The sequence below is a fragment of the Ranitomeya variabilis genome, chromosome 2 (assembly GCF_051348905.1).
Source record: "Ranitomeya variabilis isolate aRanVar5 chromosome 2, aRanVar5.hap1, whole genome shotgun sequence".
In the NCBI taxonomy this organism is placed as follows: domain Eukaryota; kingdom Metazoa; phylum Chordata; class Amphibia; order Anura; family Dendrobatidae; genus Ranitomeya; species Ranitomeya variabilis.
This window is the reverse complement of record NC_135233.1, coordinates 1,075,528,640-1,075,672,818: the sequence shown is the minus strand read 5'-3', so window position 1 is coordinate 1,075,672,818 and position 144,179 is coordinate 1,075,528,640. Positions and strand designations below refer to the sequence as shown.

The following is a 144,179-nucleotide window of genomic DNA, read 5'->3' as shown; positions in this document are numbered from 1 at the left end:
GTGACAGGCATTCCCGTAGTTGTTATCTATAAAAGTTTGAAGATTACACCTTCCGTTCTGCCTGTCACAAAACAGTTACATTTGTCCGCGTTCAGTTTGGCCTGCAGCATCAGGCTTTATCCAGGGGCACCACGAGGAGGAACGGACTCACCCCCATACACTGCTTAGTCTTCTTCTGCTTATAATTTACATAATATTTTTTGCTCTGATATTTTGTGTTATGCTTAATGTCCTTCTGCTCTTTGTTCTGCAGCCTCTTGTTCTTCTGCTTCTCGGTCTTCCAGGTCGTCGTCGTCTCCAGGGTCGTCGTCTCCGGGGTCGTCGTCATCGGGGTGGTCTCCGGGGTCGTCGTCATCGGGGTGGTCTTCAGGGTCATCGTCTCCAGGGTCGTCGTCATCACGGTGGTTGTCGTCTCTGGTGTCGTCGTCATCTTAGGGGTGGTCTTCCGGGTCATCGTGTTTAGTCTCTTGAACTTGGAAATGTAGCAGAAGGTACAAGAAGGCTGAGAAAATGCCGAGAACCAGCTGATGGAACTGGAACTCGGATGGCTACCCGAAGGTCCAAGAGCCAATGGAACGACCGAGGACCAGCTGACGTTACTGGAACCCGGTTACTAAGCAGGAGGTACCTGTGCTGAAAGCACTACCAAGGACCACCTGACGTTGGTGGAACTCAGATACCCAGAGGGAGGCACCTAAGCCAAAGGCTCTGCCCGGAACCAGCTGACGGTACTGGAACCAGGATGGGGAGCAGAAGGTACAAGAGCAAAAGACACTGCCGAGAACCAGCTGACGGTGCTGGAACCCGGATGGGTAGCCGAAGGTCCAAGAGCCAATGGAACTACCGAGGACCAGCTGACGTTACTGGAACCCGGTTACTAAGCAGGAGGTACCCGTGCCTGAAAGCACTACCAAGGACCACCTGACGTTGGTGGAACTCGGATACCAAAGGGAGGCACCTAAGCCAAAGGCTCTGCCCGGAACCAGCTGACGGTACTGGAACCAGGATGGGGAGCAGAAGGTCCAAGAGCAAGTGTCTGCGTGGCTTTTGCAGGACACGTTGCCGGCTGCACAGCAGGGGAACAGCTGGCGGTGCTGGACCCCACTGACACATTGGCGAGGTGTTTGGCTCTGTGCAGCCAGCACTTCCGGACAGCAACTAGCGGTGTTGGAGCCCGGGCTCTGCAGGGGGAGCAGAGTGTAGGCCGAAGCCTACTTGAACCAATTTCAAAGGTAACCTTTAACCCCCCCTCAGGGGTTAGAAAGTAGAAGAGCCACAGCTTATGCAGCAGTAGTGCTGCACAAGTCAAAGGTTGCTCTTTTAATTTCGCTCCTTGCACACGCTGAATGAAACACGTATAACATTTAGCCCTTTATACAGTCAAACTGTGTTGGAGGTGCGAGTTCCCTTTGTAATGAGACGCAGCACAGATGTCAAGAATCCCACCTTGGTGCTGGGTGCAGCCTCCTGAGCGTTGTTATTTGCTGTACATGAGTCTGCGCTGTCGTGTTATCCCCTGGCCTAGCGCTGTTAGCGCTGCCCATCTTCTGACATCATTTAATGTCGGCCGGTGCGTTTCGCGATGACCATGAATCCCAGCCCCGCAGTGTCTTAACATTGTCAAAACACTGCGGGGCTGGGATTCAGGGCCTGGCGCAGCACATATGTTGGCCTCTCACACTCGGGTCCTTACACCCGCTTCAGACTGTGCGGCGTCATCTGATCCCTTATCGCATGCCACGGCCATGAAGCCGCACAGTCCGAAGAAGGCGGAAGGAGAGGAGGGACAGGCGAACTGATGCACTGATCCTGCCCATCAATCACACCCTCGCAGTCCCAATAAATAAGACACCGAGGGGCGTTGTGTGGGTCAGGGCGGCCGCAGAGGCGCAGCCAGCCAAACAATGATGCCAGAAGACGGGCAGCGCTACCAAGGGGGTTGCAGCGTGTCATTACAAAGGAAAGTCACACCACCGGGACGGTTAAATGGTCACACAGAGGACACATTGCAGACGTGTTTTCAGTTCCACATGTGCGAGGAGAATACGTTTCTGAGCCACCTTGCACACATGCAGCATTACCGCTGTACAAGGTGGCTGGATAACGTAAAAACGCCTGGGGGAGGGGGGACAGGTTCCCTTCAATTTCAGTTCTTGTGTCTGCGTGGCTTTTGCAGGACACGTTGCCGGCTGCACAGCAGGGGAACAGCTGGCGGTGCTGAACCCCACTGACACATTGGCTGGTGTTTTTCTCTGTGCAGCTAGCACATCTGGGCCCCAACTGGCGGTTTGTTAGAGCCCAGGGTCAGCAGGAGGAGGAGGAGCAGGAGCAGGGGGAGGGGAGTGTAGGCCGAAGCCTGCACTGGCGGCAGCTTTGGGTCTGTTGTGTCTGCGTGGCGGTCGCAGGACACGATGCCGGCTGCACAGCAGGGGAACAGCTGGCGGTGCTGAACCCCACTGACACATTGGCTGGTGTTTTTCTCTGTGCAGCTAGCAGTACCGGGCCCCAACTGGCGGTGTTGGAGCCCAGGGCTCTGCAGGGGGAGCAGAGTGTAGGCCGAAGCCTAATTGAACCAATTTCAAAGGTAACCTTTAACCCCCCCTCAGGGGTTACAAAGTAGAAGAGCCACAGCTTATGCAGCAGTAGTGCTGCACAAGTCAAAGGTTGCTCTTTTAATTTCGCTCCTTGCACACGCTGAATGAAACACGTATAACATTTAGCCCTTTAAACAGTCAAACTGTGTTGGAGGCGCGAGTTCCCTTTGTAATGAGACGCAGCACAGATGTCAAGAATCCCACCTTGGTGCTGGGTGCAGCCTCCTGAGCATTGTTATTTGCTGTACAGGAGTCTGCGCTGTCGTGTTATCCCCTGGCCTAGCGCTGTTAGCGCTGCCCATCTTCTGACCTCATTTAATGTTGGCTGGTGCGGTTCGCGATGCCCATGAATCACAGCCCCGCAGTGTATTGACATAGTTAAAACACTGCGGGGCTGGGATTCATGGCCTGGCGCAGTACATATGTTCGCCTCTCGCTTGGGTTCTTACACCTGCTTCAGACTATGTGGCGTCAGCTGATCCCTTATCGCATGCCACGGCCATGAAGCCGCACAGTCCGAAGAAGGCGGAAGGAGATGAGGGACAGGCGAACTGATGCACTGCTCATGCCCATCAAACACACCCTCGCAGTCCCAAGAAATAAGACACCGAGGGGCGTTGTGTGGGTCAGGGCGGCCGCAGAGGCGCAGCCAGCCAAACAATGATGCCAGAAGACGGCAGCGCTACCAAGGGGGTTGCAGCGTGTCATTACAAAGGAAAGTCACACCACCGGGACGGTTAAATGGTCACACAGAGGACACATTGCAGACGTGTTTTCAGTTCCACATGTGCGAGGAGAATACGTTTCTGAGCCACCTTGCACACATGCAGCATTACCGCTGTACAAGGTGGCTGGATAACGTAAAAACGCCTGGGGGAGGGGGGACAGGTTCCCTTCAATTTCAGTTCTTGTGTCTGCGTGGCTTTTGCAGGACACGTTGCCGGCTGCACAGCAGGGGAACAGCTGGCGGTGCTGGACCCCACTGACACATTGGCTGGTGTTTTTCTCTGTGCAGCTAGCACATCTGGGCCCCAACTGGCGGTTTGTTAGAGCCCAGGGTCAGCAGGAGGAGGAGGAGCAGGAGCAGGGGGAGGGGAGTGTAGGCCGAAGCCTGCACTGGCGGCAGCTTTGGGTCTGTTGTGTCTGCGTGGCGGTCGCAGGACACGTTGCCGGCTACACAGCAGGGGAACAGCTGGCGGTGCTGGACCCCACTGACACATTGGCGAGGTGTTTGGCTCTGTGCAGCCAGCACTTCCGGACAGCAACTAGCGGTGTTGGAGCCCGGGCTCTGCAGGGGGAGCAGAGTGTAGGCCGAAGCCTACTTGAACCAATTTCAAAGGTAACCTTAAACCCCCCTCAGGGGTTAGAAAGTAGAAGAGCCACAGCTTATGCAGCAGTAGTGCTGCACAAGTCAAAGGTTGCTCTTTTAATTTCGCTCCTTGCACACGCTGAATGAAACACGTATAACATTTAGCCCTTTATACAGTCAAACTGTGTTGGAGGTGCGAGTTCCCTTTGTAATGAGACGCAGCACAGATGTCAAGAATCCCACCTTGGTGCTGGGTGCAGCCTCCTGAGCGTTGTTATTTGCTGTACAGGAGTCTGCGCTGTCGTGTTATCCCCTGGCCTAGCGCTGTTAGCGCTGCCCATCTTCTGACATCATTTAATGTCGACCGGTGCGTTTCGCGATGACCATGAATCCCAGCCCCGCAGTGTCTTAACATTGTCAAAACACTGCGGGGCTGGGATTCAGGGCCTGGCGCAGCACATATGTTGGCCTCTCACACTCGGGTCCTTACACCCGCTTCAGACTGTGCGGCGTCATCTGATCCCTTATCGCATGCCACGGCCATGAAGCCGCACAGTCCGAAGAAGGCGGAAGGAGAGGAGGGACAGGCGAACTGATGCACTGATCCTGCCCATCAATCACACCCTCGCAGTCCCAATAAATAAGACACCGAGGGGCGTTGTGTGGGTCAGGGCGGCCGCAGAGGCGCAGCCAGCCAAACAATGATGCCAGAAGACGGGCAGCGCTACCAAGGGGGTTGCAGCGTGTCATTACAAAGGAAAGTCACACCACCGGGACGGTTAAATGGTCACACAGAGGACACATTTTAGACGTGTTTTCCGTTCCACATGTGCGAGGAGAATACGTTTATGAGCCACCTTGCACACATGCAGCATTACCGCTGTACAAGGTGGCCTTAAAAACGTACAAACGCCTGGGGGAGGGGGGACAGGTTCCCTTCAATTTCAGTTCTTGTGTCTGCGTGGCTTTTGCAGGACACGATGCCGGCTGCACAGCAGGGGAACAGCTGGCGGTGCTGAACCCCACTGACACATTGGCTGGTGTTTTTCTCTGTGCAGCTAGCAGTACCGGGCCCCAACTGGCAGTGTTAGAGCCCAGGGTCAGCAGGAGGAGCAGGGGGAGCGGAGTGTAGGCCGAAGCCTGCACTCGAGCAAGTTGAAAGGAAACCTTTAACCCCCCCCCCCCCCAGGCGTTTGTAGCTGAAAGAGCCATTGTGTACAGCACTAATGCTGGAAAAGGTAAACTTAGCTCTTTTAATTATGGTCCTTGCACAACCTAACAGTTATGAAATGTGTCCCCTCACAGCGTTAAACCGTCCGGTAGGTGGAACTTTCCTTTGTCGTGTGACGCAGCACAGCCATCATTTTTACCCCCTTGGCGCCGTGCGCCGCCTCCTCAGCGTTGTTTGAATCTGTCCCGGAGCCTGCGCTGTTAGGTTAGCCCTTGGCCATGCACACATTTTGCGCTGCCCGTCTTCTGACATCATTTGGTGTCAGGCTGGCTGCGCCTGTGCGGGTGCGCTGGCCGAGATCCCGCCTCGCAGTGTCGTCTAATGTAATCCCACCGCGGGCCTGTGATCCGTGCCCGTGCGCAGTGCATATCCTCGCCTCTCACTCCCCTCCCTACGGCTTTTTCAGACTGTGCGGTGTCACGGCCGTGGCATGCTTTTAGGGACCAGCTGACATCGCACAGTCTGAAGAAGCCGTAGGGAGGGGAGTGAGAGGCGAGGATATGCACTGCGCACGGGCACGGATCACAGGCCCGCGGTGGGATTACATTAGACGACACTGCGAGGCGGGATCTCGGCCAGCGCACCCGCACAGGCGCAGCCAGCCTGACACCAAATGATGTCAGAAGACGGGCAGCGCAAAATGTGTGCATGGCCAAGGGCTAACCTAACAGCGCAGGCTCCGGGACAGATTCAAACAACGCTGAGGAGGCGGCGCACGGCGCCAAGGGGGTAAAAATGATGGCTGTGCTGCGTCACACGACAAAGGAAAGTTCCACCTACCGGACGGTTTAACGCTGTGATGGGACACATTTCATAACTGTTAGGTTCCGCATGTGCAAGGAGCACCACGAAAAGAGGCACTTTTTCCCTTTGCATCATTACTGCTGCACAAGGTGGCTCCTTCAGTAACAAACGCCTGGGGGGGGGGGGGACAGGTTCCCTTAAAGTAAACTTGTTGTGACTGCGTGGCGGTCGCAGTACACGTTGCCGTATACACAGCAGGGGAACAGCTGGCGGTGCTGAACCCCACTAACACATTGGCGAGGTGTTTGGCTCTGTGCGTACAGCACTTCTGGACGGCAACTGGCGGTGTTGGAGCCCAGGGACAGGTGGAGGAGGAGGAGGTTGGAGGAGGTTGGAGGAGGTAGGAGGGATTGCCACACACACAGCAGGGGAACAGCTGACGTTACTGAACCCCAATAACAGAGGAGGGACTGTTGACTGTGCGTACAGCACTTCTGGACGGCAACTGGCGGTGTTGGAGCCCAGGGACAGGTGGAGGAGGAGGAGGTTGGAGGAGGTTGGAGGAGGTAGGAGGGATTGCCACACACACAGCAGGGGAACAGCTGACGTTACTGAACCCCAATAACAGAGGAGGGACTGTTGACTGTGCGTACAGCACTTCTGGACGGCAACTGGCGGTGTTGGAGCCCAGGGACAGGTGGAGGAGGAGGAGGTTGGAGGAGGTAGGAGGGATTGCCACACACACAGCAGGGGAACAGCTGACGTTACTGAACCCCAATAACAGAGGAGGGACTGTTGACTGTGCGTACAGCACTTCTGGACGGCAACTGGCGGTGTTGGAGCCCAGGGACAGGTGGAGGAGGAGGAGGAGGTTGGAGGAGGTAGGAGGGATTGCCACACACACAGCAGGGGAACAGCTGACGTTACTGAACCCCAATAACAGAGGAGGGACTGTTGACTGTGCGTACAGCACTTCTGGACGGCAACTGGCGTTGTTGGAGCCCAGGGACAGGTGGAGGAGGAGGAGGTTGGAGGAGGTAGGAGGGATTGCCACACACACAGCAGGGGAACAGCTGACGTTACTGAACCCCAATAACAGAGGAGGGACTGTTGACTGCGTACAGCACTTCTGGACGGCAACTGGCGGTGTTGGAGCCCAGGGACAGGTGGAGGAGGAGGAGGAGGTTGGAGGAGGTAGGAGGGATTGCCACACACACAGCAGGGGAACAGCTGACGTTACTGAACCCCAATAACAGAGGAGGGACTGTTGACTGTGCGTACAGCACTTCTGGACGGCAACTGGCGGTGTTGGAGCCCAGGGACAGGTGGAGGAGGAGGAGGTTGGAGGAGGTAGGAGGGATTGCCACACACACAGCAGGGGAACAGCTGACGTTACTGAACCCCAATAACAGAGGAGGGACTGTTGACTGTGCGTACAGCACTTCTGGACGGCAACTGGCGGTGTTGGAGCCCAGGGACAGGTGGAGGAGGAGGAGGAGGTTGGAGGAGGTAGGAGGGATTGCCACACACACAGCAGGGGAACAGCTGACGTTACTGAACCCCAATAACAGAGGAGGGACTGTTGACTGTGCGTACAGCACTTCTGGACGGCAACTGGCGGTGTTGGAGCCCAGGGACAGGTGGAGGAGGAGGAGGTTGGAGGAGGTAGGAGGGATTGCCACACACACAGCAGGGGAACAGCTGACGTTACTGAACCCCAATAACAGAGGAGGGACTGTTGACTGTGCGTACAGCACTTCTGGACGGCAACTGGCGGTGTTGGAGCCCAGGGACAGGTGGAGGAGGAGGAGGAGGTTGGAGGAGGTAGGAGGGATTGCCACACACACAGCAGGGGAACAGCTGACGTTAATGAACCCCAATAACAGAGGAGGGACTGTTGACTGTGCGTACAGCACTTCTGGACGTCAACTGGCGTTGTTGGAGCCCAGGGACAGGTGGAGGAGGAGGAGGTTGGAGGAGGTAGGAGGGATTGCCACACACACAGCAGGGGAACAGCTGACGTTACTGAACCCCAATAACAGAGGAGGGACTGTTGACTGTGCGTACAGCACTTCTGGACGGCAACTGGCGTTGTTGGAGCCCAGGGACAGGTGGAGGAGGAGGAGGTTGGAGGAGGTAGGAGGGATTGCCACACACACAGCAGGGGAACAGCTGACGTTACTGAACCCCAATAACAGAGGAGGGACTGTTGACTGTGCGTACAGCACTTCTGGACGGCAACTGGCGGTGTTGGAGCCCAGGGACAGGTGGAGGAGGAGGAGGAGGTTGGAGGAGGTAGGAGGGATTGCCACACACACAGCAGGGGAACAGCTGACGTTACTGAACCCCAATAACAGAGGAGGGACTGTTGACTGTGCGTACAGCACTTCTGGACGGCAACTGGCGGTGTTGGAGCCCAGGGACAGGTGGAGGAGGAGGAGGAGGTTGGAGGAGGTAGGAGGGATTGCCACACACACAGCAGGGGAACAGCTGACGTTACTGAACCCCAATAACAGAGGAGGGACTGTTGACTGTGCGTACAGCACTTCTGGACGGCAACTGGCGGTGTTGGAGCCCAGGGACAGGTGGAGGAGGAGGAGGAGGTTGGAGGAGGTAGGAGGGATTGCCACACACACAGCAGGGGAACAGCTGACGTTACTGAACCCCAATAACAGAGGAGGGACTGTTGACTGTGCGTACAGCACTTCTGGACGGCAACTGGCGTTGTTGGAGCCCAGGGACAGGTGGAGGAGGAGGAGGTTGGAGGAGGTAGGAGGGATTGCCACACACACAGCAGGGGAACAGCTGACGTTACTGAACCCCAATAACAGAGGAGGGACTGTTGACTGTGCGTACAGCACTTCTGGACGGCAAATAGCGGTGTTGGAGCCCAGGGACAGGTGGAAAAGCAGAGGAACACAATGTAGGCCGAAGCCTGAGAAAGTCGAAAGGGAACCTTTAACCCCCCCCCCAAGGCGTTTGTAGCTGAAAGAGCCAGCTTGTGCAGCACAAAAGATGCAAAAGGAAAAGGTGGCTCTTTTCATCATGCTCCTTGCACACGCAGAACTAAACACTTATAAAATGTGTCCCCTGAAACCGTGAAACCGTCCCGGAGGTGGGACTTTCCTTCGTAATATGACGCAGCACAACCGTCATTCCTACCCCCCCGGCGCCGCGCCCCGGCTCCTCAGCGTTGTTTGATTCCGTCCCGGAGCCTGCGCTGTTATGTTATCCCGTGGCCAGGCACACTTAGCGCTGCCCATCTTCTGACATCATTTGGTGTCAGGCTGGCTGCGCCTGTGCGGCCGCGCTGGCAGAGAGCCCGCCTCGCAGTGTCTTCTGATTTAATCCCACTGGGGGCCTGGGATCCATGGACATGCGCAGTGCATATCCTCGCCTCTCACTCCCCTCCCTACGGCTTCTTAAGACTGTGCGGTGTCACGGCCGTGGCATGCTATTAGGGACCAGCTGACACCGAACAGTCTGAAGAAGCCATAGGGAAATGAGTGAGAGGTGGAGGTTCAGATATGCACTGCGCATGTCCATGGATCCCAGGCCCCCAGTGGGATTAAATCAGAAGACACTGCGAGGCGGGCTCTCTGCCAGCGCGGCCGCACAGGCGCAGCCATCCTGACACCAAATGATGCCAGAAGACGGGCAGCGCTAAGTTTGCCTGGCCACGGGATAACATAACAGCGCAGGCTCCGGGACGGAATAAAACAACGCTGAGGAGCCGGTGCGCGGCGCCGGGGGGGTAGGAATGACGGCTGTGCTGCGTCACATTACGAAGGAAAGTCCCACCTCCGGGACGGTTTTACGGTTGCAGGGGACACATTTTATAAGTGTTAAGTTCTGCGTGTGCAAGGAGCTAAACAAAAATAGCTACCTTTTCCTTGTGCAGCATTACTGCTGCACAAGGTGGCTCTTTCAGTAACAAACGCCTTGGGGGGGGGGACAGATTCCCTTACATTTCAGTTGTTGTGTCAGCGTGGCGGTCGCATGACACATTGCCGGCTACACAGCTGGGGATCAGCTGACGTTACTGAAACCCAATAACACTGGGTCGTATGTTTTGACTGTGCAGACGGCACTTCTGAGCCTCAACTGGCGGTGTTGGAGCACAGGAATTTAAGTTCAGGTGGTAGAAAGATGAACACAACAGGAGACCTGGATAACGTATACAGTGACCTAATTATTTAATCAGGAGGAGGAGTGGCAAATTCCTGCCAGATCCAGGCCTTGTTCATTTTCAGGAAAGTAAGCCGGTCAACGTTATCGGAGGATAGTCGCATGCGACGGTCAGTTAGTACACCACCTGCAGCACTAAAGACACGTTCCGATAATACACTGGCCGCAGGGCAAGACAGCACCTCCAATGCATACTGGCTTAGCTCTGGCCATGTATCCAGCTTTGAGACCCAAAACTTGAAAGGGGAAGAGCCGTCTGGGAGTACAGCAAGAGGGCAAGACATGTAGTCTGTCACCATCTGACGGAACCGTTGCCTCCTGCTGACTGGAGCCGTCTGTGATGGTGTAGACTTTTGTGGGGGGCACAGAAAACTGTGCCACAGTTGGGCCATACTGGTCTTGCCTTGGGCAGAGGCACTGCTTCTGCTCCCTCTTTGTGCAGAGCCTCCACCACTGCCTGGACGCACTGAGCTGCTTTGGAATGCACTAGCAGCACTTCTCTCAGTTGGAATGGAGAAGATGATGGAATTGACCAGTGTGTCTTGGTACTCCCGCATTTTTCGCTCACGGTTCAACAGTGTGATGAGGCTTTCTACGTTGTCCCGGTAGCGAGGATCGAGGAGGGTGAACACCCAATAATCAGACATGTTGAGAATGTGGGCGATGCGGCGGTCGTTTCTCAGGCACTGCAGCATGTAATCCACCATGTGCTGCAGACTGCCAACTGCCCAAGAAACGCTGTCCCCTGCTGGAGGCGTGATCTCTGCCCGCTCGTCATCACCCCACCCTCGCTGTACACACTGAGTACTGGACAATTCGGTAACTCCCTCCTCTGGACGGACGTCTTCCTCCTCCATTGACTCCTCCTCATCCTCCTCACAAACTGTCCCCTGCCTAAGCGTTTGTGAGGAACCACGTGGCGCTGACTGTCCAGAAGATGATGGAAATGGTGAATCCTCATCCTCCACCTCTTCCACAACATCATCCCTTAGCGCTTGCAGTGATTTTTCAAGCAGGCAGATAAGGGGGACAGTCATGCTGACTAGTGCATCATCTGCACTCGCCATCCGCGTGGAATAATCAAAGGGACGCAAAACCTGGCAGACGTCATTCATAGTGGCCCACTCTGTGGTTGTGAAGTCTGTACGGCGCTGAGTGCGACTTCTTTGCGCCTGAAGCAGCTGGTACTCCATTACAGCTTGCTGCTGCTCACACAACCGCTCCAACATATGTAACGTGGAATTCCACCTGGTAGGTAGGTCACATATGATGCGATGTTCCGGCAGGCGGTATCGGCGCTGCAGAGCCGCAATGCGCGCTTTTGCCGTGCTGGAACGCCGCAAGTGAGCACACTCTAGGCGGACCTTGTGCAGCAGTGCATCAAGATCCGGATAGTCCCTCAAAAAGCTCTGCACGACCAAATTGAGCACATGTGCCAGACATGGGATGTGAGTGAGGTTGCCGAGGCCCAGAGCTGCCACCAGATTTCGGCCATTATCACACACTACCATGCCTGGCTGGAGATTCGCTGGCACAAACCACACATCGCTCTCCTGCTTGATGGCATTCCAGAGCTCCTGCGCTGTGTGGCTACGATTCCCCCAAAAAATTAATTTCAACACGGCCTGTTGACGTTTGGCCACGGCTGTGCTCATGTCGGTCGTAACAGGTACACGTTCATCACGGGTCCATGTGGAGGTGGACTGTGACGGCTCCTGCAGCGATGATTCTGAGGAACTGGTGTAAGAGGAGGAGTCAATGCGTACAGAATGGATTCCTGCAATCCTTGGAGTGGGCAGGACACGTCCTGCGCCACTCGCACGGTCTGTACCCGGCTCAATGACATTAACCCAATGGGCAGTGAGGGAAAGGTATCGCCCCTGTCCATGTTGACTGGTCCACGCATCGGTGGTGAGGTGGACCTTGCTACTGACGGCGTTCAGTAGCGCGTGTTTTATGTGTCCCTCCACATGCTTGTGCAGGGCAGGGACGGCTTGCCTGCTGAAGTAAAAGCGGCTGGGCACATTGTACTGTGGGACTGCCAATGACATCAAGTCACGGAAGCTGTCAGTCTCCACCAGCCTGAATGACAGCATTTCCAGTGACAGAAGTTTGGCAATGCCTGCAGTCAGAGCCTGTGCTCGTGGGTGGTTTGACGAGAAAGGCCGCCTTTTCTCCCATGCCTGTACTACCGATGGCTGTAGACTGGGCTGGGAGTGTGTGGATGACTGGGAAAGTGGTGCTGTGGGTGGAATTACAGCGGGTCTCTGGACAACAGGGCCAGAGGTTCTTCCACGGCGATCCTGGGAGGAAGCCGAACCAGCTGCGTGTGAGCTAGAGGAAGAGGCAACACGAGCTGAAGAGGTGGTAGCTGCCGCTGTTGGTTGGCCTACCTCTTCAGTGTGTTTTTCTAACAACGCCGGGTGCCTGGTGCGCACATGTTTCCACATGTTGGAGGTATTGAGGCTGCTGACATTTCGACCTCTTTTGACTTTGTGATGACACACGTTGCATCTGACATAGCAAATGTCATCTGCAACTGTGTCAAAAAAGGACCAGGCACTGCAAGTCTTGGGAGCGCCCTTTTTGGCTTTTGGAAGAGACATGCTCCTAACGGGTGCCAAAGCAGAGGCTGCAGGATCCGCAGTCTTCCCCCTCCCTCTCCCTCTTTGGGCCGTACGGGGAATCTCTTCCTCAGAGCTGCTCCCACCACCTTCCTGTCCCTCACGCCAAGATGGGTCGAGGACCTCATCATCTACACTACCCTCTGCCCCCAACTGCTCCTCCTGGGTAGTCTCAGCAGCAGAGCACGCACCAGTAAGTGGCACCTGAGTGTCATCATCAGCTGATGCGGCCTGCGATGTGGTGACCGGAGCCACTGGCCCACCCGCCTCTTCAGAGGAAGACAGAAAAAGCTGTTGGGCATCACTGCACCCTGCCTCTTCTTCCATTTCTCCAATGCTGCTTGGCTGGCCCCCTGTTTCCAAGCCAAGAGATTCAGAGAACAGAAGTAGAGACGGCTCCTGTCCTGGGCTCTCTGTCTGCATGGGCAATTTGGCAGGTGGTGAAGAGACAGATGGCTGCTCTCCAGTGCTCTGTGTCTGAGAGGATGTGGCACTAATGGAAGTTGATGCATTAGCTGCCATCCATCCGACAACGGCTTCAATTTGGTCTTCACGCAGCAGCGGTGTACGGCGCTCTGACACAAAGCTGCGCATGAACGACTGTTGCCTGGTGAAAGTGGGTGCTGATGAGTCACCGGTGCCCGCAGCAGGCACAGAATCCCCACGTCCCCTCCCTGCTCCGCGCCCACGCCCACGTGCCTTACTCACTGCCTTCTTCATCTTGGTTGACTGATAAAGATAAGCAGAAAAGTACTAACGGATTTGTGTGCTTATTCCTGAGCAACTCCTCCTAACAGGTATAAGAAACACTAATTTTCTAAAGTGTGGACTAGACTTTAATATGAGCTAATGTGGCCTACACAAATGTAAAGTGGTGTAACTGGTGTGTATGGTGAACTTTATTATTTATTTCTTTTTTGGGGGCTGAACTGACAACAGATAGAGCTGCAGTCACACAGAGACCGTGCAGACAGACGTAAACGGCGCTGCAAGGCCCAAAAACCCTCCTCTACTTTATCCTATGTAGTGTTTTTCCACAAATTAGCTGGAGACGGGTGGAAAGACACTAATAGGATTTTTTAAAATTAATTAGCAGCAGACTACACTACTTGAAAAAAAATTAAAATTGATTTGGCGGTATGACGCAGTGAACAACCCTGAGCTGCAGACAACCAGGCTACGGCTGCTCACAGACTACAGGGCGAGCTGCAGTCACACGGAGACCGTGCAGACAGCCGTAAACGGCGCTGCAAGGCCCAAAAACCCTCCTCTACTTTATCCTATGTAGTGTTTTTCCACAAATTAGCTGGAGACGGGTGGAAAGACACTAATAGGATTTTTTAAAATTAATTAGCAGCAGACTACACTACTTGAAAAAAAAATAAAATTGATTTGGCGGTATGACGCAGTGAACAACCCTGAGCTGCAGACAACCAGGCTACGGCTGCTCACAGACTACAGGGCGAGCTGCAGTCACACGGAGACCGTGCAGACAGCCGTAAACGGCGCTGCAAGGCCCAAAAACCCTCCTCTACTTTATCCTATGTAGTGTTTTTCCACAAATTAGCTGGAGACGGGTGGAAAGACACTAATAGGATTTTTTAAAATTAATTAGCAGCAGACTACACTACTTGAAAAAAAATTAAAATTGATTTGGCGGTATGACGCAGTGAACAACCCTGAGCTGCAGACAACCAGGCTACGGCTGCTCACAGACTACAGGGCGAGCTGCAGTCACACGGAGACCGTGCAGACAGCCGTAAACGGCGCTGCAAGGCCCAAAAACCCTCCTCTACTTTATCCTATGTAGTGTTTTTCCACAAATTAGCTGGAGACGGGTGGAAAGACACTAATAGGATTTTTTAAAATTAATTAGCAGCAGACTACACTACTTGAAAAAAAAATAAAATTGATTTGGCGGTATGACGCAGTGAACAACCCTGAGCTGCAGACAACCAGGCTACGGCTGCTCACAGACTACAGGGCGAGCTGCAGTCACACGGAGACCGTGCAGACAGCCGTAAACGGCGCTGCAAGGCCCAAAAACCCTCCTCTACTTTATCCTATGTAGTGTTTTTCCACAAATTAGCTGGAGACGGGTGGAAAGACACTAATAGGATTTTTTTAAATTAATTAGCAGCAGACTACACTACTTGAAAAAAAATTAAAATTGATTTGGCGGTATGACGCAGTGAACAGCCCTGAGCTGCAGACAACCAGGCTACGGCTGCTCACAGACTACAGGGCGAGCTGCAGTCACACGGAGACCGTGCAGACAGCCGTAAACGGCGCTGCAAGGCCCAAAAACCCTCCTCTACTTTATCCTATGTAGTGTTTTTCCACAAATTAGCTGGAGACGGGTGGAAAGACACTAATAGGATTTTTTTGAATAAATTAGCAGCAGACTACACTACTTGAAAAAAAAAAAAAAAAAAAGAACAGTATGAGGCAATGAACCACCCTCCCTGAACTGAATACAACCAGCTATGGATGGCCTATGTGGCTGCACTCAGACTAGAGAGTGGGCTGCACTCACACACACACACACACAGACCTTGCAGATCGCTGTGAAAACAGCGCTACAAGGCAAAAGCAAGGTGAATAGTAGGTGAACACAGCGGTTGCTAAATTAGCCTTTGGAAAGCACAAAGAAGCAAATCGCTATCTCTAAACTGTCCCTCAGTCAGCAAACAGCGTCCTGTCACTAACTGAATTCACAGCAGAGTGATCGGAAAATGGCGCCAGCGACTTTTAAACTGCATCATGACATCATTTCAGCAGCCAATCACAGCCTTGCCAGTAGTTTCATGCCCTCCATGCTAAACAGGATGTGCCCACACTTGGAATCATTCTCATTGGCTGAATTTCTGAATTTTGAATCTTGGAACTTCCGATTCCGGTATCCGATACGCGGCAAGTATCGGAATACCGGTATCGGAATTCCGATACCGCAAGTATCGGCCGATACCCGATACTTGCGGTATCGGAATGCTCAACACTAATGGTCATGAAAATAACTTGAATCTTACAAAAGTATTAACCCCTTAAGCCCCGAGGGTGGTTTGCACGTTAATGACCGGGCCAATTTTTACAATTCTGACCACTGTCTCTTTATGAGGTTATAACTCTGGAATGCTTCAACGGATCTTGGCGATTCTGACATTGTTTTCTCAAGACATATTGTACTTCATGATAGTGGTAAAATTTATTCGATATAACTTGCATTTATTTGTGAAAAAAAATGGAAATTTGGCAAAAATTTTGAAAATTTCGCAATTTTCCAACTTTGAATTTTTATGCCCTTAAATCACAGAGATATGTCACGCAAAATACTTAATAAGTAACATTTTCCACATGTCTACTTTACATCAGCACAATTTTTTTTGTTAGGGAGTTATAAGGGTTAAAATTTCACCAGCAATTTCTAATTTTTACAACACCATTTTTTTTTAGGGACCACATCTCATTTGAAGTCATTTTGAGGGGTCTATATGATAGAAAATACCCAAGTGTGACACCATTCTAAAAACTGCACCCCTCAAGGTGCTCAAAACAACATTCAAAAAGTTTATTTACCCTTCAGGTGTTTCACAGGAATTTTTGGTATGTTTAAATAAAAATGAACATTTAACTTTTTTTCACACAAAATTTATTTCAGCCCCAATTTGTTTTATTTTACCAAGGGTAACAGGAGAAAATGGACCCCAAAAGTTGTTATACAATATATCCTGAGTACGCTGATACCCCATATGTGGGGGTAAACCACTGTTTGGGCGCATGGCAGAGCTCGGAAGGAAAGGAGCGCCATTTTACTTTTCAATGCAAAATTGACTGGAATTGAGATGGGACGCCATGTTGCGTTTGGAGAGCCCCTGATGTGCCTAAACATTGAAAGCCCCACAAGTGACACCATTTTGGAAAGTAGACCCCTTAAGGAAGTTATCTAGATGTGTGGTGAGCACTTTGACCCAACAAGTGCTTCACAGAAGTTTATAATGCAGAGCCGTAAAAATAAAAAATCATATTTTTTCACAAAAATGATATTTTTGCCCCCAATTTTTTATTTTCCCAAGGGTAAGAGAAGAAATTGGACCACAAAAGTTGTTGTGCAATTTGTCCTGAATACGCTGATACCCCATATGTGGGGGTAAACGACTGTTTGGGCGCATGGCAGAGCTCGGAAGGGAAGGAGCGCCGTTTGACTTTTCAATGCAAAATTGACTGGAATTGAGATGGGACATCATGTCGCGTTTGGAGAGCCCCTGATGTGCCTATACATTAAAACCCCTCACAAGTGACACCATTTTGGAAACTAGACCCCCTAAGGAACTTATCTTGATGTGATTTGAGAGCTTTGAACCCCCAAGTGTTTCACTACAATTTATAACGCAGAGCCGTGAAAATAAAAATTCTTTTTTTTCACAAAAATTATTTTAGCCCCCAGTTTTGTATTTTCACAAGGGTAACAGGATAAATTGGACCCTAATAGCTGTTGTCCTATTTGTCCTGAGTACGCTCATACCCCAAATATTTTTGGGGAACCACTGTTTGGGTGCATGACAGAGCTCGGAATGGATGGAGCGCCATTTGGAATGCAGACTTAGATGGATTGGTCTGCAGGAGTCACGTTGCATTTGCAGAGCCCCTGATGTACCCAAACAATAGAAACCGCCCACAAGTGACCCCATATTGGAAACTAGACCTCCCATGGAACTTATCTAGATGTGTTGTGAGAACTTTGAACCCCCAAGTGTTTCGCTACAGTTTACAACGCAGAGCCGTGAAAATAAAAAATCCTTTTTTTCCCACAAAAATGATTTTTAGCCCCCCAAATTTTTATTTTCCCAAGGATAACAAGAGAACTTCGACCCCAAACGTTGTTATGCAATTTGTCCCGAGTACGTTGATACCCTATATGTTGGGGTAAACCCCTGTTTGGGTGCACGGGAGAGCTCGGAAGGGAAGGAGCACTCTTTTACTTTTTCAACGCAGCATTGGCTGGAATTGAGATCAGACGCCATGTCGCGTTTGGAGAGCCCCTAATGTGCCTGAACAGTGGAAACTCCTCAATTCTACCTGAAACCCTAATCCAAACACACCCCTAACCCTAATCCCAATGGTAACCCTAACCACACCCCTAACCCTGACACATCCCTAACTCTAATCCCAACCCTAATCCCAACCGTAAATGTAATCCAAACCCTAACCCTAACTTTAGCCCCAAACCTAACCCTAACTTTAGCCCCAACCCTAACCCTAACTTTAGCCCCAACCCTAATCCTAACTTTAGCCCCAACCCTAATCCTAACTTTAGTTCCAACCCTAGCCCCAACCCCAGTCCTAACCCTAGCCCTAACCCTAACCCTAGCCCTAACCCTAGACCTAACCCTAGCCCTAACCCTAACCCTAACACTAGCCCTAACCCTAACCCTAACCCTAGCCCTAACCCTAACGCTAGCCCTTACCCTAGCCCTAAACCTAACACTAGCCCTAACCCTAGCCATAACCCTAGCCCTAACCCTAACCCTAACCCTAGCCCTAATGGGAAAATGGAAATAAATACATTTTTTTAATTTTATTATTTTTCCTTAACTAAGGGGGTGATTAGGGGGGTTTGATTTACTTTTATAGCATTTTTTTATATCGGATTTTTATGATTGGCAGCTGTCACACACTAAAAGACGCTTTTTATAGCAAAAAAGTTTTTGCGTCTCCACATTTTGAGACCTATAATTTTTCCATATTTTGGTCCACAGAGTCATGTGAGGTCTTGCTTTTTGCGGGACCAGTTGACGTTTTTATTGGTAACATTTTCGGACACGTGACAGTTTTTGATCACTTTTTATTCCGATTTTTGTGAGGCAGAATGACCAAAAACCAGCTATTCATGAATTTCTTTTGGGGGAGGCGTTTATACCGTTCCACGTTTGGTAAAATTGATAAAGCGGTTTTATTCTTCGGGTCAGTACGATTACAGCGGTATCTCATTTATATCATTTTTTTCTATTTTGGTGTTTTTATATGATAAAAGCTATTTTATAGAAAAAATAATTATTTTGGCATCGCTTTATTCTGAGGACTATAACTTTTTTATTTTTTTGCTTATGATGCTGTATGGCAGCTCGTTTTTTGCGGGACAAGATGACGTTTTCAGCTGTGTCATGGTTATTTATATACGTCTTTTTGATTGTGTGTTATTCCACTTTTTGTTCGGCGGTATGATAATAAAGCGTTTTTTGGCTCTTTTTTTTTCTTATGGTGTTCACTGAAGGGGTTAACTAGTGGGACAGTTTTATAGGTTGGGTCGTTACGGACGCGGATATACTAAATATGTGTACTTTTATTGTTTTTTGGGGGGTTTTTAGATAAAGAAATGTATTTATGGGAATAATATATATTTTTTTTCTTTATTTAGGATTTTTTTTTTTTTTTCACATGTGGAATTTTTTTTTTTTACTCTTTTACTTTGTCCCGGGGGGGCATCACAGATCGCTGATCTGACAGTTTGCACAGCACTCTGTCAGATCAGCGATCTGACATAGAGCCGAGCAGTCTTACCAGCGCCTGCTGTGGACCCGGAAGTACTCCCTGCAGGACCCGGATGCAGCCCCATGGCCATTTTGGATCCGGGGACTGCAGGGAGGAGACGCTCGGTACAAGGTGAGTACATCGCCTTGAACCGATCGTCTCAGGGAAGCAGACAGGGAGCCCCCTCCCTGCGGGATGCTTCCCTGTACCGCCGGTACACTGTGATCATGTTTGATTGCAGTGTGCCGGGGGTTAATGTGCCAGGGGTGGTCCGTGACCGCTCCTGGTACATAGTGCCGGATGTCAGCTGCGATAGTCAGCTGACACCCGGCTGCGATCGGCCGCGCTGCCCCCCGTGAGCGTGGCCAATCGTATATGACGTACTATCCCTTCACTGGGAATTAAGTCCCAGGTCACCTCGACGGGACAGTACATCATATGGGATTAAGGGGTTAATAAATAAAAGATCTGTGAAAATGAACAAATGAAAGTCAGACATTGCTTTTCAATCATGCTTCCACAGAATTAAAAAATAAAAATAGAACTCATGAAATAGACCTGGACATAAATGATGGTTCCCTTAACTTAATATTTTGTTGCACAACCTTTTGAGGCAATCATTGCAATCAAACGATTCCTGTAACTGTCAATGAGACTTCTGCACCTCTCAACAGGTATTTTGGCCCACTACTCAAGAGTAAACTGCTCCAGTTGTCTCATGTTTGAAGGCTGCCTTTTACAGATGGCATGTTTCAGATCTTTTCAAAGATGCTCAATAGGATTTAGGTCATGGCTCATAGAAGACCACTTCAGAATTGTCCAATGATTTCCTCTTAGCCATTCTTGGATGTTTTTATCTGTGTTTTGGGTCATTATCCTCTTTCAAGACCCATGACCTGCGATTGAGTCCAAGCTTTCTGACACTGGGCAGCACATTTCTCTCTGGAATCCCTTGATAGTTGTCATGCCGCCGTCGCCGTCTTCCCCCGACTCCCGCTATACTCACCTGTCCACGACGTCCCAGCGCGCTCCTGCTTGTTTTTTGGCGTCGGCTGCTCTGCTCGCGCGGCCGGCTTCTGCTCCCCGTCAGATGCGCGCTCGCACTCACTTCAGCGGCGCACGCGCACACTTCCAATCTTGATCTGGGTCACTCCTTCCAGCCTCCTCTATGATCTTGGGGGACCCTGACCCGGAAGGTAACTCCCTGCACTGTTTATCTGCCTGCCTCTTCCTCATGACAGTGCCTGACTGTCATTTGTATCTTTCAAGTGATTTGGCTACACGTTTCTCTGCTCAGATTTTGCTCTACTCCGTGATCCGTGCTTCCCTGTTTCTCTGCCCTTTTGTCCATTACCTTGTCCTTCTCTTGCTCCCTTCCAGTTCCTGCCTTCTTGTGTCTCCAGCCTGTCCGAGTTCCCATCATCCCGTCTTTCCAGCCTGTCCATGTTCCTGTTACCTCGTCATTCCAACCTGTCCGTGTTCCTGTTACCTCATCATTCCAGCCTGTCCGTGTTCCTGTTACCTCTTCATTCCAGCCTGTCCATGTTCGCGCTACCTTGTCGTTCCAGCCAGTCCATGTTCCCGTGTTCATTCTGTGTCTTTCACCCCTCCTGCCTTTCCTTGTCCTGCTCCCTTTCCGACTTCCTGTCCCTGGGCCTGTCTCTAACGCTCCCTGTACAGGGGGTGGTCCACCTGGTCTACTCGCCCTAGGGAGGTTCGCTGTCGCAGTCCACTGGGTTCACCTTTGGAGTCCCACCAGCCCTTACAATAGTACTGAGATTTCATTGTACCCTGCACAGATTCTAGACACCCTGTGCCAGATGCAACAAAGCAGCCCCAGAACATAACAGAGCCTCTTCAATGTTCCACAGTAGGGACAGTGTTTTTTCTTAATATGATTCATTTTTTCATCTCCCTTGCCCTGTCTTTGCAGCCTTTGTAATTTTTGTAAATTTTTAATGGACTTAAAATAAAGAAAGAACTATTTTACCTGTCGCTGGAACAACTACTTTTTTTTTCCATAGAGCTGATGTGCCTTAGCCAAAAATTTCCATTTTTGTCTCATCTGCCAAAGGACATTTTCCCAGAAGCTTTGAGGCTTGTCAACAAGTAGTTTGGCAAATTCCAGTCTGGCTTTTTTTTGTTTTGTTTTATTTTTTTAACAATGGTGTCCTCCTTGGCTGTCTCCCATGAAGTCCACTTTGTCTCATACAACGATGGATGGTGCGATCTTACACTGATGTTCCTTGAGCTTGAAGTCACATTTAACGTGTTTGTTACAATAAAAAAGATGCCACACTGTCAAACAAATGGTCCTGAGTGTCAACTCAATTAATGTCACCTTAATAGGCAAACATCAATACATTTGCAATGTATCCTCGTCTCCGGTCCTAACCCACTCAGTAGATGTGAGGAGATAGTGAGCTTTGCAGATTGCAGCACCACGGTGTGTTGCGGAGGGAGAGTCTAGAGTGTTTGCAGGGGGAGAAGGCCCGGAGCTACGGGTGAGGTAAAAAATGGCCGACGGGTGTCTGACAGCGTGTGATGTCACTTACAGCCTACAGAGCATCTGGGAGGCCAAAAAGCTAACCAACATGTTTCAAAGTACTACATCCTTCTTCATCAGGATTACCGCCTCCATCCTTACTCCATGAATATATAGGCGCTGCCTAGATAAAGTAAGCTCCCACTGTAGCTCCTCAGACACTGTTGGCCATTTTTTTCTCCCGCCGAGTAACCAGGGATGCCATCGGCCAGGGCACCCAAGGCTCTGGCTGCTGTTATTAAGCTGGAAAGGGGCCAATATGTCAGCCTGCAGCTGTCTGTTTTTGCTAAATTATTGCTCATATTATGTAACTTTAGATAGGATATAATTCATTGAGTTTTTCTCTCCTTCCACATGTCAGTATACTCCTAATTAACCCCTTTCTGACATCGGACGTAAAAGTACACTGATGTCGGAATTGCTCATTTTGATGTGGGCTCCGGGGGCTGAGCCCACATCTCTCCCGGAGTATGTCAGCTGTTTTGAACAGTTGACATGTGCCTCTAACAGCCGTGAGTGGAATTGCGATCCACCCGCAGCTGTTAAGTAGCTAAATGCTGCTGTCAATCTCTGACAATGGCATTTAACTTGCGCTTCTGGCAAGTGTGTCGGAAATCCCACCCATCGTTGACCCCGTCACATGATCGTGGGTAACCGATGGGTTGGCATGAAAACCAGAGGTCTCCAGTAGACCTGTATAGTTGTCATAGCCAGATTGTTATGAGCGCCGCCCGGAGGTCAGTGCTCATAGCAAGTGAGCATTTCGGATGCATACAGGCGATCTGATCATCGCCTGTATGTAGCAGAGCAGACCAAAGTACTGCAGCATCTAGTCTCCCGGGAAGACTACTGAAGCATGGCAAAAGTAAAAAACAAATGCTTTTAAAAATATAAAAACAATAAAAAAAAAAAAAGTCCAAATTACCCCCCTTTCACCATATTCAAAACAAAATCAATGAAAAAAAAATCAAACATACACATGTTTGGCATTGCTGTTTCAAAATCGCCCGATCTATCAATATAAGAAAATAATTAACCCGATCTTGTCACATTTTATCTTTAACAGATGTTTTGATTCAACTTAAATAAGCAAAGCACAAGCTCATTTCCCCCACCATCTACACTTTCAAAGGCAGGTTTCCAAAACCCCTTCAGCACAATGCTAGACAAGTTTATGCAGAATGTGTATGCTAAGTGATACTCAGATATCACTCGAGTTTCTGGGTACTCAGATGTACACGCCACTTGGCGTGCATTAGCCTGTGCTTGAATTCCAAACTCAAATCCATGCCCTGCATGATTGTCACCTGTTACACAGCCAAAAAGCATGCGGGGATTGCCTGGAAGTCACTGTAATGCTGTTGCCATCTTGGTAGTGGCATTACTGTGATTGGCTGGCCCTATATCATCATCAGAGGTCATAAAAGGACAGGCTCTACCACTCTTGGCACACTGATGCCATCTCATTTCTCAGGGACAGTTCTTACTGGAGGGAGGGAGCACTTGTCCAGGCCTGTGTCTGTGTAAGCAGGTGCTAGGATGCAGTAACCCAGGGAATTCAGAGCAAGGATTAACAACAGGGCGGTTTATATTATAACAACAATGAACTCCTCTCATGGAGGTAATGGTTAATTAACTGTAGAATTATGAAAGAACACAACAGTCTTATTAATAAACTCCACTTATCGTGACTTCTCTGCAGAGTCTTCAGGCGTAACCCACCAACATTTGATCCAGCTACTGGCGGCAACGGGTGGTCACCAGTTTTGCCCATTGAGCCCCTAGTCCATTAATCTGTAAATCCGGGGTGAGAAGTGTTACGGACATCTCTATCCAGTGGGTGCTTCGTTGCATGCCTGTCAGTGAGGAGGAACACACCCCACAATCTTGTACCTGGCCCTTGCTTCCCAATGCGGGCACCACACACTGTTTTGCTAGGTAGCGCGCAAAATGTGTAGGCCTAATGCTATGTATTATCTTGTTTTTAGAGCATTCAAATATAAGTTTTCACTTGTTTTTCTAAAAAAAAATGTTGTGGTCCTGAAATGTTTTGCCTTTTTCTCTCCATGTCTACTTACCTGAAACCGGAGCCAGAATGTGTCCATGCACCTCACCCCGAGTGGATCGTTGCCAGCATCGGTCCCTGTTTTTTCTATTACTATATCTTCTGGTAGCAGAGTCCACTATTACCAGAATTTACTGCTGCTCCCAAGCAACTTAACAATAGGTGCCACTAGATCCATTGCAATCCTTTCAAATGACAGTTCAGTAATTGCTAAGGACACAAGTGAACAACGATAATTTGGGAAAGGTGCTGTATACTGACACTAATGGCAAGATGCACAGTAATCTTTAACATTAGCAATTTGACAAAGGCAAAAACAAAATTGTTTTAAAATATTCTCCGTTTTATTTTCAGTCGCAAGATGTCTACCTATTAGATGCCATTGTGTTACATTTAACACCATTCTGCTATATTGCTTGGGAATTACTAGATGTTCCACAACGTCCTCACCTTGCTTGGTCTGCCATAAAAGAATAGGCTAGAGTGACACCTAGGTAAACCATTTCTCCATCTATTACTCTTACATTTTCTTTAGCACAAGCAAGAGTAGGGTCATTTAGGTGAGCAGTGGCAAATTTATCACATGTAACCTGCATGTCTGGTAACATATTTTATGCTCCGCCATTTTGCACATTACTTTCATTGGCAACATCTGTGTCACTTGACAATACATTGAAATGGAAAAAAAAGAGACATCTTGGGCAAATCAGATATCAGCAAGATGTGTAGTGTGTAGCACTTCTGTTCCCCTCTCATCAGTTTTCTAAAAATCACCATCTCTACATGTCTGACAGCCATGCCATTCTAGTGTCAGTTGAATTCCAACCAAAGTACACCTCATTCTACTTAATGTGCTTCTGATTAGATGATCAAGACACATGAAAGCTGGGATTAAAAATCATGGTTATTCCACCAAATATCGATTTCTGAACTCTTCCTGAGTTAGAACATGGGTATTGTTGTTTCTAAATAAATAAGAACTTGTTTTCTTTGCATTATTTGAGATCTGGAATCACTGTTTGTTTTTTTATTAATTTGATGATTTTTCATTTGCTGCAAAAAGATACATTTTTAGCTTTGAATTTCGGAGACATGTTGTCAGTAGTTTATAGAATAAAACAACAATGTGCAATGTACATTTTATGGAAAAATATACTTATAAAGAGAAAAATCAGAGAAAATGAAAATTTTAAAGTGGTCTCTTAATTTTTTCCAGAGCTGTATATACAACATAACAAACATACGCATTCTATATTTACAGACTAAAAAGGGACCGCTATGGGATACTTCCTCATCCCACAGTGATTACACATGAGGAGAATGTTATCAAATGTTTTCTGGCCATGATTTTCCAGCTAGTATGTGAGGTAAAATTGTCATTAATGGAAGTTCAAGCTGTAGGACCGCTGTCATTTTTGAGAAGAAAGAATCTCATCCTCTTTACCTTCCCCCTGCAAGATGTAATCCCAGCCAACTATTGTGTGTTTAAGTGAAAACAATTAGAAATGTTGCAGAAAATTAATAGACTTCTAGTCAGCTTCTATTACTTGTCAGAAGTAAACAGTGATGCAACAACTGGGAAAGGCTGATGACTGTTCATAGAGATTATTATAATTTCCTTGTGAGTACAATGTTTAAAGAGCAGCCTGACTCAAATTACAAAGTCAAAGTCAGCAAATGGTATAAATATTCTCTGCACTTAAAACGCACAGCTCATATAGTGAAAGAAATAAGAGAGAACGGAGAGGTAAGCAATTATGTTCTTAGACCCCATGGCAGTCTCCTAAGGGGGATGAATTTTATTTAAATACTACACCAGACTAGACTACCTATAGACATCACATGCATCTACCTTAGCTTATTGAATTGGGGTCAAGAGACAAGCAGGAACCTTTGTTCAGTTGTTATAATATTGATTTGTCCGTATGTATTTAAAGAGGACCTTACACTGATGTTTTGCAGTTTGAAACTGAAGCGGTCATTATTTTATAATTTGCACTTAAATATTTCATTTTCTTTAAATCCAAGTAGGTATTGTCAGCAAGATTTTACTGGGGTATGTACTTTTTCCTTTTTCTGATGCTGACCAATTGTTAGCAGACGTCAACACAATGAGGAAAGTAGAACATGCCCCCACAAATGCATTAGCAATTAGTCTGCTCTACTTGCTGCAGAGGGTTGACATGTGCTGAAACAGTGCAGACCTGAGTGTGAACAACGAACAGCTTTCAGTTCCCATCTCTGGCAGCCATTGTCGGGGGAGAGGCAGCACTGGTGAGTTATCTCATTACAAATACTAATAGTAGCTATCCTGTCAAAGTGCTGCCAGCTCCACCAATCACAAGCAGGCATCTACATATGACGGGAGAAAGAACAAGCCCCCAATATAGCTTAAAGCAGACTGTGTATGCCATAATAATGCTGTCTGCTCTCATCACTGCAGAAAGACTATATATAAACTTGAATTTGAGAGGCAAGTTAGTAGAAGTGTTTGGAATGAGACTCAATGAGCCCCCCGAGGAAGCGATGGTGAAACGTGCGTCGGGGCCTAAGGCATCTAAGACATGGGTAAGAGGATTTGATTTGTTTTTATGTCAGCACTGATTAACTCTCATACAAATTGCCTCATTTGGATATACGTTTCTGTGGGTGTTTTTTTTTTGGGACACGGAATTTTGGATGCTCTATATGATTTATATAAAGTCCTATGTAGACCCTAGTTTACATTCATTAGTACATCCTGTGTGGCTTTTCCTACTTTCCATGTGTCTAAGATCAGGGTATTTGACACGGTTGTCATGTCATTAGTTTATATTGTTCCTTGATTTAACCATCTCATGCCTGTGTGGTCGCACCATGATTGCATTCTTATTCTCTGGATATAAACAGTGTGTTTCTTTCACTATATGTGTGGTGTAACCTGTATGCCTGATTTTAATAACTCATCTGCTTTGATTTATTGTATTTGAATAAAGTTCTTTTTGTACTTTTGTACAAACGGGGTTGAGATTGAATTCTTTGTTATATAGCATGCACACATGTACCTGATTAATTAGGTAGGAATTTAAGCTTCCACATGTTCGTTATTGCTAATGAGACTCAATGTTTGCAGTGCAGCCCTTCCACCAACATTGACTGCTGGAGATCAGAGGTGAAAGCTGTCAGTTAATCAAACTCAGGTCTGCCACAGCAGATGATATGGCATGTCAAGTTGAGTAGAATGGTTGTCAATGCTATTGCGGTATGTACCCTTATTCCCCTAGTGACTTGGTGCCTCCTTATGATTCATCAGTGAAAAAGAAGAAGTAGACACCCCAAGTGAAATCTCTCTGGTAAGACCCCAAAGCATTGCAGAGTATCAGATCACCGATCAAGCAAGGAAAAGTTGATGTCCCATCCAGGGACAAAGTAAAAAAGTGAAAATAAAGATTTACTAAATTGTAAAAATATATTAAAAAAATCACACAAAAAATGAAAAAATATTATGCCAATATATATATATATATTAATGTAAAACCAAAAATAAACAAAGTACACATCCAGAATACGATATATGACCAGATGTATAAAATTGCCCCACTAGTTCTTCACTAGTCACAAAATAGATTTTCAAACATAACTATTAATAATAAATTTTAACTATAAAATAAAAGGGTTGGGAGTGTAGTAAAAAGATGTCTAAGATGTTGGGATGAAGATATAACCAAAATAATAGGGTTGGGGAGACGGAAATCGGGAAGGAAACAGAAAAACAAATAAAGAGGGAAAAAGGAAAAGGGAAAAGGGGAGTCAGAACTACTTTATGGTCAAACAATTGACCAGTAAATATTATAATATACAATTATACCTAAATTTTGATGTTTCTAGGATACATATAAGATTGTTAACTGCCTGAGAGGTGGTACTGCTAAGCAATTAGATCAAAGATGTCCCAAATTTTCTATACCAGAGAGACCATTTTTTTTTTGTATTTTGCAATGTTATAGCTTTTAAGAGCGTAAATATGTTCATAAATGTTATGGGCCGCAATCCTTTCAATAATATCTTCTATTGAAGGGGGATCTTTGCGCTTTAAATAGGTAGCTATCAGATGGTTGGTAGTAATAAGTATATGACAGACAATATAATTAAGGTCTTTTAAAAGATTATCTATGCCCAAAAGAGTAATGCCAATTGTGGAGTTAGCGTAAGAGGACTATCAATGATATCATGAAATAAGATTCAATTTTCCCCAAAGACGTTTGATATGTATACTGTTATGGACCTGGTGGTTAGGAGCACCCGGAATGACCTGATGGTCAAACTAACACAGGACAAGCTCTGGGAAGTGGGAGCTCTGCTGACCGCAACCCCTAATCCTATCACACACACACTAGAAATAGCCGTGGAGCGTACCTAACTCTGCCTAGACGCCTCTTCACAGCCTAAGAGCTAACTACCCCTAGAGATAGGAAATAAAGCCTACCTTGCCTCAGAGAAATTCCCCAAAGGAAAAGGCAGCCCCCCACAAATATTGACTGTGAGTTAAGATGAAGTCACAAACACAGAAATGAAACAGGTTTCAGCAAAGGAGGCCAGACTTACTAAACAGACTGAGGATAGAAAAGGTATCTTTGCGGTCAGCACAAAAAAACTACAAAAGACCACGCAGAGTGTGCAAAAAGACCCCCGCACCGACTCACGGTGCGGAGGTGCCACTCTGCATCCCAGAGCTTCCAGCTAGCCAGGCAAAATCATGATAGCAAGCTGGGCTAAAAAACAATGAACAACAAATTAACAAGCAGGGACTTAGCTTCTGCTGGAGTAGACAGGTCACCAGAGAGATCCAAGAGAGAACTGAACCAGTACTAGAACATTGCCAGCTGGCAAGGAGTAACGATCTGAGTGGGCTTAAATAGAGAAGCCAGCCAAGGAATAAACTAGGTCACCTGTGAAAGGAACTTCAGAACCAGCAGCTCCACTCACAGCCACCAGAGGGAGTCCATGGACAGAACTCGCCGAAGTACCATTCATGACCACAGGAGGGAGTTCGATAACAGAATTCACAACAGTATACAATCCCAAAAGAGATGTTTCAATTGTTCATTGGAGCCACATTCTTTCCAGTAAAGGACAGAGTAAAATAAAGAAATGTTATGCATTCTTTGAGGGGTGAGGTACCATCTGGTTAGTAATTTGTAGTATGTTTCATGGAGAGTAACTCAAAGATTCGACCTGTATGAAATTTGTATAGCTTTTTTCCACTCCTGTATTAAAAAGTTAATTTTAAAATATTTCTCCCAATTATTTATATTGTTGGATTTCAATAATTATAGGTCATTATTAAGGTGTTTATAATGATTTTTAGTACTCCAAATGAAGGAGTTGTGGAGTTCCCTAAGTAAAGTGGAGATCTTTGTTGGGATTGGTACATTCTGAACGTTTTTCTTTTTATTGATGTTAGTAATGTATCTCTTAATATTGAGGTATGAGACAAAATATGTATCATCAAGTTAGAATATTTCCCGAAGAAGATAAAATGGCAAGAAATACTTATCCTCGGCAAGGAATAAATCTGAGATATATTTTAAACCCTTCTCTTTCCATGGTTTTAGATTGAGTTGGGAGATTATTATTTCCAAAACTTCAATTTTTTTTTTAAATTGTGATGGGGATAGTTTTAATGCTTTAAATAGTATTTTCCAAGCATTTACTGAGGAAACTATAGTCTGTGATTTTTGAAGGGGAAGGGTATTGTCTAATAAATGGTCTAAAATGAGAGTTTTTAAAGTAGTCTTGTTGATAGATTTTTCCAATAGTGACCATCTAGAGGTTGAGTTTGGGGTAATCCAATGAAAGCTTTGTTTTATCAAGGATGCTAGATGATAACTTGATATATTTTTTGCTCCTAGTCTACCATTTAGTTTCTTTCTTTGGAGAGTTTTGTTTGCGACTCTGAGGGTTTTTATTTTTCCATATGAACCTAGAGAGTTTTGCTTAAAATCTAGAAATCAATACGTTACTAGGTAAAAGAGGAATTGTTCTAAATACATACAAGAGATTGGGAAGCACAAACATCTTGTATGTTACGATTCTTCCTAAACAAGAAGGTTCATATTTGGATATGTTGGGACAGGTCTTTTTGTAAAAGCGTAAGAGGATTTTCCAAGTTAACTTCTAGCAATTCATGTGCCATGCACAGTAAAATCACAGAGTGACAGGTTAGAATAGAATAGACAGCATAGATACATACACATAGAATACATAAATATATAGATGTCAGTGACACACACACATTTATATACATATATATATATATACTAGCTATTGAACCCGTTCTACGCCCGGGTGGCGAGCATTTATATTGGTATATGGTCTCCATCCTGGTATGTGCTGCTCCCAACTTGCTCTCTCATCCTGTCATGTGCTGCTCCATCCTGCGCCCCATCCTGTCATGTGCTCCCATCCTGCGCCCCCATCCTGTCATGTGCTGCTCCCATCCTGCACCCCCATCCTGTCATGTGTGCGCCCCATTCTGTCATGTGCTGCTCCCATCCTGTGTCCCCATTCTGTCATGTGCTGCTCCCATCCTGTGCCCCCATCCTGTCATGTGCTGCTCCATCCTGCATCCACATCCTGTCATGTGCTCCCATCCTGCGCCCCCATCCTGTCATATGCTCCCATCGTGAACCCCATCCTGTCATGTGTGCGCCCCCAATCTGTCATGTGCTGCTCCCATCCTGCACCCCCATTCTGTCATGTGCTGCTCCCATTGTGCGCAATCATTCTGTCATGTGCTGTTCCCATCCTGCACCCCCATTCTGTCATGTGCTGTTCCCATCCTGCACCCCCATTCTGTCATGTGCTGCTCCCATCCTGTGCCCCCATTCTGTTGTAATGTGCTGCACCCATTCTGCCTGTTCCTGTTTCCATTCTGCCATATGTTGCTCCCATCTTTCTCTCTCCGGATCTACTGCCCGAGTGTGGCTGTGCTGAGTGCGGGCGGCTGTGCTGAGTGCGGGCGGCTGTGCGTGGCTGTGCTGAGTGCGGGCGGCTGTGCGTGGCTGTACTGAGTGCCAGCGGCTGTGCTGAGTGTGGGTGGCTGTGCATGGCTGTGCTGAGTGTGGGCGGCTGTGCGTGGCTGTGCTGAGTGCGGGCGGCTGTGCGTGGCTGTGCTGAGTGCGGGCGGCTGTGCGTGGCTGTGCTGAGTGCGGGCGGCTGTGCATGGCTGTGCTGAGTGCGGGCAGCTGTGCAGAGTGCGGGCGGCTGTGCGTGGCTGTGCTGAGTGTGGGTGGCTGTGCGAGGCTGTGATGAGTGCGGTCGGCTATGCGTGGCTGTGCTGAGTGCGGTCGGCTGTGTGTGGCTGTGCTGATTGCGGGCGGCTGTGCGAGGCTGTGATGAGTGCGGTCGGCTGTGCGTGGCTGTGCTGAGTGCGGGCGGATGTGCGAGGCTGTGATGAGTGCGGTCGGATATGCGTGGCTGTGCTGAGTGCGGGCGGCTGTGCGTGGCTGTGCTGAGTGCGGGCGGCTGTGCGTGGCTGTGCTGAGTGCGGGCGGCTGTGCGTGGCTGTGGTGAGTGCGGGTGGCTGTGCGGAGTACGGGTGGCTGTGCGTGGCTGTGCTGAGTGCGGGCGGCTGTGCGAGGCTGTGCTGAGTGCGGTCGGCTGTGCGTGGCTGTGCTGAGTGCGGTTGGCTGTGCGTGGCTGTGCTGAGTGCGGGCGGCTGTGCTGAGTGCGGGTGGCTGTGTGTGGCTGTGCTGGGTGCGGGCGACTGTGCGTGGCTGTGCTGAGTGCGGTCGGCTGTGTGTGGCTGTGCTGATTGCGGGCGGCTGTGCTGAGTGCGGGCGGCTGTGCGTGGCTGTGCTGAGTGCGGGTGGCTGTGCGGATTACGGGCGGCTGTGCGAGGCTGTGCTGAGTGCGGTCAGCTGTGCTGAGTGCGGTCAGCTGTGCATGGCTGTGCTGAGTGCGGTCGGCTGTGCGTGGCTGTGCTGAGTACGGGCGGCTGTGCTGAGTGTAGGTGGCTGTGTGTGGCTGTGCTGGGTGCGGGCGACTGTGCGTGGCTGTGCTGAGTGCGGTCAGCTGTGTGTGGCTGTGCTGATTGCGGGCGGCTGTGCTGAGTGCGGGCGGCTGTGCGTGGCTGTGCTAAGTGTGGGTGGCTGTGCGGAGTACGGGCGGCTGTGCGTGGCTGTGCTGAGTGCGGGCGGCTGTGCGTGGCTGTGCTGAGTGCGGGCGGCTGTGCGTGGCTGTGCTGAGTGCGGGCGGCTGTGCGTGGCTGTGCTGAGTGCGGGCGGCTGTGCTGAGTGCGGTCAGCTGTGCGTGGCTGTGCTGAGTGCGGGCGGCTGTGCTGAGTGCCGATGGCTGTGCGTGGCTGTGCTGAGTGCGGGCGGCTGTGCGTGGCTGTGCTGAGTACGGGCAGCTGTGCTGAGTGTGGGCGGCTGTACGCGGCTGTGCTGAGTGTGGGAGGCTTGCGTGGCTGTGCTGAGTGCGGGCGGCTGTGCGTGGCTGTGCTGAATGCGGGCGGCTGTGCGTGGCTGTACTGAGTGCCAGCGGCTGTGCTGAGTGTGGGTGGCTGTGCATGGCTGTGCTGAGTGTGGGCGGCTGTGCGTGTCTGTGCTGAGTGCGGGTGGCTGTGCGTGGCTGTGCTGAGTGCGGGTGGCTGTGCTGAGTGTGGGCGGCTGTGCGCGGCTGTGCTGAGTGCGGGAGGCTGTGCGTGGCTGTGCTGAGTGCGGGCGGCTGTGCGTGGCTGTGCTGAGTGCGGGCTGCTGTGCGTGGCTATGCTGAGTGCATGCTTCTGTGCGTGGCTGTGCTGAGTGCGGGCGGCTGTGCTGAGTGCGGGCGGCTGTGCGTGGCTGTGCTGAGTGTGGGCGGCTGTGCGTGGCTGTGCTGAGTGCAGGCGGCTGTGCTGAGTGCGGGCAGATGTGCGTGGCTGTGCTGAGTGCGGGCGGCTGTGCATGACTGTGCTGAGTGCGGGCGGCTGTGCTGAGTGCGGGCGGCTGTATGTGGCTGTGCTGAGTGCGGGCGGCTGTGCGTGGCTGTGCTGAGTGTGGGCGGCTGTGCGTGGCTGTGCTGAGTGCGGGCGGCTGTGCATGGCTGTGCTGAGTGCGGGGGGCTATGTGTGGCTGTGCTGAGTGCGGGCGGCTGTGCGTGGCTGTGCTGAGTGCGGGTGGCTGTGCGGAGTGCGGGCGGCTGTGCGTGTCTGTGCTGAGTGCGGGTGGCTGTGCGAGGCTGTGCTGAGTGCGGTCGGCTGTGCTGAGTGTGGTCGGCTGTGCGTGGCTGTGCTGAGTGCGGGCAGCTGTGCTGAGTGCGGGTGGCTGTGTGTGGCTGTGCTGGGTGCGGGTGACTGCGCGTGGCTGTGCTGAGTGTGGTCGGCTGTGTGTGGCTGTGCTGATTGCGGGCGGCTGTGCTGAGTGCGGGTGGCTGTGCGTGGCTGTGCTGAGTGCGGGTGGCTGTGCGGAGTACGGGCGGCTATGCGTGGCTGTGCTGAGTGCGGGCGGCTGTGCGTGGCTGTGCTGAGTGCAGGCGGCTGTGCGAGGCTGTGCTGAGTGCGGTCGGCTGTGCGTGGCTGTGCTCAGTGCGGTCGGCTGTGTGTGGCTGTGCTGAGTGCGGGCGGCTGTGAGGGGCTGTGCTGAGTGCAGTCGGCTGTGCGTGGCTGTGCTGAGTGCGGGCGGCTGTGCGTGGCTGTGCTGAGTGCGGGCAGCTGTGCGTGGCTGTGCTGAGTGCGGGCAGCTGTGCGTGGCTGTGCTGAGTACGGGCGGCTGTGCGTTGCTGTGCTGAGTGCGGGTGGCTGTGCGGAGTGCGGGCGGCTGTGCGTGGCTGTGCTGAGTGTGGGCGGCTGTGCGTGGCTGTGCTGAGTGCGGGCGGCTGTGCATGGCTGTGCTGAGTGCGGGGGGCTATGCGTGGCTGTGCTGAGTGCGGGCGGCTGTGCATGGCTGTGCTGAGTGCGGGGGGCTGTGCGTGGCTGTGCTGAGTGCGGGCGGCTGTGCATGGCTGTGCTGAGTGCGGGCGGCTGTGCGTGGCTGTGCTGAGTGCGGGCGGCTGTGCGTGGCTGTGCTGAGTGCGGGTGGCTGTGCGGAGTGCGGGCGGCTGTGCGTGTCTGTGCTGAGTGCGGGTGGCTGTGCGAGGCTGTGCTGAGTGCGGTCGGCTGTGCTGAGTGTGGTCGGCTGTGCGTGGCTGTGCTGAGTGCGGGCAGCTGTGCTGAGTGCGGGTGGCTGTGTGTGGCTGTGCTGGGTGCGGGCGACTGCGCGTGGCTGTGCTGAGTGTGGTCGGCTGTGTGTGGCTGTGCTGATTGCGGGCGGCTGTGCTGAGTGCGGGTGGCTGTGCGTGGCTGTGCTGAGTGCGGGTGGCTGTGCGGAGTACGGGCGGCTATGCGTGGCTGTGCTGAGTGCGGGCGGCTGTGCGTGGCTGTGCTGAGTGCAGGCGGCTGTGCGAGGCTGTGCTGAGTGCGGTCGGCTGTGCGTGGCTGTGCTCAGTGCGGTCGGCTGTGTGTGGCTGTGCTGAGTGCGGGCGGCTGTGAGGGGCTGTGCTGAGTGCAGTCGGCTGTGCGTGGCTGTGCTGAGTGCGGGCGGCTGTGCGTGGCTGTGCTGAGTGCGGGCAGCTGTGCGTGGCTGTGCTGAGTGCGGGCAGCTGTGCGTGGCTGTGCTGAGTACGGGCGGCTGTGCGTTGCTGTGCTGAGTGCGGGTGGCTGTGCGGAGTATGGGTGGCTGTGCGTGGCTGTGCTGAGTGCAAGCGGCTGTGCGAGGCTATGCTGAGTGCGGTCAGCTGTGCGTGGCTGTGCTGAGTGCGGTCGGCTGTGCATGGCTGTGCTGAGTGCGGGCGGCTGTGCTGAGTGCGGGTGGCTGTGTGTGGCTGTGCTGGGTGCGGTCGACTGTGCGTGGCTGTGCTGAGTACGGGCGGCTGTGCTGAGTGCAGGTGGCTGTGTGTGGCTGTGCTGGGTGCGGGCGACTGTGCGTGGCTGTGCTGAGTGCGGTCAGCTGTGTGTGGCTGTGCTGATTGCGGGCGGCTGTGCTCAGTGCGGGCGGCTGTGCGTGGCTGTGCTAAGTGTGGGTGGCTGTGCGGAGTACGGGCGGCTGTGCTTGGCTGTGCTGAGTGCGGGCGGCTGTGCGTGGCTGTGCTGAGTGCGGGGGGCTGTGCGTGGCTATGCTGAGTGCGGGCGGCTGTGCGTGGCTGTGCTGAGTGCGGGCGGCTGTGCTGAGTGCGGTCAGCTGTGCGTGGCTGTGCTGAGTGCGGGCGGCTGTGCTGAGTGCGGATGGCTGTGCATGGCTGTGCTGAGTGCGGGTGGCTGTGCGTGGCTGTGCTGAGTACGGGCAGCTGTGCTGAGTGTGGGCGGCTGTACGCGGCTGTGCTGAGTGTGGGAAGCTTGCGTGGCTGTGCTGAGTGCGGGCAGCTGTGCGTGGCTGTGCTGAGTGCGGGCGGCTGTGCGTGGCTGTACTGAGTTCCAGCGGCTGTGCTGAGTGTGGGTGGCTGTGCATGGCTGCGCTGAGTGTGGGCTGCTGTGCGTGTCTGTGCTGAGTGCGGGTGGCTGTGCGTGGCTGTGCTGAGTGCGGGTGGCTGTGCTGAGTGTGGGCGGCTGTGCGCGGCTGTGCTGAGTGCGGGAGGCTGTGCGTGGCTGTGCTGAGTGCGGGCGGCTGTGCGTGGCTGTGCTGAGTGCGGGCGGCTGTGCGTGGCTATGCTGAGTGCAGGCTTCTGTGCGTGGCTGTGCTGAGTGCGGGCGGCTGTGCTGAGTGTGGGCGGCTGTGCGTGGCTGTGCTGAGTGTGGGCGGCTGTGCGTGGCTGTGCTGAGTGCGGGCGGCTGTGCTGAGTGCGGGCGGATGTGCGTGGCTGTGCTGAGTGCGGGCGGCTGTGCATGACTGTGCTGAGTGCGGGCGGCTGTGCTGAGTGCGGGCGGCTGTATGTGGCTGTGCTGAGTGTGGGCGGCTGTGCGTGGCTGTGCTGAGTGCGGGCGGCTGTGCGTGGCTGTGCTGAGTGCGGGCGGCTGTGCGTGGCGGTGCTGAGTGCGGGCGGCTGTGCGTGGCTGTGCTGAGTGCGGGCGGCTGTGCGTGGCTGTGCTGAGTGTGGGCGGCTGTGCGTGGCTGTGCTGAGTGCGGGCGGCTGTGCATGGCTGTGCTGAGTGCGGGGGGCTGTGCTTGGCTGTGCTGAGTGCGGGCGGCTGGGCATGGCTGTGCTGAGTGCGGGCGGCTATGCTGAGTACGGTCGGCTGTGCATGGCTGTGCTGAGTGCGGGCGGCTGTGCGTGGCTGTGCTGAGTGCGGGCAGCTGTGCGTGGCTGTGCTGAGTGCGGGCGGCTGTGTGTGGCTGTGCTGAGTGCGAGCGGCTGGGCGTGGCGGTGCTAAGTGCGGGCGGCTGTGCGTGGCTGTGCTGAGTGCGGGCGGCTGGGCGTGGCTGTGCTGAGTGCGGGCGGCTGTGCGTGACTGTGCTGAGTGCGGGCGGCTGTGCTGAGTGCGGGCGGCTGTACGTGGCTGTGCTGAGTGCGGGCGGCTGTGTGTGGCTGTGCTGAGTGCGGGCGGCTGGGCGTGGCGGTGCTGAGTGCGGGCGGCTGTGTGTGGCTGTGCTGAGTGTGGGTGGCTGTGCGTGGCTGTGCTGAGTGCGGGCGGCTGTGCGTGGCTGTGCTGAGTGCAGTCGGCTGTATTTACTGCCTGAGTGCGGCGCTGGCTATAATAGATACAGCACCTCTGCAGCCAGCACGGCGAGGGCTGACTCCGCCCACTCGCGTCACTGGTCACATGCTGGTGGTGACATCATCGAAGGTCCTGGAGCTCCGCTGGGCTCTACAGCTACCCTGACTAAAGCTGGAGAGCACGGAGCCCCTATGGCCGCTATATTATGGGGTATACGCGGGTGTGTGGAGCCCCCTTGGCCGGTATATTGGGGGGGAGGGAATAATTAAGCTTGGCTGCGGTACTCTGGTCCAGACTGCGCAGGCGCGGTGCGTCGCGCTTGCGCAGTCTATAAAGGCTTCGGACAGACTGACGCTCCCACCATTATATTATAGATATGTTTATACACACACACACACATATATATATATATATATATATATATATATATATATATATATATATGTATATATATATATATATATGTTTCACTATGCCTAATGGCATTAGTGTTTTAAAATCCGGAGTTGTATTTCCTCCAGCACAGTAAGTGTTGAGAGGGTTATGTTATTTTATGGGCTGGTTTTTAGGGGGACTTCATAGAGCGAGTGGAAGAGTGTTTCTCATATCTCCCCCTACAGATCCAGCATCACGGTGTGCTGACAGGACCTTGGTGAGGTCACAGTCATGTGATCAGTCACATGGTGGAGTCACATGGTCCAGGCTTAAATGACTGAGGTCAGGGTGTTTAAGGACTTGCTACATGCGGTGATAATAGTGTGGGACTTTAAGCTATTCTGGGACTTGTGGGGGAAGTCGGGGATACCTGGCTGGTGACAAGGACGAGACGGTGACCAATGAGGTGTAGATTCCTCAACTGGGGGTTTATGGGGGAATTTTTGGGACTTCTGAAATGTGGGATCTTACCCTAAAAGGGCTTTGGAAAATGTGACCTTGATAAATGGGGTTGCCCAAGAACTGGGGACTGACACCAGGTATCCACATTTTGCATTAAATGGAGAGCTATTGTATCGGGTCAGTGAGCTGAGAGATGAAGTAGTAGAGCAGTTGTTAGTACCGGGCCCCTATAGGTGTAGAGTATTAGACCTGGCACATTCACATATCTTGAGTGGATATCTGGGAGTAGGCAAAAAACAAGAATGGGTCCTTAGGAGGTTCTAATGTCCTGGGTGTAATCGGGAGATTATTAACTATTGCCAGCCCTGCCCTACTTGTCAGCTTACAGTCCCTGTGTCCCATTTTCAAAGTCCCCATGTGCCAATGCCCATTATAGAGGTCCATTTGACAGGATTGCCATGGACCTTGTGGGGCCCCTGGTTTAGTCCGCCAAGGGGCACCAATACATACTAGTGGTGATTGACTATGCAACATGGTACCCGGAGGCAGTACCCCTTAGAAACTCCTCTGCCAGAATCATAGCCTGAGAGTTAGTCCATATTTTTTCTTGAACAGGCCTGTTGAAAGAGATCCTGATGGACCAAGGCACACCATTTATGTCCAAAGTGATGAGGGAGTTGTGCAAGACTCTTCACATTACCCAACTTCGCATGTCTGTGTACCATCCGCAGACGGACGGTCTGGTGGAGAGATTCAACAAGACATTGAAGTCCATGCTTAAGAAGATTGTGGAGAGGGAAGGCCAAGACTAGGATTGCCTACTGCCGTACCTGCTGTTCTCTATCAGTGAAGTATCTCAGTCCTCTACGAGATTCTCACGTTTGAGCTGTCGTATTGACGACACCCCTGTCATGATCTCCATGGCCAGAGAACTAGCATAAGCCTCAATAGGAACAAGCTCTTGGAAGATGTAACTATACTGACCATGAACTAAACCTACCGCATCATCTAGAAGTAGCCAGGTAGCATGTCCTACTTTTTATCCCTATATGCCCAGCGCCGGCCGGAGAACTAAATAATGCTAGCAGAGGGAAATATAAGACCTGACTCACCTCTAGAGAAATGCCCAAAAAGGAGACAGAGGCCCCCCACATATATTGGCGGTGATATGAGATGAAACAACAAACGCAGCAGGAAAATAGTTTTAGCAAATTTGAGGTCCGCTTTCTAGATAGCAGAAGACAGAAAGCATACTTTCATGGTCAGTAGAAAACCCTAACAAAACACATCCAGAAATTACTTTAGGACTCTGGCATTAACTCATAATACCAGAGTGGCAATTCCTGATCAACAAGAGCTTTCCAGACACAGTAACGAAACTGCAGCTGTGAACTGGAACCAAAATACAAAAACAAAACATGGACGAATGTCCAACTTATCTAGTAGATGTCTGGGAGCAGGAACAAGCACAGAGAGGCTTCTGATAACATTGTTGACCGGCAAGCATCTAACAGAGAAGCCAGGTTATATAGCGACACCCAGATCTAATCAGAACAGGTGAACAGGGAAGATGATGTCACAAGTTCAATTCCACCAGTAGCCACCGGGGGAGCCCAGAATCCAAATTCACAACAGTACCCCCCCCTCAAGGAGGGGGCACCGAACCCTCACCAGAACCACCAGGGCGATCAGGATGGGCCCCATGAAAGGCACGAACCAGATCAGAGGCATGAACATCAGATGCAGTGACCCAAGAATTATCCTCCTGGCCGTATCCCTTCCACTTGACCAGATACTGGAGTCTCCGTCTGGAAACACGGGAGTCTAGGATTTTTTCCACAACGTACTCCAACTCACCCTCAACCAACACCGGAGCAGGAGGCCCAACGGAAGGCACAACCGGTGCCTCATACCTGCGCAATAACGACCGATGAAAAACGTTATGAATAGAAAAGGATGCAGGGAGGTCCAAACGGAAGGAAACAGGGTTAAGAATCTCCAATATTCTATACGGACCGATGAACCGAGGCTTAAACTTAGGAGATGAGACCCTCATAGGGACAAAACGAGAAGACAACCACACCAAATCTCCAACACAAAGCCGAGGACCAACACGACGGTGACGGTTGGCAAAAAGCTGAGTCTTCTCCTGGGACAACTTTAAATTGTCCATCACCTGCCCCCAGATATGATGCAATCTCTCCACCACCGCATCCACTCCAGGACAATCCGAGGATTCCATCTGACCGGAGGAAAATCGAGGGTGGAACCCCGAATTACAGAAAAACGGGGACACCAAAGTGGCAGAGCTGGCCCGATTATTGAGGGCGAACTCCGCCAATGGCAAAAAAGCAACCCAATCATCCTGGTCAGCAGACACAAAACACCTCAGATATGTCTCCAGGGTCTGATTAGTCCGCTCGGTCTGGCCATTAGTCTGAGGGTGAAAAGCAGACGAAAAAGACAAATCCATGCCCATCCTAGCACAGAATGCCCGCCAAAATCTAGACACAAATTGGGTTCCTCTGTCAGAAACGATATTCTCAGGAATACCATGCAAACGAACAACATTTTGAAAAAACAGGGGCACCAACTCGGAAGAAGAAGGCAATTTGGGCAGGGGAACCAAATGGACCATCTTAGAAAAACGGTCACACACCACCCAGATGACAGACATCTTCTGAGAAACAGGCAGATCTGAAATAAAATCCATCGAGATGTGTGTCCAAGGCCTCTTAGGAATAGGCAAGGGCAACAATAATCCACTAGCCCGAGAACAACAAGGCTTGGCCCGAGCACAAACGTCACAAGACTGCACAAAGCCTCGCACATCTCGTGACAGGGAAGGCCACCAGAAGGATCTTGCCACCAAATCCCTGGTACCAAAAATTCCAGGATGACCTGCCAATGCAGAAGAATGTACCTCAGAGATGACTCTACTGGTCCAATCATCAGGAACAAACAACCTATCAGGCGGACAACGATCCGGTCTATCCGCCTGAAACTCCTGCAAGGCCCGCCGCAGGTCTGGAGAAACGGCTGACAAGATAACTCCCTCCTTAAGAATACCTGTGGGGTCAGAGTTGCCGGGTGAATCAGGCTCAAAACTCCTAGAAAGGGCATCCGCCTTAACATTCTTAGAACCCGGTAGGTACGATACCACAAAATCAAACCGAGAGAAAAATAATGACCAGCGCGCCTGTCTAGGATTCAGGCGCCTGGCGGTCTCAAGATAGATCAAATTTTTGTGGTCAGTCAATACCACCACCTGATGTCTGGCCCCCTCGAGCCAATGGCGCCACTCCTCAAACGCCCACTTCATGGCCAAAAGCTCCCGATTCCCAACATCATAATTCCGCTCAGCGGGCGAAAATTTACGGGAAAAGAAGGCACAAGGCCTCATCACGGCGCAGTCAGAACTTTTCTGCGACAACACTGCCCAAGCCCCGATCTCAGAAGCGTCGACCTCAACCTGAAAAGGAAGAGTCACATCAGGCTGACGCAACACAGGGGCAGAAGAAAAACGGCGCTTAAGCTCCTGAAAGGCCTCCACAGCATCAGGGGACCAATTAGCAACATCAGCACCCTGTCTAGTCAAATCGGTCAATGGCTTAACGACATCCGAAAAACCAGAAATAAATCGACGATAAAAGTTGGCAAAGCCCAAAAATTTCTGAAGACTTTTAAGAGAAGAGGGCTGCGTCCAATCACAAACAGCTCGAACCTTGACAGGATCCATCTCAACGGAAGAGGGAGAAAAAATATATCCCAAAAAGGAAATTCTCTGAACCCCAAAAACGCACTTAGAACCCTTGACACACAGAGAATTAGACCGCAAAACCTGAAAAACCCTCTTAACTTGCCGGACATGAGAGTCCCAATCATCCGAAAAAATCAGAATATCATCCAGATACACTATCATAAATTTATCCAAAAAATCGCGGAAAATATCATGCATGAAGGACTGGAAGACTGAAGGGGCATTAGAAAGACCAAAAGGCATCACCAAATACTCAAAGTGGCCCTCGGGCGTATTAAATGCGGTTTTCCACTCATCCCCCTGCCTGATCCGCACCAAATTATACGCCCCACGGAGATCAATCTTAGAGAACCACTTGGCCCCCTTTATGCGAGCAAACAAATCAGTCAGCAACGGCAATGGGTATTGATATTTAACCGTGATTTTATTCAAAAGCCGATAATCAATACATGGTCTCAAAGAGCCGTCTTTTTTTGACACAAAGAAAAAACCGGCTCCTAAGGGAGATGACGATGGACGAATATGTCCCTTTTCCAAGGACTCCTTTATATATTCTCGCATAGCAGTATGTTCAGGCACAGACAGATTAAATAAACGACCCTTTGGGTATTTACTACCCGGAATTAAATCTATAGCACAATCGCACTCACGGTGCGGAGGTAGTGAACCCAGCTTGGGTTCTTCAAAGACGTCACGATAATCAGACAGGAACTCAGGGATTTCAGAGGGAATAGATGATGAAATGGACACCAAAGGTACGTCCCCATGAGTCCCCTTACATCCCCAGCTCAACACAGACATAGCTCTCCAGTCAAGGACTGGGTTGTGAGACTGCAGCCATGGCAATCCCAGCACCAAATCATCATGTAGATTATACAGCACCAGAAAACGAATAGTCTCCTGGTGATCCGGATTAATACACATAGTCACTTGTGTCCAGTATTGTGGTTTATTATTAGCCAATGGGGTGGAGTCAATCCCCTTCAGAGGAATAAGAGTCTCCAAAGGCTCTAAATCATACCCACAACGATTGGCAAAGGACCAATCCATAAGACTCAAAGCGGCGCCAGAGTCGATATAGGCGTCCGTAGTAATAGATGACAAAGAGCAAATCAGGGTCACAGACAAAATAAATTTAGACTGTAAAGTGCCAATGGGAACGGATTTATCAAGCTTTTTAGTACGCTTAAAGCATGCTGATATAACATGAGTAGAATCCCCACAATAGAAACACAACCCATTTTTCCGTCTAAAATTCTGCCGCTCGCTTCTGGACAGAATTCTATCACACTGCATGTTTTCTGGCGTCTTCTCAGTGGACACCGCCAGATGGTGCACTGGTTTGCGCTCCCGCAGACGCCTATCGATCTGAATGGCCATTGTCATGGACTCATTCAGACTTGCAGGCACAGGGAACCCCACCATAACATCCTTAATGGCATCAGAAAGACCCTCTCTGAAAGTAGCCGCCAAGGCACACTCATTCCACTGAGTAAGCACAGACCATTTACGGAATTTTTGGCAGTAAATTTCAGCTTCATCTTGCCCCTGCGATAGGGACATCAAAGTTTTTTCTGCCTGAAGTTCCAAATGAGGTTCCTCATACAGCAAGCCCAAGGCCAGAAAAAACGCATCCACATTGCGCAACGCAGGATCCCCTGGTGCCAATGCAAAAGCCCAATCTTGAGGGTCGCCGCGGAGCAAGGAAATCACAATCCCAACCTGCTGTGCAGGGTCTCCAGCAGAACGAGATTTCAGGGACAAAAATAACTTACAATTATTTCTAAAATTCTGAAAGCTAGATCTATTCCCTGAGAAGAATTCCGGCAAAGGAATTCTCGGCTCTGATACCGGAGCATGAACAACAAAATCTTGCAAACTTTGTACTTTCGTGGCGAGATTATTCAAACCTGCAGTTACACTCTGTAGATCCATTATAGACAGGTGAACATAGAGCCATTCAAAGATTAGAAGGAGAGAGAAAAAAAAGAAAGACTGCAGCATAGACAGACTGGCAAGTGATCCAATTAAGAGCACACTAACTACTAGAGAAAAAAAAAAAAAAAAAAAAAAAAATTTTCAGCAGACTTCTTATTTCTCTCCTTTCTCAGCCAAGGATTTTAACCCTTTAGTGGGCCGGTCAAACTGTCATGATCTCCATGGCCAGAGAACTAGCATAAGCCTCAATAGGAACAAGCTCTTGGAAGATGTAACTATACTGACCATGAACTAAACCTACCGCATCATCTAGAAGTAGCCAGGTAGCATGTCCTACTTTTTATCCCTATATGCCCAGCGCCGGCCGGAGAACTAAATAATGCTAGCAGAGGGAAATATAAGACCTGACTCACCTCTAGAGAAATGCCCAAAAAGGAGACAGAGGCCCCCCACATATATTGGCGGTGATATGAGATGAAACAACAAACGCAGCAGGAAAATAGTTTTAGCAAATTTGAGGTCCGCTTTCTAGATAGCAGAAGACAGAAAGCATACTTTCATGGTCAGTAGAAAACCCTAACAAAACACATCCAGAAATTACTTTAGGACTCTGGCATTAACTCATAATACCAGAGTGGCAATTCCTGATCAACAAGAGCTTTCCAGACACAGTAACGAAACTGCAGCTGTGAACTGGAACCAAAATACAAAAACAAAACATGGACGAATGTCCAACTTATCTAGTAGATGTCTGGGAGCAGGAACAAGCACAGAGAGGCTTCTGATAACATTGTTGACCGGCAAGCATCTAACAGAGAAGCCAGGTTATATAGCGACACCCAGATCTAATCAGAACAGGTGAACAGGGAAGATGATGTCACAAGTTCAATTCCACCAGTAGCCACCGGGGGAGCCCAGAATCCAAATTCACAACACACCCCCATGACTTCTAGATGCTGCAAAGGAGACCTGGGAGGCAGAAGTTACACCCCACCGGAGGGTTATTGAGCATGTGGCTCAAATGTTAAACCGGATCACAAGGGTGATGTTGATTGTGAAGGAGAGCCTCCTTCAAGCACTAGAAGTCCAGGCGAGGGTCTACAATTGAGCCGCAAAGCTGAGACAGTTTAATCCTGGAGACCGAATGTCGGTGTTGATTCCCACCATGGAAAGTAAATTCCTGGTGAAGTGGCAAGGGCCATACGAGGTGGTCAAGAAATTGAGTGGCATCAACTACAATGTCCACCAACCAGGGAGAAGGAAGCCTCACCAAGTGTACCACATCAACCTGCTGAAACCATGGCAAGACAGGGATCTGGTAGAAGCACAATGCCTAGAGGCCAGTCCTGAAGCCAAGGTCGAGGATGTTACAGTGCCAGAGACACTGTCACCAACCCAGAAACAACAGCGCCATGAGCTGCTTCAGTGGAACCAAGACCTGTTTACGGAGCTACCAGGTTGTGGAGTATGAAATCCTCACTGCACCACATGAGGGTGAATCAGAAGCTGTATCGGATTCTCGAAGCCCGCTGCGAGGTGATCTCCAAGGAGGTGAGGAGAATGTTGAGTCTGTGTGCTGTCCAGACTCCCCTGCTTTGCAAGTGAAGTTGCCAAAACCCCTGGCTTTGGGCAGAGGGGGGAATATGTGACAGAGTCACTGGTAATATAATAGAAGGGAGATATGTTTCACTATACCTAATGGCATCATTGTTATCAAATCCAGAGTTGTATTTCCTCCAGCACAGTTAGTGTTGCGAGGGTTAAGTTATGTTATGGGCTGGTTTTTAGGGGCACATTCATAGAGTGGGTGGGAGAGTGTCCCCAATATCTCCTCCTACAGAGCTAGAACCATGGTGAGCTGACTGGACCTTGGTGAGGTCACAGTCATGTGATCAGTCAGGTGATGGAGGAGTCACATGGTCCGGGCTTAAATAACTGAAGGAACGAACTTTCAGTGTTCAGTGTGGGCCTGGAGAAGGAACACTGCAGGAGAGTGCTCCATAGACTAGTGAACCTGAGCCGTGTGTGTTCTGTCAGCTATGAGGCTATGAGCAGGAGGGACCCTGCTCACAGAAGGACTGTTTGCTCTGCCACCATTTTGTTTTGTTTCTTGTTTGTCACAGTGGGTTGTATTTTCTTTACTACTACCCCCTTGATTTATGCTGCCTGTAATGAACCAAAGGAAGTTCTTAAAGTCGCAGTGTACCCATGTCTACCTCCATGTGCAGCCGAGAAAGCCGCTTTAAAACAACATGTATATATTTTACATAGATAAATAGAAGAGAAGCCGACAATTCTTCTGCCGTGTACTGTAAAATCACAGCAGGAGCCAACAGAATAGAAGATATGGATTACCTAGAGAAAATACAAATAGAATAGGTAGATACAGTATACAGAAGTCAGTGACAAAAGCAATTAGTGCAGTGTGTGTGTGCAGCTTTGTACATGTATTTAATTAATAAAATATTGTTTTTCTGAAAAAATGATGTGGGTTCCTGCGTAATTTTCTTAACCAGCAGAGGGAAAGCTGAAGGCTGAGGGCTGATGTTTATAGCCTTCAAAGGGCGTAATACCCATGGAGCTTCCAACGCTATTAATATGAGTTCACAACTGTATACTTAGCTTTTGCTGGCTATTAAAATGGAGGACAATAAAAAACTGACATACGGTCCCCCTATAATTAATAACCAACAAAGGCTATGCAGACAGCTGCGGGTTGATATTAATAGCTTAGGAAGGGACCATGGATACTGACCTCCCCAGGCTAAAAACATCACCTCTCAGCCGCCCCAGAAAAGGTGCATCTCTAAAAAGGCCAATTCTGGCACTTAGCCTCACTCTACGCACTTTCCCTGTAGCAGTGGCAAGTGGGGTGATTGTTGTGGGGTTGATGTCACCTTTGTATTATCAGGTGACATCAAGCCCTTAGGTTAGTAATGGAGAGGTGTCAGTAAGACGCCCCTATTACTGACACCATAGTCACATTGTATGAAAACACAGACACCCAGAGAAAGTCCTTTAACTGAAATAATGACACAGATTCCTTTAATAGATCTTAATTAAATCAAACTTATGCCCTCGCCCATTCCCCTGATGCCCTCGTCATCTGCAAAAGAGTTTAAAAAACAAAACAACAAAATTCCTCACCTTTCTGCAGAGTTGCTACTTATCCATTTCTCCCATGACGAATATAGCTCAGCTACATCTAGATGGCAGGCTGCATGGTTGCATGATGTGACCATACAGCCTACCATTGAGCAGAAATACTGAGCACAAGTGAACTTGTATTTGCAGTGTGAGGGCACCACGAGCGTAAGAAAGGGCACTTACCCTGATGTCTGTGGGCAAAACATGGTGCCCTCAGAACATTCCATCAAAATTGGCACTCAAAAATGCTTTTGGTACATAATTCTACTTACCGTATTTTGTGGACTATAAGACACTTTTTCCCAAAAAATATTGAAGGAAAATGGGGGGTGCGTCTTATAGTACGGGTGTACCTTATAGTCCAACTGTAGCTGAGGTGAGAGGCAGCAACGGAGAAGGAGAGGGTCGCAGGAGACAGCGGCTGCGACTAACACTTTCAAAGTATATTAATGTTCACTGCCCCCATAGTCTCGCCCACCTCTACTGAAGGTGGCACCTAGAGGAGAGCAGAAATATGGGAGTGGAGAGTAGTAGATATTCAGGAATACATGTAAGAAGCAGCCACCAGTTTCCTGCAGTGGCTGGGTGATCAGGTGTGTCTGCTATTCAGGAAACTTAATATTCACTGCTCTCCTAGAGTCCCTGGCGTGGGAAGCAGTGAATTTTTCTGCAGGTGCCCTCAGTGTGTGGGGGCACATGCCAGTGACATCATGCGCTGCTTACACACTGAAATCAGCTGCCGGCATCAGAACAGAACGCCACTCTGCGATGGAGCAGAGGGAATGTGAATTGTTTATTTTTTTATGTGTGCAGTGTGATTGGGGCCATGTATACCAGGATGGGGGGCATATATTCCAGAACGAGGGCATGTATACCAGGATGGGGATGTCAAAATATATACAGCAACCTTGCGGGGGTCGGTAGCGGACGGCACAACAAAGACACAATGAGATGGAAAAGGAGGGAAGAAGGCCCTATGTATAGGGGAACAAGGGAATGGTAACCTCCTGCTCAAACCTGAGCCTGACCCTGTACTCCGGTAATGCCCTAAGTGGGTCCTTTCCCCCACCGCCGTCAAGAACCTCAGCCCTCACTGTCACCTCACGCTGCCCTGGCTAGTGAACTGGCCGGCAAGGGCGCTAGCCTCACCACTGCAAATAGTTCAACACAGGGGACAGTGACAAACACGAGAAAGACAAGGTTAAAACACAACAGTTAGCTTCCAGACTCTGCTGCCAAGCTCCACACCACAGATAGCACAGAAACAGGACTCCAAAACTCCAGTAGTAGCTGACACCAGAGACCTGCAACTTCACAGCTGGTCTCCATAGAGAAACTCTATCACCAACAGTCAGCTGATGCATCTGGTGGCCATTTAAAGGGTGGTGAGAGTGGTTACCACCCACATGAGCTGACCCAGCAGTACTGCAGTTACACCAGATTGCCAGCAGGGAGGAACTGACATTAACCTCCGATGGTCCTGAAAAGAAAAAAAAATACATTTAAAACAGTGGAGCCAGAGCTGCCACAAATCCAAAAATGGATTGTGACGGGGGGCCATGTATACCTGGATGGGGGGCCATGTTTACCTGGATGGGGGTCATGTACACTGGGATGAGGGGCAATGTATACCAGGATGGAGGTCTTGGATACCTGGATGGGGGGCATGTATTCCTGGATGATGGAGTATAGCGTGGCACAACCGTGAGGTGCTCAAGTAGGTTACCAAAACCAATGTGCAGAAAATTAAAGAACTTGGCACTCAAGTTAGTATGTCATTGTAATAGGATTCTTTATTGTTGCAGTCTGTAATTGTTTTTGGTCTTATCTAGACCTTCTTCAGTCTGCGGGTAAACATAAAACAGTAAAGGACAAAATACATAAAGCAAAATACAAGTCCTCATAAAATAGAGAAGCAATATCAACATTTCATGATATAGCATAGTGACATAACAGATAAACGTACAGAACCCGTGATTATCCATAACAATAACAATAGAGATAAAGTAACAGGGAGTGGAGGAGAGAGGGAGACAGGAGGAGGAGCGAGGAGACCTACCCGACCGATTGTCACAGAAGGATTAAAGTGTAAAATTGTAAACACAGGATTGGAGTAATGGGCTCCTCCTAAACAGGAGGAATACGTATATATGGAGTTATTATAATATGAGAGACAGGTATATGTAAAAAGACAATAATGTATAACTACCTCAAGATGCTAGTAAAGTTCAATAAAGGAGTTGTTCCTGTCAGAATTCACATGTAAATAATAACTACAGTAAAAAAGAAATGCGAAAAAATGGAAAAAAATGGAAAAAAAGGCCAATACATGATTATGCCAATGCAGTCCGTAATATTTATAATATGAACATATGTGGCAGCTACCTGTAGCAATGATAGCTTACAGTAGACCTTATTCTCATTTGCACATGAGAACCAATGGAATGAAACTGAAAGGGAGAAGATACAGTTTAGATATTAGAAAAACACCATCTTGCGTTGAGCAGGGGGTTTGACACAATGACAAAAAAAAGTGGTTTGGTACCATGCTAGCCAGTTGAAAACCAATTGCTCTCAGCAGGAAAAACAAGACAATAAGAATGTAGTTATGATACGTTTTAGTGGCTAACAAAAAAAAGTGATGTTACATTGCAAGCTTTCGAGATTTCTTAGGTCTCCTCCTCAGGCATAGTACTGTATAACAAAGCATCTAAGGAAGCACAAACACACAACAAAGCAGAGGCATGGTATAATTAAATGGACATTTAAAAAAGCAAACAGACTGAGCTCAGAGAATGAATCCTTAATTGGATTATATTAGTGTTGTTAAAGTTTTATAGTCCCAATATCCATGTAAAGGCCCCGTCTCACAAAGCGAGATCGCTAGCGAGATCGCTGCTGAGTCACTAGTTTTGTGACGCAACAGCGACCTCAGTAGCGATCTCGCTATGTGTGACACGTACCAGCGATCAGGCCCCTGCTGCGAGATCGCTGGTCGTGTCGGAATGGCCTGGACCTTTTTTTGGTCGTTGAGGCCCCGCTGACATCGCTGAATCGGTGTGTGTGACACCGATCCAGCGATGTCTTCACTGGTAACCAGGGTAAACATCGGGTTACTAAGCGCAGGGCCGCGCTTAGTAACCCGATGTTTACCCTGGTTACCAGCGTAAATGTAAAAAAAAAAAAACCGTACATACTCACCATCTGATGTCCGTCAGGTCCCTTGCCGTCCGCTTCCCGCTCTGACTGACTGCCGGCCGTACAGTGAGAGCACAGCGCAGCGGTGACGTCACCGCTGCGCTCTGCTCTCACTGTACGGCGGCTCAGTCAGAGCAGGAAGCAGACGGCAAGGGACCTGATGGACACCGAAAGGCGAGTATGTAGTGTTTGTTTTTTTTGGTAACCAGGGTAAACATCGGGTTACTAAGCGCGGCCCTGCGCTTAGTAACCCGATGTTTACCCTGGTTACCCGGGTGCTGCAGGGGGACTTCGGCATCGTTGAAGACAGTTTCAATGATGCTGAAGTCGTTCCCCTGATCGTTGGTCGCTGGAAAGAGCTGTCTGTGTGACAGCTCCCCAGCGACCACACAACGACTTACCAACGATCACGGCCAGGTCGTATCGCTGGTCGTGATCGTTGGTAAATCGCTATGTGAGACGGGGCCTTAAGATCAGAGGTCTGGTGCCCTCACTGTCTCTGGAGCAGATTTCTCAGATTTTGTAGTATGTCATCCCATTTGTTTTCTTTGTTCTCAGAAGACTTGGTACCAGAGGAGATAGATACACGATTCTAACACCAAACTGTTTTGAAGGCTCCGCGAGTTGAGATGGAGACACTGTAGTGGTAGCAATATTTCACATGATGGACTAGATGTTTTATCTGCCATTGTGAGAAACCAGAAGCAGTTCAGCAAACACAGATGCACCATCTAAACAGTCAGGTTCAGTCAAATATAGACAGCTCCCAATCTCATAGACTTCTGGAACTACAAATTAGACCAGTTGCAAGATCTTGCCCAGATTGCTATGGGCAGGGGCGTAACTACCGCGTTCACCACTGCGACCGAGCCCGGCATATCAGGGGCCCAGTGGGTCAGATGCATGTCGACACCAGCAAAAGTTAAAATCAGTTGCCGTGCAGGAGATTCCTCCCATATGGCAACAGATAGACCTGCCCTCCAAGCAGTAGCGTAGCTACCGGGGGGGCAAAGTGGGTGGTGGCCCAGGGCCCTGCACTCGGAGGGGGCCCACCCGGAGCTATGCTACTGTAACTGTATCGACATGCACAGCGCTACAATACAGCTATATTCTGCTGCAGAGCAGGGAGACATGATCTCCCTGCTCTGCTGCCGGCAGTCCCTGTGCAGCCCCTTAGGAGGTGGTAGGGGGCTTGTGCCAGCTGTGGGCCCCTCGCCTGTCATCGCAGGATCAGCTTGATGAGATAGGGTGCAATACGCTCCTTCTCGTCACCGACGTCACCGACGCCGACACTGACAGGGGATAGCGATGACATAAGTAACTGGCTCCCACTGTCAGGAGATGAGTGGGTGCTCAGAGCACCGCAGGAACAAGGAGGAAGAAAGGTGAGTATTTTTTTTTTATCGAGTGCATCATACTATAGAGGCTGACTAATGGGGGTGCATTATATTGTACTGGCTGCCTAATGGGGGTGCATTATATTGTACTGGCTGCCTAATGGGGGTGCATTAAACTGTACTGGCTGCCTAATGGGGGTGTATTATACTATATAGGCTGCCTAATGGGGGTGCATTATATTGTACTGGCTGCCTAATAGGAGTGCATTATACTATACAGGCTGACTAATGGGGGTGAATTATACTATACTGGCTGCCTAATGGGGGTGTATTATACTATACAGGCTGCCTAATGGGGGTGCATTATACTGTACTGGCTGCCTAATCTGGGTGCTTTATACTATACAGGCTGCCTAATGGGGGTGCATTATATTGTACTGGCTGCCTAATAGGAGTGCATTATACTATGCAGGCTGCCTAATGGGGGTGAATTATACTATACAGGCTGCCTAATGGGGGTGCATTATACTATACAGGCTGACTAATGGGGGTGAATTATACTATACAGGCTGCCTAATGGGGGTGAATTATACTATACAGGCTGCCTAATGGGGTGAATTATACTATACAGGCTGCCTAATGGGGGTGCATTATACTATACAGGCTGACTAATGGGGGTGAATTATACTATACAGGCTGCCTAATGGGGGTGCATTATACTATACAGGCTGCCTAATGGGGGTGCCTTATATTGTACTGGCTGCCTAATGGGGTGAATGATACTGTTCTGGCTGCCTAATGGGGTGCTTTATATACTATACAGGCTGCCTAATGGGGGTGCATTATACTATACAGGCTGCCTAATGGGAGTGCATTATACTATACAGGCTGTCTAATGGGGGTGCATTATATTGTTCTGGCTGCCTAATGGGGGTGCATTATACTGTACTGGCTGCCTAATGGGAGTGCTTTATACTATACAGGCTGCCTGATGGAGCTGCTTAATGGGGGTGCATTATACTATACAGACTGCCTAATGAGGGTGCATTATACTATGCAGACTCCCTAATGGGGATGCATTATACTAAACAGGCTGCCTAATGGGGGTGCATTATACTATACAGGCTGCCTAATGGGGGTGCATTATACTATGCAGGCTGCCTAATAATGGTGCATTATACTATACAGACTGCCTAATAGTGGTGCATTATACTATACAGGCTGCCTGATGGGGGTCCTTTATACTATAAAGACTGCCTAATGGGGATGCATTATACTATACAGACTGCCTAATGGTGGTGCATTATACAGTACTGGCTGCCTAACGGTGGAACATTATACTGTACTGGCTGCCTATGGGGAGTGCATTATACTGTATAGGACTATGGGGATTGCATTATACTATCCTGTTCTATGGGGGTACATTATACTGTACTGGCCTATGGGGAGTGCAATATACTATATAGGCCTATGGGGAATGTATTATACTATACAGGCTGCCTAATGAGGATGCATTATACGATAAAGACTGCCTAATGGGGATGCATTATACTATACAGACTGACTAATGGGGGTGCATTATACAGTACTGGCTGCCTAATGGGGGAGCATTATACTGTACTGGCTGCCTATGGGGAGTACATTATCCTGTACAGACCTATGGGGATTGCATTATGCTATACAGGTCTATGGGGGTATATCATACTGTACTGGCCTATGGTGAGTGAATTATACTATACAGGCCTATGGGGAATATGTACTAGGATGGGGCCCCGGATAGTTACACCACTGAGGTCAGACTATACAACATTGCAACAAAGCTATAGTGGGCAAAATAAATAGGGAAAATGTTGCATGGACAACATTTGGCATGGGGGCCCATAACTTTGTAGGTACACAACTGGCTATGGGTGTACTGTTATGTCCAGCTTCCAGTATCACGTCAGAAATGGTATTTAGCATGATTGATGGATTTGCCACACTAAAGCAGACCAGGTTATCCACCATGAGCATGGAAAGCCTAACGTTTCAATATTATTCAGTCACGGATCAGTGCATGCTGTCTTCAACAGCATTTTGCTGCCACCTGTGTTGATGGACATTACTCAGCAGAGAATATACTCTGTCCATCATGTCACCTATACTGTAGTGTATATATAACCAGTCAAGAATGGTGCACTCTATGTAGAGAAATGGTGCCCAAAGGCTGTTCATTAAATGGATTATCACATGAATCTGTGAATCACCTATGCTGTAGTACCACTGTTAAAAGGGTTAATATCACACATCTCCTTTCTTGCCCTGTTCAAGCTCTCTAACATGTTTCTTCTGTGACAGCCACTGCACAGTCATTTGACCCTAGAACGCATACCTGGGGCCTCGCAGGCCTGCCAGGTTACTTGTTTTCTATTTTCTGTAAAAGTACTTTTGTTAGAATTTTGAAACTCTAGGTAATCCTCAGGTATATAGTTGTTAGTAATTTCCAGTTATTCATATATTTTTATGTTACAGACATTTCGGTATAACAACCTTTTTTGGGACTACCCCATATTCACGCACCTGGAGTCTTTTAGGCCTGTACTAGGTTTACATGTGATACTCAGTCTTTTTGTCTGTATTGTTGCTGGGGAAGAACTTTTATGACTCTGCTATTGCTGGGAAGAGTGTGGATTCTGTATGACAACATGGTCTGATTTACTGTGGCAAAGAAGCTGATGCTCCAGTCCAGAAAGACCTATGTTCAGACATAGTAAAAACACTTGCTCTACCAATTTTCAATTCAGGAAAAAATATTACAATGGATAATTACTTTACCAATTTTGAAATGGCCAACTTTTTGCTTCAAAAGCAACTTACACTTGTTGGTACTATGAGGCCAAACCACCGCGAAATTCCTCCAATCATGAAGCACAATGCACAGCAAACAATCTACGAGAGTGTATTCGGTTTCTGCAATCAAGCAACAATGGTGTCTTATAAAGCCAAGAAAGAAAAATCCGTGATATTACTGAGTACAATGCATCATGATGGAAGTATTGACACCAATAACAGGAAAAAATAAACTGAAATCATACTGCATTATAATAAGACAAAAGGAGGCGTCGACAAGATGGAAGAAATGATTACTGAACATTCGTGTAAAAGGCAGACTAAACGTTGGCCTGTTGCCCTTTTCTCCAATATCCTTGATGTGTCAGCCCTCAATAGCTACATTGTTTATTGTCAAACTAATCCAGAATTCCATGCCAACAGGAAAGACAACAGACGTCTATTTTTGACAGAACTTTGTTATGAACTTTTGATGCCTACTATGATGGAGAGAAGCAGCATGATATGCTTATCAAGGCAAATTACGCAGGCAATGATCCGACGTGGAATACGCTTTCTGGAACATCCAGAGCAAAGAGAAAAAAAAAGAAAGCGCTGCTATATTTGTCCAGCAAAGAAGGAAAGAAAATCGGAGCATTTCTGTTCTACTTGCGGACAAAATGTATGCAAGGAACATTCAGCCGAAAAAATAATATGCGAGAATTGTCGGGGGAATATGTAAAGTTACAAATAAATATTCCTGCACCAAGTTTGCTACAAGCAAAAAATGTTTTCATAAAAAAATTGCATATAGAATGCCTATAATTGGCGTGCCCGTTTACTTACTTTTTTGTTGTTTTATGCACATAATTATGTTTTGAAATATACGCATCTTAGGCTGTGTTCCCAGTAGCGCTGGGGTTCGCCAGAAGGGGATCCATAATGGATCTGACCTCCTGGTAACTCCAGCTAAGGCTGCCGGAATGGCGGGATTCCACCAGCCTTACCTGGGGTCACCAGGAGGTCAGATCTATTACGGATCCCCTCCTGGCGGACCCCAGCGCTAGTTGGAATGCATCCTTACCTTGCAATTGTAAATAAAATTTGGAAAAGTATTTTTATTTGAGTTATTCCTTGTTATTTGCACACAGGCCTAAATGGCCCCAGGTGCGTGAATATGGGGTAGTCCCAAAAAAAGGTTGTTATACCGAAATGCCTATGACATAAAAATATATGAACAACTGGAAATTACTAACAACTATATACCTGAGGAATACCTAGAGTTTAAAAATTCTAACTAAAGTAATTTTACAGAAAATAGAAAACAAATAACCTGGCAGTCCTGCGAGGCCCCAGGTATGCATCCGCCAGCCTTAGCTGGGGTCACCAGGAGGTCAGATCCATTACAGAATCCCGTCCTGGCGGACCCCTGCGCTGGTGGGAATGAATCCTTACTTTGCAATTAACTTTGAAAAGTATTTTTATTTCAGTTATTCCATGATAATTGTAAACAGGCCTAAAAGGCCCCAGGTGCGTGAATGTGTAGATTTCTATGGGTATGCGTTCTAGGGTTAAGCCACACATCTCTGTGCTGTCCACTGTATTTTATAGTGCTTGAGCGTACTTCAGCTGTTGGGGTCTAGACGGCCACATATCTACTTGCCTGCCCTAACTCTCTACCAAGGTACTCATGCCACAGCCACTGCACAGCCATTACAGCCACACATTTCCTGACTGCCTGTAATGTTCCATACCACTAGACAGTACTACTGATGCTGAGATACCGAGGTACTCTCTCAAGAGTACACAAACATGAAAAAGCTCCCAAAATAAGGCTAATATTTAAAAAGGCTTGGTGACAAAAAGTCATAACTTATTCACTTTGAAAACAGTAGTCCTGGTTGTCTCTAAAAAAATGATAATTTTTTGGATGGTTTGATAAAAAGGCTTTGTAATTGCCTTATCATTTTGTGATTAGCAAACCAGTTATGGACCCTAATGAAGAAATCAACTTTCAATCCCAGTTTTGAAACAACAACTTATTCACATTGAAAACAGTACACCTGTTTTATCTTCTTCATTAAAAGGAATAATTTTTGGGCAGCCTGCGAAAAAGCTATTGAGTTTTCATTTAGTGAGCTTCTACGCTCTTGATACCCTCCAAAACAGGGATACGTTTTGCACTCAACGGTGTTTAAATGCCACAACTTCTTCTGTTTGCACTGCCTATGTATAGACAACAGCAATGTATGCATCTGCCCCCCAAAATTGATTATTTTTGGACCGTTTATACAGTATAACTAGCCTACAAAATCATAAACTACTAAGTGTGGTAAAACAGGCTGCTGTTTACCCAGTACACTGAGTTGCAAGTGAGGCAACTAGGTCATGTGATAGTCCGATATCAGTAAAGCAAATATCTTCACGTAACATGATAGTTATGTCATCATAATTCACAGCGCTTTGCAAACATCATATTCAGTGTTCTCCAAATGAAGTGCCAAATCGAAATTCCTTATCAGTGTGGGAGGAAATGTACACACACTAGAGGAGAACATATAAACTCCTTGCAGATGTTGTACTTTTTATGATTAGAAGTCAGGGTTCCAGCAACAGTGCTAAGCACTGAGCCACCCTGCTGCAACCGTATAAAATAATTGTTCACAAGGGCTAAAGAGTAGCCACATCGAAGGAGTCTGTAAGCCAATACCTGAAGGAGAAGAGGCTTGATGCCTCAGACACAAGAAGAAGACTGGTGCCTGGGTGTGAGACACTGTGACGTAGTAAAAGTCTCACTAAATCTAGTAGAAGACATTGCTGCACAGTCCTTCAGACATACTGCAGGTTGATCCCTTTAATATTTATGTGATGGTATTCTCCCTTTTTTTGTTCAAAGAGAGGAGCTGTAAACAGCACTAAGAGGCTGTGATTAGGTATTTTGGTTCCCTTGGCAGACAAGGTGCAAATGGTGCCTACCTCATGTACAACAATGAGATCTGAAATCATATGAACTAAAGGCCTATTTAGACTATCTGATAATTGAAAAACAAGCATTTATAAGAGCGCTCATTTCTGATAACTGGCTGGTTTACACAATCTGTTTACACCTAACAATAATTAAAAATGAGAATTGGCAGAGTGTATTCCCGTTGAGTTTTTTTTTTTTAGCAAAAACTGAACCTAAACGCTTTCAAATCCTCCTGAAAAACTCCAAAGTCCTCATGAATGGGGAGTTTTTGTTTAGTTTCTTATAGAAAAAACTCAGCAAAAAGACACAGTGAACTCATCATACTGTAAATGCTTGTTTGTCAATAATCGGCTCATCTAATTGGTCAGTAAGAGAACAATTATTTGACATATATCTGATCGACACTTGTTAATCCAATGAAATGGACATTCAGAATAAAGTGCACAAACACTGAGGCCCCATTTTATCAAATTGATGAGTACATAAATTGCAATGAAAAGCTGCAAAAGTTTTGTGCAACATGGAGTGGACTTTTGAGGTTTCAAAATGGGCCAAGCTGAGCATGAATAGTGGCGTGCTTATTTAATTCCTGATGGGCTGGGACATTTCTTAAGCCAGAAATATCACTCCAGTCTATGACGCACTCCACTTTTCAGATGCACCTGATCCATCAAGAACCATGCACCTCTTAATGAATCAGGTGCTTCTGATACCAACACGCCCTTCATCAAGATCGGCGTGAACAACACCGGTCTTGATGAGCCAGGGCCTATGTGCAACTGTCATTTCTTTATTTAAATATTCAATCCAGTAGATTTATTTGATAATTATTCAATCAAGCTAAAAAAACCTTAAAAAACTCTATTTTAAAGAAAACAAGCAGAACATAAGGACAATTGGATATTGTAAGGACTCATAGACTCAAGCGTAATATTTGGTTGAGTGCTGTTCATCGTTTTGATGGATAGCATTGACCCCCATTTTAATCATTGAGGCAGGGCCCTCTGATTTTATCCTTGGACCGATTCATGCGGAGAAAAAATTTTCAGCATGCAAAAGTTGTCTCTGATTAATCGGATGGCACTTGACCATTAATCTTTATGGATCCATGGAAAACGTCGGACTGCATTTGGATGACAACAGCATGTAGAAGATAGGGAAATGTTTTTATTTTCTCCACATCTGAGAAAATCAGATCAGGTTCTTATCGCCGCTATTCAAACTATGATCAGATTGAGATTTGCACAATTAGACCAGCTTTCTCAGATGACCAAAAATTGATTGTAGCTAAAAAGGGTTTCGATGCCAGAGTCACTGCTGTTGCACCCGCTACACCACTTTCTGACATGAATCAGCACAGCTTTTACAGGATTGTGAATATCTGTGAAACTAATTTTATCAGTAAACACTGCACTGACATTATAAGCTTTGAAAGCTGCACTGACTTACATTAATGGCGCAAGTTGGCGCACTTTGCATCTCGGTTGTTGGTCTTGCCCTCTATTGGACAATCCATTGTGTTTGCTCCCAATTTACTTAAATTAAAAAAATCTTACTTACAGTACGTCCCAGACCTGCACCGCTCCTCCGCTACGAGCCCTATGTTCTCCTGCAATCTTCTGACATTCTTTATGCCTCTTGTTCATTGTAGACAATTAGGCCACATTCACACGTTGAGCATTTGATGAGGTTTTTTACATCAGTATTTATAATTTAAATACAGAAGTGCAACAATGAGAGGAAAAGTGTAACACAAATGTGCACTTCATCTGCATCCTTTGCCCACTCCTGACTTTGTTTTGCATACATTAAGATAACAAAAACTCACGGAATACTCAATGTGTGAACGTGGTCTTAGAGTAGTATTTGACGCCTCTGGTGACAGTGCTTGAAGCAGAGGAGCATACACACATGTACAAATATGCACACTGACAACAAATAGCCTAGATACACAAACTTATTTATACAGGATAGTAGGAGGGGAAGCTTAGGTAATGCAAAAATTCAGCAGCTTCCTCAGTGGCACCGTCCAAACAGACACCCTCCCTCGTCCTTTCCTTTTCTGTAGGGACTGTATAAAAGAGCAGGAAGAAGCTGTTCCAGGGCGGACAGAAGCCACTTCTGTTATATTAACTAAGAAAGCACACACAGGTTTTAGACCACGGCTTGTTTCATAGCTTTGTTTGCTCAATGTTGGCCTGTCTCTACCTTTACCTCGTCCTCCTCACAGGAGTTCGATGAGGGACAAAAGGAACTCAGGCCACAGTGATAGCTTCCACCAGTCTGTTGCGGGAAGTGTTCCATGGCCAGTGTTCTCCTGCCTTGCATTCCCTCTTTTATAAGCAAAGCAGCCATATTACAGCCTGAGAAAAAGTATTCAAAACTGTAAGGAAACTGAACCCCACACCATGTAATTTAAGGTGGCACCCATGGCGGTCACCTACCACTTGTCTCAGCCATGCTAAGAGCTTGTGCTAAGAGGCTGTGGAAGTAATGCCGAAACTATCACAATGTGGACATGCAGCTCCAGTTGCAGATTTTGTGCCTGTCCTTATTAGAAATGAACAAATCTGGCACTGACAAAATTTAAATTCACCAGATATGTTCCAATTCCACTTATAAACACACATTTTTTCAATGCAAATTGAATGTGTCCCGATTGCTGGAAAAATATATTTTAAAAATATATTGTACTCACCTGTCACCTGTCCCACAACCACAGCACTTTTCATAGTCCTCTGCTGGTTTAATTCCATTTTTTCTCTTCACTCTTTTGCCATTCCAGAGATGACTAAGTCAAATGTGAGGACTAGTCAATGCGGTAAGCGCTGAAGAGAAGAAGACTCAAGCTATTGGGAGAGAACCAGTGGACGACTGGACAGGGAGCTGCAGTGCAAGACAGGTGAAGGTCGAGATGAACTTAATTTTTTTATTTTTTAACACTTGCACTAAAAATATTAAAAATCTACAATATGTGTAATTAAATTTCTGGGTAAACGTTGTAGCTAATTTAATTTGCTTCAAATTGTTCTGCTCATCTTTAGCCTTTGTCTACTTGTCCTCAGCTTTGTATATTTCAGCAGATGGCATCAAGAGGTTAAAGAGTTTTGCAAAGCATCATCTCTCTGTAACATACTGCAAGCCTATGAACAACCAAAATAACACATCATGCTGTCCTAGTGGGTTATATATAATGACAAACTCAGCAGATAATGCCAGCTACATACTCAATCATGTTTATATGTGTCTTTTTGTCTTTTTATAGAAACATCTCCTGGAGCCATGGATGTCTCGGATCCCATCACATTCTTTCTGTCTGTGGTTTTAATTATTTTTGGTGCCCTATTTTTCTTTGGACGACAAAAAAAAGCTAATAATCTGCCCCCTGGACCACGACCGCTACCAATCATTGGTAACTTGCATATTCTAGACCGGAGTAGACCATATCAGACATTGCATCAGGTAACATTCAGTTTTTATGACTTTATTATACTGAATTATTATTTTGTATCCCCAGAAAGCTTAAACGACAGGCTGCATACTGCACAGTTGTGTGAAACTATTTGCCCTTCCTGATTTCTTATACTTTTGCATGTTTGTCACACAAAAAAGGTTTTAGATCACCAAACAAATTTTACTATCAGACAAAGATAACACAAAATGCAATTTTTAAATGAAGGTCATTGTTATTACGGGAAAAAGAAATCCAAACCTATAGGGTCCTGTTTGAAAAGGGACCCCCCTTAAAACATAAATTAACTGTTTATCACATCTTTGGGAAGCTGAATTCAAATTACCTAGCAACATCATCATATCTAACAGACCGAACTTTCAGTGTCTCCCTCTCCCGTACCACCTCCTCACCTTGCCCCTTATCTGTCGGTGTCCCTCAAGGCTCAGTTCTGGGACCCCTAATTTTCTCCATCTACACCTTCAGCCTGAGACAGCTCATAGAATCCCACAGTTTGCAGCATCATCTCTACGCCGATGACACGCAGATCTACCTATCCGGACCTGACCTCACCTCCTTACTCACCAAAATCCTACATTGTCTGTGTGCTATCTCGGCCTTCTTTTCTGCTCGCTTTCTAAAACTGAACATGGACAAAACAGAATTCATCATCTTTCCCCCATCTCACTCTACCCCTTCACCTGACCTATCCATCAAGGTCAATGGCTGCTCACTTTCCACAGTCCCACATGCTCGCTGTCTTGGGGTGATCCTCGACTCTGCCCTCTCTTTCAAATCACGCATCCAAGCCCTTGCCGCCTCCTGCCATCTCAAACTCAAAAATATTTCCCGGATCAGCGCTTCCTCAACAGCAAAACCACAAAAACACTAGTGCACGCCCTTATCATCTGCAGCCTTGACTCCTGCAACTTCCTACTCTCTGGCCTCCCCTCTAGCACTCTGGCACCACTCCAATCCATTCTACACTCTGCTGCCCGACTAATCTACCTGTCTCCCCACTATTCCCCAGCCTCTCCCTTATGCCAAGCCCTTCACTGGCTTCCTATCGTCCAGAGACTCCAGTTCAAAACCCTTACTATAACATACAAAGCCATCCACAACCCTTCTCCTCCATACATCTGTGACATGGTCTCCTGGTACTCACAAGGTCTCCTTCTCTACTCCACTCTTATCTCTTCTTCCCACAACCGCATCCAACACTTCTCCCATGCTTCCCTCATACTCTGGAACTCTCTACCTCAACACATTAGACTCTCGCCTACCATAGAAACCTTCAAAAATAACCTGAAGACTCATCTCATCTAACAAGCCTACAGCCTGCAGTGATCCTCAACCTACTGAACTGCCGCACAACCAGCTCTACCCTCTCCTAGTGTATCCCATCTCCTGCAGACTGTGAACCCTCACGGCCAGGGTCCTCCCTCTTTCTGCACCTGTTGGTGCCTTGTTTTTTGCTCATGTCTATTGTATTTGTCTATATTTGCCCCCTTTTCACATGTAAAGCGCCATGGAATAAATGGTGCTATAAAAATGTATAATAATAATAACATCATGAAGGCCTGATTATTGCCATACCTCTTGTTAGTCAGAAAATCACTTAAATAGGACCTGCATGACAAAGTGACGTAGACCAAAACATTCTAAACAGGCAAGATATCATGTCGGAATACAAATAAATTCTGAAACAAATGCGAAACAAAGTAACTGAGACCTATCAGTCTGGAAAAAGTTATAAAGCTATTTTTCAAGCTTTGGGACTCAAGTGTACCACAATGAGAGCCTTGATGTACAAATGGCGAAAACATGGAACAGTGGTAAATTTTTCCAGGAGTGGTTGGCTAACCACAATTTTCCTAAAAGTGCAGCAACGACCCATGCAAGAGGTCACAAAAGACCCCATAACATCATCCAAAGAATTGCAGGCCTCAGTTGCCTCAGTTAAGGTCAGGACTCCACCAAAAGAAAAATATTGGGCAAAAATAGCCGGCATGACAGAGTTCCAAGACGAAAACCACTGCTAATGAATAAGAATGTAAAGACTCATCTCAGTTTTGCCAGAAAACATCTTGATGATCCCCTAAACTTTTGGGAAAATACTATGTTTATTGGCGCGGCAAAATTTGAACTTTTTGGAAGGTGTATGTCCCATTACATCTGGCCTAGAAGTAACATAACATTTCAGAAAAGGAACATCATTCCAACAGTAAAATATGGTGGTAGTAATCTGATGGTCTGGGGCTGTTTTGCTGCTTCAGGACCTAAAAGACTTGCTGTGGTAAATGGAACCATGATTTCTGCAGTCTACCAAAAAATACTGAAGGAGAATGTCCGGCCATCTGTTCGTGATCTCAAGCTGAAGCACACTTGGATTATGCAACAGGACAATAATCCAAAACACATCAGCAAGTCCACCACAGAATGGTTTAAGAAAAACAAAATTAAGACTTGGAGTATACTAGTCAAAATACTGACCTTAATCCAACTGAATTGCTGTTGCCTAACCTGAAAAGGTGGTTGATGCTGGAAAACCCTCCAATGTGGTTGAACTACAAAAATTCTGCAGAGAAGAGTGGACCAAAATTCCTCCAGAGTGTTGTAACAGACTCATTGGCAGTTATCGCAAATGCTGATTACAGTTGTTACTGCTAAGGTTGGCCCAACCAGTTATAAGGTTTAGGGGCAATCACTTTTTCCCTATAGGTTTGAATTTTTTCCCCGTTAATAATAAAAACCTTTGTTTTTAAACTGCATTTTGTGTTTACTTGTGTTCTCTTTGTCTAATATTTACATTTGTTTGATGATCTGAAACATTAAATTGTGACAAGCACAACAATTTTTAAAGGGAATCTGTCAGTAGGATCAACCTTCCTTACCTATCTATATGAGCATGTAGATCAAAGAAAGTTAAACAAAATGATAATATTTGTGATATGATCTCTTTCTACATAGCAAAACATGTTTTTTTCTGCGTAAATTAACTCTTAAGATCTAGGGGTCAGACATAGATCTCTCGTGAATCTGCCTCCAGAGCTTATTTTAAGGGCTCATTCAGACATCTGTTCCAATCAGATGGAGCACTTGCCTCTAATGCATGGACTGTTTATTAGTCTCCCAACCCATGCGTAACAGCCTCATACATTTCTATGAAGCTGTCAAGCTTGGGTCAGGATAACCATGGCCAGTCTTTGCATTGCGGTCCAATCTCAGACGAATTTGCATGGACATCTGAATAAGTCTTAAACAAAAGGGGGTGCTACCAGTAGGAGAAAAATAGATTAGCAGAGCCGACTGGCAGTCATTACATGCCTCATACTGGTAATGTCCCAGGGGTGAACACAGTCAGCGGCATAATGATTGCAGTCACAGAGGGTCCATGTTCGACCGTGCCTCCGTGACGGCTACAGAAGAGGATGCCGCACATCATGGGAGTGGAGGAAGGTGAGAAGAATGTTTTTTTATGCAGAGGTAAAATGTGGGACATATATACCAGAAAGAGATCCAGGATGGGTGACATATACGTATACAAGGGAAGGGTTTCAGATGGGGAACATGTATGCCAGGATGGAGGGACATATAACAGGATTTGGGATATATACACCAGGAAGGGCCCAGGATGAAGGACATATTATCCAGGAAGGGGTCCAGAATGGGAGATATTTATATCCAGAATTAAATCCAGAAAATCACATTGTTTGATTTTTACCTAATTAATTTGCATTTTATTGCATGAAATAAATATTTGATACAATAGAAAAACTGAACTTAATGTTTGGTCCAGAAACCTTTGGTTGCAATTACAGAGGTAAGAAGTTTCCTGTAGTTCTTGACCAAGTTTGCACACACTGCAGCAGTGATTTTGGTCCATGTCTCTATAGAGATCATCTTCAGCTCTTTCATGTTTCAAGGCTGTTGTTCGGCAACATTGAGTTTCAGCTCACTCCAAAGATTTTCTATTGGGTTCAGGTCTGGAGGTTGGCTAGGCCACTCCAGGACATTGACATGCTTCTTACAGAGTCACTCCTTAGTTGCCCTGTCTCTGTGTTTCAGGTCATTGTTATTCTGAAAGACTCAGCCATGACCCATCTTCAATGCTCTTACTAAGGGAAGGAGGTTGTTTGACAAAAATCTTGTGATACTTGACCCCATCCATCCTCCCTTCAATATGGTGCAGTTGTCCTATCCCCTTTGCAGAAAGGCATCCCCAAAATATGATATTCCAACCACCATGTTTCACAGTCTGCATGGTGTTCTTGGGGTTGTACTCATTCTTCTTCTTCTTCCGAAAACGGCGAGTGGAGTTGATAACCAAAAAGCTCTATTTTGGTCTCATCTAACCACATGACCTTCTTCCATGCCTTCCCTGGATCAACCAGATGGTCATTCGCGAACTTTAAATGCCTTGACATGTGCAGGCATGAGCAAGGGGACATTGCATTCTCTGCAGAAATTTAATCCATGACGGCATAGTGTGTTACTAATGGTAATGTTTGAGACTGTGGTCCCAGGTCACTTCTGGTCATTGACCAGGTCATCTCTGTAGTTCTGGGCTGATTCCTAACCTTTTTCAAAGTCATCCTTTCCCCATGAGGCAAGAACGTGCATGGAGCCCCAGACCGAGGAAGATTGACAGTCATCTTGTATTACTTCCATTCTTTAATAACTGTACCAACAGTTGTTGCCTTTTCACTAAGCTGGTTGCCTACTGTCCTGTAGCCCATCCCAGCATTGAGCAGGTCTACAATTTTGTCCCCGGTGTCCTTAGACAGCTCTTTGTTCTTGGACATGTGGAGAGGTTTGAGTGTGCTTGATTGAGTGTGCGGACAGGTGTCTTTCATATAGATAACAAGTTCAGGTGCAATTAATACAGGTAATGAGTGCAGTGTAGAAGGGTTTCTTAAAGAATAACTAACAGGTCTGTGAGAGCCAGAATTCTTTCTGGTTTGTAGGTGATCAAATAATTATTTCATGTAATAAAATGCAACTTAATTACTTGAAAATCATACAATGTGATTTTCTAGGTTTTATTTTTAGATTCTGTCCCTCACATTTGAAGTTTACCTTCAATAAAATGTACAGACCGCTTCATTCTCTGTTGTTGGGGAATCTTGTAAAATCGGCAGTGTATCAAATACTTATTTTCCCCACTGTATATTCAACGAAGAAGTCCAGAATGGGGCACACATATACAAAGATGGGGGACATACAGTATATGCTAGGATAATGGTGGATTTGGGGCACTTTATCCCTTGGGACCCTGTGCAGGTGCCACAATGGTATGTTCCTGATATGCCCAATTTAAAACATGCTCTGGAGGCAGATTCTCACGGAGACTTATGTTCATCCCATAGATCTTTACAGATCATTTACACATTAAGAAAAATGTGGATTTCTCTGAATTAAGACATTAGATTGCAAGATTGCAGATTTCAAGGTGTGTTTGCACATGTAGATGATGTATGAGGGTTGATCCCACTGACAGATTCCCTTTAAAGGAACTGTCCACTTTATATATTCTTTATTGTTAGAAAGGTCAGCTCACCAATGAGAATTATTCAATGGGCCTTTCTATGGATCTCCAGTGATCAGCTTTAATTTGTGGGTCAATATGGCAGTCAGTGTTTAATTTCCATACAGCACCACCACAGGGGAAGTAAAGTATTACACAGTTCTTATTTAAGCCAATTAGATGTCCCTACATGCACATACATGCTGAGTCCTCTTTAACAAAATGCTGTTCTGAAGCCATTTTTCACTCTGACAGAGAGATGAGGGTCTTGAATAGGATAGCCCCTCTTACAAATCGAACAACCTTATTAAACCCATGGATTTAAAACTTAATAAAAGGTGGAGCATGCCTGGGTGATGGTAAAAATATATATTTTTAAAAATATATCTGAGTTGCTCTTCAGTTGACATGTCCTTAGCAGACAATATATGTAAATACACAATGACCAAAAATTATTGACTTTTGGCCAGTGAGAGCATAAATAAGTATCTGTGATTATATTTTAAGGCTGTAGCTTGCAGCTTTCAAGGGTTTAGCAGGTGAAAGTTTTTGTGATTCCAGTTACTACAGACACATACCCTGTTTGCACTGTTCAACTGTAACATTATATTAATGTTTAAAATCTAAGGCTGGGTTCACACTGCGTTGAACCCGTCTGTTAGACAGACTACATTACACCGCGGCATAAATGCGGTGTAACGTTGTCCGTAACCCCGCCATTAAGTTCCATGTCGGACGCATCGCTAGCGCATGCCCACAATGGGCGTGCACTAGCCATGTGCCGTCATTGAGTGACGGACCCTGAGACGCGGGCTGCAGCGGATGATCTATCTGCGCTAACGATGGTGCCAAATCGGCACTTGCGTTACAGCAGCCCGTTTAATGTATGTGTTGAACGGGCTGCTGTAACACAGTGTGAATCCAGCCTAAGTTGTAGTGGAAAATAAAAGGCCAAACATGGATGATGAAAGGACCTACAGAGTGCTACTGTATCTGAGCCTAGTTGTGGTGCAGCCCTGTCACCCCAACACACGTTTCACCAAGCTTTGTCACATGGCATGAAATGCAGGTATACAGTATATTTCATTTGACAGGACTATCACATCATATTTTTAAAAACAATCCTGGGAATTTTTGGGCATCCTGGACAAAAAAGTGAAGGAGTTTACACAATCCCAATGTGAAAATGGGTTGTTTTGGATGTATTGGGGCAGACCTATGGGCAGGGCAAAAGTTTCCCTAATTTTCCAACAGAAATGTTGATAACTATGCATAATTGCACTAGCAGTTTTGTGGATGGTGAGTGTCTCTCTCCTCTTATTTTCTGAGTAGACTCCTTTGCCTATGAAAATGAAAAGGGTGATGAAAAGATCTTTAGGTAATCAAATTATTAAGTCCAAAATTAAGAGTCATATTGTCAGAATTTCTGGAATTTTGAATTACACAATATCCTTTTAATTTTACAGCTCTCTAAGAAATACGGACCCATATACACCATACAGTTAGGAGAGCAGAAAGTCGTTGTGCTTTGCGGATATGAAACTGTAAAAGACGCTCTTGTCAATCATGCAGAAGAATTTTCTGGAAGACCAAAAGTGCCAATGTTTGAGGATATATCAAAAGGACATGGTAAAGGGGAAGGAAGGAGTTCCCTTCCTTGTTCAGATCAACTCAAACATTGTCAATTCTGATTGTGGGTTGATGACAATATACTCCTGTGTAGTTGTTACCATCGGCAGAATCTTCACCGGCCATCCCAAGCTGAACCTAAAGTCACCCCGGCTTTATTTTTTATCATCTTCTCCATTAGCCATTGCTACAATGTGCACAACATCTAATGTACAAAAACATCTAATTATTTTGAGAGCTATACTGAAAAAAGTAGAAAATACTTTTTGTGGGATTTGGTTATGGGAGTTTCTTTATTGAATAATTTCCCCCCCAAAAAAGAAACAAACAACAATACATTCAAGTAAAAAATAATGTTTCACCAAACGGATTGTTCCTTTTCAATTAAGTTTCTCACCACTGTAGTTTGCTAAAAAAAAAAAGTTCTTACTTCCCTTGGTCCACTATTGAGTCTCATGGTATGGTTGCCGAACTGTTGATGTAATGTGAGCTCTGATCGGGGGCATTATGTCTACACGGGAACATCCCACTAGAGCCACTGAGCTCACTGATTGGCTGCCACACGTGATGTCAACACTAGAAAAGCAACGGAGACACGCTAGTGAGTACAGAGCATTTTATTTTATAGCAAACTCCATCCAGAGGTTGAATTAAAAGGAAACAAACATTTTAATTTTAAAATGAGCAATGTCCTTACTCGATTACAACAAGAAGTTTGAAAATATTAAAATTTTCACGTTTTATTTCTTCTTAATAAATCCAAAAATATTAAGAAATGTCAGTACCAATTTGAAATAATAAGAAATCCCTATGCTTCCTACAAAAAATAAACAGTATAAAAGATTTTGTTGAAATGCAAAAAAGAAAAAAATATTAATTACTTTTAGAATGCTACATAGCAAAATATTATATTTTGTTATTGGCTTCACTTCACGACGTAGAATATTTCTAGCTTTCATGGTAAGATGCATTTTTTTTTACCCCATATCACAAGTAAGAAGCTAGAGGTAGGGGTGTGTTATGACCCCAATGGCGAGGGTCTCAGAGGAACGTGGAAGTCTGCAGAATACAAAAATCCAGCTCATAGGGCAGTGGCAACTGGGTTGACCATATATCTACTCCTAACGCCAACACTAGCAGTAGCCGGGGATCATTCCTACGTTGATTCTAGATGACACGCGCCAGCCGGAGAATCTAGCTACCCCTAGTAGAGGAAAAACAAAGACCTTTCTTGCCTCCAGAGAAGGGGACCCCAAAGCTGGATAGAAGCCCCCCACAAATAATAACGGTGAGGTAAGAGGAAATGACAAACACAGAAATGAACCAGGTTTAGCACAGAGAGGCCCGCTTACTGATAGCAGAATAAAGAAAGGTAACTTATATGGTCAACAAAAACCCTATCAAAATCCACACTGGAAATTCAAGAACCCCCGAACCGTCTAACGGTCCGGGGGGAGAACACCAGCCCCCTAGAGCTTCCAGCAAAGGTCAGGATATAGATTTGGAACAAGCTGGACAAAAATACAAAACCAAAACAAATAGCAAAAAGCAAAAGGCAGACTTAGCTGATATAACTGGAACCAGGATCAGTAGACAAGAGCACAGCAGACTAGCTCTGATAACTACGTTGCCAGGCATTGAACTGAAGGTCCAGGGAGCTTATATAGCAACACCCCTAACTAACGACCCAGGTGCGGATAAAAGGAATGACAGAAAAACCAGAGTCAAAAAACTAGTAACCACTAGAGGGAGCAAAAAGCAAATTCACAACAGGGGTGAAGCTTGAATTAAATCTTTTAACAAAAAATAATTTTTCGATTAAATTAAATTTTTTGTGTTAACTATAAGTATACATACATATTTTTTAATTTTTAATTTTAGGAACTTGCTTTTGAATATCAAAAACCATATTTAAAATAAAAAGATATACATTTTTCAGTTCTGACACTGGCCTCTGGGTTTTTTTAGATTCTAACATCCACATGTAGATTAACCTCAATGAACAGGCACTGAACCATCTTTTGTATTGAAACATCTAATGAGCTAAGACATTGTCTACTCTGATTCTTGGACCCTGTGTTATTAGGTGTCTAAAAAAGTGTTACCAGTCATTGTAATCTTGTCTATGATGATAAGGAGTCTCCTGAAAACTCTTCCGTAAAAGACAGGAAGCGTGGGTTTAAAAAAGTCCCAGTTGCCAGTGTGAAAGTTGCGAGATCACAATTTTTGTTAGCCAGAAAAGATTGCGATTTGAAAAAAATTATTTTGCATGGGGGAGCAGACTGACTATCACATTGTTCTCCCTGAGATAACCCGCGGTCGGAGGCTTTCTCATAGAGAAAACAGGTGCGCTTGGCCAAACAATCGCTCTTGAGCATAGGAGAGTCGTCTGAGTTGGGTGTCGAGCAAACTATGGTTCATAAATGGATTAGATAAGTGTAAAATAATTTTTGACTCTTCAACAGTATGATTAGGAAATGTTACCGGCAGCATTGTATATCTGTTATTAATGTCTTATTTATTGCGTAATATGTCCTTAGGAGTAATTTTTGCTCACTATGAGATCTGGAAAGTGATGAGACGATTTACTCTGTCAACACTTCGGGATTTTGGAATGGGGAAGGAAGCCATCGAAAATACGATTTCTGAAGAAAGTGAATGTTTGGTAAAGAAGATCAGATCTTATAAAGGTTGGTGATGTTACCCCTTTTTAGGCTACTTTCACACTAGCATTGCTGGCTGTATGTCGCAATGTGTCGTTTAGGAGAAAAATGCATCCTGCAAAAATGCCCGCAGGATGCGTTTTTTCCCCATAGACTAACATTAGCGATGCATTGCGACATGTCGCAACCGTCGTGCAACGGTTGTGTCGTGTGTTGGCGGGCCGTTGGCACAAAAAAATGTTACATGTAACGTTTTTTTGTGCGTCAAGTCCGCCATTTTCGACCGCCCCCTCCTCTCCGGACCTTACAATGGGGCAGCGGAAGCGTCGTAAGACTTCTTCCGCTGCCCACGTCGGGCATTTCTTTCACAACGCGCGTCGGCACGTCATGCCGATGCATAGCGACGGCCCCATGCTGACGCTAGTGTGAAAGCAGCCTTATTCTTTCCTGAGCTGTGAGCTCTACTATCCCCTCAGTATCATAAAATCACTGTAAAATAGCTGGTGTCCGCATTCCCTGCCTCAGCTTTTATATTGGTTAAGACAGTCCATTCTGATGCCATCTGATATCTGTAAAACATTATGGGGAAGTCCTAAGGTCATGTAAGTCTCTTCTGTCTAATATAATCTCTTGCTTTGTGTAAAAAAGCTGACAGATATATTTGGGGGGGTCGATTTGTGCGTATGGAATTGCAAGTTGTTATAATTCTCCAAGACTTGTGAATTTCATAAATTTCGACTTAGAATCTAATCTTGAATGCAGCTAATCCATTTCATCATCGGTAACAGGCTCACTCTAACCTTTATTCACACTGAAGATTGGAAAAACTGATGTTGTGATAGTAGGAACAATACCAGGTTGCATTTTAAATGCAGCTAAATTGTTCTCAGGTCATGCATGAAAAGCCCAAAACAAGGGGAATAACCAACTCCATGATAGATGAAAATGAGGAGAACAGAGGAGTATTGCGGTTTAAAATAGTACAATTTTATTAGAAATAAGTTAGTTCAGAAATATTACAAAGTAGAAAAGATAGTTGTAAAGTGTACAAGGACAGAAAAAGGGGACCACCGATGCCATTCAACAGCATAAACCCACAGTATGAAGAGGCAAGATGCAGCTATAGCCAGTCAAAAATGTCAGCTGATAATATACCATAGAAAGTGAAGGTTGCTCGGAGCAGCGCTTACCGCAGTATGAAGGGCGCTATAGGCACCGGACTGGATCCTATATATCCCAAATGTTGATGTTGTGATAGATAGGATACACAATCAAAGTTTGATCAGTAAAGGTCCGACCACCTTGACAACCACTCAGAAGAATAACCTTAAGCTCCATGGCACCAATTTTAAAGATTACAACAAGTTCCCCCTTCTACTAGTTGTTATTCATAATAATGGTGTCTATACTTTATCAGGAACCAGGACTTGAATGAATCTGCTACTGTACCTCTTTATGCCGTACAGTGGGGGAAATAATTATTTGATCCCTTGCTGATTTTGTAAGTTTGCCCACTGACAAAGACATGAACAGTCTATAATTTTGAGGGTAGGTTAATTTTAACATTGAGATAGAGAATATCAAAACTAAAATTCTGATGATCGCATTGTATAAATTATATAAATGTATTTGCATTTTGCAGTGAGAAATAAGTATTTTACCTCTCTGGCAAACAAGACTTGTTACTTGGTGGCAAAACCCTTGTTGGCAAGCTCAACAGTCAGACTTTTTTGTAGTTGATGATGAGGTTTGCGTACATGTCAGGAGGAATTTTGGTCCACTCCTCTTTGCAGATCATCTCTAAATCATTAAGATTTTGAGGCTGTAGCTTCAACCCCTCCATAAGTTTTCTATGGGATTAAGACTGTATATTTTCATCACTACTACAGTAGTAGTAAGATTGACTACGTCCTAAGAAATTGATGTCTTTTTGCTATCGGCAACCCCAATTAGTATTTTTTAGAAGTCTTCAGTGTTGACCACTGGCTATGAATGTGTTGGACACTTACGCCATACATACTCCCCAACCTTTACATTATACAACTAAAACATGAAGACCTTTGTCTTTTTATTGCATTTCCAGGCAAACCCTTTGATAACACCAAGATTATAAATGCTGCTGTTGCCAACATAATTGTCTCCATCGTACTGAGTAATCGGTTTGATTATGAAGATCCTACACTTCTGAAATTATTAAAGATTGTTAATGAAAGTATGCACTTAGTCGGAACTCCGATGGCAATGGTGAGCGTCCAATTTCATATTGCATTTAAAAAGCTTTTCAGAAAATACCATTGAATTGCTATTTTTTTTGGATAGGACTTTATTTTGTGATTGGCCAGGGTCTGAGCCTCAGGTCACCCCAACAGTCAGCAGAAAGAAGGGACCATGTGATAACTAGATCATTGCATCCACCTTAAAACCATCCAGTAAAAAGTTTCCCTCTCTGAATGCTTTCTCAAAATCCAAATAGGATTACTTGCTGTCATGGACAGACTCATAATCAATCTGTTTTAGTGACCTCGCCATAGAACAAGGTAGTAGCCGACAGCTAATTTAATAACACAATGCACTTTGAACATGTTTTTGGAAATTAATTACTAGAGGCGAGTGGATCAGGGAAACTAGAAGTGGATTGTGTGGTTTTTTTTTTGGAAATTCGATTTTTGGATAAGTTATTTTCCACTAATTGAATGTCCCTTATTATGCTTTTAGGTCTGAAAAGACCCCAGAGCATAATAAAATTAATGTGAAAAAAATAAGAAAGATCCGGCCCCTCCACTGCTCACTGCTACCTATACAGTTCTCGTCACATCTTCAGATTGCCACCACTTACGTTGAAATAACCATGCCTCGCACGTTGGGTTGAGATTTACATCTCTGATGATGCCTGGGAGAGCTCTGCATAATCGAGTGAAAGATCACAACGTATTGACATCACGATGTGGGCATTGACTGTGCACCAGCATGCGCAGAACTCTCCCAGGCCTCGTCAAAGATGGAGCTCCCAGCCCAAAGTGAGAGACCCAGAGAGTTCTTTGCTCATGATCATGACATTAATCGGAAGACGCAGTAAGGAGAGGCTAGACAAGTGAGTGGTGAGATGAGTGTGAGGATTTAAATATTTAACATTTTGACCGACTATTTTTTGGCTCAATCTGCACAGAAACAAATTGCAAAAAAATTCAGCCTATTGGTGAATACAGATTTTTAGAAAATCTAGCAGAATTCAATTCTGCTCATAGAATTTGATCATCTCTATTGCTAACAATACATAAATTATCCATCTTAGTAATTTATGATCAGGCAGACTGTTCTGTCCAAGACACTGACTCAAACTGATGGTGTTGCTGTTAGAGGTAACACCATCTGGCTAAGACGAGCAATGTGCCATATATTCCATAATGCTCTCCACTTCCTCCCATTAATACACTGGCTAGAGGCAATAAACATTAATTCAGGCTGAATTTGATAGTACAATTGCATGAATGGTTGTTTGGTTGTTGCCATTGGTGGTGATGCTTGTGCAGCTACTAGCGGCTCCTACCTTCTTAGCCAGGGTAATGTTTTTTTCTTTTACACCACCCTGTCCACTGCCACGTTTCCTTTTCTATACATTTTATACAACATTGTAATTAACATTTTACAATCTTTTCTACCACAATTATTAAACCCTTGAGAAAAAAAAAACAGTGTAGAAATGCTAGATAGGTAGGTACACGTATAGAGAGCAAAATGTGGCAGCAGGCTACAGTGTAGGTGTCAAGTGTACGATTGTCAAATTTTACTAATAAAACAGCTGTTCAAAAACAGACATACACCGTTAAATATCTACATTTCTTTTCTATTTTTTCACCAAAATTGAAGTTTTATTCCAAAAATGTTAAAATTATAAAATTCTATGTAGGTTCATCACAAAAATCTAGCACACGGTGCTGCATTAGTGTAGCGTGTATAGATGTATGGATGTGAAATTTTACTAGTAAAACAAGCATGCACAAAAAATATTTACCGTATTTTTCGGATTATAATAAGCTCTGGATTATAAGACACACCCCAAATTTTGAGGAGAAACATAGGAAAAAAACTTTTTTTTAATAAAATGGTGGTGATTCTTATAATCCATGCTTCCTTGTTGTTTACTGGGTGTGGTGGCTGCAGTGATGCGGGGTCCCAGGGTCGCTGTTGGAGGAGGCAAGAGTGGAGCATTGCTGCATGCTGGGATAAGGGAGTGTTCAGATGTGCGGCACGCTGCTGCGGGGGCACTGCCAACATTTTGTGAGAGGCCAGAGCCCCCACAGTTCCATGGTTTCGTATGCTGTGGACTCTAAGGAAAATGGCTGCTGGGTGCAGTGCATGCGCAGATGGAGATCTCGGCATCAAGATCTCGGGAGCATCGGACACCACCCACAGAGGCACGCCACACATCTGGACACCCTCTGCAGCCTGCAGCAAAGCTCCACTCTTTCCTCCTCCAGCCGAGACCCTGGGACCCTGCTCCACCACGGCCGGTAAGGTACATGAGCATTTTAGGACGCACCCCTATTTTTCCCCAAAATTTGGGGAAAAAAGTGCGTCTTGTAATCCGAAAAATACTATATTTGCAACATGCATGTTTGTGAGGTAGACTAATAACAAATGTTACTCAAGCCTGGAAGCACAATTCTAGCAATTGGGACTGTACTCATAAATTAGACAATTATAACTTATGCCCTTCGCATAAACGAATGAAGTTCAAAAGAGTGAAAAAAATCTAAAGTTTCCTTGAAAATATACCTTTTTATTGAAAAATGCATAAAACAAATTTCATGTAAGTAGTAAGTGTACTTCATACAAAGTAACTCGGAGAATGGGACAACCATATGTTCCTACGTCAAATATTGTATAAGTAAGGAAGCATGAGGATGGTAAGACTATTAATGTGTATATCAAGGTTATAAAGGACAAAACAATCTGGTCCGGGCTCTGGAGGACTTCAGGCTATTGGGGGGAGCTGGCTTCCCCTATCTACATGCAACAGACAATGCCTGTCACTAACATTAATGTATCAGCACACATTAATTAAAGCAGTAGAATAAAATATGGAATTAAAAAGTAATCAGTGGAGACAATCAAGTTTTACAGGTATTGCTGCTGATTGGCTGCATGTTCCTCCACCCTGACATGCTCAGTCAGTCACCCTTCTGGTGCAGTTATGCAACACATTACCGTTTGAAGTATTTAACCAAAGTATTACGGTGTTTTCTTTATATATCTATTGCTGAGCTGTGAGCTTTGACATCTTACAACTATCATGAATAACCTAAAATGGCTTCTGTATTCCTTGCATCAGCTTTTATATAGGCTATGACGGTCCATCCTGAGTGACTGTTCTATACCATGTGACATAATAGCAGGAAGGCAGTATAGGGAGCCCTGTATGGTCGCACCTGAAATCACGTGAGCTTTATGATTCTGATGCAATCTTCTGCAATGTGTTAAATTGTAACAGGAATTTTGGGGGCGATTAAGGTGAACTGAGTCACAAATACTGAGAGAGCCTGCAAAGCCGATCAGAAACAGAAGGGCAAAAAGCTATGCAAAAAATGTGCAGGTTTAAAGAGTTGCATAATGTTGTATTTAAGAAGTAAATGAACACTAAATAGTAAGCATACAAGTGGATGGGGTCTCTGGATTTTAAACTTTTGTATGCAGTAAAACTGGAGTGCCAATAAGTGCTATAGGATCTTATCCAGAATACAAAGGAGAAAGTAAAAAGGGATTTGCTCACCTTGGAGGGTTGTGACAGTCACAACCCCTTAGTCAGCTGCAGATTCACCAAATGATAGGGTACAAACTTGGAGGTAAAGTGGACGTAAACACGCGATGTCGAGGGTTCAATATACGATAAGAGGCGAGATGCAGTATGGATGAGGCTTTATTTTCATGATAATCATACCTCTTAATCAGGACTAACCACAATGAACAATCATCATTATTGGTCCCAATGAAGAGGTATGATTACCTCGAAATGCGTTGACATATAAACCGCCTCCACACTGCATCTTGCCTCTTATCTCATAGTATAGTGTTTTACATCCACTTTGCCTCCAAGTTTGTACCTTTTTAAGCTTTTGTAACTTTTCTTCAACGATTCATCTATTTTATTCTCTGCAGCTATATAATGCATTTCCAACAGTGATGAGCTGGTGTTCCACAGTCCACAAAACAGTGATGGAGAACGTCGATGACATGCATGCATTTATTCGAGAGACCTTCACCAACCAGAAGAAAGAACTGGATGACAATGACCAAAGGAATCTCATCGACTCGTTCCTGGTGAAACAAAAGCAGGTACAGAAATGTGAGATGACTTAGTTTCTAATTTAGCATATCTCATGGTGATGTCATTTTGACGGCGTGTTTTTAGTAGTTTACGTTATCACAAGTCACAAAATGAGAGACACCTATGCTAAAAGCCTTCAGAGAACCACAGTCTACAGTCACCTGGTCAAATGTGTGCAAGCTTAAATAAGATACACTCAAAAACACATAAATAGGTTTCTTCCCAGGAACAAGTAGGACCCACAGAAAGTGTGCTAAACTGGAAAAAAAACTTTATGCATATATCAACAGTACAATAGATATATAGGTAAAAGAACACCAATAAAAACACAATAAAAAAGGCATTACATGTGCACTGTTCCCTGAATGGCAAACTATGGGGTAGGTGGCAAACCAGGCTGCAAACTGGTGATATATAAAAATTGAAGTAAGGAGATTAGCCTAATTTGCCCACCCTGTTATCATAGTATATATGCCAATATGCATCCAATTGCACATTAAAAACTCAAAAAACATAGTGAAAAACACTATACACTAATAAAGTAGGTAATTACCCTACTCACAGCTACGCCGTCCATCCAATTGAAAGAAGAACAACACTCGGTGGGTGTACGGAGGTCCTTTGCGAAATAAAGACTCAAGTAGAGATGTAATGTATCGAACAGGCAGCCTCAGCCGGTAGCGTGCCTGAATGCAAAAAAATAAGATAATGTAGCTACAGTTACAGCAGCGTGTGATGTCACACAGTCCAAGGAGCACGGAAGCCGCTGTAATCTGCCAGTCCTAGTCCTTATGCATTTCGGAAAACTCGATTTCCTTCGTCAGAGGAGACTGTTACCATGCTATACCCAGTGGCTTCTGTGTCCCTATCCTGCAGCAGATGTACATACCTATTGTAAGGAGGCTAATGGCCATGTAGTCAATGGGAAGTATGTGTCACAGAGATGGCTGCGCTCTGTGATGCATCCCAAAGTATCTTCTTTAGTGCATGTAAGCATTAAGAGGTTCGTTTGGTGCACATGGGACTGGTTGCGGGTAGCTATGAGAGATGGACGGGTCTGGCTACCCATATACCTCACCTGTTGTGAAATTGGATTTTGGGCTCCCCCGGTGGCCACTGGTGGAATTGAACTGGTGTGCATCATCCCCTCTGTTCACCTGTTTCCATCAGGATGTGGGAGTCGCTATTTAACCTTGCTCCTCTGTCACTTCCATGCCGGTCAACATTGTAATCAGAAGCCTTTCTGTGCATGTTCCTGCTACTAGACAACTCCCAGCTAAGTTGGACTTTTGTCCTCGTTTGTTTTTGCATTTTGTTCCGGTTTACAGCTGTAGTTTCGTTTCTGTGTCTGGAAAGCTCTTGTGATCTGAAATTGCCACTCTGATGTTATGAGTTAATACTAGAGTCTTAAAGTAATTTCAGGATGGTATTTTGATAGGGTTTTCAGCTGACCATGAAAGTGCCCTTTCTGTCTTCCTGCTATCTAGTAAGCGGACCTCAATTTTGCTAAACCTATTTTCATATTACGTTTGTCATTTCATCTAAAATCACCGCCAATATATGTGGGGGCCTCTGTCAGCCTATCGGGGAAATTTCTCTAGAGGTGAGCCAGGACTATATTTTCCTCTGCCAGGATTAGTTAGTCCTCCGGCCGGCGCTGGGCGTCTAGGGATAAAAACGTAGGCAACGCTACCCGGCTACTGTTAGTTGTGCGGCAGGTTTAGTTCATGGTCAGTTTAGTTTCCATCCTTCCAAGAGCTAGTACTCATGTTTGCTGGGCTATGTTCTCTTGCCATTGAGAACCATAACAGTTTGACCGGCCGCAAAGGGTTAAATTAATTGACAGAGAAAGGAGAGAAAAGAGAAGTCTGCTGAAGATTTTTTTTTTTTTTTCCCTTCCCTTCAGTTCTGAGTGTGCTTGTAATTGAATCTCTTGCAAGTCTGCCTATATTGCAGCCTTTCTCTCTCTCTCTCCTTCTAATCCTGGAATGGCTCTGTGTTCACCTGTTTAAAATGGATATTCAGAGTTTAGCTGCAAGTTTGAATAATCTCACCACGAAAGTTCAAAATTTACAAGATTTTGTTGTTCATGTTCCTATATCTGAACCTAGAATTCCTTTGCCTGAATTTTTCTCGGGGAATAGATCTTGCTTTCAAAATTTCAAAAATAATTGCAAGTTGTTTTTGTCCCTGAAATCTCGCTCTGCTGGAGATCCTGCTCAGCAGGTCAGGATTGTGATTTCCTTGCTCCGGGGCGACCCTCAGGATTGGGCTTTTGCATTGGCTCCAGGGGATCCTGCGTTGCTCAATGTGGATGCGTTTTTTCTGGCCTTGGGGTTGCTTTATGAGGAACCTCAGTTAGAGCTTCAGGCGGAAAAGGCCTTGATGTCCCTATCTCAGGGGCAAGACAAAGCTGAAATATACTGCCAGAAATTCCGTAAATGGGCTGTGCTTACTCAGTGGAATGAGTGCGCCCTGGCGGCGAATTTCAGAGAGGGTCTCTCTGATGCCATTAAGGATGTTATGGTGGGGTTCCCTGTGCCTGCGGGTCTGAATGAGTCCATGACAATGGCTATCCAGATCGATAGGCGTCTGCGGGAGCGCAAACCTGTGCACCATTTGGCGGTGTCTACTGAGAAGACGCCAGAGAATATGCAATGTGATAGAATTCTGTCCAGAAGTGAACGGCAGAATTTAAGACGAAAAAATGGGTTGTGCTTCTATTGCGGTGATTCAACTCATGTTATATCAGCATGCTCTAAGCGTACTAAGAAGCTTGATAAGTCTGTTTCAATTGGCACTTTACAGTCTAAGTTTATTCTATCTGTGACCCTGATTTGTTCTTTATCATCTATTACCGCGGATGCCTATGTCGACTCTGGCGCCGCTTTGAGTCTTATGGATTGGTCCTTTGCCAAACGCTGTGGGTATGATTTGGAGCCTCTTGAAACTCCTATACCCCTGAAGGGGATTGACTCCACCCCATTGGCTAGTAATAAACCACAATACTGGACACAAGTAACTATGCGGATTAATCCGGATCATCAGGAGATTATTCGCTTTCTTGTGCTGTATAACCTACATGATGTGTTGGTGCTTGGATTGCCATGGCTGCAATCTCATAACCCAGTCCTTGACTGGAAAGCTATGTCTGTGTTAAGCTGGGGATGTAAGGGGACGCATGGGGACGTACCTGTGGTTTCCATTTCATCATCTATTTCCTCTGAGATTCCTGAATTCTTGACTGAATATCGTGACGTTTTTGAAGAACCTAAGCTTGGTTCATTACCTCCGCACCGGGAGTGCGATTGTGCCATAGATTTGATTCCGGGTAGTAAATACCCTAAGGGTCGTTTATTTAATCTGTCTGTGCCTGAACATGCTGCTATGCGAGAATATATAAAGGAGTCCCTGGAAAAGGGACATATTCGTCCTTCGTCATCTCCCTTAGGAGCCGGTTTTTTCTTTGTGGCTAAGAAAGATGGCTCTTTGAGACCGTGTATTGATTATCGGCTTTTGAATAAAATCACGGTTAAATATCAATATCCGTTGCCACTGCTGACTGATTTGTTTGCTCGCATAAAGGGGGCCAAGTGGTTCTCTAAGATAGATCTCCGTGGGGCGTATAATTTGGTGCGAATTAAGCAGGGGGATGAGTGGAAGACCGCATTTAATACGCCCGAGGGCCACTTTGAGTATTTGGTGATGCCTTTTGGTCTTTCAAATACCCCTTCAGTCTTTCAGTCCTTTATGCATGACATTTTCCGTGATTATTTGGATAAATTTATGATTGTGTATCTGGATGATATTTTGATTTTTTCGGATGACTGGGACTCTCATGTCCAGCAGGTCAGGAGGGTTTTTCAGGTTTTGCGGTCTAATTCCTTGTGTGTGAAGGGTTCTAAGTGCGTTTTTGGGGTTCAAAAGATTTCCTTTTTGGGATATATTTTTTCCCCCTCTTCCATCGAGATGGATCCTGTCAAGGTTCAGGCTATTGGTGATTGGACGCAACCCTCTTCTCTTAAGAGTCTTCAGAAATTTTTGGGCTTTGCTAACTTTTATCGTCGATTTATTGCTGGTTTTTCTGATGTTGTTAAACCATTGACTGATTTGACTAAGAAGGGTGCTGATGTTGCTGATTGGTCCCCTGCTGCTGTGGAGGCCTTTCGGGAGCTTAAGCGCCGCTTTTCTTCCGCCCCTGTGTTGCGTCAGCCTGATGTTGCTCTTCCTTTTCAGGTTGAGGTCGACGCTTCTGAAATCGGAGCTGGGGCAGTTTTGTCGCAGAGAAGTTCCGATTGTTCCGTGATGAGACCTTGTGCCTTTTTCTCGCGTAAATTTTCGCCCGCCGAGCGGAATTATGATGTTGGGAATCGGGAGCTTTTGGCCATGAAGTGGGCTTTTGAGGAGTGGCGTCATTGGCTTGAGGGGGCTAGACATCAGGTGGTGGTATTGACTGACCACAAAAATCTAATTTATCTTGAGTCCGCCAGACGCCTGAATCCTAGACAGGCGCGCTGGTTGTTGTTTTTCTCTCGGTTTAATTTTGTGGTGTCCTACCTGCCGGGTTCTAAGAATGTTAAGGCGGATGCCCTTTCTAGGAGTTTTGAGCCTGACTCCCCTGGTAACTCTGAACCTACAGGTATCCTTAAGGATGGAGTGATATTGTCTGCCGTTTCTCCAGACCTGCGGCGGGCCTTGCAGGAGTTTCAGGCGGATAGACCTGATCGTTGCCCACCTGGTAGACTGTTTGTTCCTGATGATTGGACCAGTAAAGTCATTTCTGAGGTTCATTCTTCTGCGTTGACAGGTCATCCTGGAATCTTTGGTACCAGGGATTTGGTGGCAAGGTCCTTCTGGTGGCCTTCCCTGTCTCGAGATGTGCGAGGCTTTGTGCAGTCTTGTGACGTTTGTGCTCGGGCCAAGCCTTGTTGTTCTCGGGCTAGTGGATTGTTGTTGCCCTTGCCTATCCCGAAGAGGCCCTGGACGCACATCTCGATGGATTTTATTTCGGATCTTCCTGTTTCTCAGAAGATGTCTGTCATCTGGGTGGTGTGTGACCGTTTCTCTAAGATGGTCCATTTGGTTCCCCTGCCTAAGTTGCCTTCTTCTTCCGAGTTGGTTCCTCTGTTTTTTCAAAATGTGGTCCGTTTGCATGGTATTCCGGAGAATATCGTTTCTGACAGAGGAACCCAATTCGTGTCTAGATTTTGGCGAGCATTCTGTGCTAGGATGGGCATAGATTTGTCTTTCTCGTCTGCTTTCCATCCTCAGACAAATGGCCAGACCGAGCGGACGAATCAGACCTTGGAGACATATTTGAGGTGTTTTGTGTCTGCAGATCAGGATGATTGGGTTGCTTTTTTGCCTTTAGCGGAGTTTGCCCTCAATAATCGGGCCAGCTCTGCCACCTTGGTGTCTCCTTTTTTCTGTAATTCGGGGTTTCATCCTCGATTTTCTTCTGGTCAGGTGGAATCTTCGGATTGTCCTGGAGTGGATGCTGTGGTGGAGAGGTTGCATCAGATTTGGGGGCAGGTAGTGGACAATTTGAAGTTGTCCCAGGAGAAGACTCAGCTTTTTGCCAACCGCCGGCGTCGGGTTGGTCCTCGGCTTTGTGTTGGGGACTTGGTGTGGTTGTCTTCTCGTTTTGTCCCTATGAGGGTTTCTTCTCCTAAGTTTAAGCCTCGGTTCATCGGCCCGTACAAGATATTGGAGATTCTTAACCCTGTGTCCTTCCGTTTGGACCTCCCTGCATCTTTTTCTATTCATAATGTTTTTCATCGGTCATTGTTGCGCAGGTATGAAGTACCGGTTGTGCCTTCCGTTGAGCCTCCTGCTCCGGTGTTGGTTGAGGGCGAGTTGGAGTACGTTGTGGAAAAAATCTTGGACTCCCGTGTTTCCAGACGGAAACTCCAGTATCTGGTCAAATGGAAGGGATACGGTCAGGAGGATAATTCTTGGGTGACTGCCTCTGATGTTCATGCCTCCGATCTGGTCCGTGCCTTTCATAGGGCTCATCCTGATCGCCCTCGTGGTTCTGGTGAGGGTTCGGTGCCCCCTCCTTGAGGGGGGGGTACTGTTGTGAAATTGGATTTTGGGCTCCCCCGGTGGCCACTGGTGGAATTGAACTGGTGTGCATCATCCCCTCTGTTCACCTGTTTCCATCAGGATGTGGGAGTCGCTATTTAACCTTGCTCCTCTGTCACTTCCATGCCGGTCAACATTGTAATCAGAAGCCTTTCTGTGCATGTTCCTGCTACTAGACAACTCCCAGCTAAGTTGGACTTTTGTCCTCGTTTGTTTTTGCATTTTGTTCCGGTTCACAGCTGTAGTTTCGTTTCTGTGTCTGGAAAGCTCTTGTGATCTGAAATTGCCACTCTGATGTTATGAGTTAATACTAGAGTCTTAAAGTAATTTCAGGATGGTATTTTGATAGGGTTTTCAGCTGACCATGAAAGTGCCCTTTCTGTCTTCCTGCTATCTAGTAAGCGGACCTCAATTTTGCTAAACCTATTTTCATACTACGTTTGTCATTTCATCTAAAATCACCGCCAATATATGTGGGGGCCTCTGTCAGCCTATCGGGGAAATTTCTCTAGAGGTGAGCCAGGACTATATTTTCCTCTGCCAGGATTAGTTAGTCCTCCGGCCGGCGCTGGGCGTCTAGGGATAAAAACGTAGGCAACGCTACCCGGCTACTGTTAGTTGTGCGGCAGGTTTAGTTCATGGTCAGTTTAGTTTCCATCCTTCCAAGAGCTAGTACTCATGTTTGCTGGGCTATGTTCTCTTGCCATTGAGAACCATAACACTCACCTCTGAGTGTGGTTACAACCTATATAATGGAGGCTGGTGTTTGGCACATGATCTGTGTGTTGGTATTGAGAAGGCCTCCTGTGTGTTTGGCCCCTGACTTTAAGAGTTTATTCTCCAAACATGCCTCAGATGTTGGGATAGGAGCAGTCCTTTCCCAGGAGGTACATGGTGAGGAGCACCCTGTTCTCAACCTGAGTAGGAAGCTGTCCTAATGTGAGAGAAATTACTCAGTAGTAGAAAAGGAGTGCTTGGCCATAAAGTGGGCGGTGGACACGTTATGGTACTATCTAGTGGGGGGTAAGTTTAGATTGATATCCGACCATGCCCCACTCAGATAGATGAGGGAAACAAAGGGTAGAAATGCTAGGGTCACCCACTGGTTCTTGGCCCTGCAAGATTTCCACTTCGATGTAGAACACAGAGCAGGGAAGCTACATGGTAATGCTGATGCCCTCTCAAGACTCCCTTGTCTGGTGATAGAAAGTGCCAAGCCCCATGACTTTAGAAAGAGGGGGAGGTAAGTAAGGAGGCTAATGGCCACATAGTTGATGGGAGGTATGTGTCGCGGAGATGGCTGCGCTTTGTGATGCAACCCGGAGTGTCTTCTTTAGGGCACATAAACACTGAGAGGTTCGTTTGGTGCAACTGGGACTGGATTGTGGGTACAGTAGCTATGAGAGATGGGCGGGTCTGGCTTCCCACATACCTCACCGCTGCGTGTGGTTACAGCCTATATAATGGAGGCTGTTGTTTGGCACATGGTCTGTGTGTTGGGAGGGAGAAGGCCTCCTGCGCATTTGGCTCCAGACCGAGCCTGAGTACTGGACACTAACCCAGCCTGTGTGCCCACAGGCCTGACAGAGGAGAGCTCTGTTTTGGACATTGTGACTTTGTTTTGCCTGAGCTAAAGGCTATTTATTTTCTGTTTGTGCTTCTGGGTTTATGAAGTAATAAACCCCATGAACTTTTAAAGGAACAAGCCTCCTGTTTTCCTCCCGTCGCACCCAAGTAAGTAAAACCCTTACACTGTTTATGTTTTTTTGAGTGTACATTATTACAAGTAACCTTACTAATTTTTTCATGTTTATTCCCCAATATTGATTCCTTAAAAAGTTATTTTCATGCTCCTAAATAGGAGCTGTCTGACAGTGTTTGTAAACACTAATAATTTTTCAATTTACTGCTTTACTAAATTTGTATCCGTTCTTGAGCTATAAAGAGTAGTGTTGAGCATTCCGATACCGCAAGTATCGGGTATCGGCCGATACTAGCGGTATCGGAATTCCGATACCGGGATTCCGATACTTGGCGCGTATCGGATACCGGAATCGGAAGTTCAATGATTCAAAATTCAGAAATTCAGCTAATGAGAAAGATTCCAAGTGTGGGCACATCCTGTTTAGCATGGAGGGCATGAAACTACTGGCAAGGCTGTGATTGGCTGCTGAAATGATGTCATGATGCAGTTTAAAAGTCGCTGGCGCCATTTTGCGATCACTCTGCTGTGAATTCAGTTAGTGACAGGACGCTGTTTGCTGACTGAGGGACAGTTTAGAGATAGCGATTTGCTTCTTTGTGCTTTCCAAAGGCTAATTTAGCAACCGCTGTGTTCACCTACTATTCACCTTCCTTTTGCCTTGTAGCGCTGTTTTCACAGCGATCTGCAAGGTCTCTCTGTGTGTGTGTGTGTGAGTGCAGCCCACTCTCTAGTCTGAGTGCAGCCACATAGGCCATCCATAGCTGGTTGTATTCAGTTCAGGGAGGGTGGTTCATTGCCTCATACTGTCCTTTTTTTTTTTTTTTTTTTAAGTAGTGCAGGCTGCTGCACATTTTTTCCAAAAATTCCTATTAGTGTCTTTCCACCCGTCTCCAGCTAATTTGTGGAAAAACACTACATAGGATAAAGTAGAGGAGGGTTTTTGGGCCTTGCAGCGCCGTTTACAGCTGTCTGCACGGTCTCCGTGTGACTGCAGCTCGCCCTGTAATCTGTGAGCAGCCATAGCCTGGTTGTCTGCAGCTCAGGGTTGTTCACTGCGTCATACCGCCAAATCAATTTTCTTTTTTTTCAAAGTAGTGTAGTCTGCTGCTAATTTATTTTAAAAAATCCTATTAGTGTCTTTCCACCCGTCTCCAGCTAATTTGTGGAAAAACACTACATAGGATAAAGTAGAGGAGGGTTTTTGGGCCTTGCAGCGCCGTTTACGGCTGTCTGCACGGTCTCCGTGTGACTGCAGCTCGCCCTGTAGTCTGTGAGCAGCCGTAGCCTGGTTGTCTGCAGCTCAGGGTTTTTCACTGCGTCATACCGCCAAATCAATTTTCTTTTTTTTCAAAGTAGTGTAGTCTGCTGCTAATTTATTTTAAAAAATCCTATTAGTGTCTTTCCACCCGTCTCCAGCTAATTTGTGGAAAAACACTACATAGGATAAAGTAGAGGAGGGTTTTTGGGCCTTGCAGCGCCGTTTACGGCTGTCTGCACGGTCTCCGTGTGATTGCAGCTCTATCCGTTGTCAGTTCAGCCCCAAAAAAATAAATAAATAATAAAGTTCACCAAACACACCAGTTACACCACTTTACATTTGTGTAGGCCACATTAGCTCATATTCAAGTCTAGTCCACACTTTAGAAAATTAGTGTGTCTTATACCTGTTAGGAGGAGTTGCTCAGGAATAAGCACACAAAGCCGTTAGTACTTTTCTGCTTATCTTTATCAGTCAACCAAGATGAAGAAGGCAGTGAGTAAGGCACGTGGGCGTGGGCGTGGGCGCGGAGCAGGGAGGGGACGTGGGGATTCTGTGCCTGCTGCGGGCACCGGTGAGTCATCAGCACCCACTTTCACAAGGGAACAGTCGTTCATGCGCAGCTTTGTCGCCGAGCGCCGTACACCGCTGCTGCGTGAAGACCAAATTGAAGCCGTTGTGGGATGGATGGCAGCTAATGCATCAACTTCCATTAGTGCCACATCCTCTCAGACACAGAGCACTGGAGAGCAGCCATCTGTCTCTTCACCACCTGCAAAATTGCCCAGGCAGACAGAGATCCCAGGACAGGAGCAGTCTCTACTTCTGTTCTCTGAATCATCTCTTGGCTTGGAAACAGGGGGCCAGCCAAGCAGCATTGGAGAAATGGAAGAAGAGGCAGGGTGCAGTGATGCCCAACAGCTTTTTCTGTCTTCCTCTGAAGAGGCGGGTGGGCCAGTGGCTCCGGTCACCACCTCGCAGGCCGCATCAGCTGATGATGACACTCAGGTGCCACTTACTGGTGCGTGCTCTGCTGCTGAGACTACCCAGGAGGAGCAGTTGGGGGCAGAGGGTAGTGTAGATGATGAGGTCCTTGACCCATCTTGGCGTCAGGGACAGGAAGGTGGTGGGAGCAGCTCTGAGGAAGAGATTCCCCGTACGGCCCAAAGAGGGAGAGGGAGGGGGAAGACTGCGGATCCTGCAGCCTCCGCTTTGGCACCCGTAAGGAGCATGTCTCTTCCAAAAGTCAAAAGGGGGGCTCCCAAGACTTGCAGTGCCTGGTCCTTTTTTGACACAGTTGCAGATGACATTTGCTATGTCAGATGCAAGGTGTGTCATCAAAAAATCAAAAGAGGTCAAAAAGTCGCCAACCTCAATACCTCCAACATGTGGAAACATGTGCGCAACAGGCACCCGGCGGAGTTAGACAAACACACTGAAGAGCTAGGCCAACCAACAGCGGCAGCTACCACCTCTTCAGCTCGTGTTGCCTCTTCCTCTAGCTCACACGCAGCTGGTTCGGCTTCCTCCCAGGATCGCCGTGGAAGAACCTCTGGCCCGGTTGTCCAGAGACCCGCTGTCATTCCACCCGCAGCACCACTTTCCCAGTCAACCACACACTCCCAGCCCAGTCTACAGCCATCGGTAGTACAGGCATGGGAGAAAAGGCGGCCTTTCTCGTCAAACCACCCACGAGCACAGGCTCTGACTGCAGGCATTGCCAAACTTCTGTCACTGGAAATGCTGTCATTCAGGCTGGTGGAGACTGACAGCTTCCGTGACTTGATGTCATTGGCAGTCCCACAGTACAGTGTGCCCAGCCGCTTTTACTTCAGCAGGCAAGCCGTCCCTGCCCTGCACAAGCATGTGGAGGGACACATAAAACACGCGCTACTGAACGCCGTCAGTAGCAAGGTCCACCTCACCACCGATGCGTGGACCAGTCAACATGGACAGGGGCGATACCTTTCCCTCACTGCCCATTGGGTTAATGTCGTTGAGCCGGGTACAGACCGTGCGAGTGGCGCAGGACGTGTCCTGCCCACTCCAAGGATTGCAGGAATCCATTCTGTACGCATTGACTCCTCCTCTTACACCAGTTCCTCAGAATCATCGCTGCAGGAGCCGTCACAGTCCACCTCCACATGGACCCGTGATGAACGTGTACCTGTTACGACCGACATGAGCACAGCCGTGGCCAAACGTCAACAGGCCGTCTTGAAATTAATTTTTTTGGGGAATCGTAGCCACACAGCGCAGGAGCTCTGGAATGCCATCAAGCAGGAGAGCGATGTGTGGTTTGAGCCAGCGAATCTCCAGCCAGGCATGGTAGTGTGTGATAATGGCCGAAATCTGGTGGCAGCCCTGGGCCTCGGCAACCTCACTCACATCCCATGTCTGGCACATGTGCTCAATTTGGTCGTGCAGAGTTTTTTGAGGGACTATCCGGATCTTGATGCACTGCTGCACAAGGTCCGCCTAGAGTGTGCTCACTTGCGGCATTCCAGCACGGCAAAAGCGCGCATTGCGGCTCTGCAGTGCCGACACCGCCTGCCGGAACATCGCATCATATGTGACCTACCTACCAGGTGGAATTCCACGTTACATATGTTGGAGCGGTTGTGTGAGCAGCAGCAAGCTGTAATGGAGTACCAGCTGTATCAGGCGCAAAAAAGTCGCAGTCAGCGTCGTACAGACTTCACAACCACAGAGTGGGCCACTATGAAGGATGTCTGCCAGGTTTTGCGTCCCTTTGATTATTCCACGCGGATGGCGAGTGCAGATGATGCACTAGTCAGCATGACTGTCCCCCTTATCTGCCTGCTTGAAAAATCACTGCAAGCGCTAAGGGATGATGTTGTGGAAGAGGTGGAGGATGAGGATTCACCACTTCCATCATCTTCTGGACAGTCAGCGCCACGTGGTTCCTCACAAACGCGTAGGCAGGGGACAGTTTGTGAGGAGGATGAGGAGGAGTCAATGGAGGAGGAAGACATCTGTCCAGAGGAGGGAGTTCCCGAATTGTCCAGTACTCAGTGTGTACAGCGAGGGTGGGGTGATGACGAGCGGGCAGAGATCACGCCTCCAGCTGGGGACAGCGTTTCTTGGGCAGTTGGCAGTCTGCAGCACATGGTGGATTACATGCTGCAGTGCCTGAGAAACGACCGCCGCATCGACCACATTCTCAACATGTCTGATTATTGGGTGTTCACCCTCCTCGATCCTCGCTACCGGGACAACGTAGAAAGCCTCATCACACCGTTGAACCGGGAGCGAAAAATGCGGGAGTACCAAGACACACTGGTCAGTTCCATCATCTTCTCCATTCCAACTGAGAGAAGTGCTGCTAGTGCATTCCAAAGCAGCTCAGTGCGTCCAGGCAGTGGTGGAGGCTCTGCACAAAGAGGGAGCAGAAGCAGTGCCTCTGCCCAAGGCAAGACCAGTATGGCCGAACTGTGGCACAGTTTTCTGTGCCCGCCACAAAAGTCTACACCATCACAGACGGCTCCAGTCAGCAGGAGGCAACGGTTCCGTCAGATGGTGACAGACTACATGTCTTGCCCTCTTGCTTTACTCCCAGACGGCTCTTCCCCTTTCAAGTTTTGGGTCTCAAAGCTGGATACATGGCCAGAGCTAAGCCAGTATGCATTGGAGGTGCTGTCTTGCCCTGCGGCCAGTGTATTATCGGAACGTGTCTTTAGTGCTGCAGGTGGTGTACTAACTGACCGTCGCATGCGACTATCCTCCGATAACGTTGACCGGCTTACTTTCCTGAAAATGAACAAGGCCTGGATCTCGCAGGAATTTGCCACTCCTCCTCCTGATTAAATAATTAGGTCACTGTATACGTTATCCAGGTCTCCTGTTGTGTTCATCTTTCTACCACCTGAACTTAAATTCCTGGGCTCCAACACCGCCAGTTGAGGCTCAGATGTGCCGTCTGCACAGTCAAAACATACGACCCAGTGTTATTGGGTTTCAGTAACGTCAGCTGATCCCCAGCTGTGTAGCCGGCAATGTGTCATGCGACCGCCACGCTGACACAACAACTGAAATGTAAGGGAATCTGCCCCCCCCCCCCAAGGCGTTTGTTACTGAAAGAGCCACCTTGTGCAGCAGTAATGCTGCACAAGGAAAAAGGTAGCTATTTTGGTTTTGCTCCTTGCACACGCAAAACTTAACACTTATAAAATGTGTCCACTGATACCGTAAAACCGTCCCGGAGGTGGGACTTTCCTTCGTAATATGACGCAGCACAGCCGTCATTCCTACCCCCCCGGCGCCGCGCCCCGGCTCCTCAGCGTTGTTTGATTCCGTCCCGGAGCCTGCGCTGTTATGTTATCCCGTGGCCAGGCACACTTAGCGCTGCCCGTCTTCTGGCATCATTTGGTGTCAGGCTGGCTGCGCCTGTGCGGCCACGCTGGCCGAGAGCCCGCCTCGCAGTGTCTTCTGATTTAATCCCACTGGGGGCCTGGGATCTATGGACATGCACAGTGCATATCTGAACCTCCACCTCTCACTCATCTCCCTATGGCTTCTTCAGACTGTTCGATGTCAGCTGGTCCCTAATAGCATGCCACGGCCGTGACACCGCACAGTCTGAAAAAGAAGCCATAGGGAGGGGAGTGAGAGGCGAGGATATGCACTGCGCATGGCCATGGATCCCAGGCCCCCAGTGGGATTACATCAGAAGACACTGCGAGGCGGGCTCTCGGCCAGCGCGGCCGCACAGGCGCAGCCAGCCTGACACCAAATGATGTCAGAAGATGGGCAGCGCTAAGTGTGCCTGGCCACGGGATAACATAACAGCGCAGGCTCCGGGACGGAATCAAACAACGCTGAGGAGCCGGGGCACGGCGGCGGGGGGGTAGTAATGATGGCTGTGCTGCGTCATATTACGAAGGAAAGTCCCACCTCCGGGACGGTTTCACGGCTTCAGGGGACACATTTTAAAAGTGTTTAGTTCTGTGTTTGCAAGGAGCATGATGAAAAGAGCCACCTTTTCCTTTTGCATCTTTTGTGCTGCACAAGCTGGCTCTTTCAGCTACAAACGCCTTGGGGGGGGGTTAAAGGTTCCCTTTCGACTTTCTCAGGCTTCGGCCTACATTGTGTTCCTCTGCTTTTCCACCTGCCCCTGGGCTCCAACACCGCTAGTTGCCGTCCAGAAGTGCTGTACGCACAGTCAACAGTCCCTCCTCTGTTATTGGGGTTCAGTAACGTCAGCTGTTCCCCTGCTGTGTGTGTGGCAATCCCTCCTACCTCCTCCAACCTCCTCCTCCTCCACCTGTCCCTGGGCTCCAACACCGCCAGTTGCCGTCCAGAAGTGCTGTACGCACAGTCAACAGTCCCTCCTCTGTTATTGGGGTTCAGTAACGTCAGCTGTTCCCCTGCTGTGTGTGTGGCAATCCCTCCTACCTCCTCCAACCTCCTCCTCCTCCACCTGTCCCTGGGCTCCAACACCGCCAGTTGCCGTCCAGAAGTGCTGTACGCACAGTCAACAGTCCCTCCTCTGTTATTGGGGTTCAGTAACGTCAGCTGTTCCCCTGCTGTGTGTGTGGCAATCCCTCCTACCTCCTCCAACCTCCTCCAACCTCCTCCTCCTCCACCTGTCCCTGGGCTCCAACACCGCCAGTTGCCGTCCAGAAGTGCTGTACGCACAGTCAACAGTCCCTCCTCTGTTATTGGGGTTCAGTAACGTCAGCTGTTCCCCTGCTGTGTGTGTGGCAATCCCTCCTACCTCCTCCAACCTCCTCCTCCTCCACCTGTCCCTGGGCTCCAACACCGCCAGTTGCCGTCCAGAAGTGCTGTACGCACAGTCAACAGTCCCTCCTCTGTTATTGGGGTTCAGTAACGTCAGCTGTTCCCCTGCTGTGTGTGTGGCAATCCCTCCTACCTCCTCCAACCTCCTCCAACCTCCTCCTCCTCCACCTGTCCCTGGGCTCCAACACCGCCAGTTGCCGTCCAGAAGTGCTGTACGCACAGTCAACAGTCCCTCCTCTGTTATTGGGGTTCAGTAACGTCAGCTGTTCCCCTGCTGTGTGTGTGGCAATCCCTCCTACCTCCTCCAACCTCCTCCAACCTCCTCCTCCTCCACCTGTCCCTGGGCTCCAACACCGCCAGTTGCCGTCCAGAAGTGCTGTACGCACAGTCAACAGTCCCTCCTCTGTTATTGGGGTTCAGTAACGTCAGCTGTTCCCCTGCTGTGTGTGTGGCAATCCCTCCTACCTCCTCCAACCTCCTCCTCCTCCACCTGTCCCTGGGCTCCAACACCGCCAGTTGCCGTCCAGAAGTGCTGTACGCACAGTCAACAGTCCCTCCTCTGTTATTGGGGTTCAGTAACGTCAGCTGTTCCCCTGCTGTGTGTGTGGCAATCCCTCCTACCTCCTCCAACCTCCTCCAACCTCCTCCTCCTCCACCTGTCCCTGGGCTCCAACACCGCCAGTTGCCGTCCAGAAGTGCTGTACGCACAGTCAACAGTCCCTCCTCTGTTATTGGGGTTCAGTAACGTCAGCTGTTCCCCTGCTGTGTGTGTGGCAATCCCTCCTACCTCCTCCAACCTCCTCCTCCTCCACCTGTCCCTGGGCTCCAACACCGCCAGTTGCCGTCCAGAAGTGCTGTACGCACAGTCAACAGTCCCTCCTCTGTTATTGGGGTTCAGTAACGTCAGCTGTTCCCCTGCTGTGTGTGTGGCAATCCCTCCTACCTCCTCCAACCTCCTCCAACCTCCTCCTCCTCCACCTGTCCCTGGGCTCCAACACCGCCAGTTGCCGTCCAGAAGTGCTGTACGCACAGTCAACAGTCCCTCCTCTGTTATTGGGGTTCAGTAACGTCAGCTGTTCCCCTGCTGTGTGTGTGGCAATCCCTCCTACCTCCTCCAACCTCCTCCTCCTCCACCTGTCCCTGGGCTCCAACACCGCCAGTTGCCGTCCAGAAGTGCTGTACGCACAGTCAACAGTCCCTCCTCTGTTATTGGGGTTCAGTAACGTCAGCTGTTCCCCTGCTGTGTGTGTGGCAATCCCTCCTACCGCCTCCAACCTCCTCCAACCTCCTCCTCCTCCACCTGTCCCTGGGCTCCAACACCGCCAGTTGCCGTCCAGAAGTGCTGTACGCACAGTCAACAGTCCCTCCTCTGTTATTGGGGTTCAGTAACGTCAGCTGTTCCCCTGCTGTGTGTGTGGCAATCCCTCCTACCTCCTCCAACCTCCTCCTCCTCCACCTGTCCCTGGGCTCCAACACCGCCAGTTGCCGTCCAGAAGTGCTGTACGCACAGTCAACAGTCCCTCCTCTGTTATTGGGGTTCAGTAACGTCAGCTGTTCCCCTGCTGTGTGTGTGGCAATCCCTCCTACCTCCTCCAACCTCCTCCAACCTCCTCCTCCTCCACCTGTCCCTGGGCTCCAACACCGCCAGTTGCCGTCCAGAAGTGCTGTACGCACAGTCAACAGTCCCTCCTCTGTTATTGGGGTTCAGTAACGTCAGCTGTTCCCCTGCTGTGTGTGTGGCAATCCCTCCTACCTCCTCCAACCTCCTCCTCCTCCACCTGTCCCTGGGCTCCAACACCGCCAGTTGCCGTCCAGAAGTGCTGTACGCACAGTCAACAGTCCCTCCTCTGTTATTGGGGTTCAGTAACGTCAGCTGTTCCCCTGCTGTGTGTGTGGCAATCCCTCCTACCTCCTCCAACCTCCTCCAACCTCCTCCTCCTCCACCTGTCCCTGGGCTCCAACACCGCCAGTTGCCGTCCAGAAGTGCTGTACGCACAGTCAACAGTCCCTCCTCTGTTATTGGGGTTCAGTAACGTCAGCTGTTCCCCTGCTGTGTGTGTGGCAATCCCTCCTACCTCCTCCAACCTCCTCCAACCTCCTCCTCCTCCACCTGTCCCTGGGCTCCAACACCGCCAGTTGCCGTCCAGAAGTGCTGTACGCACAGTCAACAGTCCCTCCTCTGTTATTGGGGTTCAGTAACGTCAGCTGTTCCCCTGCTGTGTGTGTGGCAATCCCTCCTACCTCCTCCAACCTCCTCCTCCTCCACCTGTCCCTGGGCTCCAACACCGCCAGTTGCCGTCCAGAAGTGCTGTACGCACAGTCAACAGTCCCTCCTCTGTTATTGGGGTTCAGTAACGTCAGCTGTTCCCCTGCTGTGTGTGTGGCAATCCCTCCTACCTCCTCCAACCTCCTCCTCCTCCACCTGTCCCTGGGCTCCAACACCGCCAGTTGCCGTCCAGAAGTGCTGTACGCACAGTCAACAGTCCCTCCTCTGTTATTGGGGTTCAGTAACGTCAGCTGTTCCCCTGCTGTGTGTGTGGCAATCCCTCCTACCTCCTCCAACCTCCTCCTCCTCCACCTGTCCCTGGGCTCCAACACCGCCAGTTGCCGTCCAGAAGTGCTGTACGCACAGTCAACAGTCCCTCCTCTGTTATTGGGGTTCAGTAACGTCAGCTGTTCCCCTGCTGTGTGTGTGGCAATCCCTCCTACCTCCTCCAACCTCCTCCAACCTCCTCCTCCTCCACCTGTCCCTGGGCTCCAACACCGCCAGTTGCCGTCCAGAAGTGCTGTACGCACAGTCAACAGTCCCTCCTCTGTTATTGGGGTTCAGTAACGTCAGCTGTTCCCCTGCTGTGTGTGTGGCAATCCCTCCTACCTCCTCCAACCTCCTCCAACCTCCTCCTCCTCCACCTGTCCCTGGGCTCCAACACCGCTAGTTGCCGTCCAGAAGTGCTGTACGCACAGAGCCAAACACCTCGCCAATGTGTTAGTGGGGTTCAGCACCGCCAGCTGTTCCCCTGCTGTGTATACGGCAACGTGTACTGCGACCGCCACGCAGGCACAACAAGTTAAATGTAAGGGAACCTGACCCCCCCCCCCCCAGGCGTTTGTTACTGAAGGAGCCACCTTGTGCAGCAGTAATGATGCAAAGGGAAAAAGTGCCTCTTTTCGTGATGCTCCTTGCACATGCTGAACCAAACACTTATGAAATGTGTCCCCACACAGCGTTAAACCGTCCGGTAGGTGGAGCTTTCCTTTGTCGTGTGACGCAGCACAGCCATCATTTTTACCCCCTTGGCGCCGTGCGCCCCCTCCTCAGCGTTGTTTGAATCTGTCCCGGAGCCTGCGCTGTTAGGTTAGCCCTTGGCCATGCACACATGTTGCGCTGCCCGTCTTCTGACCTCATTTGGTGTCAGGCTGGCTGCGCCTGTGCGGGTGCGCTGGCCGAGATCCCGCCTCGCAGTGTCGTCTAATGTAATCCCACCGCGGGCCTGTGATCCGTGCCCGTGCGCAGTGCATATCCTCTCCTCTCACTCCCCTCCCTACGGCTTCTTCAGACTGTGCGATGTCAGCTGGTCCCTAATAGCATGCCACGGCCGTGACACCGCACAGTCTGAAAAAGCCGTAGGGAGGGGAGTGAGAGGAGAGGATATGCACTGCGCACGGGCACGGATCACAGGCCCGCGGTGGGATTACATTAGACGACACTGCGAGGCGGGATCTCGGCCAGCGCACCCGCACAGGCGCAGCCAGCCTGACACCAAATGAGGTCAGAAGACGGGCAGCGCAACATGTGTGCATGGCCAAGGGCTAACCTAACAGCGCAGGCTCCGGGACAGATTCAAACAACGCTGAGGAGGCGGCGCACGGCGCCAAGGGGGTAAAAATGATGGCTGTGCTGCGTCACACGACAAAGGAAAGTTCCACCTACTGGACGGTTTAATGCTGTGAGGAGACACATTTCATAAATGTTAGGTTCCGCATGTACAAGGACCATAATTAAAAGAGCTAAGTTTACCTTTTCCAGCATTAGTGCTGTACACAATGGCTCTTTCAGCTACAAACGCCTGGGGGGGGGGGTTAAAGGTTTCCTTTCAACTTGCTCGAGTGCAGGCTTCGGCCTACACTCCGCTCCCCCTGCTCCTCCTGCTGACCCTGGGCTCTAACACCGCCAGTTTTTGCCCAGATGTGCTAGCTGCACAGAGAAAAACACCAGCCAATGTGTCAGTGGGGTTCAGCACCGCCAGCTGTTCCCCTGCTGTGTAGCCGGCAACGTGTCCTGCGACCGCCACGCAGACACAAGAACTGAAATTGAAGGGAACCTGTCCCCCCTCCCCCAGGTGTTTCTATGTTTTACAGCTACCTTGAACAGCAGTAATGCTGCATGTGTTCAAGGTGGCTCAGAAACTTATTCTCCTTGCCCATGTTGAAGTGAACACGTCTAAAATGTGTCCTCTGTGACCATTAAAACGTCCCTCAGGTGTGATTTGACTTTGTATTGACACACGCAACAAGCTCCTTGGTAACGCTGCCCGTCTTCTGGCATCATTGTTTGGCTGGCTGCGCCTCTGCGGCCGCCCTGACCCACACAACAGCCCTCGTTGTCTTATTTAATGGGACTGCGAGGGTGTGATTCATGGGCAGGATCAGTGCATCAGTTCGCCTGTCCCTCCTCTCCTTCCGCCTTCTTCGGACTGTGCGGCTTCATGGCCGTGGCATGCGATAAGGGATCAGATGACGCCGCACAGTCTGAAGCGGGTGTAAGGACCCGAGTGTGAGAGGCGAACATATGTGCTGCGCCAGGCCCTAAATCCCAGCCCCGCAGTGTTTTAACAATGTTAAGACACTGCGGGGCTGGGATTCATGGGCATCGCGAACCGCACCGGCCGACATTACATGATGCCAGAAGATGGGCAGCGCTAACGGCGCTAGGCCAGGGGATAACACGACAGCGCAGACTCCTGTACAGCAAATAACAACGCTCGGGAGGCTGCACCCAGCACCAAGGTGGGATTCTTGACACCTGTGCTGCGTCTCATTACAAAGGGAACTCTCGCCTCCATTACACAGTTTGACTGTATAAAGGGCTAAATGTTATACCTGTTCCATTCAGCGTGTGCAAGGAGAAAAATTACAAGAGCAACCTTTGACTTGCGCAGCACTGCTGCTGCATAAGCTGTGGCTCTTCTACTTTGTAACCCCTGAGGGGGGGTTAAAGGTGACTTTTGAAATCGGTTCAATTAGGCTTCGGCCTACACTCTGCTCCACCTGCAGAGCCCGGGCTCCAACAACGCTAGTTGCTGTCCGGAAGTGCTGGCTGCACAGAGCCAAACACCTCGCCAATGTGTCAGTGGGGTCCAGCACCGCCAGCTGTTCCCCTGCTGTGTAGCCGGCAACGTGTCCTGCAAAAGCCACGCAGACACAACACACCCAAAGCTGCCGCCTGTGCAGGCTTCGGCCTACACTCCCCTCCCCCTGCTCCTCCTCCTCCTGCTCCTCCTCCTGCTGTCCCTGGGCTCTAACACACCGCCAGTTGGGGCCCAGATGTGCTAGCTGCACAGAGAAAAACACCAGCCAATGTGTCAGTGGGGTCCAGCACCGCCAGCTGTTCCCCTGCTGTGCAGCCGGCAACGTGTCCTGCAAAAGCCACGCAGACACAAGAACTGAAATTGAAGGGAACCTGTCCCCCCTCCCCCAGGCGTTTTTACGTTATCCAGCCACCTTGTACAGCGGTAATGCTGCATGTGTGCAAGGTGGCTCAGAAACGTATTCTCCTCGCACATGTGGAACTGAAAACACGTCTGAAATGTGTCCTCTGTGTGACCATTTAACCGTCCCGGTGGTGTGACTTTCCTTTGTAATGACACGCTGCAACCCCCTTGGTAGCGCTGCCCGTCTTCTGGCATCATTGTTTGGCTGGCTGCGCCTCTGCGGCCGCCCTGACCCACACAACGCCCCTCGGTGTCTTATTTATTGGGACTGCGAGGGTGTGATTCATGGGCAGGATCAGTGCATCAGTTCGCCTGTCCCTCCTCTCCTTCCGCCTTCTTCGGACTGTGCGGCTTCATGGCCGTGGCATGCGATAAGGGATCAGATGACGCCGCACAGTCTGAAGCGGGTGTAAGGACCCGAGTGTGAGAGGCGAACATATGTGCTGCGCCAGGCCCTGAATCCCAGCCCCGCAGTGTTTTAACAATGTTAAGACACTGCGGGGCTGGGATTCCTGGGCATCGCGAACCGCACCGGCCGACATTACATGATGCCAGAAGATGGGCAGCGCTAACGGCGCTAGGCCAGGGGATAACACGACAGCGCAGACTCCTGTACAGCAAATAACAACGCTCGGGAGGCTGCACCCAGCACCAAGGTGGGATTCTTGACACCTGTGCTGCGTCTCATTACAAAGGGAACTCTCGCCTCCATTACACAGTTTGACTGTATAAAGGGCTAAATGTTATACGTGTTCCATTCAGCGTGTGCAAGGAGAAAAATTACAAGAGCAACCTTTGACTTGCGCAGCACTGCTGCTGCATAAGATGTGGCTCTTCTACTTTGTAACCCCTGAGGGGGGGTTAAAGGTGACTTTTGAAATCGGTTCAATTAGGCTTCGGCCTACACTCTGCTCCACCTGCAGAGCCCGGGCTCCAACAACGCTAGTTGCTGTCCGGAAGTGCTGGCTGCACAGAGCCAAACACCTCGCCAATGTGTCAGTGGGGTCCAGCACCGCCAGCTGTTCCCCTGCTGTGTAGCCGGCAACGTGTCCTGCAAAAGCCACGCAGACACAACACACCCAAAGCTGCCGCCTGTGCAGGCTTCGGCCTACACTCCCCTCCCCCTGCTCCTCCTCCTGCTGTCCCTGGGCTCTAACACACCGCCAGTTGGGGCCCTAGGAAGACAAGCTTGAATAGGTCCCCATCCGGGTTCCAGTACCGTCAGCTGGTTCTCGGCAGTGTCTTTTGCTCTTGTACCTTCTGCTCCCCATCCTGGTTCCAGTACCGTCAGCTGGTTCCGGGCAGAGCCTTTGGCTTAGGTGCCTCCCTCTGGGTATCCGAGTTCCACCAACGTCAGGTGGTCCTTGGTAGTGCTTTCAGGCACGGGTACCTCCTGCTTAGTAACCGGGTTCCAGTAACGTCAGCTGGTCCTCGGTAGTTCCATTGGCTCTTGGACCTTCGGCTACCCATCCGGGTTCCAGTACCGTCAGCTGGTTCTCGGCAGTGTCTTTTGCTCTTGTACCTTCTGCTCCCCATCCTGGTTCCAGTACCGTCAGCTGGTTCCGGGCAGAGCCTTTGGCTTAGGTGCCTCCCTCTGGGTATCCGAGTTCCACCAACGTCAGGTGGTCCTTGGTAGTGCTTTCAGGCACGGGTACCTCCTGCTTAGTAACCGGGTTCCAGTAACGTCAGCTGGTCCTCGGTAGTTCCATTGGCTCTTGGACCTTCGGGTAGCCATCCGAGTTCCAGTTCCATCAGCTGTTTCTCGGCATTTTCTCAGCCTTCTTGTACCTTCTGCTACATTTCCAAGTTCAAGACCCGAAAGACGATGACCCGGAAGACCACCCCTAAGATGATGACGACACCAGAGACGACAACCACCGAGATGACGACGACCCTGGAGACGATGACCCTGAAGACGACCCCGATGACGACGACCCCGATGACGACGACCCCGATGACGACGACCCTGGAGATGACGACCCTGGAGATGACGACGACAACCTGGAAGACCGAGAAGCAGAAGAACAAGAGGCTGCAGAACAAAGAGCAGAAGAACATTAAGCATAAGACTAAATATCAGAGCAAAAGATATTATCTAAATTATAAGCAGAAGAAGACTAAGCAGTGTATGGGGGTGAGTCCGTTCCTCCTCGTGGTGCCCCTGGATAAAGCCTGATGCTGCAGGCCAAACTGAACGCGGACAAATGTAACTGTTTTGTGACAGGCAGAACGGAAGGTGTAATCTTCAAACTTTTATAGATAACAACTACGGGAATGCCTGTCACAAATAAGAATATGATGAAGAAGTTGAATATAAAAAAGATAATAGTTAAATAAAAAGAATATGAACAATGTAAAAAAAAAAATATATATATACGTAGAAAAGAAGAAGATGAATAAGGTGAAGAAGTTGATGTCACAGAAGCTGATGATGAGGATAATGAAGAAGAAAGTGTGGGAGAAGTAAAAAATAGGGTGAAGGGCGTGGAAGTAGTGAAACATCAATATCTGACAAAATAAATAAAAAATTAACATAGTCAAATTCTTTCTAACGCCGAACGTCATAAAAAAATTAAAAATACTGCTATTCTATTTGATTGGGATAAACCCCTGTGCCTTTAATGTCTCCGCCACCTCCCCCAATACATCCTACATTATTCTTAGTTGTTTTCCTTCATGTAGAATTAACCTACAAGGAAAGAAAGGGTTTATTTTAATTCCGATATTTTCGTCCCATTGACTTGCATTGGGATCGGGTATCGGTATCGGATTGGATTCCGATACTGTGACGGTATCGGCCGATACTTTCCGATACCGATACTTTCCGATATCGGAAAGTATCGCTCAACACTAATAAAGAGTTTAATTTTTTTTCTTTGTTTACAGAACATTGCTTTGGAGCCCAGCCACCTATGCTACACCACACAACATACGCAATGCTTACAGCTTTTTTTTATTAGGCTTGGAAGTAGTGTTTTGAAGCCAGCTTGAATTGCTTCTAATCTGTTTACTAATAAAATGGAATTATTTTTTACCAATGGACGGTTGTGCTGGACATCCTTCTTACCTTCTAGTCCCTGGTAGCTTAAGCATACTGATTACAAGATAAATTCCCACAGTGGTCGGTCTCTTAAGGTACCTTCACATGAAACGACATCGCTAGCGATCCGTGACGTTGCAGCATCCTCGCTAGCGATATCGTTTCGTTTGACACGCAGCAGCGATCAGGATCCTGCTGTGATGTCGCTGGTCGCTGAATAAAGTTCAGAACTTTATTTGGTCGTCCGATCGCTGTGTATCGTTGTGTTTGAAAGCAAAAGCAACGATACCAGCGATGTTTTACACTGGTAACCAGGGTAAACATCGGGTTACCAAGCGCAGGGCCGCGCTTAGTAACCCGATGTTTACCCTGGTTACCAGCGTAGAAGTAAAAAAAACAAACAGTACATACTCACCTGCGTGTCCCCCAGCGTCTGCTTCCTGACACTTACTGAGCGCCGGCCCTAAAGTGAAAGTGAAAGCACAGCGGTGACGTCACCGCTGTGCTGTTAGGGCCGGAGCTCAGTCAGTGTCAGGAAGCAGACGCTGGGGGACGCGCAGGTGAGTATGTACTGTTTGTTTTTTTTACTTCTACGCTGGTAACCAGGGTAAACATCGGGTTACTAAGCGCGGCCCTGCGCTTAGCAACCCGATGTTTACCCTGGTTACCCGGGGACCTCGGCATCGTTGGTCGCTGGAGAGCGGTCTGTGTGACTGCTCTCCAGCGATCAAACAGCGACGCTGCAGTGATCGGCATCGTTGTCGCTATCGCTGCAGCGTCGCTTCGTGTGAAGGTACCTTTAGGCAACGAGCCATAAACAAAAGTGTTAATATCTCAAGAATGGCTGCAAATGTTAATAAGCAACAAATTGCAAAAGTTCTTGTTTTTTTAAAACTAATTGACAATATCCATCTATGAACATGGGAACTACCATTAATTAAACTACAAGATTTAAAGTACATTTAGGTTCTATTCTATCATACTATCATTACTTCTAAATACTACTATTTAGGCTATGATCGTATATGTGTTGGTTTCATCACCAGCAGCCTCCATCGCAATTCCTGTAGGTTTTAACATGAAAAATATAACTGCATGTAGCACCACAAAGAGGGGAAAGGTACTGAGCATGCTCCATAATATTAATAATTAAGAAAATACCATTAGTGCTTCATGCAAACATGATGGAGCGATCTGCCTTATGGGATATGGAACATTGGCTGATTATACACTTTGACAAAACAGATGAAAGCATTAGAATGATTTACCAGACATTGATGTTGTTTGGCTATCATTAGCATTGGTCAACATTGTCAAATCTATGGGGATCTAACAACCGACATTACCACTGATCCTCTGCAGCTCTGGAAATGATGCTGATGTTCACATAGTATGGAGCCAAAACATGACAGCACCATACTATGTGTAGTGGCTACTCTTAGTACTACAGCCTACATTAAAGGGAATCTGTCACCTCATTTAAGCATATAAGCTGCGGCCACCACTATTAGCGGCTTATCTACAGTATTCTATAATGCTGTAGATAAACCCCCAATGTAACCTGAAAGATACGAAACACAAGTTAGATTATTCTCACCCAGGGGCGGTCAAATGCGGCACGGGTCCGATGGGCATCGTGGTCTGGGTCCGGCGCTTCCATCTTCATACGATGTCATCATCCTCCTTGCTTCGTGTTGCGGCTCCTGCGCTGATTTGCCCTGTTGAGGGCAGCGCAAAGAACTGAGGTGCGCAGGCGCTGGGCTACTCTGAGCTTTCCCGGCCCCTGCGCACTGAAGTACTTCAATCTGCTCTCAGCAGGACAGAGAATTACGCCTGTGCATGAGCCGAGACAGAAGCAAGGAAGAGGACGTCATCGCATGAAGATGGGAGGCGCCGGACCCAGACCTGCGACGCCCATCGGACCAGGACCGCACCGGACCGCCCCATGGGTGAGTATAATCTAACTTGTTTTTCTTACCTTACAGGTTACATCGGGGGCTTATCTACAGTATAACAGAATGCTGTCGATAAGCCTCTAATGGCGGTGGCTGAAAATTATATGCGAAAAATGAGGTGACAGATTCCCTTTAATGTGAATAAGAGCCAAAATGCAATACCCAAGATTGTCCACTACCATACCGTGGAGGCGCTGTGTTATTCAGCTCTGCGCACTATTGACTTATTCTGTTGCTACAAACAGTTGATTGGTGGAGATTGGTCGGGATTCTGGGTGTCAGATCACCACCGTTTTGCTATTGATGATCCGCCTTAAGGATACATCATCAATCTATAGTATAAGTCCTGGATAACATCTGTAACATGTATTTGATTCGCTTTATCTTTTAGGAAAAACCAAATCCTGAATTATACTTTACAAATGAAAACCTAACTGTGTTGGTCACGGATCTCTTCGCTGCTGGTATGGAGACAACCTCAACCACTCTGAGATGGGGCCTCCTATTGATGATGAAATATCCAGAAATCCAAAGTAAGAAACCATCTTGTTGTATTTTACCATCGCACACAGTAAACACTGTATGTATGCAACATTGTACAGCGCTTTGTCTCCCATATTTGAAGGATGGTCTTCCATATCCTTTTAAATTAACACTTGTATGGATCATGAACTGTAAGTGTTCTACATTTGTCTTGTAAGTTTCTACTGCAGTTTTGTACTTATTCATGCCACTGTTGAACTGTTCACTTTTAGAGTGCACTGATTTATGCCATGAACCCCATACATTTCATACGTCACCGAACCTACACAGTGGGACCTGGCAAACCATTTCCTCAATGGTGTCTCCATTTTTTGTGTTACTTGATGATACCAGAAACAATGCCATGAGGAGGCATCGGCAGTAGGGTAATTATAAGGAAGTCAATATTAATAGTACCTCTCCTTCTGCAAGTGGTCCCATACTTTGATCTCAAACTGTCTTATTAGGAGATACTCTCCAATGAAACCCCAGTGTTGATGGTCTCCACGCAGCTGTAGCTGGTCACAAGAGATTGCAAAAAGAATAGTCATCCCATTTTTCCTTGAAATGACATGACATTGTCATTCTGTACATAAGGCTCATGCAAAACCACAAATGACGCCTGCGAGGCAGGGAATTGAGGTATGGGAAGAAGCTGCCAGTCATCTTGAGTGTGCCTATTTTTCTGATACTCTTAGTAGCCTCAAATTCTGGCTCATGAATGGGGACATCCTTATGTCATAATAGTGGTACATAAATGCTTGTTTTTAAATACCACTTTATTTTGTGTATTCTAAACTCTACTAACCAATATGATCACAAAAATCCCCTTTGAGGAGGTAAAATTGGCAAAAGCAGCATCACTGTGTGCCCAAGGTGCTCTTACTCCAAGATTACTCTTATGGTAAAATCACAGTTTACTATCCTACTAGCTGGGAGAAAAAAATTGTGACAGGGGAAAGAATTCCAGACAACGGAATATATTAAAGTTGCATGGCAGTTGTAGAAACACATGACTTTATCACAGCCAACAAGTGGCCAGAAGGCAGAATTAAACGTTATGACATAACTTTTTACTGATTTTTTTTATTGTATGGGTTTATTTTTGTGATGGAAATAGAAAAAGTCCAAAGTGAAATTGACAAAGTTATTGGGTTGTCCGAACCTCAAGTTATTCATCGTAAAGACATGCCGTATACTGATGCCGTCATCCATGAGATCCAACGTTTCGGAAACATTGTTCCAAACAACCTGCCCCATGCTACCACTCAAGATGTTAACTTCAGGGGATATTTCCTGCCCAAAGTAAGTAAGAAGTAAATATCAATGTATATCTCTCCTATTAGTTGTAAGGGGTTAACACAAAAGCCTAAGACAGATCCAGTCAGGCAATATCAACTTTAATATCTTCATGTGTCATGACTTTGGCTAAGCTTGTCCTAAGACTTGAATGTTATCAGTCTGGTGGTTGAGGAAGTTAGACATATAGTCATTAAGGTACAATAGCATATATCAGAAGGAAAGTAGTAATGTATCAGCATGAAAGTTGGATACTTGTATCTATTGTGGTGGTCCGGAGAGTAGTCCGAAAATTCAAGATGATATTAGAAGATGGGCATGTACTATACAAGCAGTGGTCAAGTGGAGAAGTGGACAGCCAGTCAAATCAGGATTCGGTATTGGGATATCATGAGTCATGAAAGCACGATATGATATGATTTACCCCTAATGCAACCGTTTCACACTTTTTTGAAGGGTTTTATGTAAATACTGCTTAAAAGGGTTTTACACAAAGGTTGTGTAACACCTATCCACAGGATAAGCTATGGTCAGACATGCACACTAATGTTCAATTCAAAATCTATGAGTCTGAAAGACAAAGCAAGGAGAAACGAGAGACTGGGGACCCTTATTATAGTGTGCTGGAAAGGGTCCCTGCAGTCAAGTCCTTAGCAACGGTGTATCATCATAGTTTCTGTCACTTTGACAGGGAGAATAATGCTGAATGCAGTATTGCTTTTTCTAACAAATCTGCAAGAATTGTCAATGGAGGCTCGAAATGTCATTGCAAATTTAGGTTTAATGATGAATTTAATAAATCAAATTCCATTTGTCATTTATGGAACTGTTGAACATTTCAGGGGACATATGTGATGCCTCTGCTGACCTCCGTACTTTATGACAAGGATCATTTCATAAAAGCCGATGAGTTCTACCCTGAACATTTTCTGGATTCAAGTGGAAATTTTGTACGGAAAGAAGCGTGTATGCCTTTTTCAGCTGGTGAGTTATTGTCTCAGATGTGTTTTTTTAGGGTGAAGTAATATTGCAGATGAGATAACTTCTTTGCCATCAGAGAGCAGTAAAATGCTATATGAACTTGAAAATTACAATGGTGTAAGTAACAGCTTTGATACTAACTAGTTCACTGATATTCAGTGGTATAACTTGACGTTTATGGGCCCCAATACAAAATCTCCAAGAGAGCCCTCAGCTATCATGTGCCTTTTATTTTAATAATCTCACATGGTCCAAATGAACCTTGATGGTCAATCAAGGCTACAAGGCCTTGGTACAACTACAACAGCTGCATACACTCTAGTTATGTCCCTCTTGATATTAGTTAATCCCTTAGTACCTGGACTTTTGGTGGCAAGTCAAGTCTAGAAGCACCTGAGGGAGACACTCGTACCTCTGGGACTCAGATGGCAGGCACCTTTAAAGCATGTATGTGAAGAATTATTAAATGTATGAAAATGTTAAGATTTTCAATAAAAGTAAATGTACTTTTTATCCTTTACACATATTTTATTGCTATAGGTAAGAGAAGTTGCGCTGGAGAGAACTTGGCAAAAATGGAGCTGTTTATGTTCTTCACGAGACTGCTGCAGAACTTCACCATCAAGGCTCCTCCTGGGGCTACACTAGACCTGACTCCTGCGGTTGGATTAACAGCTGGTCCACTGGCCCATGAGATATGTGCTATACCTCGTGCTTAACCTAAGAGTGTTTCCTAAAATTAAAAAACCTTAATAATTGTCTAAATAGATTTTTGTTAAAATATCTTTTGTTACAATGAACTGTATCCCGCCTTCTCATCAAGTGTTTTTCTTGTCTAATTATTTACAACCACATATGATATCATGCGTTGTACGCTTGCGAGCAGAGCCCTCATTCCTTTTGGTATCTGTTCAGGTATATGTTATTCTGTAATGTCTTTTTATTGTCTGTACAAGTCTTCTCTACAATGTAAAGTGCTGCGAAATATGTTGGCGCAATAGAAATGCAAATTATTATTGCCTGCATGTATAGTTCATAAGACACTGGGAAAATGTTACCTTGAACTGGTCTGCTGGACCAAATTATTTCTAAGGAATGTTTGAGGTGAAATTGCCTGAATCCAGAATTTGTTTTCAAATCCAACATTTACCAACTCGACATTGTAGATGTCCTCATCAGCCAAATTATCATTCTCAACACTATTGTCTGCCAAGTCAATGTCTTCCATTCCAAAGTCCTTGAATAAAATGTATTTTTATATATTTTCAGTGGCAATATTTTCCATGCCAAAATAGGTCAAGTTAATATTCTCTAAGCCAAAATGTCTTCTAAGCTTTTGTCTCTATCCCAACATCCTCCAAGCCCGTCTTCCAAACAAACATCTTCCAAGTCAACATGTTCCATACCAGCATCTGGCAAGCAAACATCTAAGCCCAAATCCCACACTATATTCTAAGTCAATGTATGTATGTATGTATGCCATCTACAATTCAATGTCTGTTACACAACGTTCTTCATCTCAATGTCCTTATACCAATATCCTCCAAGCTGAGCACTCTTTGAAGATTAATTTAATGGTGATTAAAGATTATACTATAACGGACTTTGTTCAAAATAAAATTAAAATCAGGCTTATCATTAATACTTTTAAGCTTAGAAGGGACAATGTTTGTTTGAAAAGAGTCATATAATTGCTGACACAAACATGTTCTTCTGAACTTGTTTTGCACAAGTTCATCACTTTCCATTTTGCGTTCAAGAGCGCATTGGGAACCATTTTAGGAAGTGTTTGAATAAAAACTCAACAACGACCAAGTCATTTTTTTTTCAAGTCAAATGTAATTTCAATGGAACTTGTTAGTTGCACAGGTTGAAAAAAATATAGGTCCATTAAGTTCAACCTTTGTAATATTGAACATGATGTACTTCTTGTAAACAACATGTATGGAGCAGGTGAAGAGGAGCAGACTGATATGAAGCTTTTTGAGAAAAGATTCAGTGTAACTCATCATCTGTTAATTTACATTTCAAGTGTAAATTATTCATTTTAATCAGTGTTCCCCAACTCCAGTCGTCAAGGCACCACCAACAGGTCATGTTTTCAGGATTTCCTTTGTATTGCACAGGTGATGGAGTTATTGCCTGTGCAGGTGATGCAATTATCACCTAGGTAATACTAAGGAAATCCTGAAAACACGACCTGTTGGTGGTGCCTTGAGGACTGGAGTTGGGGAACACTGATTTAAATCCATCGTCATCCTGGTAATTAGATGTCTAGAGGACCTCCTACTGAATTTTTAGGACCAAAATGAGCTGCAATAAATAAATACATTTCAAGTCATACTGAATTTTCTTCCACAAAATGGTACATGACTCTGTTCTGCTCCTTTTGCTGTGTAACAAGCTAATCACATATAAAGTTGGTCACATATCTCCAATGTAAAAGATTTATCTTAAAAGATACTATATTCCATAAGTTACAGGCAGGTTTGGACAAAATGCTGAAAAGTAAGAAAACTTTAAAAAAATAGAATATCTGATTTCTAGCAATTAACAAAATTCTAAGTGAATGGACAAAAGAGAAATCCCATTAATATTTGGTGTTCCTCCATTATCTTCAAAGCAATGTCAATTCTACTAGGTATACTTGCACAAAATAAGGGATATGTAGAATTGCAGTCAGGTGTATGAGTGACTAACTATACCAAATGGCGATAATAATCATTTTCATATATTTTTTTTAAACAGTCATTAACCGAAATAGGAGCAGCTGTGCTGGAGACTTAAAACTGGGTGACGAACAACCAAACTCCGCTTCAAAAGTGCAGATGCGGAAGATAATATTATGTCATTGGTCAGTCACCATGGTAAAACTGAACACAGCAACAGCACACACCAGCAATGTCTGCATACTGTCCAACAAGGGTTTTACCAGGCAAAGATGTCAAAGCAGACTGGAGTTCCAAGATGTGATGGGCAAACTTTTTTGAAGAAGCACCAAGAAATGGGCACCACTGAGAAGGATGATTGACACAGTGATTGGGCAAGGAAGCTTAGGTCAGCAAACCAAACTAATGGAAACATCACGCTTACTTCCCTTAGAAGTAACAGGATGTCCAGCAGAGCCACTAGCTTTGAACTTGGAAAAAGCAGTGGGTTGGCTATGTGAACTGGTATGATTCATTCATGGGTCAGCCATGTTCACACAGGCAGTACACGGACCAGTTTAAAGGGAACCTGAAATCAGGTTTGGCCAATAAGAGATACTGCCATCACCTTTCAGCGCTGATATACAGCATTCTATAATGCTGTATATTGGCCCCCAACCCAACCTGCAAGAGAAGAAAAATAACTTTTATCATAGTCACCTGCGGGGCGGGCCGGTCTGATGGGTGTTGCTCTTCTTTGTCTGGTGCCTCCCATCTTGCGATGCCGCCCTCCTGCTTGCTTCATGTGGATGACGCATCTCCTCAGCACCGAGCTCCTGTGCAGGCACACATCCCTGCCCTGTTGAGAGCAGAGGAAAGTATTGCAGTGTCAGGAAAGGTCAAGGAGCCCCAGTGCATGCGCACTGCAGTACTTTGCTCTGCCCTCAACAGGGCAAAGAAGTGCGCCTGCGCAGGAGCGCTGTGCCCAGGAGACTGTGTGGATGACAAAGGGATGTGTCATATACATAAACCAAGCAGGAGGACGGGGATCATAAGAAGATGGGAGGTGCCGGACCAAGACCAGTGACGCCCATCGGATCGGATCTCCCCACAGGTGAGTATAATAAAAGTTATTTTTCCTGTCTTGCAGGTCGGGTTTGGGGCAGATATACAGCGTTATAAAATGCTGTATATAAGCCCTGAAAGCTTATGGCCGCATCTCTAATCTGCTAAACCTGGTGACAGGCTCACTATAATGCTCTTGTGAACTACTGTCCATTCTGTAAGCCACAGGTCGCTTTAGGCCTGTGGCCTACAGAAAGGCAGGGGCACTCACAAAACATCAGCTGCACTTTTTCTTACAGTGAAAATGAAGGTGACTTAAAGGTTTAATGCTCCATGACAGAAATAGATGTCATAGAAAATCTCAGGGACTTTGGAGTGGGCTAAAACCGAGTCCATTTCACAAAGAGCAGATGACAGCTATATTAGGTAGCTGGGATCTGCCTCTAACAGCAGTGATGAGCGCACTGTGTCAACCACTGACAGAAGCTTTTAAGCATCATGTTCTGGCCCAGATGCTAATTTAGGCGTCCATCGGCCTGCTCGCGGCATGACTGCAAGGTGCCAATGGGTTGCTATGATAGTGAGGGGCCGGCTGAAGGCCCCAATGCATGTCATGTGATTTATTCTGTGATATCCAGCCTGTGAATGGACGTCATAAGAAACTGTAATTTTTACTGTATACAGAAATACAGGCAGTCCCCAACTTACAAATACCCAACTTATACATGACTCCTAATTTCTAATGTCAAAGCTTAAAAATATGCTAATACTCACCACTCACCTCTTCGGCTGCCCCACAACTCACTGTACATTGTCAGTTGGCTGCATAGTTAAGGGGGCAAACACCTGTACAAACATAGCCTAAAGAGTTCCTTCTAGTATGACAATTGCAAGGTGATCTATGTGACACCCAGCTACTATTGTGCATGGGTGCAATTCTAATTGAAGGAACCTCTGCAAAATAATTGCTGTGCATCATACAGTTGCATTAGGCTTTGTGCCCAAGATGAGCTTTTATCACATTTTTGACACTGAGTATTTTCACTGCAGCAAAAACATAAAACATAACATTTTACAGCACCAGCAAAGTGGATGAGATTTATAGAAATCTCATGTCCACTGTGCTTCTTTTTACACTGTGGATTAAGCCACGCTCATTTTTGTCTTATTAATCAGGTACAATCAGTGCCTTTTTGACTGTCAAATTTGCTTTCACTATTAGATTTGCTCACATTAACTACATTTTGCAAACTTGCAAAGAGGTGCATTTGGAGCTCAATTTTCTTCTTTATTTAAAAAAAACAAAAACTGGACGTAACAGATCATTTTCAGGTGCAGCTCACAAAATTAGAATATCATCAAAAAGTTAATTCATTTCAGTTCTTCAATACAAAAAGTGAAACTCATATATTACATAGAGTCAATACAAATAGTGATCTATTTCAAGTGTTTATTTCTGTTAATGTTGATGGTTATAGCTTACAGCCAATGAAAACCCAAAAGTCATTATCTCAGTAAATTAGAATACTTTATATCACCAGCTTGAAAAATTGATTTTAAAATCCGAAATGTTGGCCTACTAAAATGTATGTTCAGTAAATGCACTCATTACTTGGTCGGGGATTCTTTGGCATCAATTACTGAATCAATGTGGCGTGGCATGGAGGCGATCAGCCTGTGGCACTGCTGAGGTGTTATGGAAGACCAGGTTGCTTTGATAGCAGCCTTCAGCTCATCTCCATTGTGGGGTCTGGTGTCTCTCATCTTTTTCTTTACAATACCCCATGGATTCTCCATGGGGTTAAGGTCAGGGGAGTACAGGCGGTGGGCACTAGAAGTGTCTTGGAATGATTTGCCGCTCAGAGGGCTATTACAAAGGGGACTGTCCAAGCATTTAAAGCAGGGGTCCCCAACCTGTAGCTCAGGAGCCACATGTGGCTCGCAGTCCCATGAATTGTGGCTCGTGGCTGTCTCCCAGCTTGGTGCATTAGCTCCAGTTCTAGCAAACAGGTATGAAGAGCACATCTGAAAATGGTGAATTTTGTGAGCAGCCCTGCACAGAAGAATAGATCTCAGTACACATCTACTGGTCTTAGGGGTTTTCAGATGATTTAAGTATGGTATACTGGAGACAAGTTGACACCACCTGTCAGAGGAGGTGTTTGAAGCTGGATGTGACAGTGTCTTGGTAGTGTTTTATAGGAGAATACTGAATGGGGGGTATCGTAGGAACCCCTGGATCTTTATAGACTGCTTTGAGGTGATTGATTTTTGTGGAAAAGCTTTGGTTACCATTATGCCTGCAATGGGGGCTTTGGTTGCCACTATTGAGGGGGGGAGGGAGCTGAATGTGGTTCACGACCCTCTCTCAAGGCTGGATGTGGCTCGCGACCCTCTCTCAGAACTGAATATGGCTCCCAACGTCAGAAACGTTGGAAACCTCCAATTTAAAGGATGCACTAGCCCTGCACCACCACCTGATTCTCTGGAAGACGCTATGACACAGGCCATCCGTATGGACAGTAGGCTGCAAGAGAGGGGAGTGGTGCATCGTGAAGCTCCATTATTACCTATTAAGCCTGAAACCCTATCATTGTTTGAGCCCATGGAGGTGGGGGCTGTCTCCATGAATGAAAGGGAGAGGAAACGACGAAGGGAGAATAATCTCTGTTCTTATTGTGGAACTCTGGGCCATTGGAGAAGAGACTGCCCCTCCTGTCCGCCGGCTTCCAAGGTCTCTTGAAACGCCTAGGTCTGGGTAGCTTCTGAGTAGGCTGAGTAGACTCCCAGATACTGTCTTCCTCAATCTTCAAATTATTATTGAAAATGGAACTTTGTGTGAACAATTGTTTTTTCCCCTCTTCTGCTTTTGTGGATTGCGAGTATACTGTAAATCTGATTGACTCTAAGTTGGTGGTCCATTGTGAGATAGAGACAGTCAGGTTGAGGAAACCCATGAAGTTCATGGCTATTGACTCTACAACTTTCACAAAGGACGGTATCCTTTCTATTACTAAGGAGTTTGCCCTTAAGGTGGGCACTTTTTCATACGGAGCATATAGCCTGTTTTGTTCTGGACAACCTTCCTGCCCGGGTTGGTCTTGTGGTTGCCCTGGTTGCAATGTAATAATCTGGTCATTGACTGGGAGGCCCAGGAGATTGTAAAATGGGGGCCTAAAAAAATAACTGTCTAATTTCTGTGTGGTCCGTCGGTCTGGAAGTTATTCTGGAGTACCTGAAGGACTTTGAGGACTGGTTCTCTGAAAGTTAGGTTGAGGGGTTTCTACTGCACTGTCATTTTAATTGTGCCATTGATCTTACTCCAGGGGCTAAGCTGCCTAAGGCCCGGTTGTTCAACCTTTCTGGTCCTGAGCAGTCCGCCATGAAGGTGTACATATCTGAAAGTCTCCGCAAGGGACATATCCACCCTACTGTGTCTCCTGTTGCCGCAGGATTCTTTTTTGTAAAAAAAAAGGTGGCCTCCGCCGTTTGGGTTGACCAATGCTCCTGCGGGCTTCCAAAACTTCAACAATTTTGGGTTCTCAAATTTTATTAGGCGGTTTGTGGTTATTTACTTAGATGACATTCTGGTTTATTCATCCGATAAGCAGGTCCATGTTAGTCATCTTTGGGCAATTCTCCTGAGACACAGGGAGAACCTACTTATTGCTAAGTTGGAGAAATGCTCATTTTTTGTCCAGGGGTCTAAGGGGTAAGCTTTCTCCTTGTGGAGAGTGACATACCAGCTCTAGCTTGTCAACGCAAGGAGGCTTATTTGCAATGCTCCTCTGGAAAATTTAATATGCAAATTGCTTCTTCGGAGAAAAAGAGAACTTGATCTCTATAGAGCTACCTGTTGGAAGTAGCGTTTGTAAAAGTCACAAAAACCCTTTAACGAGGCAATTTGCATATTACATTTCCCAGAGAAGCATTCCATGGTGAATTAGCCTCCTTACCTTGACAAGACAGAGCTTGTATGTCACTCTCCACAAGAAGAAACCTTACCCCTTAGACCTCAGTCCAGAGCCTCTCACCCAGCCAAATCAGTTCTCATGCTTCACACTGACGGGGGCTAATAGCCCGAAACACCGTGTCTGTGAATTGAGACAATGATTTGGCTTTTAACCTAAGTCATATTACAAGACTCGTTAAAGGGTTGATTGCGACTTATAGGATCGCTACTTCCAACAGATGGCGCTATAGAGTTCAAGTCCACTTTTTCTTTGAAGAGGCAATTTGCATATTATATTTTTTGTCCAGGAACTGTCTTTCTTGGGGTTCATGTCTCTGGGGAGGGGTTTCGCATGGATCCCAAGAAGTTTCTGGCCATTGTAGATTGGGTTCAGCCTCGTGCCCTGAAAGGTCTGCAACACTTTTTGGGATTTGTCAATTACTACCGGAGGTTTATTAAGGGGTTCTCACTGGTATTCAAGCCCCTCACCGATTTGACACAGAAGGGGGCTGACATAAAGAACTGGCCTGCCTCAGCGGTAGTAGCATTTTTATTGTAAAAAATGGTATAGCCAGATCCATCTGAGCCCTTTATGGTAGAGGTTCATGTCTCAGCGGTGGTGTGGGGGCAGTGTTGTCCCAGGGGCCCACCAAATTGACCAATCAGAGACCATACACTTTCTTCTCCAAGAAGTTCTCCCCAGCAGAGAGAAACAATGACATGGGCAATCGTGAACTTCTTGCGGTCAAGTTGGCTTTTGGTTAATGGAGGCATTTTTTGGAGGGGGCTGCTCATCCCATTACAGTGGCTACTGATCACAAAAATCTGGTGTACATTGAATTGACGAAGAGGTTGAACCCTAGGCAAGCTAGATTGTCTCTGTTTTTCTCACAGTTCCAGTTTTTGATCATTTTTTATTCTGGATCAAAAAATGTAAGGGCTGATGCCTTGTCCTGGAGCCTGGTTCCAGTTTCTCCTCCCAAACCTCCATCTTTCATTCTTCAACCTGGGGTGGTGGAGGAAGATGTGTCATCTAGATTGGAATGGGAGATTCGGGAGTCCCAATCTCATGCCCCTGTTCAAACCAGTTGATAAGCTGTTTCTCCCAATTCAATTTCGTCTCAGGGTTCTTCAGAAGTTTCATGACTCGGCATTGGACAGACTTCCTGGGATCTCAGCTACTCATGGGGTCATCACAAGGGTTTTCTGGTGGTCTTTGCTTATGTCTGATGTGAAGAAGTTTGTGAAGTGCATCGGTTGGCAGGGAAATTGGTGCCTCTGCCAGTTCCTGATAGACTATGGACAAATGTTATCGACAATCTTCCCTCTTCTAAGGGTAATACTGTCATATGGATAGTGGCGAACAGGCTTTGGTGGCTTTACCTTCTGCAGAAACCCTATCTAGAATGTTTGAGTGTGGTGTCTGATCACAGAGTGCAGTTTGTGTCCACGTTTTGGAGGACGTTTTGCAAAACATTGGGTACTGCATTGTCTTTTTCATCCACATACCATTCAGAAACCAATGATCAGACGGAAAGGACCAACCAGTCGTTAGAACAAATTTTGTGCTGTTTTTCCCTTCCAGACAGGAGGACTCGTGTAATGCCTTGCCGCTAGCGGAGTTTACTTTTAATAACCATGTGAATCACTCCACAGGCACCTCCCCTTTCTTCTGCAATTACGGGTTCAATCCACACTTCGGGAAGTTCTCTCGTTTGGACTCCGGGTGCCCTGGGGCTGATATTGCTGTACAGTGGTTGAGGGATTTACTGGTTTGAAGATTACTGCACACGTACAAGTTGAAAGTATGCTTCAAGTGGAAATATATTTATTTATAGTGGTTTTTTTGACAAAGCGACTGGTAAGTGTTGACGTTTCGGCTAATACATAGCCTTGGTCACAACGTCGCTGGAAAAGATACAGATATTTACAATTAGATATATACAATGGTTGGTGCACACAAATATATCAAAAAGTGTACATTTATATACAATATATACAATGTTTCTGAGTTTGTGATATTCATGTACAGAGTAATGGCTCTGTGTGACCATGTAACGAGATGTCCTAGGAAAAAATATGCAGAAGATGAAGCAATAGGACATATATAATCAGAGAGATTAGTCTAAGGAAATGCATATAGAGATGTATATACATAGATTCGTAAGGCAATCAGGTGTCCTACCAATATTGAAGAGTCTGTCTTGGTTTAAGATGGTGATGATATGGGACTGCAGAATGTTTCCTGGTAGAGATGAAATATAAGCATGTATACGTGGGTGCCCAAAGGGTCAGATGACGTATGTATCCATGTGAAGGGGTAACTAGGACCTACCCTGCCGTATACCGTGGGATATTCTGTGCCTCGTGGGGCAAGATCCAAATAATGATTTGTGAAAGTAAGGATAGAAATCTTGTGCCAGGGGCCTGTTGAAAGGTATAATGGTAAGTTCATCTAAAGGTAGTGGAATCGAAATGTATAGTGTAAAGTATGTTACGAACCTACCCTGATGGTGTGTTTAATGGCAATATGCCATGGAGACTTCTCTGTCTCAATGATGTGGAATCCAGATGCCAGTAGGTGGGTTGAGATTATGTTCCACAGGGGGCAGTTCAGCGTTTATCCGGCATTAGCTGTGAATATCAGGAGTATGACATAAGTGTTCGTGGAGTAAACTTAACTGGAGGTAATGTCGGTATACTTAGCTTGTGGCTGTGACTCACGTCCATAGGTGGCGCAGAGGTGCGAAGCTGACACTCCCGTGTCTAAGCTGGGACTGGAGCTAAGTAACAGTAAGAGCTTCTAGTCATAAAGCTCTGTGGGGTAATGTGACTGGAAATGCTGATGACGCCGGCGCATGTGCCGACGGGATCACTGTTGTGTGTGGCAGGCAAAGTTTATGTGTTGTTATGGGGACGAGGTGAGGAAAACGGCGCCTGCGCAGTTGTGTCACAGAATGGGCGTTGAATGTAAGTGAACAAAATCTGCAGATAGATGTGGAGATAGAAAACTGAGGCAATGCCCTGAACAACATTGTACACAATACAGAATGACTAAACATTCACAACTAAAAACCATTGAGGCTAAAACCAAAACATACCTAATAAATGAACATCCGGTAACCCCAGTACTATACATCCTCCCAAAAATCCATAAAAATCTACACAATCCACCGGGACGCCCCATCGTAGCATCCACCGATTCAATTCTCAATCCCATATCTATCTACCTAGAAAAATTGCTCACGCCATACACCCACAAAATGAAATCTTTCATCCTGGACACTAGCGATTTTCTGAAAAAAATTCATAGCATCAACACAGTCCCAGCCAACAGCATCCTATACACCTTAGATGTTAACAGTCTATATACCTCAATCTCACATGACAAGGGGATTGAGGCTGTCTCCCAAACATTAACTGAAGCCAATATTGACACACGTTCCCAGGATCTCTGTCTGGAACTACTCAACCAGGTACTCAGGGAAAACTATTTTCTCTTTGAAGATGACTTCTACGTCCAAACGTGCGGGACCGCAATGGGCTCAAACGTAGCCCCTGCGTATGCAAATCTATACATGGATCGCTTTGAACAGGACTTTGTCTATCCCAACACACTCTTTCAACAACATGCTCTTCTATGGTATCGTTACATAGGTGATATTTTTTGTATCTGGCAAGGTGATCTCACCTCTCTAACCACATTCTACAATACCATAAATGAGGTCAGACCGGAACTCAAATTTTCAATCTCACATCATATGGAGGCCATCACGTTCCTGGATACTAAAATATGCAAAGGCATCCATGGTTCCCTCACCACCGACATCTATACCAAACCGACCGACCGTAACAACCTCTTATTGTACAACAGCTGCCATCCCAAATCAACTAGAAATAGTCTTCCCCGATCCCAATTTAAAAGGGTCTCGAGAATCGTATCAAGTCCCACTGTCAGACAAACTAGTCTGAATGAAATGTCCAAAAAATTCGAAGACAGAGAATACCCATGCACACCCATGCACATGCGCCGGCGTCATCAGCATTTCCGGTCACATTACCCCACAGCGCTTTATGACTAGAAGCGCTTACTGTTACTTAGCGCCAGTCCCAGCTTAGACACGGGAGTGTCAGCTTCGCACCTCTGCGCCACCTATGGACGTGAGTCACAGCCACAAGCTAAGTATACCGACATTACCTCGAGTTAAGTTTACTCCACGAACACTTATGTCATACTCCTGATATTCACAGCTAATGCCGGATAAACGCTGAACTGCCCCCTGTGGAGCATAATCTCAACCCGCCTACTGGCATCTGGATTCCACATCATTGAGACAGAGAAGTCTCCATGGCATATTGCCATTAAACACACCATCAGGGTAGGTTCGTAACATACTTTACACTATACATTTCGATTCCACTACCTTTAGATGAACTTACCATTATACCTTTCAACAGGCCCCTGGCACAAGATTTCTATCCTTACTTTCACAAATCATTATTTGGATCTTGCCCCACGAGGCACAGAATATCCCACGGCATACGGCAGGGTAGGTCCTAGTTACCCCTTCACATGGATACATACATCATCTGACCCTTTGGGCACCCACGTATACATGCTTATATTTCATCTCTACCAGGAAACAACATTCTGCAGTCCCATATCATCACCATCTTAAACCAAGACAGACTCTTCAATATTGGTAGGACACCTGATTGCCTTACGAATCTATGTATATACATCTCTATATGCATTTCCTTAGACTAATCTCTCTGATTATATATGTCCTATTGCTTCATCTTCTGCATATTTTTTCCTAGGACATCTCGTTACATGGTCACACAGAGCTATTACTCTATAAATGAATATCACAAACTCAGAATCAGAAACATTGTATATATTGTATATAAATGTACACTTTTTGATATATTTGTGTGCACCAACCATTGTATATATCTAATTGTAAATATCTGTATCTTTTCCAGCGACGTTGTGACCAAGGCTATGTAGTAGCCGAAACGTCAACACTTACCAGTCGCTTTGTCAAAAAACCCACTATAAATAAATATATTTCCACTTGAAGCATACTTTCAACTTGTACGTGTGCAGTGATCTTCAAACCAGTAGATTCGGAACCTTTGGTTCCTTTCACTAGCACCGTCACTTCAATCTTTGTTGAGTGCTAGCCATCACAGCCTTCTAGATCTACGAATTCTTTGGTTATCAGCACCGACGGAACTCATGTCATCCGAGACCCACATGTACGATGATGCCACAGGATCTACAATCTTATCTAAAATAAGAACAAAAACTGATTTCTTACATATACCCAATAGAGACATTAAAACGAGAGATTGGGAAAAGGAGAAAAAAAGACTTATAGCCTATGATCTACATTGCGCCACTCTTGGGGAATATCACAGACAAGGGAAGATACCACGAGGCCTACGTTGTAATTTACGACCAACCTTATTTTCAGACAACAAACAATATTGCACCACCTTTCAAAAAATACTCAATAAATGTTCATTCGATATCATTTTATTAACAATTGAATATTTACAGGAAGCTATTAAAGAAACAGAAGAAAAGATCGTAACCATCAAGACGCAACTCACCTCTACCCTTACCAGCACCGAATTCCACACCTTGAAGAGTAAAGTTGACTCCATTTTGTCAACACATCAAAAGACCCTAGAGGAAAGGAAACGGACCAAATTTCAAAGAGACACCGAGGACTACCTGAATAATAGAGTCTATCGATGGGACGAAACAGCTCACAGACGACAATATCCGAAATCACGCCGCCCGACAGGAAGATATACAGCATCCGGGGACTCCTCACCGGCGGGGGGATCCTCCCCAGGTTCTGGAAGCGACACTGGCGGAACATCAACCACAAGAACGGCTTTTTTAGGCCCAGGCGGACGCCATGCAGGAGGTCGAGAAGGAAAAGATCGGGAACGCCAGATGACACTTCGGTCACAGGTAGGGGTCCAAACCTAGTTGTTAATATTTCTGATTACTCTCTTTCCCCTCTAGAACTTAAGGTGTTGAATAGGGGTCTGTCTTTTTGCCCCACCCCTAGATGGGACTCCTTCCAGTAAGAAAAAGACTTACAAAGTTTCTACCGCAACATAAGACTAAAAGTACACTTTGAGGTCAATTCACATTTCACTGGTAACACACTAGGGACATTACCGGATCGAAACGGAGGGTCACTCATCACACTAGACCAATTAGGATTGAGAAATCCCAGTAATTTCATGCCTCCCAAGACAAACCATGCCGTAGAGACCTTCATTGACCTTCTTGATAAAGACATTAAGGAGACCATCCTTGACCAGCGTGTAGGTCTTCTCCCAGTCTGACACAATCTAACACCACCGGAAAAACAGGCACTTTCTTCACTTAAGAACAACACCAACATTATCATCAAACCTGCGGATAAGGGTGGGGCTGTTGTAGTGATGAACAAAAACCAATACACAACTGAGGTCAAAAGACAGTTATCGGACACTACCACATACAAAAAAATCCAATCAGATCCTGTCTACAACATTCGCAAAAAGATTGATGCCATTCTGACTAAACATTCACAACTAAAAACCATTGATGCTAAAACCAAAACATACCTAATAAATGAACATCCGGTAACCCCAGTACTATACATCCTCCCAAAAATCCATAAAAATCTACACAATCCACCGGGACGCCCCATCGTAGCATCCACCGATTCAATTCTCAATCCCATATCTATCTACCTAGAAAAATTGCTCACGCCATACACCCACAAAACGAAATCTTTCATCCTGGACACTAGCAATTTTCTGAAAAAAATTCATAGCATCAACACAGTCCCAGCCAACAGCATCCTATACACCTTAGATGTTAACAGTCTATATACCTCAATCTCACATGACAAGGGGATTGAGGCTGTCTCCCAAACATTAACTGAAGCCAATATTGACACACGTTCCCAGGATCTCTGTCTGGAACTACTCAACCTGGTACTCAGGGAAAACTATTTTCTCTTTGAAGATGACTTCTACGTCCAAACGTGCTGGACCGCAATGGGCTTAAACGTAGCCCCTGCGTATGCAAATCTATACATGGATCGCTTTGAACAGGACTTTGTCTATCCCAACACACTCTTTCAACAACATGCTCTTCTATGGTATTGTTACATAGATGATATTTTTTGTATCTGGCAAGGTGATCTCACCTCTCTAACCACATTCTACAATACCATAAATGAGGTCAGACCGGAACTCAAATTTTCAATCTCACATCATATGGAGGCCATCACGTTCCTGGATACTAAAATATGCAAAGACATCCATGGTTCCCTCACCACCGACATCTATACCAAACCGACCGACCGTAACAACCTCTTACTGTACAACAGCTGCCATCCCAAATCAACTAGAAGTAGTCTTCCCCGATCCCAATTTAAAAGGGTCTCGAGAATCGTATCAAGTCCCACTGTCAGACAAACTAGACTGAATGAAATGTCCAAAAAATTCGAAGACAGAGAATACCCATGCACGCTTCTCAATACAGAAATGACCAAGATAATGTCGGACACTGACTCTGCAGCAATTCCTCCACATAAACCATCGAGACTACCTTTTGTCCACGGCCACCATCCTTCCATGCAAAGGATTCACAACCTGATCCATAGACAATGGCCCCTACTCACTAAAGCTTATCCCAAAGTCGAGATCTTCAAAATTCCCCCCCTGATGTGCCTACGTAGACCACCGAACATCAGGGATAAACTAGTCAGGGCCGACATTGGATCACATAAACAAGCACTAACTCGTACATTAAGTGGACAAAAAAGAAGGGGCACGTTCCCGTGCTTAAGTTGCATGTGCTGCTCAAACATTATCAAAGGAAGTGAGGTAGTTCATCCACGCACGGGAAAAACCTACCCCATTAGAGACTATCATACCTGTGAATTGAATTATGTGGTGTATATCATCAAATGCTCTTGTGGCTTACTGTATGTAGGCGAAACCATTCAGGCTATCAGAGATCGAATCTCAAGCCACAAATCCACCATCAGGTGTGGCAAGATCTGGCTACCACTGCCTGCACACTTCCAGGAAGCCAGACACAACATATCCCAATTACGGTTCCAGGTTCTTGAAAAAGTCCCTAGACCAAGGCGGGGTGGGAACCACACTCAATTATTAAAACAGCGTGAAACTTACTGGATCTACACGTTGGACACACTCAGCCCGAAAGGCCTCAATCGAGAAATAGACTGGCTAACGTAATGCATTTCTTTCCCTAGACCCACTGAATAGTTGCACGCATCCACTCGGCAATCCCCCCGGTGGAGTCGGTAAGATCCCCTATCATAGTATAGAGTCTGTCTAAGTTTCCTTTTCTTTTGTTTCCTCTTATGGTTTGGACTCCTACTTATCTGTATCATTTGTCAACTTTATTTATTGTCATAAAACTAATATTTGCAATTATACTTTGTAAACAAATGCAATTATACTTTGATAACAAATGCAGTATATTCCATGAGGGAGCAAATTGTAATTTTTCGTATATAACCATTATTTGGTATTTTTTCTAACATAACGTTGATGTGTCTAGTCCATACGGACTAATGTACCTTCATTCTGTATTGTGTACAATGTTTTTCAGGGCATTGCCTCAGTTTTCTATCTCCACATCTATCTGCAGATTTTGTTCACTTACATTCAACGCCCATTCTGTGACATGGTACAGAGTAATAGCTCTGTGTGACCATGTAACGGTCACGGACCGCTCCTGGCATATTAACCCCAGGAACACTGCGATCAAACATGATCGCAGCGTTCCGGCGGTACAGGGAAGCATCACCTTGGTACAAGGCGATGTGCTCACCTTGTACCGAGCATCTCTTCCCTGCAGGCCCCAGATCCAAAATGGCCGCGGGGCTACATCCGGGTCCTGCAGGGAGGTGGCTTACCAGCACCTGCTCAGAGCAAGCACTGGTAAGCCTGCAGCCCTGCTTGTCAGATCGCTGATCTGACACAGTGCTCTGGGCAATGTTATAAAGTTAAAAAAAATGTTCACATGTGTAAAAAAAAAATCCTAAATAAAGAAAAAAAAATATTGTTCAAATAAATACATTTCTTTATCTAAATAAAAAAAGCAAACAATAAAAGTACATATATTTAGTATCGCCGCGTCCGTAATGACCCCACCTATATATCTGTCTCACTAGTAAACCCCTTCAGTGAGCGTGGTGAAAAAAAAACGAGGCAAAAAACGCTTTATTATCATACCGCCGAACATAAAGTCGAATAACACGCGATCAAAAAGACGGATCTGAATAATCATGGTACCGCTGAAAACATCATCTTGACCCGCCATACAGCATCATCAGCGAAAAAATAATAAAGTTATAGTCCTCAGAATAAAGCGATGCAAAAATAATTATTTTTTCTATAAAATAGCTTTTATCGTATAAAAGTGCTAAAACAAAAAAAAGATTTAAATGAGGTATCGCTGAAATCGTATTGACCCGAGGAATAAAACTGCTTTATCAAGTTTCCACTGTTTAGGCACATCAGGGGCTCTCCAAATGAGACATGGCGTCTGATCTCAATTCCACCCAATTCTGCGTTGATAAAGTAAAACAGTGCTCCTGTGCACTCAAACAGGGGTTTACCCCAACATTTGGTGTATCAGCGTACTCAGGACAAATTGGACAACAACTTTTGCAGTCCAATTTCCCATGTTATCTTTGAGAAAAAAAACTGGGGGCTAAGAAATAATTTTTGTGGAAAAAAATGATTTTTTATTTTCACGGCTCTGCGTTATAAACTGTAGTGAAACACTCGGGGGTTCAAAGTTCTCACAACACATCTAGATATGGTCCTTGGGTGGTCTAGTTTCTAATATGCAGTCACTTGTGGGGGGTTTCTACTGTTTAGGTACATTAGGGGCTCTGCAAACGCAATGTGATGCCTGCAGACCAATCCATCTAAGTCTGCATTCCAAATGGCCCTCCTTCCCTTCCGAGCTCTGCCATGCGCCAAAACGGTGGTTCCCCCCACATATGGGGTATCAGTGCACTCAGGAGAAATTGGACAACAATTTTTGGTGTCCAATTTCTCCTGTTACCCTGGGGAAAATACAAAACTGGGGGCAAAAATTAATTTTTGTGAGAAAAAATAATTTTTATTTTCAAGGCTCTGCGTTATAAACTGTAGTGAAAAACTCGGGGGTTCAAAGCTTTCACAACACATCTAGATAAGTTCCTTAGGGGGTCTACATTCCAAAATTGTGTCACTTGTGGGGGGTTTCAATGTTTAGGCACATCAGTGACTCTCCAAACGCAACATGGCGTCCCATCTCAATTCCAGTCAATTTTGCATTGAAAAGTCAAATGGCGCTCCTTCCCTTCTAAGCTCTGCCATGCGCCAAAACAGAGGTTTACCCCCACATGTGGGGTATTGGCGTACTCAGAACAAATTGTGAAACACCTCTATTGGTCCATTTTCTCCTGTTACCCTTGGTGAAATTAAACAAATTGGAGGTGAATTAAATTTTGTGTGAAAAAAAGTTAAAATGTTAATTTTTATTTAAGCATTCCAAAAATTCCTGTGAAACACCTGAAGGGTTAATAAACTTCTTTAATGTGGTTTTGAGCACCTTGAGGAGTGCAGTTTTTAGAATAGTGTCACACTTGGTTATTTTCTATCATATAGACCCCTCAAAATGACTTCAAATGAGATGCGGCCCCTAAACAAATGATGTAAAAATGAGAAATTGCTGGTCAAATTTTAACCGTTATAACTCCCTAGCAAAAAAAAATAGGTTCCAAAATTGTGCTGATGTAAAGTAGACATGTGGTAAATGTTACTTATTAAGTATTTTGTGTGACATATCTCTGTGATTTAAGGGCATAAAAATTCAAATTTGTAAAATTTCAAAATTTTCTAAATTTTCACCATTTAAAATGTTTCCCTTTTTTTCCCAAATAAACGCAAGTCTTATTGAATAAATGTTACCACTATCATGAAGTACAATATGTCACGAGAAAAAATTGTCATAATTACCAGGATCCATTGAAGCGTTCCAGAGTTATAACCTCATAAAGGGACTGTGGTCAGAATTGTAAAAATTGGCCCGGTCATTAACGTGCAAACCACCCTTGGGGCTTAAGGGATAAAAGAGATAAAATATCAAAAATAAAATGCAGAAAATCACATTGTATAAATTATATAAATTTCTCTGTATTTTGTAGTGAGAAATAAGTATTTGATCTCTCTGGCAAACAAGACTTAATACTTGCTGGCAAAACCCTTGTTGGCAAGCAGAGCAGTCAGACGTTTTTTGCAGCTGATGATGAGGTTTGCACACATGTCAGGAGGAATTTTGTTCCACTTTTCTTTGCAGATCATCTCTAAATCATTAGGATTTTGAGGCTGTCGCTTGGCAACTCGGAGTTTCAACTCCTTCTATAAGTTTTCTATGGGTTTAAGGTTTGGAGACTGGCTAGGCCACTCCAAGACCTCAATGTGCTTTTTTTTGAGCCACTCCTTTGTTGCCTTGTTTGTATGTTTTGGGTCATTGTCTTGCTGGAAGACTCATCCATGATCCATTTTTAACCCCCTCATGACCTTCGCCATACCAGTACTGCTCTGCAGGAGGTGCATTTCTGACTGGAGCAGTACTAGTACAGTGCCGTGATCACCGCGGGTCCTTTTGGGTTCTGCAGGGAGGTGGCTTGTGAGCGCCTGCTGACAGCGGGTGTCGGTATGCCTCCTTCCCTGCCTGTCATATCGCTGATCTTATACCCTGCAGTGCTGTCATATCAGCGATCTGACATTATATAGTCTGATTCATGTCCCATACTGTGTAAATATTTTAATTTTAAATCCCTAAATAAAATTAAAATTTTTAATATATATGCATAAAACCAATAAACACATTTATTTATATAAATAAAAATACAATCAAAGTACGCATATTTGGTATTGCCGCATCCATAACAACGCACTCTATAAAAAAGTGATACTAGTTAACCCCTTCAGTGAGCACCGTAAAAATAAATAAAAAAAAACTAGACAAAAAACAATGATTTATCATCAGAATGAAGAACAAAAAGTGCAATAAAATGCGGTCAAAAAGACGGATGTAAATAAAAATGGCACTGCTGAACACGTCATCTTGTTCCACAAAAAAACAAGCTGCAATAAAGCTCCATCAGCAGAAAAATATAAAATTTATAACTCTCAGAATAAAGCAAGGCAAAAATAATTATTTTTTCTATAAAATAGTTTTTATTGGGTAAAAGCACCAAAACATAAAAAAATATGAATGAGGTAACACTGTATTGTACTGACCCGAAGAATAAAGCTGTCTTACCAAATTTAACACATGCGGAACGGTATAAAAAAAACCAATTCCTGATTTACTGTTTTTTGTTCACTGTGTCTCCCAAAAATTGGAAGAGAAAGCGATCAACAAATGTTATGTGCCCAAAAATGGTACCAATAAAAATGTCTTGCAAAAACCAAGCCCTAACATGACTCTGTCGGTCGAAATATGAAGAAATTATAGCTCTCAAAATATGGTGATGCAAAGACTAGGTTTCGCAATAAAAAGCATCTTGTAGTGTGTGACAGCAGCCAAACAAAATAAACCCAATATAAATATGTAATATATGGTATCCCTGTAATCGTACTGACCCTAAGAAAAAAGCCGCCTAATCACTTATACCGCACGAGGAATAGCATAAAAAATAAATAAAATCAATTCTTCACCTACTGTTGATTGTTTCATTCTGCCTCCCAAAGATCGCAGTAAGACTCGGCACACATTTATCCTGCGCTCTGTGCTGAGTACTTACACCAGGGTTTCCATGTAAATCTCTGAAATACATGATACAGAAAGTACCCCCGGTGGAACATTCCCTTTAATGAGGCAAATGGAATCACTGTGGGTGCCATAGGACCTGTGATATGGCGGTTTCCATCATTTTAGGATTGCATAAAAGTGCCATCGCCCACAGTTTTGTGCACTTCTGAAAAAAAGGAAACCACGGAACAGAGGCCAGACGGATTCCAGAGTAACTCTGCTGCCTCACTATAGTGAATGGATCCATCGGGGGTTTCATCTGAATAATGTCAGTTAGAGATTTAGATGGAAACCCTTAAGTAAGAACTGAAGTAGAGCGCCGGATAAATGTGATCCCAAACGTTATGTAAAATGTTCCCAATAAAAGCTTCCACTCAATCCACAAAACAAGCAAGTCCCCACTCAGATTTGTCATCTGTTAATGGAAATGTAGAGGGATTCCATATTACTGGTAGTTAGTGTTGAGCGATACCGTCCGATACTTGAAAGTATCGGTATCGGAAAGTATCGGCCGATACCGGCAAAGTATCGGATCCAATCCGATACCGATACCCGATACCAATACAAGTCAATGGGACTCAAGTATCGGACGGTATTCCTGATGGTTCCCAGGGTCTGAAGGAGAGGAAACTCTCCTTCAGGCCCTGGGAACCATATAAATGTGTAAAAGAAAGAATTAAAATAAAAAATATCGCTATACTCACCTGTCCGACGCAGCCGGGACTTCAGCGAGGGAACCGGCAGCGTTGTTTGTTTAAAATTCGCGCTATTACTTGGTTACGTGAATTCCCGGCTTGTGATTGGTCAGGTCGGCCACGTTGCCGGGACGCGGACCAATCACAGCAAGCCGTGACGAAATTACGTCACGGCTTGCTGTGATTGGTCCGCGTCCCGGCAATATGGCCGCCCTGACCAATCACAAGCCGTGACGTCACGGGAGGCTGGACACGCGCTCATTTTAAAATGGGCGCGTGTCCAGCCTCCCGTGACGTCACGGCTTGTGATTGGTTGCGCCGCGGTCAACCAATCACAAGCCGGGAGGCTGGACGCGCTCATTTTAAAATGGGCGCGTGTCCAGCCTCCCGTGATGTCACGGCTTGTGATTGGTTGCGCCGCGGTCAACCAATCACAAGCCGGGAGGCTGGACGCGCTCATTTTAAAATGGGCGCGTGTCCAGCCTCCCGTGACGTCACGGCTTGTGATTGGTTGCGCCGCGGTCAACCAATCACAAGCCGGGAGGCTGGACGCGCTCATTTTAAAATGGGCGCGTGTCCAGCCTCCCGTGACGTCACGGCTTGTGATTGGTCAGGGCGGCCATATTGCCGGGACGCGGACCAATCACAGCAAGCCGTGACGTAATTTCGTCATGGCTTGCTGTGATTGGTCCGCGTCCCGGCAACGTGGCCGACCTGACCAATCACAAGCCGGGAATTCACGTAACCAAGTAATAGCGCGAATTTTAAACAAACAACGCTGCCGGTTCCCTCGCTGAAGTCCCGGCTGCGTTGGAGAGGTGAGTATAGCGATATTTTTTATTTTAATTCTCTCTTTTACACATTTTAACATTAATGTTGTTGCGATACCCGATACCCGATACCACAAGAGTATCGGAATCCCGGTATCGGAATTCCGATACAGCAAGTATCGGCCGATACCCGATACTTGCAGCATCGGAATGCTCAACACTACTGGTAGTACAAAAGCTCTGGAAAAGCAAAATGGCTCCTCGCTCCCCAAAAGAAATGTTGCAACTTCTCCGCTGTCAAGTACAAATGCCCCCCTCCATTCTGAGCACCACTGTGCCTAAACAACCTTTAGCACCCTCATGTTTTGCATTTCTGTAGTGATGAGAGCCCACCTAATTTACAGGTGCATGTCTCCAGAAGCACGGGCTGGGCTTAATGTACTGGTCACTACAGCGTACTGGTCATCACAGTGTACTGGTCACTACATCAGCAGATTGCAATTTTCACTCGGCAACATCCATTGCTCCCTGTTTCTAGAAAACACCCATGGAGTAAAAATTGTCACTACATCTGTAGATAAATTCCCAAAGGGTCATAATTTCCAAAATGGGTCACTTATGGGGGGTTATGCTGTGTTAGCACCTCAGGGGCTCTGTCAATGTAACATGGCACCCTCAAACAAGTGCAGTAAAATCTGCACTTCTTCCCTTCTGAGCTTTGCATTGTGCCTCAAAAGTAGTTTTTGACCACATATGGGGTATGAATGAACTCAGGAGAAATTGCACAACAAACTTTGCAGTCCATTTTTTCCTTTTTCCCCTTATGAAAATTCAACATTTGTAGTTAAAAAAGATTTTTGTGGCAAAAAATGTGATTTTTTTATTTTCTCGGCTTAACATTATAAACTTCTGTGAAGCACCTGGGGTTCAAGGTGCTCAATACACATCTAGATAAGTTCCCAACGGGGTCTAGTTTTTAAAATGGTGAAACTTGTGGGGGGTTTAACCCTTTCCGACCTGTGACGCCACGTAGGCGTCATGAAAGTTGGTGCCAATCCAGCCTGTGAAGCCTATGTGGCGTCATGGAGGGATTGAGTCCCTGCAGATCGGGTGAAAGGGTTAACTTCAATTTCACCCAATCTGCAGGGACAAGGGGAGTGGTACATCAGCCCAGGGGGGGTGTCTTCACCCCCCCATGGCTACGATCACTCTGATTCGCTGTTGAAAGTGAAACAGCCAATCAGAGCGATTTGTAATATTTCACCTATGAAAACTGGTGAAATATTATAATCCAGCCATGGCCGATGCTGCAATATCATCGGCCATGGCTGGAAACCCTGATCTGCCCCCCACCACCACCGATCTCCTCCCAAGTCCTCCATCCTGTGCTCCGCTCCCCTCCATCTCGTCCTGTCCGCTCCCCCGTCCTCCGGTCTGCTCCCCCCATGCTCCGATCCCTCGTGCTCCGATCTCCCCCCTCATTCTTACCGAGCCTCCCGGGGTCCGTCCGTCATCTCCAAGGGTGCCACCCTCTTCCAAAATGGCGGGTGCATGCCCAGTGCGCCCGCCGAATCTGCCGTCCGGCAGATTCGTTCCAGGTACATTTTGATCACTGTGATAAAACCTATCACAGTGATCAAAATAAAAAAAATAGTAAATGAACCCCCTTTATCACCCCCATAGGTAGGGACAATAATAAAATAAATAAAATATATTTACTTTTATTTTTCCACTAGGGTTAGGGTTAGAACTAGGGTTAGGGTTAGGGCTATGGTTAGGGTTAGGGCTAGAGTTAGGGTAAGGGCTGGGGTTAGGGTTAGAATTAGGGTTAGGGTAGAATTAGGCTATGTGCACACGGTGCGGATTTGGCTGTATATCCGTAGCGGATTGGCCGCTGCGGATTCGTATCAGTTTTCCATCAGGTTTACAGTACCATGTAAACCTATGGAAAACCAAATCCACTGTGCCCATGGTGCGGAAAATACCGCACGGAAACGCTGCATTTTATTTTCCGCAGCATGTCAATTCTTTGTGCGGATTCCGCAGCGTTTTACACCTGTTCCTCAATAGGAATCTGCATGTGAAATCCACACAAAAAAACACTGGAAATCCTTAGTAAATATACAGGTAAAACGCAGTGTCTTTTACCTGCGGATTTTTCAAAAATGGTGCTGAAAAATCTCACATGAATCCGCAACGTGGGCACATAGCCTTAGGGTTAGGGTTGGAATTAGAGTTAGGGTTGGAAATAGGGTTAAGATTAGGCTTGTGGTTAGGGTTATGGTTAGGGTTAGGGGTGTGTTAGGGTTAAAGTTGTGGTTAGGGTTGGGATTAGGGTTAGGGGTGTGTTGGGGTTAGGGTTGTGGTTAGGGGTGTGTTGGGGTTTGGGTTGTGATTAGGATTATGGCTACAGTTGGGAGTAGGGTTAGGGGTGTGTTGGGATTAGTGTTGGAGTTAGAATTGAGGGGTTTCCACTGTTTAGGCACATCAGGGGTCTCCAAACGCAACATGGCGCCACCATTGATTCCAGCCAATCTTGCGTTCAAAAAGTCAAATGGTGCTCCCTCCATTCCGAGCCCTGATGTGCGCCCAAACAGTGGTTTACCCCCACATATGGGGTACCAGCATACTCAGGGCAAACTGGGCAGCAACGATTGGGGTCCAATTTCTCCTGTTACCCTTGCAGAAATAAAAAATTGCTTGCTAAAACATAATTTTTGAGGAAAGAAAAATGATTTTTTATTTTCATGGCTCTGCGTTATAAACTTCTGTGAAGCACTTGGGGGATCAAAGTGGTCACCACACATCCAGATAAGTTCCTTTGGGGGTCTAGTTTCCAAAATGAGGTCACTTGTGGGGGGTTTCTACTGTTTAGGTACATCAGGGGCTCTGCAAACACAATGTGATGCCCGCAGACCATTCCAGCAAAGTCTGCATTTCAAAATGTCACTACTTCCCTTCCGAGCCCCGACGTGTGCCCAAGCAGTCGTTTTCCCCAACATATGGGGTATCAGCATACTCAGGACAAACTGGGCAACAAATATTGGGGCCCACTTCTCCTGTTCCCCTGTGAAAATAAAAAAAAAATTGCTTACTAAAACGTAATTTTTGAGGAAAGAAAAATGATTTTTTATTTTCACGGCTCTGCATTGTAAACTTCTGTGAAGCACTTGGGGATTCAAAGTGCTCACCATATATTTAGACAAGTTCCTTGGGGGTCTAGTTTCCAAAATGGAGTCATTAGTGGGGGGTTCTACTGTTTAGGCACATCAGGGGCTCTGCAAATGTAACATGATGCCCGCAGATCATTCCATCAAAGTCTGCATTCCAAAACGTCACTACTTCCCTTCCGAGCCCCAACGTGTGCCCAAACAGTGGTTCCCCCCACATATGGGGTATCAGCGTACTTAGGACAAACTGGACAACAACTTTTGGGGTCCAATTTCTCCTGTTACTCTTGTGAAAATAAAAAATTGCGGGCTAAAAAATAATTTTTGAGGAAAGAAAAATGATTTTTTATTTTCACGGCTCTGCGTTATAAACTTCTGTGAAGCACTTGGGGGTTTAAAGTGGTAACTGCACATCTAGATTAGTTCCATGGGAGGTCTAGTTTCCAAAATGGAGTCACATGTGGGGGAGCTCCAATGTTTAGGCACACAGGGGCTCTCCAAACGCGACATGGTGTCCGCTAATGATTGGAGCTAATTTTTCATTCAAAAAGTCAAATGGCGCTCCTTCCCTTCCGAGCCCTGTCGTGTGCCCAAACAGTAGTTTACCCCCACATGTGAGGTATCAGTGGACTCAGGAGAAATTGCCCAATAAATTTTAGGATCCATTTTATCCTGCTGCCCATGTGGAAATGAACAAATTGAGGATAAAATAATTTTTTTGTGAAAAAAGAGTACTTTTTCATTATTACGGATCAATTTGTGAAGCACATGGGGGTTCAATGTGCTCACTATGCATCTAGATAAGTTCCTTGAGAGGTCTAGTTTCTAAAATGGGGTCACTTGTGGGGGAGCTCTAATCTTTAGGTACACAGGGGCTCTCCAAACACGACATGGTGTCCGCTAATGAGTGGAGCTAATTTTTCATTCAAAAGTCAAATGGCGCTCCTTCCTTTCCGAGCCTTGCCGTGTGCACAAACAGTGGTCTGTGACCACATGTGAGGGAGATATCGGTGTACTCAGGAGAAATTGCCCAACACATTTTAGGGTCTATTTTATCCTGTTACCCATGTGAAAATGAAAAAATTGAGGCTAAAAGAAATTTTTGTGAAAAAAAAGTACTTTTTCATTTTTACGGATCAATTTGTGAAGCACCTGGGGGTTCAAAGTGCTCACTATGCATCTAGATAAGCTCATTGGGGGGTCTTGTTTCCAAAATGGGGTCACTTTTGGGGAGCTCCAATGTTTAGGCACACACGCGACATTGTGTCCGCTAAAGATTGGAGAAAAATTTTCATTGAAAAAATAAAATGGCGATCCTTCCCTTCCGAGCCCTGTCGTGCACCCAAACAATGGTTCCCCCCACATATGGGGTTTCGGCATACTCAGGATAAATTGTACAATAAGTTTTGTGGTCCAGTTTCTCTTTTTACCCTTGGGAAAATAAAAAAATGTTGCTAAAAATCATTTTTGTGACTAAAAAGTTAAATGTTCATTTTTTCCTTCCATGTTGCTTCTGCTACTGTGAAGCACCTGAAGGGTTAATAAACTTTTTGAATGTGGTTTTGAGCACCTTTAGGGGAGCAGTTTTTAGAATGGTGTTACTTTTGGGTATTTTCAGCCACATAGACCCCTCAAACTGACTTCAAATGTGAGGTGATGCCTAAAAAAATGGTTTTGTAAATTTTGTTGTAAAAATGAGAAATCGCTGGTCAAATTTTAACCCTTATAACTTCCGAGCAAAAAAAATTGTTTCCAAAATTGTGCTGATGTAAAGTAGACATGTAGGTAATGTTATTTATTAACTATTTTGTGTCACATAACTCGTTTAACAGAATAAAAATTCAAAATTTGAAAATTGCGAAATTTTACAAATTTTCGCCAAATTTCCATTTTTTCACAAATAAACGCAAAAATTATCAGCCTAAATTTACCACTAACATGAAGCCCAATATGTCACGAAAAAAAAATCTCAGAACCGCTAGGATCTGTTGAAGCGTTCCTGAGTTATTACCTCATACAAGGACACTGGTCAGAATTGCAAAAAATGGCCAGGTCATTAAGGTAAAAAAAGGCTGGGTCATGAAGGGGTTAAACTGTTTAGGCACATCAGGGGCTCTTCAAACATGACATGGTGTCCGCTAATTATTACATCAAATTTTGCATTCATAAAGTTAAATGGCGCTGCTTCCCTTCCAAGCCCTGCCATGCGCCTAAACAGTAATTTTCCCCCACAGATGGGATATTGTTGGACTTAGGAGAAATTGCACAACAAAATGTATGGTCCATTGTCTCCTGTTATCCTGGAGTAAGTAAAAAAAAATAAGTCTAAATGAACATTTTTATGAAAGAAAAGTAAATGTTTAAAAATGTAAACACTCTTGTGATGCACTTGAAGAATTAATAAACTTCTTAAATGTGGTTTTAAGCACCTGTAAGGGAGCAGTTTTTAGAATGGTGTCATTTTGGGGTATTTTCTGTCATATAGGCCCCTCAAAGTCACTTCAAGTGTGAGGTAGTCCCTAAATAAATGGTTTTGAAAATTGTGTTGTAAATATGAGAAATAGCTGGTCAAATTTATCCCTTATAACTTCCTAAGGAAAAAAATTATGATTCCAAAATTGTGCTGATATACAGTAGACATATGGGAAATGTTATTTATTAACTATATTCTGTGATATGATTCTGTGATTTAAAAGCATAAAAATTAAATTTCGAAAATTGCAAAATGTTAAAAATTTTCACCAAATTTCATTTTTTTCACAAATAAACGCAAGTCATATCAAAGAAATTTAAACAATATCATAAAGTATTATATGTGATGAGAAAACCTTCTCAGAAACACCAGGATCTGTGTAAGCGTTCCAGAGGTATGACTTCATAAAGTGACAGTGGTCAGAATTTTAAAAATTGTCCTGGTCAGAAAGACCACGAAAGGTCATTGCTAAAGAATCTGGCTGATCACAGAGTGCTACATATTAATGGAAAGTTGAGTGGAAGGAAACAGTGTGATAGAAAAAGGTGCAACCAGGATAACCGCAGCCTTGAAAGGATTGTTAAGAATAGACCATTCAAAAATGTGGGGGAGATTCATAAGGAGTGGACTACTGCTGAAGTGATTGCCACGACACACATACATATCAAGGACATGGGCTACAAGTGTCACATTCCTTGTGTAAAAGCCACTCATGACCAATAGACAACGCCAGCAGCGTCTTACCTGGGCCAAGGAGGAAAAGAACTGGACTGTTGCTCAGTGGTGCAAGGTGTTGTTTTCAGATGAAAGCAAATTTTGCATTTCATTTGGAAATAAAGGTCCCAGAGTCTGGAGTCGAGAGGCCACAATTAGTGTTGAGCATTCCGATACCGCAAGTATCAGGCATCGGCCGATATTTGCAGTATCGGAATTCCGATACCGAGTTCCGATATCTTTGTGATATCGGGAATCGGTATCGGGATCCATATTCATGTGTAAAATAAAGAATAAAAATAAAAAATAGGGATATACTCATCCTCGGACGCGCCCTGGTTGTAACCGCTGCAACCGGCAGCCTCCGTTCCTAAGAATGAGCGCGTGATTGACCTTCGATGACGTCGCAGCTTGTGATTGGTCACGTGAGCGGTCACATGAGCGGTCACGCGACCATTCACAAGCTGCGACGTCATCGAAGGTCCTTCACGCACTCATTCTGAGGAACGGAGGCTGCCGGTTACAGCGCTATGGTCCAGGGGCCGCCGGAGGGGTGAGTATATCCCTATTTTTCATTTTTATTCTTTATTTTACACATGAATATGGATCCCAGGGCCTGAAGGAGAGTTTCCTCTCCTTCAGACCCTGGGAACCATCCAGGATCACTTCCGATATTTGTGTCCCATTGACTTGTATTGGTATCGGGTATCGGTATCGGCGATATCCGATATTTTTCGGATATCGGCCGATACTATCCGATACCGATACTTTCAAATATCGGAAGGTATCGCTTAACACTAGCCACAATCCAAGCTGCTGCAGGCCATGTGTGAAATTTCCACAATTAGTGATGGTTTAGGGATCTATGTCATCTCCTCGTGCAGGTCCACTGTGTTTTATCAAGACCAAAATCAGCACAGCCATCTACCAAGAAATTTTAGAGCACTTCATGCTTCCATCTGCTGACAAGCTGAGATAATGACTTTTGGGTTTTCACTGGCTGTAAGCCATAATCATCAACATTAACAGAAATAAGTGTAGCGCCCCAGAGTCCTGGTCATTGCAGTACTGCCGCTAAGGGGAGTGATGGTACGTCTGATGGCACCTAAGGAGTTCACCTGACCAGGTATCACAGTCACACATTACACGTCACACTCTGGCCACCAGGGGGAGCAAAGGGTTCTATGTATTAGGCCACTCCTCACAATCTGGTAAAACTGGGGGCCGGACAGAAAGTTAGTCAGAAGCTGACTGGGTTGGATCCAGGCAACATCCTGTGGCAGAGGGTGTTGCAGGGGGGAAGATTCAGGGGGGCCTCTGTCAGGGGTGGGATCCTGGCAGTGGCCTAGCGAACAGAAGAGAACGTTATGGAACCGCGCCTGCACTTCATTGCGGCGGTATCTTAAGAAAGGGTAAGATGCGAGGTTTACTGTGGAGAAGTGAGAAACGAGATTGCAGCACAAAGGAGACAAAGCCAGTAGGAGTCGTGCCTCAAGATCAGCAACATCCTACTGAGGCACGTAGCCGGTGGCCGTAACACCGAGGAAGTATTGGGCTCCAAGCATTACTTCAAACAGCGGCAGGACAGTTAATTATAGGTTGTGTTATGATCTGGTGGCCTAGGAGCAGCATGAGACGTACTCTGGAGAAGGTGGTACCTGTACTGACCGCGGACCCTGAACTTAACACCGCAACTAGAAGTGGCCGTGGGATGTTCCTGTCACTCCCTAGACACCTCAACACAGCCGGAGGACTAAATACCCCTAGAGAAAGAAACGGAAAAAACTATCTTGCCTCAGAGAAAATCCCCAAAGGATAGACAGCCCCCTACAAATATTGACTGTGAGAGGAGAGGGAATAAACATACACAGACTGAAATCAGGATTTAGCAAAGGAGGCCATTCTAGCTAGATAGAAAGGATAGGACAGAATACTATGCGGTCAGTATTAAAACACTAGAAAATATCCACCACAGAAAATACAAAATCTCCACATCTAACTAAAGGTATGGAGGGTATATCTGCATCTCCAGAGATACCAGCTTGAAAGAGCAAGTCCTTATACAGACCAAGCTGGACAAGACAAAACATAGAAATGCACTGAACTATAAGGCCCACTGCATGTGGACTGCAAAAACAAAGCCAGAACTTATCTTTGTTGAAATGAACAGCAAAGCAGGAGAGACCAGACAGAGATGTGATACCTCCAGGAACAATGGACAACTGGCACTGACTAAAGGGTGAAGCGAAACTAAATAGCCCAGCGGATTGCATTAAGTGGACACACCTGATGAAATGCTGTGATCGAAGACAGCAGCGCTACCACTTATAACCACCGGATGGAGCCCAAGAGCAGAATTCACAACAAGGTTATCTGTCTCACCTAAATCACCTAAGCAGACATAAAGGGCAATTGTGGAAGAGGGGCAACTCTAGGGTCCCGGAAGAACTCCAGGCCTACCCGTCATACGGGTGCGTCCTAGCCATATCATCTGGGGGATGGAGAAGAACATCAGAACAGATACGAGTTGTGAGAAAGAAAATCAGAAACATACACAACAGTTGTGAGGACTATCCCGTGGTGCTCAGCAGGGAAGTACTACAACACACAGGCACTAGAAGGTAGGCACTGATTTCCACCTGCAAAGGGAACTCTGGATGTGCCTTCTGACCGGCCGGTCTCAGCCAGCCCTGTTAGCAGTGCTCTGGATTGCGGATCCTGAAGCCTTCAGTAAAGAGGTAAAGAGACTGCAACCCTGTGTCCTCGTTATTCATCGCGCCTTGCACCGCGCACCACCATCACACCTTTCATTGGACGCCCCTTAGCAGGGTCACGGACCGAGCCTAGCTACCGTGACAACCCCAGAACCGAGACAGAGAGGCCCGGTACCGAGTACCATGCGGCCCTGCGTCTGGGGGCACTCCATAAACACTTGAAATAGATCTATATTTTTGTATTAACTCTATATAATATGTGAGTTTCACTTTTTATTTTGAAGATCTGAAGTAAATTAACTTTTTGATGATATTCTAATTTAGTGATAAGCACTGGTAAATGCTCTGAGCACAGTGAAAAGTCTTTCAAAAATGAAAGGAGGGTCACTCATACACCCTTCAAGGCACCAACTTGAATGTTTCATGAAAAAAATAAGAACTTGTAGATGTGGCAGTTATACACTCATAATGGCTTTGCACTTTGTGCAAAGCCAGGAAAAATATATAAGTAGGTTCATCCAGTCATCCGTAGACACTAGAAGGCAACAAGTGGAGGACCTCATTCAAATATTGAAGATTAAAAACACTTTATGCTCTGCTGTCATCTGGCGGTGTGGAAAAGTCGCATCTAATCCAGGCTTTGTTAATTTTTATCACAGTGAGCCTGTCAGCACTTTACGTTGACATGCGAAAGCACATTTCTGTTATGAACCCCTGGTGGCACTAAAAACCTGCTCACACAAGACGCTAGTGCAGCACCCCAGAGTCCTGGTTGTTGCAGTGCTGTGGCTCCGCCACTACGGGGAGCTATGGTGCGTCTGATTGCACTAGGGAGTTTCTCTGATCAGGTACACTCACACCACACTTCACACTCCGGCCACCAGGGGGGGTGGTCCTATCTAGTAGGCCACTCCTCACAACTCTGGTAAAACTGGGGGTTGGACAGGAAGACAGGGAGAAGTAGCTGGGAAGAGCTAGTGAGAGGACCTGTCAGGGATGGGATCCTGGCAGACTCCTCAGAGCAGAACTAACCAGTAAACAACGGGAATACAGAAAAGGAGAAATACCAGAAGGGGTCTTGCTGTTAGACCGAGGCAACATCCTTCTGAGGCGCAAACAGTCGGTGGCCGGAACGCCGAGCAAGTAAGAGACTTTAAGTACATTGCAAACCACGGCAGGGCAGCTAACAACAGGTTGGCTGTCTCACTTAACACCTAAGCAGACAACGGAGGCAGCTGTGGGAGAGGGGCGACTCTAGGGTCCCGGAAGAACTCCAGGCCTACCCCGTCATACGGGTGCGTCCCACCATATCAACTGGAGGACGGAGAAGGAACAGTAGAGACAGAAAGAAACAGTTGTGAGGACTATCCCGGGAGCTCAGCAGGGAAGAACTACAACACACAGCGCTAGAAGGTAGATACTGATTCCCACCTGTAAAGAGAGCTCCTGATGTGTCGTTGGACCGGCCGGTCTCTGAAAACCCAGTTAACAGCGCTCTGGACTGAGGTCTCCCACATCTTCAGTAAAGAGGTAAAGAGACTGCAACCTGGTGTCCTCGTTATTTACCGCGACCTGCACCGTTAACAGTACCTATTTATAACGGACGTCCCCCACTGACAGACAGGGCCACGGACCGGGTCTAGCCACCGTGACAACCCCAGGACTGAGATCCCAGAGGCCCGGCTCCGGGTACCCCTCGGCCCTGCGGCGGTGTGGGGGCGCTCCGCAATCTTGGCGTCACGAACAGGATCTACTTAAGCCTGAAGAATCAGGTCATGTGTGCCTTGGAACTGTGATTTATTGTGCTTGAACTGTAGCTTTATTGAGAGACTGTGTGCTACTGCTTGCCGCGGAAAGTTACCGCCAAAATTCGCCATTGCCGCGCGCGGAGGGAGGAGCCTTAGCTACGTGGGCGGGATCGGCCAAAAGAAGCGCGGAACGGAAAGCGCGGTGAGACGCCAATCCCGGAAGAGGAACTCCGACCTCCAGCAGGTTAGTGGGAGGAAGGGACGGCCATGTCCGAGTCGGGAGGAGAGGAGGTGGCGGTCGCAGCCGCGGACGCAGGGGCAGCTCCGGTCCCCGCAGCGGGCGAAGCCGCGGCCCTAATACCGCCACTGGCTGCCGCAGAGCCCGCTGCCCCCATCAGCCAGTCGGACACCGCCGCTAACGCAAAAGCCATAATGCCCTTCTCTATGCCGTACCTGCCCGGAGCGGCCTGGCTCCCACGATACTCTGGGGAGTCGCATACATTCACTGACTTTAAAGAAGGGCTCTGCAGCCTGCTCGAGTTCTATCCCCTAACCGAGCCTCAGAAAGTCCATATGATAACCGGTCAACTCTTTGGGGCGGCTCTGAGAGAAGTGAAATCCTGGCCCGCTGAGGATAAAGGAACTGCACAACAGATTTTTGCCAAGCTTAAAGCCACCTTTGATACTCGCACTGCCACAGAGATTAAACTGACTTTCTATGGATGCAAACAGAGGTCGCAGGATAGCTTACGGGACTATGCCCTTAATCTCCAGGAAGCGATGCGGGCCATTAAGCAGAGTGACCCCGGCAGCATGCAGGATGAGGATAAAACCCTGAAGGAGCGGTTCATCGAGGGGCTCCTGTGCAGTCACCAGCGGGGCCAATTGCACTTCCTGGCCATGCAAAATCCAGACTTGACTTTTGCGCAGTTTAAAGATAAAGCTATCCAGGCATTGCAGGAGCGGCAGCCCAGCCGCGCAGTGCCACCCAGGCGCCCCGCTCTCACCTACCACCAGGAGGTGGCATCGGATACCCCAGTTGCCGCGGAGGCCGACGCCCAGAGCTTCGAGGACGACTCCCCTGCAGGACTCCGTCTCCAGATGCAAGAGCTAACCAAGAGCGTTGCTGCCCTGGCCCGGACGGTGCAGTCCCTACAGGAGGCCCCCAAAGAGAAGATCCAGTTGGCTTCCAGCCCGGAGGATGTCCCTTGGATGCGACGGAGGAGGACTCCGCCGACCAGGAGCCGGCCCGACGATCGCTTCCACCAGGATGGACGACCCATCTGCCGCCGCTGTCATCAGGTGGGCCATCTTGCAAGGTACTGTCCTTTAAACGAGCAACCCCTGGGGCAAAGGGCCAACCCCCAGGAGTAGGACGGTCAGGCCCGCAGCATTGGAGAACCAAGTATATTGGAGGACGACCAGTTCTCCCTGTAGTGATTGATGGAATCCCCTTGAATGCTTTGCTGGACACCGGTTCTCAGGTGACGACTATACCTTACGTGCTCTACAAACGGTATTGGGAGGACGCTGATATTACTCGTGGCCCTGACGATGATTTCACCATAATCGCCAGTAATGGTCAGCCGTTGCCACAAGTGGGGTATAAGGAGGTCACCATCAAAGTGGGGTGGGTGGAATTGAAAGCCCAAGGGATTGTGATTGTAGATATTGATCGTCGAGAATGTAATCCCATGATGACTCTTGGTACTAATGTTATAGAAAATTGTCTTGCAGAAGTGATTGTTTTGTTGCAACAGGTGGCAGAAAACGCTGGCCACAGTGAGCAACGTGCCCTGCAGAAGGAAATCAGAGCTCTGATGCAGAGACAGCAGGTAGAGCTGACTGGTGGTGAGATTGGTCGTGTCACTGTAAGTGATTCAAACCCCATCGCGATACCTCCCAAGAGTGAAATGTTAATATGGTGTCGAGCAGCCATAGGCCTCAGGGGTAAGGACTACCAGACCTTGGTGGAACCTGTATATTCAGACAATAGGCCTACTGTTCTGACAGCCCGGGGGGTGGTTGACGTCCGACAGGGGAGAGTGCCCGTACGTGTCCTCAATTGTGGGGAGGAAGAGGTCCACCTAACCAAGTATACCACGCTCGCCAAATTGTTCACTGTCAATAATAGTGTAATACAGACACCTGAACCCTTGGTCCCGTCAAACGTGGCGGAGAACAAAGGTTCTGCAGAGCACTCGAAAGACTGGTGTCGGGAACTGCATGTGGGCACTGACTCCACCCCGTCTCATCAAATACAGGGGGCTTACAGGGTGGTACACGAGTACGAGCAGGTATTCAGCAAACACCCCTCAGATTTTGGGCAGGTGAAAGGGATCCAACATCACATCCCCACGGGAGATCATCGACCCATAAAAGAGAGATATCGCCCTGTACCCCCAGCTCATTACCAGTGTGCCAAGGACATGTTGCGGGAAATGAAGGAGGCTGGGGTGGTGAGAGACAGCTGTAGCCCCTGGGCAGCTCCGTTAGTCCTCGTTAAAAAGAAAGATGGTACAATGAGGATGTGTGTTGATTACAGGCAGTTGAATCGCATTACACATAAGGACGCATACCCACTGCCCAGGATAGAGGAATCTCTGGCTGCTTTAAAATCTGCTAACTACTTCTCTACCTTAGATCTCACCAGTGGGTACTGGCAGGTTCCTGTAGCGGAGGCAGACAAGGAGAAGACGGCCTTCACGACACCAATGGGTCTCTGCGAGTTCAACTACATGCCCTTCGGACTGTGCAATGCTCCAGGAACGTTCCAGAGGATGATGGAGTGCTGCCTAGGACACATGAACTTTGAAACTGTGCTGCTGTATTTGGATGATGTCATTGTCTTCTCTAAGACCTACGAAGACCATCTGAAGCACCTGGCCGAGGTGTTCGAAGCCCTGTCCAAATTCGGCTTAAAGGTGAAACCGTCCAAGTGTCATCTGCTCAAACCTAAAGTGCAGTACCTGGGCCATGTGGTGAGTGCTGAAGGAGTGGCCCCAGACCCCGACAAGGTCACAGTGATCAAGGACTGGCCAAAGCCTAGTGACCTCCACGAAGTCCGGCAGTTCCTCGGGTTGGTAGGTTACTATCGGAGATTCATTAAGGATTTCACCAAGAAGGCCGCACCCTTGCAAAATCTGCTGGTGGGCCAACCAAAGAAGACCAAGGGGAGGAAAACCCCCTTTGATTGGAACGAAGAGCTGGAGGAATCCTTCACCTGTTTGAAGTCGGCACTGACGGGAGAAGAGATACTGGCTTACCCCGAATACGATCAACCGTTTGTGCTGTACACAGATGCCAGTAATGTGGGATTAGGAGCCGTGCTGTCCCAGGTTCAGAACGGCAAAGAAAGGGTGATCGCTTACGCCAGCAGGAAACTCCGTCCCACGGAAAGGAACCCTGACAACTATAGTTCCTTTAAGCTGGAATTCCTGGCCCTCGTCTGGGCAGTGACAGAGAGGTTTAAGCACTACCTGGCCTCCGCGAAATTCACCGTCTTCACGGACAACAATCCGCTAACGCATCTGGGTACTGCCAAACTCGGGGCTTTGGAACAGCGGTGGATGGCCCGGCTGTCCAACTATGATTTCACCATCAAATATCGGGCAGGACACCAGAATGCCAATGCCGATGCTCTGTCCCGAATGCCCAATCTACCAGAAGTGGGAGAAGATCCGGAGGCACTTGAAGAGGTGGAGCTGCCTGCCTTCCATCGCCCCAAAGCCACTCAGAACTCTCACCATGTGAAGAACAGGCACAAGAACCAACCGGATGCCACGCTGAATCCCCTGCCCCACCACGGATGGGCAGAAACCCAGGATAGTGACCCCGCGGTCCGTCAGGTGAAGGAACTCTTGACGCAGGCTGGGTTGCACCCTGGCCCAGATGATCCACAAGAAACTCAACAGCTGTGGAAGGGGAGAAGCAAACTGTTTATCCATGATGGCAAGTTGTGCAGGAGGAGCATCGACCCACGTACTCATGAATTGGTGTGGCAGATAGTGGTGCCAAGGCGAGATGCGCCCATGGTTCTGGGAGCCTACCATGATGGAGCCGGACACTTCGGATGGAGGAAGCTGGAGAAGCTGCTCCGAGGGAGGTTCTATTGGATTGGCATGAAGAGAACCATTGAGAAGTGGTGTCGAGAGTGTGGTCCATGTAGTCTGCGAAGGAAGGACCGTGACAGTCAACGGGCTCCCCTGCGGCCTATCATCACCAAACGGCCGCTCGAACTGGTCGCGCTGGATCATGTGAAGCTGACGCCTAGCCGGTCGGGCTATATCTACGCCCTTACCATCGTGGACCACTACTCCAGGTTTTTGGTGGTTGTGCCTGTCAAGGATCTAACAGCTAGGACTGCCGCCAGGGCCTTCCAGCAGCACTTTTGTAGACCCCATGGCTACCCAGAGAAAGTACTGACCGATCAGGGGCCTGCATTCGAAGCGGAAGTGTTCCAAGAATTCTGCCAGTTGTACGGGTGTAAGAAGATCAGAACTACACCGTACCACCCCCAAACCAACGGGATGTGCGAGAAGATGAACCAGGTAGTAATCGATTTATTGAAGACCTTGCCTGTGGAGGAACGGAACCTGTGGCCGACAAAGTTGCCTGACTTGGTGGATATGTACAACCACATCCCAGTAAGTTCCACCAACTGTACTCCAGCGTACCTGATGCGAGGAAGGTCTAGTCGGTTACCCGTTGATCTGGACATGGGGGTCCTAGTACCCGAAGATACCTCGCCGGAGGCAGATTGGGATACAGAAAGGCAGCGAAGATACCGCGAAGTACAGGAGTGTGTGGAGAGAAGTCTCGCCCAGGCTAGGCAGAAACAAGAAAGGGACTACAATCAACACGCTCCTGCGATTCCCCTGTCACCTGGTGAGCAAGTGCTTAAACGAAAGAGGAGGTTACACAAGCTTGATGACCAATGGGAAGCGGAACCGTATACAATCTTGCCATCCGACTTCGACAACACTAAGGTCTGTCTCATCAGCAAGGACAGAGGGGAGACCTCGACAGCGGTATCCAGGGATCACCTTAAGGTCTGCCCCGATAAGTTGAAAGAGAGGGGCACGGCCCCAGAAATCTCCCCGCCGGTGGAAAAGGAGAAGATGTTCCATACTGTCCTTGGTGACTTTCCCCAGTCCTGGACTCAGATAAATCAGGCCATCGCGGTACCTGTTCTAACGTTTCCACAGCCGGACCCACCAGAAACAATGGTGGTACCAGATCATCCAGTCCCGCAACCTCAACAAGCCTTGCCTGAAGAAGCCATGCCAACCGTTAAACCGGCAACTCCTCCCTCTGCTGTCAGTGAGCCTGCCGTACCCACTGTTGATAGCAGCAGCTCTGAGAGCCCCAACCTGCCAGTGCTACCCAGACTCACTAGAAGTGTAGTTAGAAAACAGCGCACTACACCAGCGGTAGCAAGCATAGCGGGCCCTGTTAGACCAATAGCAACCCCTGCGCTGCGAAGGTCCACACGCAGCACTCAAAATCAAACTCCCCTCCGCTACAAAACTTGGAGGTATTGATAGGGCTGCTATGTAATTGAAAATGTTTGTATGCATATCCTTTTGTTACAGGTTTTTAAATGGACACTAGAGTAATGGACGGTGAATTGCTCAAAAACTTCCACAAGGGGGGCCCCTTTGTTTACCCGGGGTCCCCGCTGTTTCAACCACTGAACTGAGAGTCATAAACTGTGCATGACCAAACTTTCGCAACGTTCAAGAATCCTCACCTCCCGTAAAGGGAAGCTCTGTTATGTTCAATTGTTATGCTATTTCAAAAATTTGTGTGTTTTCTGTTAACATGTATTATTGTTCTTGTTTTCCCAGTCCCGGAGTACTGGATTTAACCGGGGGGAGTGCAGCACCCCAGAGTCCTGGTTGTTGCAGTGCTGTGGCTCCGCCACTACGGGGAGCTATGGTGCGTCTGATTGCACTAGGGAGTTTCTCTGATCAGGTACACTCACACCACACTTCACACTCCGGCCACCAGGGGGATGGTCCTATCTAGTAGGCCACTCCTCACAACTCTGGTAAAACTGGGGGTTGGACAGGAAGACAGGGAGAAGTAGCTGGGAAGAGCTAGTGAGAGGACCTGTCAGGGATGGGATCCTGGCAGACTCCTCAGAGCAGAACTAACCAGTAAACAACGGGAATACAGAAAAGGAGAAATACCAGAAGGGGTCTTGCTGTTAGACCGAGGCAACATCCTTCTGAGGCGCAAACAGTCGGTGGCCGGAACGCCGAGCAAGTAAGAGACTTTAAGTACATTGCAAACCACGGCAGGGCAGCTAACAACAGGTTGGCTGTCTCACTTAACACCTAAGCAGACAACGGAGGCAGCTGTGGGAGAGGGGCGACTCTAGGGTCCCGGAAGAACTCCAGGCCTACCCCGTCATACGGGTGCGTCCCACCATATCAACTGGAGGACGGAGAAGGAACAGTAGAGACAGAAAGAAACAGTTGTGAGGACTATCCCGGGAGCTCAGCAGGGAAGAACTACAACACACAGCGCTAGAAGGTAGATACTGATTCCCACCTGTAAAGAGAGCTCCTGATGTGTCGTTGGACCGGCCGGTCTCTGAAAACCCAGTTAACAGCGCTCTGGACTGAGGTCTCCCACATCTTCAGTAAAGAGGTAAAGAGACTGCAACCTGGTGTCCTCGTTATTTACCGCGACCTGCACCGTTAACAGTACCTATTTATAACGGACGTCCCCCACTGACAGACAGGGCCACGGACCGGGTCTAGCCACCGTGACAACCCCAGGACTGAGATCCCAGAGGCCCGGCTCCGGGTACCCCTCGGCCCTGCGGCGGTGTGGGGGCGCTCCGCTCTAGTGGCAGGGAAGCACAACACCTACAAGGCATAGACCGACAGCTCATGACAGAACTCCAGCTAGCTGAAGGTTGCAGAGGAATTAGGGTTATGCTGGTTTGGTCGACCAGGTAATACTTGACCATCTTTAAACATTTCTACATTTTTTCCCTCCTTGTCATAGATATCAGGTCATCACG

The 144,179-nt window shown here is 46.8% G+C and overlaps 1 protein-coding gene across 6 annotated transcripts; it reads left to right on the top strand.

Annotated features, from left to right (window-relative positions):
- Positions 1–25,520: 25,520 nt before the first annotated feature.
- LOC143808688 (cytochrome P450 2K1-like) lies at positions 25,521–105,446 on the top strand. Of its 6 annotated transcripts, none has more exons than XM_077291602.1 (11): positions 25,544–25,575; positions 59,196–59,312; positions 59,676–59,872; positions 66,855–67,017; positions 69,558–69,707; positions 71,764–71,924; positions 75,837–76,013; positions 101,910–102,051; positions 103,161–103,345; positions 104,182–104,323; positions 104,861–105,446. In XM_077291602.1, the coding sequence occupies exons 3-11, from the start codon at positions 59,693–59,695 to the stop codon at positions 105,037–105,039; spliced, it is 1,479 nt and encodes a 492-aa protein (XP_077147717.1). In that variant the 5' UTR covers positions 25,544–25,575; positions 59,196–59,312; positions 59,676–59,692; the 3' UTR covers positions 105,040–105,446. The 6 variants fall into 6 exon arrangements, with proteins under 6 accessions (XP_077147719.1, XP_077147717.1, XP_077147720.1 ...); XM_077291605.1 differs by having other exon boundaries at positions 59,196–59,318; positions 104,861–105,334; XM_077291603.1 differs by lacking the exon at positions 25,544–25,575 and adding an exon at positions 26,290–26,396 and having other exon boundaries at positions 104,861–105,168.
- The last annotated feature ends 38,733 nt before the right edge of the window (positions 105,447–144,179 follow it).

Coding starts and splice junctions, on each gene's coding strand:
- LOC143808688 (XM_077291600.1), top strand. CDS start 59,556: ATGAACAACCAAAATAACACATCATGCTGTCCTA. Junction 69,708..71,763: donor GAAGATCAGATCTTATAAAG/GTTGGTGATGTT, acceptor TTGCATTTCCAG/GCAAACCCTTTGATAACACC. Junction 76,014..101,909: donor TCCTGGTGAAACAAAAGCAG/GTACAGAAATGT, acceptor TTTATCTTTTAG/GAAAAACCAAATCCTGAATT.